The 142,808-nt window shown below is 49.4% G+C and overlaps 2 protein-coding genes and 1 pseudogene across 19 annotated transcripts; 1 reads left to right on the top strand and 2 right to left on the bottom strand.

Moving 5' to 3' along the window:
• The first annotated feature begins 37,931 nt into the window (after positions 1-37,931).
• On the top strand, positions 37,932-53,039 carry BNIP3 (BCL2 interacting protein 3). The gene is made up of 6 exons (XM_015456881.3): positions 37,932-38,094; positions 46,351-46,501; positions 47,116-47,200; positions 49,514-49,620; positions 49,697-49,846; positions 52,161-53,039. The coding sequence occupies exons 1-6, from the start codon at positions 38,049-38,051 to the stop codon at positions 52,204-52,206; spliced, it is 585 nt and encodes a 194-aa protein (XP_015312367.2). The 5' UTR covers positions 37,932-38,048; the 3' UTR covers positions 52,207-53,039.
• Positions 53,040-62,618: 9,579 nt separating this feature from the next.
• Positions 62,619-112,382, bottom strand: PPP2R2D (protein phosphatase 2 regulatory subunit Bdelta). Of its 18 annotated transcripts, none has more exons than XM_074003088.1 (10): positions 112,239-112,382; positions 112,064-112,156; positions 100,908-102,258; positions 82,678-82,775; positions 77,863-78,028; positions 77,372-77,484; positions 73,853-73,903; positions 72,456-72,620; positions 69,866-70,127; positions 62,619-63,484 (listed from the first exon to the last, which is right to left on the bottom strand). In XM_074003088.1, exons 8-10 carry the CDS (start codon positions 72,592-72,594, stop codon positions 63,205-63,207), a joined length of 681 nt encoding a protein of 226 aa, XP_073859189.1. In that variant the 5' UTR covers positions 72,595-72,620; positions 73,853-73,903; positions 77,372-77,484; positions 77,863-78,028; positions 82,678-82,775; positions 100,908-102,258; positions 112,064-112,156; positions 112,239-112,382; the 3' UTR covers positions 62,619-63,204. The 18 variants fall into 18 exon arrangements, with proteins under 18 accessions (XP_073859189.1, XP_073859185.1, XP_073859188.1 ...); XM_074003084.1 differs by lacking the exon at positions 100,908-102,258 and adding an exon at positions 82,418-82,572 and having other exon boundaries at positions 73,853-74,030; XM_074003087.1 differs by lacking the exon at positions 100,908-102,258 and adding an exon at positions 82,418-82,572.
• A 5,090-nt stretch (positions 112,383-117,472) lies between these two features.
• On the bottom strand, positions 117,473-118,089 carry LOC102116344 (large ribosomal subunit protein eL19-like; annotated as a pseudogene).
• Between the last annotated feature and the right edge of the window lie 24,719 nt (positions 118,090-142,808).

The raw sequence follows: 142,808 nt of genomic DNA, 5'->3' as shown, positions 1-142,808 counted from the left end.
ATTATATCAGTTCAACGTCTTAGCAGCAAGTAACCAAAAACAAAGTAAATAAAAAACCCTCCAACATGCTTAAAGAATAAGTAAATCTATCACCTCACATAGTGAGAAATCCAGAGATAGGGCAGACACTAACATTGGCTGGTTAAACATCTCCATATCATCATCACCAAAGACACAGGTTCCTTTCCCTCTTACCCCCATCCTCAGCCTAAGGCTGGTTGGCCATGTGGTGCGAGGTGGCTGCAGCGGTTCCACACATCACACCCTGTAATGACAGGAACCAAAAGAAGGGATGAACAGCCTCTTTTCCCAGAATCCCTGGAGCAGACTTTCCTTCTAAACCATCTAAATCCTTCTAAGCCATCATTCACGAGAGAGGCAGAATAACCCTGTTCAGGTCAGCTGACTCATCCACCTGGGATGAATGTTGGGGGTCAACCATGTGACCACAACAGATACTGAGTTTAAAAAAGCGGAGACAAGAGAGTGTTGATTAAATCCCTGTCATAATATATTTACTTGCATGTGTAAATGGAAATAGACGTCCATAATTGGAAATGATTGTGTTAGGGTGGTGATTGTGGCATTATTTTCCTTTTTTCAAAATGTTCCCCACTAGTACTGGTGCTTCACCCATTTTTATAATTCTACGGTGCCAGGGCATCAGTGCTGCCATGTGACGGGCAGTGCCGGTGCTGACAGAGGGCTTCCCTCGGCCTCAACCCCTGTGTCTCACATCTTTGTCTTTGCCTCTGATTCTCCCAGGTAGTGTGTGGATGTGCAGCATTTACAAGAGCAGTCATCGTGAGGCTCTCCCTGGAGTCTCTGTCCATCTGTCTGTTTTACAGCATGATTGGCCCGTGTAAAATGTGGATAATGATTCCTGTCACTTCCTACCTCCAGAGGTGGTTGTAGCGACAAGGATTTGTAGTAGATAAGAAAGGTCAGGTGTCGTGGCTCACTTCTGTAATCCCAGCACTTTGGGAGGCCGAGGTGGGCAGATTACCTGAGGTGAGGAGTTCACGACCAGCCTGGTCAACATGGCAAAACCCCATCTCCACTAAAAATACAAAAATTAGCCAGGCATGGTGGTGGGCACCTGTAGTCCCAGCTACTGGGGAGGCTGAGGCAGGAGAATCACTTGAACCCAGGAGGCAGAAGTTGCAGTGAGCCGAGATCACACCACTGCACTCCAGCCTGGGCGAAGAGTGAGTGAGACTCTGTCTCAAAAAGAAAAACAACAAAAGTAATAGATGAGAAAGCACTTGAGTTCTGGAAAACCTGTGCGGGAAATACCCACACCATCCAAGTCCATCCTGGAGCCTTCCTGCCCCCGAGGATGTAGGAAAGGTGCCTTGAATTCATGCCTCGTGGAAGCACAATGCTTCAGCCTTTTCGGTTTCTGAGAATCATGCATCTAACGATCACTCTACCACTGGGCTTGTGCCTGAGGATGTAGCTTCCTGCTCCCTCCCACCTCACTTCCTTCTCACCTCTCTCTAAGACCACCCTCTAAAACTCCAGATATTCTGGGTTATATAGAGGAGTGTTTTGTGAAATGTGGTCCACACGCCACAGGTGTTAACGATACGTTGGGGGGGGTGGTTTCCTCGGTAACCGAAGATGCCTAGACCCCAGCAAAGACCCACGGTCATGATGTGAGTACCTGCGGAGTTAACTGGGATCATTATAAAAATAAACATTTGTCTTATATTTTTACTAGATTATTTGAACGAACTCTTTCATAGAACGATGAAAATGCTGCTAAGGGCCGGGCGCAGTGGCTCATGCCTGTAATCCCAGCACTTTGGGAGGCTGAGGTGGGTGGATCACCTGAGGTCGGGAGTTCAGGACAAACCTGGCCAACACAGCAAAACCCTGACTCTACCAAAAATACAAAAATTAGCTGGGCGTGGTGGCGGGCGCCTGTAATCCCAGCTACTCAGGAGGCTGAGGCAGGAAATCGCTTGAATCCGGGAGACAGAGGTTGCAGTGAGCCGAGATCGCGCCATTGCACTCCAGCCTGGGCAACGACAGAGTGAGACTTTGTCTCAAAAAAAAAAAGAAAAAGAAAAAGAAAGAAAAGAAAAAGAAAAAGAAAGAAAATGCTACTAAGATTTTTTAAATTTCCTCAAACTCATCAGAGAAGTGATGAGACAGCAAGGGCTTGCTAGGCCACAAATCTAAATCAAAGTGGGAACCAGACGGATGGGCTGAAGACAGCAGCTCTTTTTACTACGGGGCATTTGCCTGCCCCAGTTTACTTGAGCATAGTTTTTAATGGTCTTTCGGGGCAAGAGGCACAAGAGTAAAAAGCCAGGCAAGTGGGGAGTGTTGGAGGAAGCCCTCTTTCCATAAAACTGAGGCCCCCAAAGGCTATACCCTGAGGGTAAGGGTGAATCAGAGGTAACACCCCCCAACCACACCTAATCAAGGGATGGCAAGAAAAGCGGGGCAGGGGCAGGAGAAAACCCTTTTCAGAGAAGACAGAGGCATGAGCCAGCCACGTCCAAAGCTGCATCACGCGGGTGACCTGGATCACCCGTGTGACCGAGAACACTTTAAGCCTATAATTTAATGTAAAGTGGTCCCCAATTACCACAGCCCCCGGGCGCCTGGAAGAAGCAAATGCGAGCCTCTTTGGAGGGACAGCTTCGTGTAGGGCTCACAGGACGCCTACAAGCAATTTTTCAAGGACAGTTGAAAACAATCATGACACAGAAAATAAGGTATTGTGGGAGTGAATCAGATAAGAAGAAAAAAAGGAGAAGAAATAGGAGGGGGTGGGTGTGAAGGAGAAGACAGCTAGACAGACCTAGAAAGACTTCAGATATTCAAACTACCAGACAAAGATATTAAAACTATGCACACGATGATTAGAGACATGAAAAGCAAGACGAAATTTGCTGGGGAAAGCCAGGAACTGTGTAAAATAGACTAGCATATTTGAAAAGTAACTCAATAGAATATCTGGAAATGAAAAAACATAATAACCAAAATTATTAACCAAGTTTAACAACAAATCAGCCACAGCCAAAGAAAGAATTAGTGAACCATAAAACAGGTAGAAGAAACTACCTAGAAAGCAACCGAGAGAGACAAAAAATTAAAAATCAGAAAGAGAGGTTAAGAGAGATGGAGAACAGAGTAAAAAAAAAAAAAATGTTTAGTATATGTTCAATTAGTGTTCCAGAAGAGATCAGACAGAAAATAGGCCAGAAGCACTATCTGAAGAGGTAACAGTTTAGTCTTGATGTATTGGTAAAAGAAATGGGCTGGGTGCTGTGGCTCATGCCTGTAATCCCAGCACTTTGGGAGGCTGAGGTGTGTGGATCATGAGGTCAGGAATTTGAGACCAGCCCAGCCAACACCGTGAAATCCTGTCTCTACTATAAATACAAAAATGGGGCCCGGCATGGTGGCTCACACCTGTAATCCTAGCACTTTGGGAGGCCGAGGCGGGTGGATCACAAGGTCAGGAGTTCAAGACCAGCCTGGCCAACATACTAAAAATACAAACGTTAGCTGGGTGTGGTGGTGATCCCCCATAGAATCTTCTAGAGACGAAAGCCCCATGGCATCGCCTCTGCTGGTAAACCTCCAGCGGTGTCTCATTATCCTCTCGTTTAGTCCAAAATGCTTCCCGAGGCCCACGGGGCCCCCCGAGACAGCATTTGCTGATTCTGCCCCACAGAAAGTGAACGGGTTTGGCTTTCTCAAACCCTCCTGTTTTTCCATAGACTCCTGGAGCACGCTCCTCACGTGGAGAAGAAGGTCTCCCTCCTGCCTTCCGGACTCAGCGTCGCCTCCTCAGGGATCTTTGGGGGGACGGGCAGTGACTCAGTAGATGAAGCAGTGCTTAGTTGCATTCAGTCTCAGAAAACACACACGGCACTGTCTCTGGATCAGGCTCTTCAAGGGACACGCACTCCCGAAGCCTCGTGACCAGAGTATCCACAGAGGTGAACGAGTCTCCACCCGGCCCTGCTGCCCCTCTGGCTAATCCCTGCCCTTATGCTCCCAGAGGCGCCCATTTTTTCTGATGATTTTCCCCATAGATGAGTTGAGGGGAACTTCGCATCCCTGCAATCCATGTGCTGTTCTGTGGAAGCTTCCAAATTGCCAGTGGTGTGCTCCGTTTATTGCTGGAGATTGTTCTCTTGTGCAGATTTGCCAGTGTGTATGTATCTGTTCTCCTGTTGAAGGACACCCAGCTGCTTTCCAGCTGGGGCTATTACAAATAAAACGGCTGCAAACGTCTTCTCACGCACAGCCTCCTCCTGTCTCGGGCAGGCTCTTGCTACTTTCAGGTTTTCCAACCGTGGACAGCAGAGGGCGTCGGCGAGCCAGTGAGCGGAAGTCAAGCGTCCAGAGCACCAGGGTGTCCGGGAAGAGGAAGCTCGGTGACCACCTTCTCAGGAATAGATCCAGGAAGAAAGGCATCAGCATATTCCAAATATTAAGGAACTTTATTCGATACGACAATTTTTTTTTAGAGACAGGGTCTCCATATGTTGCCCAGGCTGGTCTTGAACCCCTAAGCTCCGATCCTCCCCCGACGGCCTCCCAAAGTGCTGGGATCACAGGTGTGTACCACCATGCCTGGCAGACAGTTCCTTTTTTTTTTTTTTTTTTTTTTTTTGAGACGGAGTCTTGAACTGTCGCCCAGGCTGGAATGCAGTGGCTTGATCTTGGCTCACTGCAACCTCCGCCTCCCGGGTTCAAGGGATTCTCCTGCCTCAGCCTCCCGAGTAGCTGGGATTACAGGTCCCTGCCACCATGCCCAGCTAATTTTTTGTATTTTTAGTAGAGACAAGGTTTCATCATGTTGGCCAGGCTAGTCTCGAATTCCTGACCTTGTGATCCACCCACCTCGGCCTCCCAAAGTGCTGGGATCACAGGTGTAAGTCACTGTACCTGGCCAACAGATCTTAATTATCAGGGAGCTGGATATTGCAGGGATCATGACCAGTGGCAGGTGTGGTAGGTTTCATCACAGGCAAGGAGGCCCCACATGCAGGATGTGGTGAGTGACAGGGCATGGGAGCAACAGGGGAGGCCCTCACGCCCTGCAGGCCTCACGGCTGCTGCTGACGGGGCCGCACTCAGAAAACGCCATGCTGCTGGACTCCCGCGCTGTCTCTCGCAGGATGCAACCCGGATGCTGTGGTGCGGAGACCCTCTGACACGTTCTTCCCGGTCCACTCTGCAGGGGCCGTCCTTGGAGATTCGTGACTTGGGCCACCAGCACCGCCCCTTAGCGTTCCCACAGCCTCCGGATCTCACTTGGGCCTTGGGTCCTGGGTGTGGCTGTGTCCCTCCCAAGTGTCCTCTGCTGGAAGCCACTTTTGACGCTAAACCGGAAAGCAGAGTGGTGGGCAGGAGGGCATCAGATGCCGACAGACTGGTTCCAGCAAGAGTGGAGTGGCTTGGTTCACAATGTAGCTTCCAGAGTCGTCAAAAACTTGTTTAAAATGCAGAGTCTGGCCCCCTCCCCAGTAATCCTGATGTCTGGGCTGGGACCTGGGAATTGGTCATTTGAACTCGCTGACCAGGCCACATGCAGCAGGTTAGGAAGCTGCAGGTCTGAGCACCTGATGAGTGTGGGTTGGAGAGGGCAGGTGTGAGGTCCTGAGTGACCAAAGGGACCCACAAGGGGACAGGGAGCAGGCGAGGAGTGCCACGTGGGTTAGCAAGCTTGTTCCCACCAAGGCCAGGACTCGGCACTCACTGTCATAGGTGCCTTTGTTCTGGATCCCCCTCCACCAACACCTCTTCCACCCACCCCACCCACTCCCCAGTGATGAGCATGTGCTAGGCTCACACGTGCTGTGTGGGGACATCTCTCCTCCCAGCCCTCCCGGGCCCTGAACCTCGAGCTCTCCTGCAGCCGCCTATGCACCTTAGCATCTCTGCAATGCCTGCCTCTCCCACCCCTAGACCCACACCACGCAGCAGCCGTGCAGCCCGTGCCCACAGCACTGCCACGGTGTCCATCAGAGAGAGGAGGCCCAATGAGATAGATTGAGGGGGGCCAAGTGTGACACCTTAAGGACATTTTCATTTCTGGCAGCAGCAGCATCTCAAAGTGCCCTGTAAGTGTGGGCATCAAACCCGAGGCAGGACAGGTGGTCAAGGAAGTGACCAGGTCCTCGGGGCACGGTGACCATACAGTCAGCACAGTAAGCCTCAGCACTGGCAGCTAATTGAGCTCATTCGAGCACAGCTATCTTCAGTAGGGACTTCCCCTCTAGAGAACACGCACAGTGTGAACTTACCTGTCCTCAGACTGACCGTAGCATTGAAGATGCTAGTGAGACACGCGACGTATGAACAAGCGTGGACAGCTACTGCACATGTGCACCCAGAGGAGCACCTGGAACATGCTTCCTAGCAACACCTCTCCCGCCTCCTCATGTGTAATCATGGAAGACTCCCATAGAGGGAATCTCCCTCCTTCCAGTCTTTGCCGTCTCATCCTCACGAGCAGCCCAACCCGAATCCTCTCTTTCAGGGTGTACTGTCCATTCTGCACCAAACTTCTCTCATATTCTTTTTCTTTTGCACTAAATCACTATATGTTCCATCTCCTTCACTGTGTGTCTCTTGTTTAAACTCCCTTAAACTAAGAAGACAAGAACCAAGGTCTCACAGCAACCATCAACTAAACTATCCATCAAGTTGGCCCCCAAAGCTGCTGAGCCGAGAGAAGCCTCAGGGAAGCATGACAAAGTCTGTCCTGTGAAGACATGAGTCCCTTAGAGAACGCACACACCCGGAAGATCAGTGGTCACAAGGGAGCAGGTGCTCAGTGAGTCTCTAGGCAATGACGGCTGCAGCATCTGGAGAAGGGAGCGAGCCCGGGTTCTGGGCCAGGCTTGGGAGGACTCAGGAGGCAGAGAGAAGAGCCAGGGCCCTGGGGCCAGGCTTGGAGACAAGAAGAGCGGGAAGAGCTCGGCAGAAAAGGGCTGCCTAAGAGACGCAGGTGGAGGTTGAGCTCCTGGGTTTTTACCCAGAGGAACTGGAAACGTGTCCACACAAAACCTGCGCGTGGATGTTTGCAGCGACTTTGTTCATACTCACCAACACTGGGATGTCCTTCGGCAGGTGAAGAGATCCATCAGTTGTGGTTCATCCCATCGAGTGTCGTTCAGGATTAGAAAGAAATGAGCTGGCCGGGCGCGGTGGCTGAAGCCTGTAATCCCAGCACTTTGGGAGGCCGAGACGGGCGGATCACGAGGTCAGGAGATCGAGACCATCCTGGCTAACACGGTGAAACCCCGTCTCTACTAAAAAATACAAAAAACTAGCCGGGCACGGTGGCGGGCGCCTGTAGTCCCAACTACTCGGGAGGCTGAGGCAGGAGAATGGCGTGAACCCGGGAGGCGGAGCTTGCAGTGAGCTGAGATCCGGCCACTGCACTCCAGCCTGGGCGGCAGAGCAAGACTCTGTCTCAAAAAAAAAAAAAAAAGAAAGAAAGAAAGAAATGAGCTATCAAGCCAGGAAAGGACATGGAGGACCCTTAAATGCACATTTCTCTGTGTAAGCAGCCAATCTGAAGAGGCTACACCCTGTATGATCCCATCTCTGACATTCCGGAAGAGGCAAAACTGTGGAGACAGTAACAAGATGAGTGGTTGCCAGGGGCTAGGGGAGGGAGGGAGGAACAGGCAGAGCATAGAGGACTTTGGGGCCTTCGAAGTGCTCTGCGTGATCATGGTGGGTACATGTCATCACACATCCGTCCAAACCCACGGAATGTCCAACACCAACAGTGGACCCTAACGTGGACTCTGGGTGACAGTGATGATGGCAGAGGCAGCCCATCTGGAGCGGTGGCTGCCATCACGATGGGTACAGTGGGGAGGTGTGGCTGTGGCTGATACTACACAGAGCCAGCGGGAGCCAGGGACAAGTGGGATCCCTGCCCCTTCTGAGTTGATGGGGCAGGAGCTCTGCAGGTGCAGCCACAGCCGGCCAAGTTGTGGCTGCAGACCAGGGCCTTCCACGGCAAGGAGCAGACAAGAGCCCTGCCCACCCCCGTCAGGCACAGCTGCCGCTGCCCAAGTCATGGCTGCAGACCTGGGCCTCCCTGTGTTCTTAGGGGGGCTGGGAGCAGGCAGGAGCCCCGCCCTCCCAGGCTCAGCTGCAGCCACCCAAGTCACCGCTGTGGACCTGGGCCTCCCACTCCGTGGAGAAGGCAGGAGCCCTGCGTCCCCCACCCTCAAGTGCAGTCGCAGCTGCCCAAACCATGGCTGAGGACCCAGGCATCCCTGCACTCCTGGGGGCCCAGGAAGGCATCCTCTGCCCTCACAGGCTCCGAAGTGCTCCCACTGCCTGGCTTCTCCCTGCTTTCAGTGTCCACTCCAATCTCAGAGCAAAGTTGGGGCCGAGCCCGGCTGCTGTCACCGCCCGGTTGGGTGTGCACGCACGTGGGGCAGTACTGACATACCGACCCCCTGCTGCCTGGCCCCCTCCAGACTTAGGGCATTGACGAGCTTGGGAGGGAAGCCGATGGGGTCTGAGGGCAGGTCGGCGCTGGCCTGCAGGCAGCCCTTGGCACCTACAGCCTGGGCACTATGAACAGCAGCAGACGGCAGACAGGATCCCGGGTGGAAGGGGGTGGGTCCCTGGTGAGAGCCCACCTTTAGGCCAGGGACGGCCTGAAGGCTAGGGGCGGGGCTGCCAGTCCCCCGGACCAGAGAGGGGACTTGTGGTGCCTTTTCCAGCCCTGCCCATGGCCTCCCATGAACCAGTGGGTGTGCACTTCCTCCCCCATGAGGCCCATAACCCAGAGCTGAGCAGACATTGGGATGAGCAGCTACAGAGAGGAGCTACCCACTCCAGGGCATCCTTTAGCTATTCTGTCACTCAAGAGAGCTCCTCTTCACCTTGCTTACCCTCCACTTGTCCACATACCTCATCCTTCCTGGACACAGGACAAGAACTCAGGACCTGCTGAATGGCAGAGCTGAAAGAGCTATAACACAAACAGGGCTGAAACGCGCTCCTTGCTCTCCATGTTGCAGGTGAAGAGAAGGAGACAAGAGCTGTGGCCCTTCAGGGAGCCCAGGCCTCGAAGCTCCCCGAGCCAGGGCTTAACTCCCTTTGAGGCCCTGCGGTTCCTGGAGTCTCCAAGCTCCCAGCACCACTCCATTTCCCAGTGGCCGCCTTGGAAGCTGCTTGCAGTGCACCTGGTCCAGCCGCAGCCTCACAGAGAGCCAGCGCCCGGGCCAGAGCCGGGCTGAAGACAGAGGACTGGTTGAGGCCAGGAGTTCAAGACCACTCTGGGCAACATGGCGAGACCCCATCCCTACACACACACACAAATAATAAATGAAAGTTTACTTAAAAAAAAAAAAAGTAGGCCGGGCGCGGTGGCTCAAGCCTGTAATCCCAGCACTTTGGGAGGCCGAGACGGGCGGATCACAAGGTCAGAAGATCGAGACCATCCTGGCACGGTGAAACCCCATCTCTACTAAAAAAAAATACAAAAACCTAGCCGGGCGAGGTGGCGGGCGCCTGTAGTCCCAGCTACTCAGGAGGCTGAGGCAGGAGAATGGCGTGAACCCAGGAGGCGGAGCTTGCAGTGAGCTGAGATCCGGCCACTGCACTCCAGGCTGGGCGACAAAGCAAGACTCTGTCTCAACAAAAAAAAAAAAAAAAAAAAAAAAGCAGGCCGGGCGAGGTGGCTCAAGCCTGTAATCCCAGCACTTTGGGAGGCCGAGACGGGCGGATCACGAGGTCAGGAGATCGAGACCATCCTGGCTAACACAGTGAAACCCCGTCTCTACTAAAAATACAAAAAACTAGCCGGGCGAGGTGGCGGGCGCCTGTAGTCCCAGCTACTCGGGAGGCTGAGGCCGGAGAATGGCGTGAACCCGGGAGGCGGAGCTTGCAGTGAGCTGAGATCGGGCCACTGCACTCCAGCCTGGGTGACAGAGCGAGACTCCGTCTCAAAAAAAAAAAAAAAAAAAAAAAAAAAAAAAAAAAAAAAGCAGGTGAGGCCTAGTCACAAACACAGAGGAGAGCCCAAGCCCACGTCTCATGCTGAAGATCTGACTTTACTTGCCTTTGGTGTCTCTTTAGATATTTCCTCTCCAGCAATTTAAGCTGCAAGTGTTTAGCGCCCTCTAAGGGTCCTACAATGAACAGCATCCCTTTTCCTTGCTGGAGTATTGAACAGAGAGAGAAATAAGATAAGACAAAAGCAGATGGAGCCCAAAATATTCCCCTTGTTACTGGCAATGGCTAAGTTGAGCAGTGGCCGAAAGTCAGAGTTGAACAGGATGGTTAACCAAACCCCAGAGAGAAAGACACCTCCCCAGATCCCTGTGGGTCCCCTGAGACCCTCAGGCTCCTCATGCCCCTGAACCCAGCCCAGGCTTCTGAGGTCCCAGGATGGCTCCGTGTATAGGATACATGTACAGCACACTTCCCTCCTAGGGAAGGAGGCTCAGACGTGGGGACCCCCTCCCAGGGAAGGAGGCTCAGACGTGGGGACCCCCTCCCAGGGAAGGAGGCTCAGACGTGGGGACCCCCTCCCAGGGAAGGAGGCTCAGACGTGGGGACCCCCTCCCAGGGAAGGAGGCTCAGACGTGGGGACCCCCTCCCAGGGAAGGAGCCCAGAAGGATCGCTGGTCATATGGTATTTCTGTTTTAATTTATTTGGAAGCCTCCATGCTGCTTTGCATAATGGTGGGAATACAGAATGCCATAGCCATTATGAAAAAGCAGTTTTTGTTTTGAGGTATAATCCAAAAACAAATAATGTTTGATCATGGTTCTCCATATGAGGCTCTAAATCTGGTATTATAAGTCCAGAGAGTTTTCCTACCTTGGGCAAGGATGAGTTTGCCCCTAATAATCTTTGAGGAAGAAGATTGGCAGAGTGTGAGATGGAGACTGTTGGCAGGATTCAGGACGATTCAGTAATTAATAGTATTGACAGAGAAAACAGAGACATGGAAAGAGAGAGAGAGAATATGAATCTCATAAGAGGAAAATCCGCTGAATATCAGTGTTGGGTTTTCAGTCACAGACACATCTGTACGAGCGAGGAACCATCAAGTCAAGTGAGGAGTGGAGAACATGTCCAGTCCAAAAATCAGCATATTCTCAGAGGCACCCGGTGCCCCATCACACGGGTGAGAAACGTTCGAAACCAGTGATGTGTGAGTGCACAGTAAGTGGTAAAGTTATCATGTCTCCATGAACTTTCTCTAAGGGCAGCCACTATGAGATCCAAAAGAACCTTGGTCTCCACAATCTTTTATCTTAATCCGAATATTTCCTTTCTATGGATCCCAGGACTTTAGATAAACTCAACCAATTGTCAACCAGAAAATGTTTAAATTTACCTATAACCTGGAAGCCCCGCCCCCCAGTTGAGTTGTCTGCCTTTCTGGACCCAACCAATGTATTTCTTAAATGTATTCGATTGATGTCTCCTGCCCCCCTGCCCCATAGACGGTATAAAACCAAGCTGTACCCCGACCACATGGGGCGCATGTTCTCAGGACCTCCTGAGGGCTGTGTCACAGGCCATGGTCACTCATGTTTCGGTCAGAAAAAATCTCTTCAAATATTTTTCAGAGTTTGACTCTTCTCATTGACAAAAGTAAAGTGAAGGAACAGCTACTCCATAGACAGAGTAGGGTGTTCCCAAAAGTAAGAGGAGGAATGTGTCCACCCAAGGTACAATACTTGTTTATATACAGGATAAAAAAAGATCATGGGCAGATGTGCTCTGCTACGAGGGTTTGTGATAAAGAGTTAATGTTCTTAATTACTATATTTTGCAAGAATCGATATTATCTTTAAAGCAAAATTAGGACTGCTTCTATTCTCAAGATATCGGGATATCAGGACACTCCTATGTCTGGGTCTGCTTAATAAATGTTGTCAATCTCTTCCCTTAACCAAAAACATCCAGAGGCTGGGAATACCTAAATTTCTGGGAGTTCAGCCCGGCAAGCCCCAGCCTCATTTCCCAGCCCTCACTGTAAAAAGCAAAGTAGAGGTTCCTCTTCAAAGATTTTCCTCCCTGTCTAATTAAGAATAAATAGTAACTTCTCTTAAAGGCAAAATTTATTCAAAGACCTGTGCTAACATTCTTAAACATCTGCCAGCCGTGATAAAGAAATCCATGTACTTTTTGTTCTTAGCTCCCACAATTTAGCCTAAATATTTGCCCTGGCATGTTTATACTGGTCCAAGCGTTAGGTCATAGCCTGTTCCTCCTCCTTATTTGAAGGTGTTTTTACGTTTCTCAGCATTCCACAAGTTACTTCCTCCTTTCCTTATTCTCCTCTGCCTTTGCCTCTTTTAAAAAGTTCTAAGTTGCAGCTGGGCGCGGTCGCTCAAGCCTGTAATCCCAGCACTTTGGGAGGCCGAGGCGGGTGGATCACGAGGTCAGGAGTTTGAGACCAGCCTGGCCAACGTGGTGAAACCCTGTCTCTACTAAAAATATAAAAATTGGCCAGGCATGGTGGCAGGTGCCTGTAATCCCAGCTACTCGGGAAGCTAAGGCAAGAGAATCATTTGAACCCGGGAGGAGGAGGTTGCAGTGAGCCGAGATCGTGCCATTGTACTCCAGCCTGGGCGACAAAGCGAAACTCCATCTCAAAAAAAAAAAAAAAGTGGTAAGTTGCTAGCCAATCAGGACATATACAGAATGTGAGGTCCCATTCCAGCCAATGGAAACCAGACACAGAAGTAGGGTGGACTGGACATGTCAGGTTATAAATGACCCTGCCTCTTCTTTTCAGTGTAGCCTTTCTGTAGAAAGTAAAAAAAAAAAAAAAAAAAAAGACCTTGCTGAGGAGATTAAATTTACGTTCAGGTGCTATTTCTTTACAGCACGGGGAACAGTGTTACGAACACTCAGGAGGGAGAGGCTCTGGTTTGAACGCCCCTGACATGCGTGTTCACGGTGGAGGGTGTCCAGGTTCTTGGCGTCTGGAACAAAGAATTGGACAAAACCTACAAACAAAGCAAGGAAGGGATGAAGGGATTTATTGAAAATGAAAGTACACTCAACAGTGTGGGAGCGGCCCGAGCACAGGGAGGGGCTCAAGAGCCCCGTCACAGAGTTTTTGTGAGTTTAAATACCCTCTACTTGGGGTACGTCCTGTGTAAATGAAGAGGATGGAGTAAAGTTACAAAGTCACTTGCTCGGTGTATGCCCTGTGGAGAGGATATTTCCTGTTACAGCTGAAGTGTGAATCAGCCTTATGTTCCCTGCCTGCAGACCCTATTTTCCTGTCTCAGGAGGACAGCTTCAGCCAGCTGAGGTGGTTCACTCCTGTAATCCCAACACATTGGGAGGCCGGGGCAGGCAGATCACTTGAGGCCAGTTCAAGACCAGCCTGGCCAACATGGTGAAAACCCATCTCTACTAAAAATACAAAAATTAGCCGGGCATGGTGGCGTGTGCCTGTAATTCCAGCTACTCAGGTGGCTGAGACAGGAGAATCGCTTGAACCTGGGAGGCGGAGGTTGCAATGAGCCAATATTGTGCCACTGCACTCCAGCCTGGGTGACAGAGTGAGACCCTGTCTCAAGAAGAACAAAAGGGGGGGATGTCATGCGCGTCCGTGTGAAGAGACCACCAAACAGGCTTTGTGTGAGCAACATGGCTGTTTATTTCACCTGGGTGCAGGCGGGCTGCGTCCGAAAAGAGAGTCAGCGAAGGGAGATAAGGGTGGGGCCGTTTTATAGGATTTGGGTAGATAAAGGAAAATTACAGTCAAAGGGGGGTTGTTCTCTGGCGGGCAGGAGTGGGGGTTACAAGGTGCTCAGTGGGGGAGCTTTTTGAGCCAGGATGAGCCAGGAAAAGGAATTTCACAAGATAATATCATCGCTTGAGGCAAGGACCGGCCATTTTCACTTCTTTTGTGGTGGAATGTCATCGGTTAAGGTGAGGCAGGGCATTTGCACTTCTTTTGTGATTCTTCAGTTACCTCAGGCCATCTGGGCATATACGTGCAAGTCACAGGGGATGCGATGGCTTGGCTTGGGCTCAGAGGCCTGACAAGGGATGACTTTGACTCCCTATAATTTCATCCCTGAGCCAACCAGTCAGCACTCCCGACTCACTGGCCCCCTACCCACCAAATCATCCTCAAACACTCTGATCCCTGAGGTTTCCGAGAGACTCATTTCAGTAACAATAAAACTCTGGTCTCCCACACAGCTGGTTCTGTGTAAATTACTCTTTCTCAATTGCAGTTCCCCTGTCTTGACAAATCAGCTGGGCAATGGGCAAGGTGAAATCCACTGGGCAGTTACAGCGGGTGTTACAGGAAAGCAGTCCCAATCCAGACTCCAAAAAAAGGTTCTCGGATCTCACGCCAGAATGAATTCAGGGCAAGTCCACAGTGCAAAGCAAAAGCAAGTTTATTAAGAAAGTGAGGACTAAGCTCTGATTTTTTTTATCTTGCCCAAATTCCTATCTAAGGGGTCTGGGGAGTCATGCCCTACAAAGCATAAATTCTCATCAGATGGGTTTCAGTCAACCCTATACATTGTGACTTACTTTCCAACCTGACTCTGGCATAATTTTATGAGACAAGGAAGAAAATCAAAATATTTTATCCCAAAACGTTTCTCTGCCATATCTTGAGATGGCCCTGCAAAGCTGTCCTTCGTGGGGGAAAAGTGCATCTGGAATGAATCTCTAGTGACATAGCTAGATCTTTTCCTTCCAGGCCCTCCCAGTCCTGAAGAGGTTAACTAAGAGTCTAACACCTTTTGAACATCTGAATAGGAAACACTTGTCATCTATTGTCTCTAAGGGCAGCCACTATGAGACTTCAAAAGAACCTTGGTCTCCACAGTCTTTTATCTTAACCTGAACATTTCCCTTCTCTGGATCCCAGGTCTTTAGACAAACTCAACCAATTGTCAACCAGAAAATGTTTAAATTTACCTACAGCCTGGAAGTGCCCACTCCCACCCCCACCCCCACTTTGAGTGGTCCCGCCTTTCTGGACCAAACCAATGTATTTCTTAAATGTATCTGATTGATGTCTCATGCCCCCTCCCCCTCCGTAGAAGGTATAAAACCAAGCTGGAGCCCAACCACCTGGGGCGTATGTTCTCAGGACCTCCTGAGGGCTGTGTCATGGGCCATGGTCACCATGTTTGGGTCAGAATAAATCTCTTCAAATATATTACAGAGTGTGACTCTTTGTTGACAAAAGTGGTGAAGGAACAGCTACTCCATAGACAGAGTAGGGTGTTCCCAAAAGTAAGAGGAGGAATGTGTCCACCCAAGGTACAATATTTGTTTTTTTTTGTTTGTTTGTTTGTTTTTGAGACGGAGTCTCGCTGTGTCTCCCAGGCTGGAGTGCAGTGGCGTGATCTCGGCTCACTGCAAGCTCCGCCTCCCGGGTTCACGCCATTCTCCCGCCTCAGCCTCCCAAGTAGCTGAGACTACAGGCGCCCGCCACCACGCCCGGCTAGTTTTTTGTATTTTTAGTAGAGACGGGGTTTCACCATGTTAGCCAGGATAGTCTCGATCTCCTGATCTCGTGATCCACCCGCCTCGGCCTCCCAAAGTGCTGGGATTACAGGCTTGAGCCACCGCGCCCGGCCACAATATTTGTTTATATACAGGATAAAAAAAAAGATCATGGGCAGATGTGCTCTGCTACGAGGGTTTGTGATAAAGAGTTAATGTTCTTAATTACTATATTTTGCAAGAATTGATATTATCTTTAAAGCAAAATTAGGACTGCTTCTGTTCTCAATATATCGGGATATCAGGACACTCTTAAGTCTAGGTCTGTTTAGTAAATGTTGTCAATCTGTTCCCTTAACCATAAACATCTAGAAGCTCAGAATACCTAATGTCAGGCCTCTGAGCCCAAGCCAAGCCATCGCATCCCCTGTGACTTGCACGTATACGCCCAGATGGCCTGAAGTAACTGAAGAATCACAAAAGAAGTGAAAATGCCCTGCCTCGCCTTAACCATGACATTCCACCACAAAAGAAGTGAAAACGGCCAGTCCTTGCCTTAAGCGATGATATTATCTTGTGAAATTCCTCTTCCTGGCTCATCCTGGCTCGAAAAGCTCCCCCACTGAGCACCTTGTAAGCCCCACTCCTGCCCGCCAGAGAAAACCCCCCCTTTGACTGTAATTTTCCTTTATCTACCCAAATCCTATAAAACGGCCCCACTCTTATCTCCCTTCGCTGACTGTTTTTTCGGACTCAGCCTGCCTGCACCCAGGTGAAATAAACAGCCATGTTGCTCACACAAAGCCTGTTTGGTGGTCTCTTCACACAGACGCGCATGACACCTAACTTTCTGGGAGTGCAGCCCAGTAAGCCCCAGCCTCCTTTTCCCAGCCCTCACTCAAGATGGAGATGCTCTGGTTTGAACCCCCTTAACACGAGCAGCCCCCTCCCAGGGAAGAGGGCTCAGAAGGGGGGCCTCCCTCCCAGGGAAGGAGGTTCAGAAACGGGAACTATGGTCCCCCACTGCCACCCTCAGCCTCTGTCCTCCTCTCAGAGCCTTGGGGCTCAGGAGGGCCCGGGGTGGACTAAATGGGGCCTGCAGCGCATCAGCGTAACTGCCCAAGGGTTCACCTTGCCTGCTGCCTAGACAGAGCCGATTTATCAAGACAGGGGAATTGCAATAGAGAAAGAGTCATTCACACAGAGCCGGCTGTGCAGGAGACCAGCGTTTATTGTTACTCAAATCGGTCTCCCCAAGCATTCAGGGAGCAGAGTTGTTAAGGACAACTTGGTGGGTGGGGGGAAGCCGGTGAGCCAGGAGTGCTGATTGGTCAGAGACGAAGGCACAGGGGGTCAAGCTGTCTTTTTGCTCTGAGTCAGTTCCTGGATGGGGACCATAGGAGCAGATGAGCCAGTTTATGGATCTGGGTGGTGCCAGCTGATCCATCTGGTACAGGGTCTGCAAAATATCTCAAGGGCTGATCTTAGGAGCAGTTTAGGGAGGGTCAGAATCATATAGCCTCCCGCTGCACGACTCCTAAACCATCATTTCTCATTTTGTGGCTAATGTTAGTCCCACAAAGGCCATGTAGTCCCCAGGCAAGAAGGAGGTCTGCTTTGGGAAAGGGCTGTTACCATCTTTGTTTAAACTATAAACTAAGTTCTTCCCAAAGTTAGTTCAGCCTCTGCCCAGGAATGAACAAGGACAGCCTGGAGGTTAGAAGGAAGATGGAGCTGTTTACATTAGATCTCTTTCACTGTCTGTCATAATTTTGCAAAGGCGGTTTCACCAGGAAAACATAGCACATCATACTCCTGGAGTAGCTTGGAGGGAATTTAGAGCAAATACATTAATTGTTTTTACCCCTAAGAGGGATCATAGCACACTATAAACCTAGGATATTCTTGGCCAGGCACTGTCATCCCAGCACTTTGGGAGGCAGAGGTGGAGGGGTCACCTGAGGTCAGTAGTTTGAGACCAACCTGGTCAACATGGTGCAACCTCATCTCTACTAAAAATACCAAAATTAGCCGGGCACAGCGTTGCGCGCCTGTGATCCCAGCTATTCGGGAGGCTGAGGTAGGAGAATTGCTTGAACTCGGAAGGTGGAAGCTGCAGTGAGCCGAGACCGCGTCACTGCACTCCAGCCTGGGTGACAGAGCATGAGTTTGTCTCAAAACAAAGACTAAGATGAACTGGCGCTGTATACAGATGAAGGGATGCCCTGTGGCCACTCCAAGGCCCTTTCCCTACAGGTGGAAGTGGGAGGGCTGTCGGGAGCATGGCCTTTGATCCTTTGTTACGGGGTGGGGAGACGTTTTCCTTTTGATCCAGGGTTGAGAAGTCAGCACAGATTGGCCTCAGATTCCCTGTCCCCAGGCCCTAGTCTCCTGCCCCACTATCACCAGCGTTATTTTCTGTAATCCTCAGCAAACTCAATGAAGTGGGTTTTAGCATGATCTCCATTTAACAGACGGGAAAAGAAAACTAAGGCCCATGGGGTGGCCTTGGAAACACCGCACACGCTCTGTCTGCACTTCTCTCCTTCCTTTATCCCATTCCGGCAGGACTGGGCTCTGTGCTCTGCCAGGAGTGATGCAGAGAGAGGGAGCAGAGGACCCACCAGCCTGCACATTTTCCGGATGCTTCTCCCCAAAGCCTGAAGCTCAGGGAAAGGCAAAGAGGGGCTCAGGGCAAAGAGCATGCCCTGAGGATTGGAGGGTGTGCGGTAACCCCTCCAAGATGGCAGCCAGGGATGGCAGATGCTGGAGTAGCCAGCTGAGGGTGCCTGGGGCAGGGCTGAGCCACCTGCATCGGACAGCTCCATTCCCAGCCAAGCTCGGGGCAGCAGAATCCCGGGGACCACAGGGCCACCCGATGGATGTCTGCTAGCAAGCTCTGAAGACCGATAGCCCATTCTCTCCCCAAGGAAGACCACGGCCCTGGGCACACACCCAGAGATGACCTCTCAGGGAGAATCAGAGTCACCTTTCCTCCCACCAGCTGAGTGCAGAGGGGGCTCAGAGGCAGATCAAGTTGTTACAGATGATAGGGGGCTATTTCCTGAGGGATATCACCTGGCAGCTGTGAGAGGATTAGGTGAGAATTCACGACTCTGGTTCAGGGAAGGGAACAGAGAGGGCGGGGCTGTGGGGAGAGGGCACTCACTGGAGCATGAATAACTCGGCATCTCTTCTACACACGATAGGGCACCTTCCACGAGCTCCTTTATTTTTTTAGAGACAGGGTCTTGCTCTGTTGCCGATTCTGGAGTGCAGTGGTAAGATCATAGCTCACTGTAGCCTTGGCCTCCCGGGCTCAAGTGATCCTCCTGCCTTAGCCTCCCGAATAGCTAATTTTTTTGTAGAGATGGGATCTCACTTTGTTGCCCAGGCTGTTCTTGAACTCCTGGCCTCAAATGATCCTCCAGTGTTGGGAGTATAGGAGTGAGACACCATGCCTAGCCTTTTTCTTTGTTTTGAGGCATTAATGTTGTCGATGAAAAGAGTCTAACTCTGTAAAATATTTGAAGAGATTTATTCTGTGCCAAACATGAGTGACCATGGCCTGTGACGCAACCTCAGGAGGTTCTGAGAACATGTGTCCAAGGTGGCCCGGTTTTATACCTTCTACAGGGGCATGAGATATCAATCAAATACATTGAAAAAATACATTGATTTGGTCCAGAAAGCTGGGATAACTCAAAGCGGGACTTCCAGGCCATAGGTGAATTTAAACACTTTCTGGTTGACAATTGGTTGAGTTTGTCTAAAGACCTGGGATGGATAGAAAGGGAATATTCAGGTTAAGATAAAAGATTGTGGAGACCAAGGTTCTTTTGAAGTCTTATAGTGACTGCCCTTAGAGACAATGGATGACAAATGTTTCCTATTCAGATGTTTAAAAGGTGCTAGACTCTTAATCTCTTTAGGATTGGGAGGGCCTGTAAGAAAAAGATCTAGCTATGTTACTAGAGATGCTTTGCAGATACAACTTTTCCCCCAGGAAGGACAGTTTTGCAGGGCCATTTCAAGATATGGCAAAGAAGCATGTTTTGGGGTAAAATATTTTGATTTTCTTCCTTGCCTCACAAAATTATGCCAGAGTCAGGTTGTAAAGTAAGTCACAATATATAGGGTTAAATAAAATCCATCTGATGAGAATTTATGGTTCCCCAGAGCCCTTAGATAGGCATTTGGGCAAGATAAAAAAATCAGAGCTTGGTCCTCAATGTTAATGAACAAAAAGGGTGACAGGAGAGGAGACAATGTGCCCAGCTGGGCATCCTGGCCTCCCACCTCCACATGGGCAGGGAGGATGGCAGGTGTGCGCCTGCGTGGCTGGAGGCAGGACAGCCAGATGGGGTGCAGCCTTGGTGGTGGGTGGGGTATTTGCTAATCCCTGGATGTTGGGAGCAGACATGGGAGAGCTGGTGTCCAGAGCTGCCTTGCGGAAGAGGACACAGAGCCAGTGTCTCTTACCCTCTGAGTAAATGGCAGCCATGGCTCTTCCCAGCAGCTGTGCCAGATAATGCTGTTAATGGTGGAGGGTGTCCAAGCCCTTGGTGTTTTGAACAAAGAATTGGACAAAACACACAAGGCAACCAAAGAAAAGCACAGATTTATCAAAACTACACTCGACAGAGTAGGAGCAGGCTAAAGCAAGAGGCTCAAGATCACTGGTTACGGAATTTTCTGGGGTTTACCTACCCTCTAGAGGTTTCCCATTGGTTACTTGGTTTACACCCTATGTAAATGAAGTAGCGGCCTGCAACCAGTCTGATTGGCTGTGGCAGGTGGCTAATCAGAGGCTGAAGTGAAGTTACAAAGCTACACCTGAAGACTTGGCCTGAGACCAGTCTAATTGGTTGCAGGAGGGGACCAGTCAGAGGCACTTTCCTTTTTTCATCTGCAAAGCAGAAAAGCGGGGTTTGCAAAGGGAGTAGCCTCTGATCCGTTTGACACTGGGGTGTGGAGAGATGGGGGTTTTCCTTTTGATTCAGTTATAGGAAGTCAGTGAGAATCGGCCTTAGGTTCCCTGCCTCCAGACCCTATTCTCCCTGCCTCAACGCTGCTCTCTCCTGGTGATCCTAAGCCTGAGTCCCGCCTGCACCTGGATTCCACAGTCACCCCAGGTACAGTGAGCCCCACTCAAAGCTTCCTTCCCTCCTTCCTACCTCCCACTGGCTCCCCTTCCTGTAGCTGTGTCTTGGCAAATAGCACGGCCCCTTCTTTAGCCACCTGAGCCAGCCTCATTCTGCCGGCAAGTCTGGCTGGCTTCAGTTGGGTGTTGACTAAAACCGTCGGACTCTGAAATATTTGAAGAGATTTATTCTGAGCCAAATATGAGTGATCATGGCCAGTCACACGGCCCTCAGGAGGTCTTGAAAGCATGTGCCCAGCCAGGCACGGGGGGCTCACACCTGTAATCCCTGCACTTTGGGAGGCCGAGGAGGGCGGATTACCTGAGGTCAGAAGTTCGAGACCAGCCTGACCAACATGATGAAACCCTGTCTCTACTAAAAATACAAAAAATTAGCCGGGCGGGTGGCTGTCGCCTATAATCCCAGCTACTCAGGAGACTGAGGCAGGAGAATCGCTTGAACCCGGGAGGTGGAGATTGCAGTGAGCCGAGATCATGCTACTGCACTCCAGCCTGGGCAACAAGAGCAAAATTCCATCTCAAAGAAAAAAAAAAGCAGCAGCATATGCCCAAGGTGGCCGGGTGCAGCTTGGTTTTATACATTTTAGGGAGGCATAAGATATCAATCAAATACATTTGAGAAATACATTGGTTTGGTACAGAAAGGCAAGACAACTCAAAGTGGGGCGGGGGGGGGGTGCGGGCAGGGCGGGGCTTCCAGGCTCTAGGTAAATTTAAACATTTTCTGGTTGACAATTGGTTGAGTTTGTCCAAAGTCCTGGGATGGAAAGAAAGGAAATGTTCAGGTTAAGATAAAAGATTGTGGAGACCAAGGTTCTTTTAAATCTCATAGTGGCTGCCCTTAGAGACAACAGATGACAAATGTTTCCTATGCAGAGTTTTTTTTTTTTTTTTTTTTTGTTTTTTTTTTTTTGAGATGGAGTCTCACTCTGTCACCCAGGCTGGAGTGCAGTGGCACGATCTCAGCTCACTGCAACCTCTGCCTCCCAGGTTCAAGCCATTCTCCTGCCTCAGCCGCCTGAGTAGCTGGGACTACAGGCGCGTGCCACCATGCCCAGCTAATTTTTATATTTTTTAGCAGAGATGGGGGTTTCACCATATTGGACAAGCTGGTCTTGAACTCCTGACCTCGTGATCTGCCCACCTCAGCCTCCCAAAGTACTGGGATTACAGGCATAAGCCACTGCGCCCGGCCCTATTCAGATCTTTAAAAGGTGCTAGAGTTTTAATCTCTTCAGGTTTGGGAAGGCCTGGAAGAAAAAAATGTAGCTATGTTACTAGAGAGTCTTTACAGATGCAGATTTTCCCCCACAAAGGACAGCTTTGCGGGGTCATTTCAAGATACGGCAGAGAAACATGTTTTTGGGGTAAAATATTTTGATTTTCTTCTTTGTCTCGTAATGTTATACCAGAATCCGCTTGGAAAGTAAGTCACAATATATAGGGTTAAATAAAACCCATCTGATAAGAATTTATGGTTTGCAGGGCATGACTCCCCAGACCCCGTAGATAGGCATTTGGGCAAGATAAAAAAAATCAGAACTTAGTCCTCAGCCTTCCCTACAAAGCCTGACCTGGGTCCCCTCAGTGTACCCCCAAAGAGCTCCACTATTCTCCTTTGACCCAGGGAAAGGGCTCGGCTAGAAGGGCAGGGCTCTTGGAGACAGCGTCTCAGTGCTTGGAGTGAGAGCTCTGCCACTCCAGATACAGCCTGAGGGCTTTCACCGAGGGGCAAAGCTGTTGTGCTGGGCTGGGTTTTTGCTGGGCCTCTTGCAGAGGCCAAGGCTCAGTTCTGCCGGCTCAGGCTCCAGCCAGTGCTCTGTCTTCCACTTGCCTAGTCAGGGGCCCCCAGGCCTGTCACACTGGCATTTTCTGGGTCCCCTTGGAGGAACCACTCTTCCCACCCTCCCGCCCCTGCTTGGCCCCTCCAGCTGATCACTGATCCTGTCTTTTTTTTGGTGCAACGGGAGATGAGGCCAGCACTTAGAGCCATGAGGGCCTGTTTCCAAGTCCCAGTTCATGTGGCCATGGGATCTCTGAGCCTCAGTCCCCTCCTGTTTGAGATAACGAAACCACACCTCCCCTCGCTGGCTATTAGGAGGTAACAACACAGGGCAGGAGTGTCAGGTACAGGCACCACCCACCAAGCACTGTAATTTGCCAGGCACTAAATGCACTGCCCTCGTGAACTCACGGAATCATGGTGGCTTCAGAGGGCAGCGCTGTTGTGGTCACCCTCATGTTAAAGATGGGGACCTTCACAGAGGTGAGTCGCTTCTCCAAGTGACACAGCTCATTAGTAGCAGAGCCCAGACACCAGCCCCAGCCGTCCCCTGCTTTCTGCTCCTCTAGTATCTGCAGACTGTCCCACTGCCTCCTCACACAGTGGTAAAAGCCTGTGTCCTCTTCTCTACTCCCTGCTGGCCTTTCCCCTTTGCCACCACATGTCAGCAAAACTGTGGACTTGTGCTTTGAAAGAGACAGAGCCGAGTGCAGAGGCTCATGCCTATAATCCCAGCATTCTGGGAGGCCTAGGTGGGAGGATCACTTGAAGCCAGGAGTTTGAGATCGGCCTGGGCAATATAGTGAGAACTTGTTTCTACAAAAAATAAAAAAATTAGCCAGGCCTGGTGGCACATGCCTGCAGTTCCAGCTCCCTGGGAAGCTGAGAAGGGGGGATCCCTTGAGCCCAGGAAGTCAGGGCTGCAGTGAGGTGTGACTGTACCACTGCACTCCAGCCTAGGAGACAGAGCAAGACCCTGTCTCTAAAAAATAAAAATAAAAAAATGAAAGAGACAGGGTCCACAGGACGGACAAGTGTTAGGCATGGTGGTCCCATATCACTGTGAAGTGAAACTGACAGGAGGCCACGGGCTTTGGACACAGCTCCTGCACTAAGCCCAACAGACCAAACCAAAACAGGTTGTGCTGAGTTTCCACACCACCAAGTGAAAAATTGTTTGAGCTTCTAAGAAATCAGGAGAGAAGGAGATAGTAGCCAAATCCCCAGACAGGCCAGTTTTAGCACAGCAAGGAAGCCTCTGCTTCAATCTTCAACTTTGGAAAGACCAATCCGCTCTCTGTTCTGGTTTCTGCTTTCCTCAGCCCTTTTCTCGATTTTATAGAATGAGGTGTTGCCCGTTCTAGAAGAGCAAACACAAGCCAAGGAAGGCCTCTAAGCTAGACCTGCTATAACTGTCTTCTGACACTACCTTGATTGGTTATTCCAGCCGGAACATTCTGCAATCTCCTCATGGAGGAGCAACAGAGCTATTGCTTCACGTACCCAAGGACAAATAAACACGCTAGCCCAGCACTCCTGGGATTCCGACCTGGGGGATCACGTCCAGCCTCCAGCAGGAATGTGACTTGCGTCTAGTGGCCGCTTCCTGTTTTGAAGGTTTTCCAGCAAGTGGTCCAGCCTCTTATCGAAGATCACCCTGTGCTTTCCAAAGGCTGCTGTTCTCTCACCAGCCAGGCAGGCTGAACAAGTACACACTCGAGACATACGTGTTTGTGTGCACACTGTTTACAATGCTGAATATTTCATCACACCAACTCCTAAAAATAGCCCCAGCATAGTACAAATATCATAGTGAATTCATAGAAAAGTGTTTTCCTGGAAGAGGGAGGGAGACAGAACAGTTTGCAGGCGCACAGGTGGGTGCTGCAGAGGTGGAAGAATCCCTCCAGCACCAGCCCCGATGGTCCCCCGTGCATGTGTTTAGTGTCACTGATGTCTGAAGAGAATCAGACAAAAGAATTACATTAATTTGAATAAGCCCCACCCACTTTTGCAGCTTTGAGAGTTATTAAAATAAGAGACAAATCACTTGTACTATTCCTTCCCCCAGTGTTCTTCCCCACCCCCACCCACCACTGGCTGAAAAGCTTGCCCCATTTTCATGCCCATTTTTGATTTGGTCTCAGTGAAGTAATTTTTGTGTCCCGGTCAGTGTAACGATCAAACTTTACTCGGAGTTGAAACGCCTCCTGCTCCAGCCTGGGGTCCGCCCACTTCCTCTCCAGCTGCAGCTCCTGACCCTCTGGGGACAGCCCAAGGCCAGCGGCAAGGGTGGGGGTCTCTGCTGCCTACATGCTGCTTGGGCTCCCAGGTGACCAAAGCTGAATGTCCCTCTCGGGCCACTTTTTCGGGGTCTGGAGTCTCTCTGCCTTCAGGTGAATACTTCCAGCCTCCTTCAGTTTCACTCTTCCAGATCCCCACTTCAGGCAGATTCGAGACAAGCCCAGCCCCACTCCCCTTTACATGGGGCCCCCCTGGGTCCCAGAAGCCAGGTCCTTGACCTGCCTGCAAAGGTGCAGCTTCCCGCTGTGCTCAGCAACCTTTCATTTGGAGGGGGCAGGCAGTGTGATCACAGCTCTGCCCTCTCTGTGCCAGGACACGAGGACATGCTGAGGTGGTACCAGGCTGGGGAAATGTAGTCAACAAGTGTCCGCTTGAGCTGGTGGCCATTAATTTAAAATGAAACCACTCCACATGGCTGTGTCTCCTCTCTTTCCACTCCGGGCAGCTTGGGTGCAGGCCCGGTGCCCAGCTGGGCTTGGCCAGCTGGGTGAGAGGGACAAGGCAGCAAGTGGCCGTGGAGGGGGAGCAGGCAGGGCAGAGACCCCCCCCAGCTGCCAGTTCCCAGCAGTGAGCACAGCCGGAGAGGAGGAAGCGCTTCATTGCTTTAGCGTGACATACCTGGGTCTGCTAAGGCTGAGCGTCTTTTCAGTTCATTGGCCGTTTCTCTGTTTTCATGAGGTGCCAGTTCTTTTTTGAGTTACCAGATTGTACTGCTGGGGCCGGGTGCAGTGGCTGACGCCTGTAATCCCAGCGCTTTGGGAGGCTGAGGCAGGTGGATCATTCGACTCAGGAGTTTGAGACCAGCCTGGGCAACATGGTGAGACTCTGTCTTTACAAAAAAATAAATAAAAAGCAAAAAACAAAAATTAGCTGGGCATGGTGGGGTGCACCTGTAGTCTCAACTACTCAGGTAGCTGAGGTGGGATGGCTGCATGAGCCCAGGAGAACGAGGTTGCAGTGAGCTGAGATCATACCACTGCATTCCAGCCTGGGCGACAGAGTGAGACTCTGTCTCAAAAACAAACAAACAAAAAAGATTGTGTTGTTTGTACGTTTACTGTGATTTTTAGATCCATTTGCATATTCCACCACTAATCCTTTGCCTATTGTGTGGGTGGTGGATATCTTCTCAGTTGAGTCACGGAGTGAATGTACAAAAATCCATTTTACTTCAATAAAATGGACGCTGCACTCTGTAAAAAAAAGAACAGTATAAATCCTACCTGCATGAGTCCTGGACAATGTTAAAGGGTCATTCAATGACAAGTGCTCAGAAGACTGCGGGGCCCAGATAAGGCGAGGGAGAAGCTGGGCTATCCTTATGATCCCCGTTATGATCAGCTTTGTCCTTTAAGAACATGCTATGTCTTATAATCCTTAATAATGTCTTTTTTTTCTGTTTTTAAAGAAAACCCGGCCAGCTTGGGTGCAGTCCTGGGTAGGACCTGGGGGCCCTGAATAGTGTCTGTTCTTTCTTAACATAAAGTTCTATGATCTTCTTTGTATGCGTCTTGAATCTTGAACATTTTTCTTTTTATGAGACGGGGGTCTCACTCTCTCACTCTGTTGCCCAGGCTGGAGTGCAGTGGTATGATCTTGGCTCACTGCAGCCTCGACCTCCCGGGCTCAGGTGATCCACTGACCTCGGCCTCCAGGTAGCTGGGACCACAGGCACCTGGCACTACGCCCACCTAATTTTTTGTATAGATGAGTTTTCGCCATATTGCCTAGGCTGGTCTCGAACTCCGGGCTCAAGGGATCTTCCCACCTCAGCCTCCCATATCTTTAAAATAAAAAAAACTTTTATTTTTTACTTTTTTAAGAGATGAGGTCTCTTTATGTTGTCCAGGCTGGTTTCAAACTCCTGGGCTGAAGGGGTGGCCTGCCCCTCCACACCTGTGGGCGTTTCTCGTTAGGTGAAACGAGAGACTTAAGAAAAGAAATGAGACACAGAGACAAAGTATAGAGAAAGAAAAAGTGGGCCCAGGGGACCGGCGCTCAGCATACAGAGGACCCATGCCAGCACCGGTCTCTGAGTTCCCTTAGTATTTATTGATAATTATCTTTACCATCTTAAAGAAAAGGAAGTGGCAGGATAATAGGATCATTATAGGGAGAAAGTCAGCAGTAAGACATACGAATAAAGTTCTCTGTGACATGAATGAGTTTAAGGAAAAGTGCTGTGCCTTGATATGCATATGTGAACATCTCCATGAACCTTTTTAGTGCACAAAGAGCAGCACTGCGCTAGCAAGTCCTGCCTTTCGCCCTAAGGCGGTTTTCTCCCATCTCAGTAAACAGAACATACAATCGGGTTTTATACCGAGAGGTTCCATTGCCCAGGGATGGGCAGGAGACATGCTTTTCTCTATCTCAATTGCCAACAACCGCCAAGAGGCCTTCTTTCCTCTTGTACTAGTCCTCCTCAGCACAGACCCTTCACGGGTGTCAGGCTGGGGGACGATCAGGTCTTTCTCTTCCCACAAGGCCATATTTCAGACTATCACATGGGGAGAAACCTTGGACAATACCTAGCTTTCCTAGGCAGAGGTCCCTGCGACCTTTGGCAGTGTGAGTGTCCCTGGGTACTTGAGATCAAGAGAATGGTGATGACTTTTAACCAGCAAGCTACCTTCAGGCACTTGTTTAACAAAGCACACCCTGCACAGCCCAAAATCCTTTAAACCTTGAGTCACCACAGCACATGTCTCTTGCAAGGACAAGGTTGGGGTTAGGGTCACAGATTAACAGCATCTCAAATACAGAACAAAATGGAGTCTCTTATGTCTACTTCTTTCTATATAGACACAGTAACAGTCTGATCTCTCTTTCTTTTCCCCACACTGGGCTTAAGAGATCCTCCCACTTCAGCCTCCTGAGTAAATGGGATGACAGGCACAAGCCTTTCCTTGAACATTTCTTCTTAAATTTATTCTTAGATTTTGTTGTTCTTGCTCTTACAAATGAGGTGGTGTTCATCTCTAAAATGCTCATTGCCAGTATATAAGAAAGTCACTGATTTATATATGCTTACCTCTTAACACATACTTTATTGCATTCTTATTTGTTCAAATAGTTTTTCAGTTGATTTTATTGGATTTTTTAGGTGAATGATTTTATTATTCTTTGTGAATTCATATTCAGCAAATGTTAACAGAACACCTGCTATATACCAGGCATGGTTCTAGGTGCTCAATGTACAGCAGTAACCCTAAAAGACAAGGATCCGTACCCCCATGGAGTTTACATGGGGTGAGGACGATAGTGGGCAATAGAGACAGTGTGTCTGTTTTGTATTTAAGAAACTTCATTTCTCCATCCTGTCTTAGGACATTGCCTAAGTCCCCCAGAACAAAGCTGAGTAGCAGGGTGCTGATGACAGCCACTGGCCTGCTGCCCACTGAAATGGAAATGCCACTCATATTTCACAGCCAAGCACGGTGCTCACCATGGACTTCTTGCAAACACCCTTTATCAGGAAAGCTCCTGAGTCCCAAGTAATAGAGACCAGCTCTGGCTGATTGAATTGGAAAAGACCTTTGCTGACAGTGTCGAAGGGCTCACAGGTGGCTGGGAGGGCCCAGATTTGAGAACTGGGCAGGAACAAAGAGCAGCCACATGGCCAGGACAGCAAAATCAGCCAGTCCTGCAGGTAAACCACGGCCATCGAGGTGGAGCATGAAACACAAGCACTACCCCTTCCATGCTGGCGCCAGGGTGGCTCTCGCCAGGAGTGCTATAATCTCAGCACTCTGGAAGGCCCAGATCGGCAGATCACTTGAGCCCAGGAGTTCAAGACTAGCCTGGGCAACATGGGGAAATCCCATCTCTATAAAAAATACAAAATTTAGCTGGATGGGGTGACATGCATTTGTATTCCCAGCTACTTGGGAGGCTGAGGTGAGAGGATTGCTTGAGCCCGGGAGGTCTGGGCTGCAGTAAGTCAGCTGTGATCGAAGCCCTGTCTCAAAAAATTTTTTTCCCTAGAGCCTCTGGAGGGAGTTGTAGCCCTGCTGGCACCTTGGTTTCTGCCCAGTGAAACTGATGTGGAACTTTCTGGCCTCAAGAACTGTGAAAGAATACATTTGTCGTAATTTGTTATAGCAGCTACAGAAAACTAATATACGAGGACACAAGAAGCATGAACTATTAAAAAATCAATAAATTGGACATTGTAAAACTTGAAAACTAGGCCGGGCTCGGTGGCTCAAGCCTGTAATCCCAGCACTTTGGGAGGCCGAGACGGGCGGATCACAAGGTCAGGAGATTGAGACCATCCTGGCTAACACGGTGAAACCCCGTCTCTACTAAAAAAATACAAAAAACTAGCCGGGCGAGGTGGCGGGTGCCTGTAGTCCCAACTACTTGGGAGGGTGAGGCAGGAGAATGGCGTAAACCCAGGAGGCGGAGCTTGCAGTGAGCTGAGATCCGGCCACTGCACTCCAGCCTGGGCGACAGAGCGAGACTCCGTCTCAAAAAAAAAAAAAAAAAAAAAAAAAATTGAAAACTTTGCTTTTCCAAAGACACTTATGAAAAGGCAAACCATAGACTAGGAGTAAATATTTGCAAACACGTATCTGACAGAAAGACTTGTATCCAGAATATACACAGAACTCAGAACTAAGTAAGACAACCCAGTTAAAAACCAGGCGAAAGATTTGAACAGACACTTCACTAAGGAAGATACACAAATGGCAAGCAAGGTTTGTGGGTTTATGAAAAGATGTCACGATAGGGAAATGTGAGTTAAAATCACGAGACGGCAGCACACACCCATTAGAATGAATAAAATTAAAAAGCCTGGCTAAACCACAGTTGGAGTGGGTGTTCGGCCGCTGGCATTCTTCTGCTGGTGGGAATGTAACATGTATGAGCACTCTGGAGAACATGATGGCAGTTCCTTAAAAAGCTAAGCACACCCTTACCATATGACCCAGCCACTGCACTCCACGGTATTTACCTGCAAGAAATGAAAGAACATGTAGATACAAACACTGGCATACGAATGTGAAAGTTCACAGCAGCTTGATTTGCCAGCAGCAAGAACTGAAAACATCCCAAATGTCCAACAGATGAACAGTAAACAAATTGTGGTACATCCATACAATGGATGCTACTCCTCTCTGAGTAGATCAACTACTGATACATGAGGAACCAACTACTGATACATGCACGCATCACCGATGAACCCACACTGAGTGACAGCAGTCAGATGAGGAACCTTTTGGAGGTAATGGGCATGTCCATCATCCTGATGGTCTTGCAGTGTCTACAAATGTAAATCTCATCAAATTATAACTTTAAATATGAGCCGGTTTTGTGCATTAATTACATCTCAATAAAGCTGTTTTTAAAATTGCATAATTTTAAGGTCTTATAAAGCCTGAATCTGCTTCTGCTTTTGGACATTCTAGATTGCTTCCTCGTGCGTGCGTGTGTGTGTGTGTGTGTATAAGAAACAGATCTCGCTCTGTTGCCTGGGCTGGAGTGCAGTGGTGCAATCATAGCTGACTGCAGCCTTGAACTCCTAGTCTCAAGTGATCTGCCTGCCTCAGCCTCCCAGAGGGTTAGGATTACAGGTGTAAGCCACCGTGCCCAGCCTTCTGGTGCTCTTTTATATTGTCAGTGTTCCTGTTACTTCGTCTTCCAGATGCTATTAACGCTGGTACACTGAGGAACCCACTCTAGTTCTCCTCTCCATTGTGGGTTTAATCTCTTGCATATTTCTTTACTGTCATTTCATTGGGGTCTTGAGAGGAAGGCAAGGCTAAAAAATGTGTTCAGTACACCATCATTCTCACTTAGGTTGTAATACATATTGACTTCATAATCTTTTTTTATTATTGTGAAAAATATCCAACATATACAATAGTAGAATAACATGGACCCACACGTACCTAAGACCCGGTTTCAACAACTGTCAAGTTGCAGCAAATCCTGCTTCATCCATACCCTCAGCCATGGCCCCCCTCCTGTGCTATGTTGAAGCAAATCCAAGACATCATTTCATTTTACCCATAAATATTTTGGCAAGCATATAGGTGACACATTAAAAGATAAAAATGCCAAAAGAATGCTAAAAAAAGACTACAATACTATTATCACATGTAAAATTAATAATCTATTTTAAATCTTCAAATGTCCACGTGTTCAAATTTCCAATTCCTTTCCTCTCTCCTTTTTTAGTTTGTTCAGACAAGGAGCAAATCCATCTCTGATTTTTCCTCTTGCAATGTATTTACTGAAAAACTCATTTATCATACTTCTCTACTTGCCGTATTCTGCTGATTCCAATTCCACAGTATTATCTACCTATTTTACTTTTTATAGAGATGGGGTCTCACTATATTGGCCAGGCTGACCTCAAACTCTTGGCCTCAAGCAGTCCTCCCACCTTGGCCTTCCAAAGCACTGGGATTACAGGCCTGCGCCAACTCACCTGGCCCACAGTGTCATTTAATACATTCCTCTGTCCTGAATGTGGTAGGCAGTTCTAAAGCCTGGATCAGGTTCAGGTTCTATTTTGCGCGGAGGATGTGGGAAAAGGACAAAACTATTTTTCTTTTTTTTTTTTTTGAGATGGAGTCTCGCACTGTCACCCAGGCTGGAGTGCAGTGGCGCGATCTGGGCTCACTGCAACCTCTGCCTCCCGGGTTCAAGTGATTCTCCTGCCTCAGCCTCCTGAGTAGCTGGGATTACAGGCACCCACCACTACGCCCAGCTAATTTTTTGTATTTTTAGTAGAGACGGCGTTTCACTACGTTGGCCAGGCTGGTCCTGAACTCCTGACCTTGTGATTCGCCCGCCTCAGCCTCCCAAAGTGCTGGGATTACAGGCATGAGCCACTGCGCCTGGCCGGACAAAACTATTTCATAGGCCGTGTTAGGCTCTTCCATCAGGAGGCACAGGATTTCTGTCTGTGTCTCTTTTTGCAATACTAGCAGTTGTGATTAGTAGTTAGATTCACTGATTCATTAGGTGTTATAAAATGTGATTTTTTTTTTTTTTTTTGGAGACAAGGTCTTGCTTTGTCACCCAGGCTAGAGTGTAGCGGCGTGATCATGGCTTACTTTACTACAGGCTTGACCTCCTGAGCTCAAGCGATCCTCCCACCATGGCCTCCCACGTAGCTGGTGCCTCACTAGTTTTAAAGTCGTTTAGGTAGAGACAGAGTTTTGCCATGTTGCCCAGGCTGGTCTTGAACTCCTGAGCTCAAGTGATCTGTCTGCCTCAGCCTCCCAAAATGCTGGGACTACAGGTGTGAGTCACCGTGCCCGGCCCTCTTTAGATTTTTAAATTTATGTAAGAGTAACTTAGAAGCATTTCTTTTTTTTTTTTTTTTTTGAGATGGAGTCTTTTCTCTCAGTTCATATATTTAATATTTTTATGACAAACATGTGTATCCATAAACAATATATGGTATGGTTTTACATGCTTTTAAAAAATATGTAAACAGCATTCTGTGCTACATAATGTTGTACAACTAATGTTTTCCACTCAGTGTTGTCATATATATGTGTGGATGCATATATATTATAAATTAGTCCATCCATTGTAACTGTTATATGGCAATCCAATGCAGGAATACATCACAATTGATTTATTCATCCCCTTAATGAGGTACATCTGGCTTATCTCCAGATTTATCTCTGACAAAAAGGCTGGAAAGAATGTACTTGAACGTGCGTCCCCTCTGTCCATGTCTCTCTGACCCATTAGACTGGCCAAAGCAAATGAGAGAGAACCGGCCAGGTGGAGAGGCAATGGGACTTTTCATATGCTGCTGATGGTGGGAGTGACAATTGACATAATCGTTTTAGAGAGCACTTTGGCAGGATCCAGTTAAGGTGAAAACGCTCAACCCTGTGATCCAGCAATTCCACCTCTGTCATAAATCCTTTTCACCAAAGGTAAATTACACATTTATTTTCCACTCAACGGAAAGAATAAAATATATAACATTCCTTTACGACTTCAAGTTTATAATGCAGTTTTACATATATTACCTAATTTGACATTCACAAGCATAGAAGTAGTGTCAGCCCCTTGTTATAAACATGGGAACTGAGGCCAAAGATAAGGCCATGAACTGTAGTTTGGTGCTGGGCTCAAATCCCAGTCCTTTGACTTTTTGTCCAGGGCATTTTCCATGACCGCGGGCTGCCTTGCTGTGTTTTCTTTTTTTTTTTTAATTATTAAGTTCTAGGGTACATGTGCACAATGTGCAGGTTTGTTACATATGTATACATGTGCCACGTTGGTGTGCTGCACCCGTTAACTTGTCATTTACATTAGGTGTATCTTCTAACGCTATCCCTCCCCTCTCCCCCTACCGCAAGACAGGTCCTCGGTGTGTGATGTTCCCCACCCTGTGTCCAAGTGTTCTCATTGTTCAATTCCCACCTATGAATGAGAACATGCGGTGTTCGGTTTTCCGTCCTTGCACAGTTTGCTCAGAATGATGGTTTCCTGCTTCATCCATGTCCCCACAAAGGACATGAACTCATCCTTTTTTATGGCTGCACAGTATTCCATGGTGTACATGTGCCACATTTTCTTAATCCAGTCTATCATTGATAGACATTTGGGTTGGTTCCAAGTCTTTGCTATTGTGAATAGTGCTGCAATAAACATATGTGTGTGTCTTTATAGCAGCATGATTTATAATCTTTTGCGTATATACCCAGTAATGGGATGGCTGGGTCAAATGATATTTCTAGTTGTAGATCCTTGAGGAATCACCACACTGTCTTCCACAATGGTTGAACTAGTTTACAGTTCCACCAACAGTGTAAAAGTGTTCGTTTCTCCACATCCTCTCCAGCACCTGTTGTTTCCTGACTTTTTAATGATTGCCATTCTAACTGGTGTGAGATGGTATCTCATTGTGGTTTTGATTTGCATTTCTCTGATGGCCAATGATGATGAGCAATTTTTCATGTGTCTGTTGGCTGCATAAATGTCTTAAGAAGTGTCTGTTCACATCCTTTGCCTACTTTTTGATGGGGTTGTTTGATTTTGGGGTTGTTTGATTTTTTTCTTGTAAATTTGTTTAAGTTCTTTGTAGATTCTAGATATTAGCCTTTTGTCAGTGGATAGACTGCAAAAATTTTCTCCCATTCTGTAGGTTGCCTGTTCACTCTGACGGTAGTTTCTTTTGCTGTGCAGAAACTAAGTTTAATTAGATCCCATTTGTCAACTTCTTGTTTCTCTATATCCTGGTTAACATTTGGTATTGTCAGATTTTAAAAAAAATCTATGAAATAATTTTTTTAAAAAAGTAATGTACCACTTGTGATGTCCCCTGCAATCCTGCAGCAGACCTGTTTATTTATTTATTTTTTTTGAGATGGAGTTTTGCTCTTGTTACCCAAGCTGGAGTGCAATGGCGCCATCTTGGGTCACTGCAACCTCCGCCTCCCAGGTTCAAGCAATTCTGCCTCAGCCTCCCGAGAAGTTGGGATTTCAGGCATGCACCACCACGCCTGGCTAATTTTGTATTTTTAGTAGAGATGGGGTTTCTCCATGTTGGTCAGGCTGGTCTCAAACTCCCAACCTCAGGTGATCGGCCCACGTTGGCCTCCCAAAGTGCTGGGATTACGGGGTGAGCCACTGTGTCCGGACCGTTTCTTTAAATATCATCAGGGTACATTTTCTGGTGTACGAGCCTTCATTGGTTAACCTTGCAGAAAGTAACTTCTGCTTCTGGCTGCATCCACCTCTCCACTGTTTCCAAATAGACATTCTCCAAATCAGCTCCTTTTGGGGTTCCTACATCTGCTTTATCTACCCATAGCTGTACCAAGAGGAAATCTCAACCTCTAAAACTCTGGGGACTCCCTGTCTGCAAACCTAGTCCAATAATACTGAACATACATGGCAGCTTTTACAGGGACTAGGTACAGAATCCTCCCAAATACTGGATCATTGAGGGCCTCTCCCACTCCATTCCTGCCCACAGAACCTCAGTTCTCACCAACTGCCTGCTCCCTGCTATATGCTGTCTTGCCACACATGACAGTTTCATTGTCCACTGTTGCTGCCATAAAATAAACCTGTTTTCTTTAAATATCTGTATCAGAGACAGCAGAGGTGATGACAATGGGTGAGTGAATCCAAAATTTAAGGACAGAGAGGTTTATTTCACTGAAACAAAGATTCCCTAAAATGAAGCATGTGGATTCTTCAGTGCTTGCTGGAGAGCATTGAAGAGAGGCTTCAAGGCCAGGCACTGTGGCTTACGCCTGCAATCCTAGCACTTTGGGAGACTGAGGTGGGTGGATCACTTGAGGTCAGGAGTTAAGAGACCAGCCTGACCAACATGATGAAACCCTGTCTCTACTAAAAATACAAAAATTAGACAGATGTGGTGGTGGGCACCTGTAATCCAGGCTACTCAGGAGGCTGAGACTACAGTGACCCAAGATCACACCACTGCACTCCAGCCTGGGTGACAGAGTGAGACTCTGTCTAAAAAAAAAAAAAAAAAAAAAAGGCTCCAGATGGGAGATGGCCTTGGGTGGGGGGAAAACAAGTACATAATTCCCAGAGGACAGTGAGATTCACCCAACAAGCTAAAGTGTGAGAGATGATGGGTAGGGCTTTGGTGCTCCACCTTCCTGGTCAATTCCAAAGACCCCCTTTCTCGAATAAGGACTTTAGCCAAGGTATCAAAAATATATTCAGCCACTTTCATTAAAGTGGAAGTAAACCTGATCGATCCTTTAACAATATCAGACAATATCTGCTAAGGCCTGAAGCAACTAAAGGAATAAGATCCATAACAAAAGACTATTAAAATATCTGCTAAGGCCTGAAGCAACTAAAGGAATAAGATCCATAACAAAAGACTATTAAAAGGGGGTCTAATTATTCCTTGCACCAGCATGTAATACTCCAGTCCTTCCTGTAAGGAAGCCGAATGGGAAGAGCTGGTATTTTGTACAAGATTTGAGAACTGTCATTCAACACTGTGATCCCCAGACACCTGGTAGTACCAAAGCCCCATCCTCTTTTGACATCTGGAAGTGAGAGACTATGACTGACTCATGCAGTGCTTTCTTTAGTATTCCAGTGGACCGAGTCAGTATTTGTTTGCTTTTACTTGGGATGACTGTGAGCATATCTGGTCTATCAGGAAATATTGTTGATGAAACTGCTGCTTCCATCACAGCTCAACAAAAAGCTACTGACTCACTGGCTGAGGCTGCACTGGACAATTGCACTGCTTTCGATTATTAGCTGAGCAAGCAAGTATATGTATGGTGGCAAATACCTCTTGTGCATATACCCTTTCCATGAAGTAGAAACTCATATGGGAAAAATTAGAAGCCACTTGGCTACACTATTCTAAAGAATTCTCCATTTAATTTTCTTCATAATACTTTTGGTTGACTCCCTAGAATAGGTTCCTTTTTCCATTCTGGCACACACATTCTTTTTCATTGTAATACTTATGTGCACTGTACTTGGTAACATTTTTAATAGAGATGGGGTCTTTCTGTGTTGCCCAGGCTGGTCTTGAACTATCAGGCTCAAGTGACCCTCCTGCCTTGGCCTCCCCAAATGCTGGGATTACAGACAAGAGCCACTGCCTGGCCAGTATTACAGTTCTACTATTGAAATTACTCATGTTATGCCATTTATCTCTGGCTGTTTTACTTTTTTTTTTTTTTTGAGACAGGATCTCACACTGTTGCCCAGAATGGAGTGCAGTGGCCTAATTATGGCTCACTGTAGCCTCTACCTCCTGGGCTCAAGCAATCCTCCCACAGCGGGTGCCACCATACCCAGCTAACTTTTTTGTATTTTTTTGGTAGAGAAAGTGTTTCGCCATGTTGCCCAGACTGGTCTCCAACTCCTGGGCTCAAGCGATCCTCCCGCCTCGGCCTCCCAAAGTGCTGAGATGAAAGGCTTGTGCTCCACCTTGGCCTCTGGATGTTTGTTACTTCTCAGAAAACCAAGATCATGGCACTCCAAAGACTAGAGACGATTCAACAGGCAAGAGCAGCGATGAAAAACACGCAGCGACTGAGGTCTGGCTCCGCGGCGGTGACCTCGGTTCAGCTTCTGAGCGCCTGGTTCCTTGGCGGGAAGCGTCCTCCTTCCCCACAAAACCAGGCACGGCTGTTTAGGAAGCAGCGTTTCTGGGGCGCACCTCGATACTTGGATTTGGATCAACAATGCTTTCAAAAAGGAAGACTTTTGATCAAAAGCGGGAAATGAGAAAACTTGACTTTCCTCTGAAGACTGTGCGCCTTTTCCCGGTCCCCAGGCCGCGAGGCCCCCCTGCCAGGCTGGCTCCCACGGAAGCCCGGCACCCACCCGGCCTGGCCCAGCGCCACTCCGCCGCGTGACCCGCGGAGGCCCCAGCCCACCCCCGGGGACCGCCCGCCCCACACCGCGTTCGCCCCCCGGAAGCCCCTCGCCGCAGAGGCGGACGGCGCCTCTCCCGGGCCCCTGGGTCTGCGTCTCCCTCCGGGGACTCTTCCGACCCTGCTCGAGCCTCCGCTTCTTCCTGCGGGCGGACGCCCCAAATACAACGGGCCCCGCTGTTCACGCAGGGGCGCCCCGGCGGGGCGGGCAGAGACCCGGGGGCGCGGCCCCGTCCCGAGACGCTCAACTCCGGCCACCGCTCGCAGCTCCCTCCCCGGCGCAGGTCCCGACCCCACGGGGGACCCCACGGGCCGTCCCGACCCTACGGGCCGCAGCGGCCGCTTCCCTGCACGTCCTCACGCCCCCCGCACGGACGCCGCCAGCCCCGCGCCTCAGTTTCCCCACTCGCAGGATGTAAAGACCGGCCCCGCCCCGACGCGCAGCGCCGTCCCCGTGATAGCCAGTGCCCAGGGCGCCCACCGGCCCCACCGCCCCTTTAAAAGGACTCGGCCCACCGCCTACCGCGGCGGCGACCTCGCAGCCCACTCGTCACGAGGCCGCGGCGCCCCGCCCGTTCCGGCTCACCTCAGGCGGTCGCTGAAGCCCCAGCGCCTGCGCGCCCCTTGTCCCGCCCCTGTCCCAGCCCGCGTCCCGCGCACCGCAAGCCCCTCGCCCACCCCCAGGACCCGCCCCGCGCACGCGCCGCACGTGCCACACGCACTCCACGCCCGTGCGCACGCGCAGGCCCCGCGTCGCGGCCAATGGGCGACGCGGCCGCAGATCCGCCTGGCCCCGCCCCGCCCTGTGAGTTCCTCCCGCCGGGCGGCGGGGCTGGGCTCAGTCCAGGAGCGCAGCTGGGCCGCGGCGCTCCGCTTTCCCAGCGCCCGCAGCTGAATCGCAGTCCGCAGCCCGCAGCCCGGCGCGGACTCCCATCGCCGCAGTCGCCCTCCGGCGCCATGTCGCAGAACGGAGCGCCCGGGATGCAGGAGGAGAGCCTGCAGGGTGAGGCCGGGGAGGCGGCGCGGGAGCCAGGGGGCGCGGGGGGAAGCCTGGAGGAAGGCCAGAGGGAGGCGGAGGGGGCGCCAAGGGAGGTTGCCCGGGAGGCCTGGGGGACATCGCGGGCCGTGCGAGGCTGCGCCACCCGCCCCTCCCGTGCCCACCCCTCCTGCGGGCGTGCGGAGCCCGGGGCATGGGGACCCCACGTACTGCCCGGGGTTCGCGGCCTCGCCGCTCGGGCGGGGGTTGGCTTGGACCCGGGTCGGACCGCACGGGAAAGCCCCGATTCTCCAGCTCCGCCAAGTTGGAATTCCACCTGGAGGTGAATCTGCGTCTCGCAGTTGGTCCGAGAAGCCTCAAAGTCCACGTTGCCCTCCGCGGTCTGTAGTTCAGACCCGTATTGGTTTTAACGACCAAACACCAAGGCGTGGCCAGTGGACTGTTATGTGCTTTAATTTTGTTATTAATGTTTATATCCGTGGTGATTTAGGATTTCCTGAAGGGTGAAGGCGGAGATGGGAGGAGGTTACAGTGTTTTTAAAATATGGCATTTAATGGGCATGTTCCAGTTCTACTAGAGGGTCGTTCCAAAACAAAGCTTTAAATTACTTACGGGTTAAGAAAACACAAGCACAAGGACGCTGCCAGTGCCGCACTCAGTCGTTACAGGCTGCTTAATGCCCGAGTAGAGGCTCGCCCTGTGCCCTTGGCTAGATTCGCAAGACCATGCGTTCGCGCAGCGGGAAACGCAGGCCCGGGGTGCAGGACTTGCCCCACGCACAGCCAGGTGGCGTGGAGACCCTCCCCACCCGGAGGGTCCGCGTCAGAGTCCAGACAGCATTTGCTCAGGGAAGCGGACACTGAAGCCGCCTTCCCAGGGTCCCTAGGGCCCAATCCTGGGAGGAGGGACCTGGTGGCAGCTGACCTTTGTGTTCTCTGAAGCCAGAGTTTACTAAGCAAAATTAGCATGTAAATAAGCTTGGGAACGGGCTGCGGAAACCTCTGACTGTGAACTTTTAATCTTCATTGAGATTTTTTAAAACCATGTATTCACATAAATTCAGTGAGTTGCTAATTTTATTACAAAAAAAAAAATTTACTAGGCAGGACTTAGTTACTGTAATATATTAAATATATATATATTTGAACACTACAACCATATTTTTTTAACTTTTTTTTTTTTTTTTTTTTTTAAGAGACGGGGTCTATGTTGCCCAGGCTGGTCTGAACTGGGCTCAAGCGATCCTCCCGCCTCGGCCTCCCAAAGTGCTGGAATTAATAGGTCTGAGCCACCGCGCCTGGCCTAGAACCATATTTTTAAAAATCCTGTAATTCGGATTTTTCCTCTTGAAATTTAAACATTGGTTATTACTATTTTGGAATATATTAAGGGGTGTTTTCCTGACTTTTGTTATAAAATCCAAGGGATGTTTTTATAAATTCTTTGCCATAAAATCACCCATTTTCCGGTTGTGTTACTCCTGACATTGTGCGTTTCACTGCCTGGCTGGGGATCTGGGCGCTGGGAGGTGGAGGGGGCCCCGGGGGGGCTCAGTCCTCTCTCCAGTATGTAACTTACACAGGCTGCTGAGTCATTGGCAGTGCAAGACGGCCAGCGCCGGAGTTGCGAGATTTTTGTTTTTCTGTTTTGTTTATTCTGTAAAAGGATAGTTACCCGCGGGGTGGATCCCATGTAGGCGATTCCTTGGGCCGCCCTGAGTGTCCGCGCGTCAGGACGGGGCCACCGTGGGCTCGGCGTGGGCGGGGTTGGCCTGTCCCGCGGGCTCCAGCCGCCTGCAAATCCGGCGCGGAGCGGTGGCTCGCCCAGGCAGCGCTCACCTCTGCCCCTCTGATTTCACTGCCCCTTGTTTACCTCGGAACAGAGAACTGTGGGAGCCTTGCAGCCAGACCCACAGATGGAAGCAGCGAGCACTCTCTGCCTGTACCCTCTGGGGCCAGCTGCTTTTCCTGAGGAGTTGACGGCAAAATGGGCTGATTCCGTTCCTTTCTATCTCTTGATCATTCTGGCTATTGTTGTTGACCCACAGGATGCTCGTATTCGTCCTTTTTTTCCTCTTTATTTTTTACGAGCCCAGTCTTACTTTGTCGCCCAGGCTGGAGGGCAGTAGCACAATCATTATCAAGCTCACTGCAGCCGAGAACTTGGCCTTTTTCTCCTAGGCATGTCACTGCTGACATGCAGGAGAGGTAGGATTCTGTGATGAGACCGGGTCACGGTTGCTTGGCGTCACTTCCTTGAAGGACCCACTGTCTTCACCAGGAGGGCATCAGTTCAGTAAACTGCTTGCCCATTTACTCTGGAGCTTCCGTATTTAATGATCCAAGCCCTCAGCTCTTCACCCACTGCTGTGTCTGCAACTGGCAGATGGTTCTCTTGTCAGAGGCAACTCACCATGGGTAAAGTTGTAATAGGGGAAAAGATGCTTCCACTTATTTTGGAGCGGAATTGTAGCATTGTGCGCTTTGAGACCTGAAGGGGTTGCAGACATCTAGATTCTTGTCCAAGACCTGCATTTCATAGATGGTCACAATGAGGTTCTAGAGGTGGAGTGAAAGATAAGGCTGGCAACTTAAGGAGAAGCCAAGGACTCTGCATTAAGCACCAGTGGGATACCTGGAGCCCAGATGCCTGAGGCTGCGTGCCATAGGCCAGGGTCCTGGAGGAGAGCCTGGCAAGGGGGGAAGGTTGAGGGAAATGAGCCGTTAGAAGCCAGGGACCTGATTTACCTACCGGGCTGACTTGATGCTTGAAATATTTTGTCAGGCAAGTCACTTTTGTTCCTCTCCACACTAACCTGAGAAGCTTTAAAGGTAAAAACAGCAATTTCTTAGAGCCCACCTCCCCTGGGGAAGAAGCCCTTTGTATGGTTTTGGGGGTGCTAGTTCCCTCTGGGGTTCACAGCGCCTCTGCTTAAGGCTTTTTTTCTGGGATGCTGCCTCCCTCTCTTCTGACATTTATCCCAGAGCTTTTTCAGTCTATTTTCTGGATTCCACCCCAGCATCCCAAATAGTCACTTTCAGAGTGGGCTGAGGCTGGGTTTTTGGAAAACAATGAAAAAATACCACAGGTGATTCTCCCTTCATAGCCAGAGTTGAGATTGTCATCCCAGGTTAGGGCATAGGGTGGCCTTGAGAACTTGGCCCTGTGTTTACTCCACGTGGGGCTCATGGCTGTGGCCAGTGAATCCATGTTGAAGAATGGGACCCAGGGAGTTGCCCTGGGGACATACAGAGGGCAGTGAATCGAAGGCATTCCCCGGAGTCTGTCACTGGAGAGAGAACTGCTTTGGGCACCTAGAGAAGCTGAATGTCAGATGATTTTCTTTTCTTTTCTTTTTTTTTTTTACATAAAGCGAGAATAAGACATGGATTAAGAACTCTTGTTGGAGTGTATTCTGTCTCTGAGATAGACCTATTAGTTTTCTTTTTGTAATGTGATGTAAATATAGTCTAGGCTTTTCAAAATCTCATCTGCCTTGATATAGAAGGGAGGTAAGACTTACTGGCTGTGTGTCTTGTTAGCACTGTAAATTATAACTAAGTAAGGAGGGGGAGGAACCTAAGGAGAGGGAGGTAAAATGAGATTAGGAAGGAGGGCTTTTGTTGCAGCAGCCACAGCAGCACCTTTCTTTCTGGGGCCTAATTATGCTACAGTTATTTGAAGTAAACTACTTGTGATTATGAGCAGGTTTTCTAAGGTCATTAAGCAACCTCACTCCCCATCTTTCTTTGAAAAGGTGAATGATCTGAGTGGAGAACTGTAACATGTGAGTAGATACACAGCATGCTGCATTCTCCAGGAAGTGCCTTTCCTACCCGGTTGCTGTAGGTTAATAATAAAACTCCTGTCCCTTAGTAAATCATTCCTGGGAATACAGCTTTTGGGCCCAAAGTCATTAGCCATAGACAATCCGGAATGGTTTTTTTTGTTTCCTGGATTTTTAGGATCTTTTCTGGGGCGATTTTTAAAAAGCACTGCTTTGGTTTGAATATGTCCTCCCCATGTTGCCCGTGGTATGGTAGTAAAAGGTGGACCTTTAAGAGGTGGCTTGGCCATGGGGGCTCCTCTCTAGTGAATGGGATTAGTGCTCTGAGGGGCTGGATGGAAGGAGGTAGGTCCCTCTGTGCCCTCATTGAAGGGATGGGGCAGGAAGGCCCTCCCCCGACACCAGATGTTGGTGCCTGGATCTTGGACTTCCCAGCCTCTAGAACGGAGATCAATTTCTGTTGGTAAATCACTTGGTCTGTGGGATTCTGTTACAGTAGCACAGAGAGAGGAAGACAGAGATACACTTGTCTCCACTTTATCTTCCGCTCCCTATCGTCTTCAGCTTGCCACTTGTGTGATAGATACATATGTGTTTGGTCTTGACCCTACTTCCAGGTGCAGAGCACCTCAACCCCTGGGATTTCCTGAGCAGTAAGTGTCTCCCCCCGGAGACAGAGTTTCACTCTTGTTGCCCAGGCTGGAGTGCAGTGGCAGGTCTCGCCTCACTGCAATCTCCACCTCCTGGGTTCAAGCGATTCTTCTGCATCAGCCTCCCGAGTAGCTGGGATTACAGGCACCCAAAACGCCCAGCTAATTTTGTATTTTTAGTAGAGACGGGGTTTCACCATGTTGGTCAGGCTGGTCTCCAACTTCTGACCTCAGGTGATCCCGCCTGCCTCAGCCTCCCAAAGTGCTGGGATTACGGGCGTGTGCCACTGTGCCAATAAGTGTCTTAAGCACGTTTATTAAGAAAGTAAAATAAAAGGGTGGCAACTCCATAGGCAGAGCAGCCTGACCAGTGTGTGTGTTATTCATAGTCACCCTGTCAGCAGTGTGCTCCAAAAGTGCTCCTTGGTTCACCATTTTTGGTGTGAGTTGTAAGGAGCCCCTTCAGAATACATTGCTAATACAGTGGTTCGAGGGCGGCCCCAGGCTAGTTATTTGAGGTAGAAATTCCCAGGGAAGCCCCTCCTAGGAGGGGAGGGGACTGGAGATGGAGATGGGGGAGCCATGAGGTACGGGTAGCATGGTTGGGGTTAGGGTTGGGGTGTGTGGGGTAGGGGGGTCTGGTTAGGGTTAGGGTTGGGATGTGGGGTAGGTGGGTGTCTCGTCTCGAGAGCGTGGTTGGGGTTAGGCTTGGGACGTGTGGGGTAGGTGGGGATCTGGGCTGTATGTCATTTCCATTTGGCTCCTCTGTAATTGTTTCTGGTAAATTGATAAAGTAAAATGTTTTTCTGAGTTCTATGAGTTGTAGCAAATTATTGAACCTGAGGGGGGTGTGTGGGATCCCCTGAGTAGGTAGAGGGACTGGCAAAAATGTGGGTAACCTAGACACCCCATTCTCCACTTGCATCTGTGGGAACAGTCTTGTGGGCTCGACACTAAGTCTAGGTAGATAGTCAGAATGGAATTGAATCGTTGGACACCCCGGTGGTGGTGACTTGGTGTCCCACATTTGATGTTAAGAGTGGCATCGGAGAAGGGACACCTTCAAGCTTCAAGCTCCATTTGTGTTCCATATCGTCAGATATCTGAACAACACTTTTGGCAATACTGTCTAGTCAGATGAGCGGTTTCAGGAATGGTGTGGTCTATCCATCTCGGAAGGCACCGTGTAGCCTCTGCCAGAGTGTGGGGCAGACTGGCCTGGGCCTTTCTCCTGCAGTGAGCTCCAGGCTCCAAGACAGAGCCTGGCCTGCCTTTGTATTAAGGGATGTGCTGCTTGCGGGCCAGGACATGAGGCAGCGTGAGAGGCCAAAGAGAACAGTCATGTGTTAATTTGAAAATCTGTGTGCCGGGCGCGGTGGCTCAAGCCTGTAATCCCAGCACTTTGGGAGGCCGAGACGGGCGGATCACGAGGTCAGGAGATCGAGACCATCCTGGCTAACACGGTGAAACCCCGTCTCTACTAAAAATACAAAAAACTAGCCGGGCGAGGTGGCGGGCGCCTGTAGTCCCAGCTACTCAGGAGGCTGAGGCAGGAGAATGGCGTAAACCTGGGAGGTGGAGCTTGCAGTGAGCTGAGATCCGGCCACTGCACTCCAACCTGGGCGACAGAGCGAGACTCCATCTCAAAAAAAAAAAAAAAAAAAAGAAAATCTGTGTGATCGCGGCCGGGCGCGGTGGCTCAAGCCTGTAATCCTAGCACTTTGGGAGGCCGAGACGGGCGGATCACGAGGTCAGGAGATCGAGACCATCTTGGCTAACACGGTGAAACCCTGTCTCTACTAAAAAATACAAAAAACTAGCCGGGCGAGGTGGCAGGCGCCTGTAGTCCCAGCTACTCGGGAGGCTGAGGCAGGAGAATGGCGTAAACCCGGAAGGCGGAGCTTGCAGCGAGCTGAGATCCGGCCACTGCACTGCAGCCTGGGCAACAGAACGAGACTCCGCCTCAAAAAAAAAAAAAAGAAAAAAAAAGAAAATCTGTGTGATCATTTCGTTAGCAACTTACTGGAGGCTGTTTGATGGTATAAGTTGCAAATCCACATTTCTTTCCTGGGCCTTCGGCTTGCTTTTTTCTGGTTAATATGAAATATACTCAGCAACAAGTGGCGTATTGAGGCTGGGCCAGGCCTCTTTCAGGAGAGATGCCTAGTGTGTGTGGAAAGCTGAACACCTGCCTTTGCTTCCAGTGAACATGACGGATGAAGAGGCTGCTCCGTTCCCTCTAATAGCATGGTGTTGGTAGTGCTGTGTTGGTTTAAGGACAGTCAGCAGCTCAGGGTGATTATTCTACTTACTCAAATTATAGTGACTGCAAAATGAGATAATTCCATTGTTCTCCTCCGTAAGTTTCTCCATCTTTTGTGACCTGCACTTTCCTCCCACTGCACTCCATCCTCCATACGCTACCATAGGAAGCTTTTAGCAGATTTGCTTTAAATAAATAAACCTATGACACAAAGTAGAGAAATTATCCTGGGCCCAGAAATAGACGTGTGCCTATGTGCACGCTTCATGTCTGACAAAGGAAGCAGCCCAGAGCGGAGGCGAGGTGGGAGCTGCCTGCAATAAATGGGGCATCCGTGTCACATCAGTGGAAAAATTAATCCACATAGATTTTGGATCGAAATGTGAATGTCATAACAGTAGAGCTATGTGAAAATAACAGAACAGAACAGAGTAGCTCAGGAAGGGACTGCTACATTTGACTGAAGTAAAATCAAGAACTTCTGTACATCAGAAGGCATGATAAGTGAAAAGAACAAGCTACCAAGTGAAAGTTACTTGCAACGCATTTAAATATGCAGAAAAATGCATATCTAGAGTACAGAATTATCCCAGAATTGCACTTTTAGCAGTAAGGGAATGGGAGCAGCGTTCCAGCCTCAGTTTCTATTTATAATGGTGACAAGGAAAAAATACTGCTGGATGCCCAAAAATAAGACAGATAATAGAAAAGAATGAGAGATTTGAAGAACCAGTTCAAAAAAGATGCTATCCAGATGGCTAGCAAACTTGTAAAATCGTGTTTAACATTGTTAGAAATTAAATACATGCAAAGTAAGCCACAAAATACAAGTAATAGAGGCTGGGCATGGTGGCTCACACCTGTAATCCCAGCACATTGGGAGGCCGAGGTGAGAAGATTGCTTGGGCCCAGAAGTTCGAGACCAGCCTGGGCAACATAGCGAGACCCCATCTCCTAAAAAAAATAGCCAGGAGTAGTGGTACATGCCTGTAGTTCCAGCTATTCCAGAGGCGTCAGCTAGAAGATGGCTTGAACCCAGGAGTTTGAGATTATAGTGAGCCTTCATTGTGCCGCTGCACTCCAGCCTGGGTGACAAAGTGAGACTCCGTCTCTAAAAGAAACAGAAAATAGAGGTCAAACCTTTTAAAGAAAACTTTAAATCCCTTAAGCTTATGTTGACATTATTTTTTTTAAGACCCCTTTTTCCAAATAATAGCCTTTTTCTTAGAGAAGCTCACTGCAAGAAAGCATTCTAATTGGATTCTGGCGACTCAGCAGAGTTCCTGGACATTGGCTTGGTATAAACGGACTGCAAGACATGGACAGATATGTGGTCTCAGCCCCAGGAGGCTTCCTTCCCGTACCCAGGGAGTGTGTGCGTAGACAGTCACTGCCACACGAGTGGGCAGAGGGATGTCTTCAAGGTGGGGTTAAGGGATGGTTCCTGGCGTGTCACCATGGCTACCTCTTGGAAATGGAGGGGCAGGCTGGTTAGATATTAAGACCAGATTCCAGAGTGGGTAGAAAATTCCATCTGTGCCCCTTTTTTTGTTCCCACCAGGCTCCTGGGTGGAATTGCACTTTAGCAATAATGGAAACGGCAGCAGCGTTCCAGCCTCGGTTTCTATTTATAATGGTGACATGGAAAAAATACTGCTGGACGCACAGCATGAGTCTGGACGGAGTAGCTCCAAGAGTTCTCACTGTGACAGGTAGGTGCACGCCAGCAAGCGTATGCGTTACAGTGCTGATGGTCTTCAGTGGGTGACAGTCACCTCTAGGACAGGGGGCTGCTGTTCCCCTCAGGCCGCGTTCGGGAGTGGCTCCTGCTGCCCTCTTTGGGGATGCAGCGTCCTGGGACTTAGTCTGTGGGGAGCCATGTTCAAGTCGCCAGTAGGCAGCAGAACAGCCATGAACTCCGCTCTGAGAAACGCACTCACGTGCCTCAGCAGGGCCGTGGTCGCAGGAGTGGTTCCTGGGTAGCAGCACTTCTGAGTGACTCCAGGGTAGAGTGGCTGAGTGGTCAAAGGTCGCGTGCCCTTGAGAACTGTGCAACAGACCGTGAAGGCGGCAGGTGACAAAGCCAGCCGCTCGCCAGCTGCCTCCCCCCGCCTCTTCTCTGAAGACTGGCTAGCTAACTCCTGTCGGGCTCAGCCGACAGGGCTGAGGAGTAGTTTGGCTCTGGCTGGTGCTGGGTGGAAGGGAAGACGCACACTGGCTAGAGCCCCTCATCACGGAGGCGGCTGGAGGCCTTTGGGGTTTGAGCTTCTAATGATAGAATGTTCACATGATGTTCTGTTTTTCTCATTCTATTCACATTGCCAAGCCCACCTCGCTCACAGACACCACAAGATACTAACAGAGCTTCTGAAACAGATACCCATAGCATTGGAGAGAAAAACAGCTCACAGGTAAGCTGGAAGAAGAATGCGAGTTATAAGTATTTGTGATCTGTTTGTACAGGAAATGGTTTAAAATGTAATTGAGCACCTCAGAGAAAAGTCGGGCTTTAAGGGTGTCTCCTGTCTTAAAAAAAAAAAAACAAAAAAAGTCCACAAGCACACGGGCTGGACACTCAGCTGAGCGGGGGCGGCGCCGAGTGGGACAGGCAGTGGGGGCCTCCCGCCCCTGCCTGCCATCAGGAATACACCGGAAAGGAGGAAGGGCTCCCTGGTGGCTGCAGCCTAGAGAGGAGGGAGGGACCACTGGAAAGGGTGGCAGTGAGCCAGCTACTGGCTGGTCTTTCCTTGTGGTTGTTGGTTGGACAGTGAGTGGGTTTTAACACTTGCATGCTGTGTGGGACTCAGGCGTTACCCGCGGGGCCATTCGAGGCCATTCGGTCACTGTGGCTGTGACTCTGAGGTGTCCTCCTCATTAGACATTGTCACTGCCTGCTGGAAATTACACCCTGTGCCTTTCCTAGCATTAGTCCTGAGCTAACTGGTGCCTGAGCAGTGCAGCATTAGTGGCTGATCAACCTGGTAATTTTTTTTTTTTTTGAGATGGAGTCTGGCTCTGTCGCCCACGCTGGAGTGCAGTGGCCGGATCTCAGCTCACTGCAAGCTCCGCCTCCCGGGTTTATGCCATTCTCCTGCCTCAGCCTCCCGAGTAGCTGGGACTACAGGCGCCCACCACCTCGCCCGGCTAGTTTTTTTGTATTTTTTTAGTAGAGACGGGGTTTCACTGTGTTTGCCAGGATGGTCTCGATCTCCTGACCTCGTGATCCGCCCGTCTCGGCCTCCCAAAGTGCTGGGATTACAGGCTTGAGCCACCGTGCCCGGCCTCAACCTGGTAATTTAGTGTAAGATCATCTTTTTTAAAAAAGTTTTTTGTAGAGACGGGGTCTCCCTGTGTTGCCCAGGCTGATCTTGAACTCCAGGGCTCAAGTGATCCTCCCAAAATCCTGGGACTATAGGTGTGAGACTCCATGTCCAGCCTGAGATGACTTTTCTAATGGTAACAGATAATGGGCTTTACATGCCGTCATTCAGCATTGTTGTGAAAACGGAGTCTTAGAGGAAAAAGTGTGCCTGGGGTTATTGCCTTGGTTTACTATCATTCTCCCTTCGCAGATAGGGTTCGAGGCAGTGATCAGTACTGTCTTGCTCAGTTATATCTGGTAGTGCCTTACTTACCTTGTTGCAGACGAGATGCGCGATAAATGTTTTCTTGGGTGTTTGTCGATGGTGAGAACTTGAACGACGGACCGTGTTCTGTATTTTGGAAGCTCTGTGAGGAAGCATGGCCTTCCAGGCAGGATTAGTAGCTGGCTCTTCAGTGCTAGCTTCCCTCAAGGCTTCCTTCACCAAGGAAACAAGGAGTCCCTGTTACCCAGGCCTTCTCAGGGACATCCCCCTGGCCCCACTCTGGGGGTTCCAGAGCGCAGCATGATTTTGGGAGCCCCGGGAGCCCTGGCTGTGGATGTGTGGGTGCACCCCAGGGCGTGCGGCCTGCTCCTCGGCACATGGGGCTATATCCAGCTTGGGTATGCCCAGATGTTTGGTGGGTTTGGGGAGCTATATTCTGATTTTCAATTTTATTTCTTTTTTTTTGAGACAGGGTATTGCCATTTTCACTGTTTTAAAACAAAAATTTCCCCTTAGTTTTAAAAGGAATTAGATGTTCAGGTACAGAATTCTGAAAATGCAAAAAAGTAGAGAACACTGAGACTCTCGGATTTAAAGTCCTCTTTAATGTTTCGTGCTGTTATATAATTCTGAGGATTTGGCCGCAGCCGTGGTTGTGTGTACATTTCTGCCTTTTCCCTCCTGCTTTTCCCGGAAGCATCTTGTAAACCTGCTCACTATCCAGTGTCCGTTTCCTTCGTCATGTCCCTGTTTTGAGCCATTTTCGGCTGTTTTCATTTTCTTTTGTTATAACCAGTGCTGCAGTCACCATCTTTGCCCTCATGTCACGTGACTTCCCTAGGACAGTGTTTGCCGCTGTCAGTACCCCAGCATCTCACAGTGAACCAGATGTATTTACGCCCTGGGTGGGACTCCCCCGAGGTGATCTGTACCTGGAGGAGGCGAGCGAGCCGGGAGCCGGGAGTGCGGTACGGCCCGGGGAAGGCCCCCAGCCCCAGGACTCCCCTTGGACCACAGTCCGGGGCAGTGACATGTGCCTTTGGGCTCTTGAATGGAGCCTGCGGCTGTGAAGCTCGGGTGGGAGGTGGGTGTCATGTGTGGTGCGTTAATCGGCATTTAACATCGACTTTATCTTAGTCTGAGGAAGATGATATTGAGAGAAGGAAAGAAGTTGAAAGCATCTTGAAGAAAAACTCAGACTGGATATGGGATTGGTCAAGTCGGCCGGAAAATATTCCCCCCAAGTGAGTGTGTTCTCAGTGTCACGGGGGCTCCCCTTGACAGAGGACACATCGGCTGACATGTTTCTTCCCGCCTCAGGGAGTTCCTCTTTAAACACCCGAAGCGCACGGCCACCCTCAGCATGAGGAACACGAGCGTCATGAAGAAAGGGGGCATATTCTCTGCAGAGTTTCTGAAAGTTTTCCTTCCGTCTCTGCTGCTCTCTCATTTGCTGGCCATCGGATTGGGGTAGGTGATGTGACTCTGTGACTCCCGCCATGGCATGTCGTGGGGCAATTCTGGGTCACGGTGATTTATTCGTAAACTATTTCCTGAAGTTCGGCTCATCAGTTACAGCTTGGTGCATTTTCGCAAACACACCCACAGTCACTGTTTAGGTCAAGAAACCACCAGCCTGCAGCCCCAAAAGGCCCCAGCACAGGCGCCCTGTAGTGCTGTCGGGCATGGACAAGTCTGCCTGTTGCTCACTGTATATAAACGGAGTCACAGCAGGGATTCTTATGTCTGACCTTTGTCCTGTGTGTAGTTAAAAGCAGTCTCATTTCTGCGTAGTACTGCATGGTGGGGACGCCCCCAGCCGTATGCTGTAGATGGAGGGCCTCAGTTACTTGCTGTACTTCCTCCAGGACCGGACTGTTGTTCTACTTAACTCTCAGCAATAAAGAAACCAGTGCGGTCTCCGATTTTTCTGGCTTGAGTTTCGCTCTTGTTGCCCAGGCTGGAGTGCAGTGGCGTGATCTCGGTTCACTGCAAACTCTGCCTCCCAGGTTCAAGCGACTCTCCTGCCTCAGCCTCCTGAGTAGCTGGGATTACAGGTGCCCACCACCATGCCTGGTTAATTTTTGTATTTTTAGTAGAGACGGGGTTTCGCCATGTTGCCCAGGCTGATCTCGAACTCAAGTGATCGCTCACCTCGGCCTCCAAAGTGCTGGGATTACAGGTGTGAACCACCATGCCTGACCTTTTCTGGCTTCTTATACTAACTAATTCTGCAGAAAACACAGAGACCAGGCAGGTGCCACTGTGGATTCTCAAGAGCTTTAGCTGCAGCAGTGGTGAAGAGCCAGAGCGGGAAGCCAAAACCGCTCCTCCTAGGGCTGGTCCCACCCTCTCTCAGTGGGGAGGAGGGGTCTAGTCCTGGTGTGCAAACAGTGTTCTATGGCTGCTGTGTATTAGACAGACTGGGAAGACTGGAATGCCACTGGGGGCAGGTGGCTTCCGTTGGCCAGAGGGCTCACATCTGGGGTCGAAGGAAACGGGATAAAAGCCACTGAGTTTCCTGGGCCGGGGCCTGAGTGCTGCCATGTCTCCACCTCGCCCTCCCATGTGTACGGCTTTCTCCTAGCTCTTGTACACATTCTCACGTCCACCCCTGTCACCTTTATTTCTGCCAGTGCTTTTTGGAGTCAGACCCACAGACTGCATCAGCATCACCAGGCAGTTTGCTTTCTGGAGCCTTTTCCAGAACTGTCAAGCAGACTCCGGGGGCAAGGCCTCAGGATCCTCATTTTAAATACGAGGTTTAGCCCTTCCTTTCAGGATGGGTTTCTGCAGCCACTGCTTCCCAACTACTGTCCTCCGTCCTGCTCAGGTTTTCAGAGCCTGATACTGCCACTGGCGACCCACACCCCCTCAGCAGCTTTCCAGAACCGCACTATAAAATCTGCCCCGAAAGCTGCTGCAGCATGGTCTGTGCCCACAGTGCCCACCGCACCACTGCCCATAGGCCAGCACTGTCTGTGCTCACAGTACCCACCGCACCACTGCCCATAGGCCAGCACTGTCTGTGCTCACAGTACCCACCGCACCACTGCCCATAGGCCAGCACTGTCTGTGCTCACAGTACCCACTGCACCACTGCCCATAGGCCAGCACTGTCTGTGCTCACAGTACCCACCGCACTACCGCCCATAGGTCCGGAACCGCACTATAAAATCTGCCCCTGAAAGCTGCTGCAGCAAGGTCTGTGCTCACAGTGCTCACCCCACTACTGCCCACAGGCCAGGCCAGCCAGGCTTCCGATTCTGCCCCCTTTCCTGGAGACCCATCCTCCTCCCTCCTGGAGTGATGCCCGCTGGTCAGCTGGAGCGAGCCTCTCTTGCCGACACTCCTGCATCTTTAGTTTGGGACATCTTTCCCACTACCGAATTTAAACCACGTGAGGGCAGGGTCTTCATTTTTAAGCAGTTGACCTTGGTGAGGCTGGTGGCGATGAACTGGCAACACCATCTTGCCCTGGTAGGTGACTTCCCCCAGCACTGAGTTGGAACAAAGCAGCTTTCTGTCTGGAAACAGCGTTTCAGTTTGGTGATCCTTCTAGGCAAGAATACAATCTGATGTTTTCTAATTAATACAAAATACATATTGATAAAACACTCGGTAAAAGATTACAGATAGATTCATTACAAAATTTTTATAATGGATATAAAATCACCAGTCCCTTGCATAAGCTCTAACCACAGTGAGCTACCCTGTTTCAGCTGTAACACAATCTCCTGGGAATCACAAGATACATTAACTACTGATTACTTTTTCTGTTAAGGATCTATATTGGAAGGCGTCTGACAACCTCCACCAGCACCTTTTGATGAAGAACTGGAGTCTGACTTGGTTCATTAGTGGGATTACTTCTGAGCTTGCAACGCAGCTCACTGAAGAGCTGTTAGATCCTGGGGTGGCCGCGTCACTTGTGTTTATTTGTTCTGTAAATGCTGCGTTCCTAATTTAGTAAAACAAAACAACAGACACTAAAATCATGTTGATCTATAATTATACCTATGAGGTCAATTAATAAGCATGTCAGACTGATTAATATCTATTGTAAAAATTTGGTAGTGAATTTGGATATTAGATATAAATACCTGAATATAATTTTAATATCCTATTCATGATGTATGTTGTATTTTAAAAATTATCTGCAACCTTAATTCAGTTGAAGTACTTTATATTTCAAAAGAATGAGTAACATTGATAATAAAATCGCTACTTTAAGGGGTTTGTCCAAAATAAATATTGTGGCCTTATATATCACACTATTGTAGAAAGTATTATTTAATTTAAATGGATGCAGGTTGTCTACTAAAGATTATACATAACTATGCTAATTGTTCGTAATCAACAGAAACCAAGAGAGAGCTACAAACTCAGCTGTACCGTTCATACACTAAACTCTTCTTGCTTTTGCAGTATAAGGAATTAAGTCTCCGATCATTAGGTAATCACCTTGGATGATCAGTTTTCTGCTGAAGGCACCTGCTCAGTGTCTTTTCCTCTTTATCACTCTGCATTGGTGAATTTAATCCTCTCCTTTGTGCCCAACTTGTGTGTGCTTTTAAAATCAGCTTTATTCTAAGCAAATCTGTGTCTACTTTAAAAGACTGGAAATGGGGAAAAAATAAATAAATCTTTGCCAAATCCTTCAGATTACTGTATTTACATATGGTTTCAAATCAGACATCATAATAGCTTCTTGATGAAACCAGGACTGGTCCCTATTTTGATATTATCTTTCCTACAGCAAGCTTTTTAGAAAGGCTGCCTGCCCAGGCCTTGGTGTTTCATCTTTCCACGCGTAATTCGGGTGTGAAATCTAACACTGTCATTTGTAAAGATCTCTGTTGATACTACCTTGGAAGCAGTCACTTCTGGAGGAAGTGGATGGCATGACATCAGAATTCCTTTATATAATTTAACCTCAGAATAGTCTGAGATCATTTCGAAGCACGCTGGTCAAGGAATTCCGTTTCTGTTTTAGAGCAAATATGTTTGCTGTTTGTCTTCCATCACAAACGTGGAGTTTCAGCACCTTACAGAGCTTAGTGAACCCACCCTGCTCACCATCAAAGTTAGCACACAACAAAGCCAACCACGTGTCCCCCTCACAGATGATAATGGCTGAACTCTCAGTGAAACCAGCTGTACGGCCGGGCACAGTGGCTCACGCCTGTAATCCCAGCACTTTGGGAGGCCGAGGTGGGTGGATTATCTGAGGTCAGAAGTTCAAGACCAGCCTGGCCAACATGATGAAACCCCATCTCTAATAAAAATACAAAAAATTAGCCGGGCGCAGTGGCATGTGCCTGTAATCCCAGCTGCTTGGGAGGCTAAGGCAGGAGAACCGCTGGAACCTGGGAGGCAGAGGTTGTGGTGAGCAGAAATCACGCCACTGCACTCCAGCCTGGGAGGGAGAATGAGACTCCATCTCAAAAAAGAAAAAAAAAAAAGAACAGTTGGAGGTACTGAGCTCTGGGACTGGGCCAGTGTGATGGCTCCACACGTGTAATCCCAACACTTTGGGAGGCCCAGGTAGGAGGATCACATGAGTCCAGAAGTTCGAGACCAGCCTGGGGGAGCATAGCAAGACCCTGTCTCTACAAAAAATACAAAACTTAGCCTTGTGTGGTGGCACACACCTGTAGCCCCAGCTGCTCGGGAGACTGAGGCAGGAGGATCCCTTGAGCCCAGGAGTTCAAGGCTGCAGTGAGCCAGGATAGTGCACGCAGCCTGGCAAGAGCAAGGAAGACCCTGTTTCAAAAAAACCAGAACTCTGGGACTGGAGTGCTTTAGACAGATGGGACAAGAATCAAGTTTTCTAGAGGTGTTTTTCATTAGATTGTAACATTAGACATTCATTAAAAACGAAGTCTGATGTGTGTATCCATGTTTTTATCTTTGAGGTAGGGTAATGGCAGTAAGTGAGCCTTTCTGAATAGCTTTTGTAAACAGCCCTTCTTTTCTACAGTGGTTAATATAAATAACTGCCCACACCACTCATTTCATTAACAAGTTTACAAAATTAACATTACCTAAATGATTTTGATAGAAAAACATTGTACACTTGGCCACTATTTAGCTAATATTTACTCTGATGCAGACACTTGCCCATACACATCTGCTTAGGGTGTGGAACGGGACGCCTACACGTTGCTTACAAGGAATGCGCATGACTGCGAGAGAGGAGTCGGCAACACCTCAAAAAACTCCAGCCCTGCATCTATGCTTTGGACGCATGACCCACTTCCAGGAATTCACTCTGGAGACAGACCTAGAAACTTCTACGTGCACATGCACGAGGACATAATAGGTAGTATTTATTATAACATGATTGTATTAAAATACTTGAAACAATTGAGGTGCCCGTGCATAGAGGCGAGTAAGCGACAGTGCTGCCCTGCAGGGCCGGCGCTCTGCCACTCAGGCACGGCGGGGAAGAGCTCGGGATGAGGGGTTTCCAGGGAATGTGAAGTAAAGCAAGGTGCAAAAATAGATGTGTCCCTAGCAGAAAGTAAAGAACATTTGGTGGCAGCTCTTTGAAACAGGAAACCTGTAGCAGTTTTAAGACAGCCCCCGGCCAGGCACCATGGCTCACGCCTGTAATCCCAGCACTTTGGGAGGCTGAGGCGGGTGGATTGCCTGGGCTCAGGAGTTCGAGACCAGCCTGGCCAACACGGTGAAACCCCATCTCTACTAAAATACAAGAAAATTAGCCAGGTGTGGCGGCATGCACCTGCAGTCCCAGCTACTTGGGAGGCTGAGGCAGGAGAATTGCTTGAACCTGGGAGGTGGAGGTTGCAGTGAGCCGAAATCACGCCAGTGAACTCCAGCCTGGGCGACAGAGCAAGACTCTGTCTCAAAAAAAAAAAAAAAAAAAGTCCCCTATTTTTTTTTTGACAACCGCCCTTAATGAGTGATGTGGGTCTGTGCCCCTTCAGCTCTGGACTCTGCCAACAGGACAAGGAGGCAATGATGCCAGTGGTGCAGCACCACTTCCTGGGCCCACCCAGCCTTAAAAAACTGGCAGCTGCCCCTTCCTGTCTCTGGGGGTGCATGCTCTTGGCCGTGCTGGGAGGAAGCCACGTTGCTCAGTAGAGGCCTGGTCAGATAGGACCCAGCAGCTAGCATCCCTGCCAGCCATATGGCCCCTCTGTGGATCCTCCAGTGCCAGGAGTGATGCCCTCGCTGACCGTCTGGAGCACAGATGAACTGAACCTGCTAAGCCCCGTCCAAACTGCAAATGGGTGGACAAAATACAGGATTATTTAAATATGTAGTATACTTATGTGAAAAAGCTAAGCAAAATATATACACATACCTGCTCATTTGTGCAAAAAAACTGAGGTAAGGTAGAAATAAATGAGATTAGTTACCACGGGGTGGAAACAGGTGGAGATGGAAAATGGGAAGAGGGTGGGAGGGGTGCAGCTTTTTGTGTAACAGACTTAGAACCACACGAATGTTTCACATGCTGCCAAATTCAATAAACTATTGTGGGGGGAATCCAAAATGGAATACCTACAATAACGGAACCTCACTGTTATAAATACTAAAACCACACTGAAGGGGTAGGCTGCTGAGCTAAATGATGGCCAGAGAACACCATTCGGGATGGATACTGCAAGGTTAAAGTGACATATTTTAAAAAAGAACGTAGTATACTCTTGCTAGTGGATTTGCTTTCCGTGGGTTGGCAATCCTGAAACCACAGGCGTACTAACATTGTGTGATGTTACACATGACGACAGCCTGATTTCCCACCGCTGGACAGTCACAAGGCAGGCCAGCATGAAGCCGTGGGCTTGCTGGGTTCGGTTTAGCAGTGAGTCACGGTTTGAGCTGGAGCTGTGTGTGGTGGGGTGTTCCAAGTGCCACTCCACAAAAGGGCCTGGAAGCAATGATCCTCCAGCAGCCTGTGCACGGCCAGCCCTGGGTCCCGGTGCTGGTGATGGTTATTTGTCTCAAAAAAAAATAATAATAGAAAGTCACCATGAGGCAAATACCAATAACTGCTGATTTGTCGACGGAAACTAAAGTTACTGGGTTCTTGAGAGGATGTTCTCGTTGTGTCCCTGCAAGATACTCATTACACCAAGGAAAATAGTGACTCGACAGTGAAGAGCCTGGTAGACACCACCTACATCCTGATTTGATGCAGAGGAGGCCAGATCTCCTCCGTGTTCTTGCCAGAATGCATAATTGCAGTTTAATCACGAGAAAATATCAGGCAAACTAAAACTGAGGAGGAGTCTACAAAATGCCTGCCCACACTTCCCAAGTGCTCGGGCCCTAAAGACTGCAGGAGAGACTGGAAGACAAGGAGACAACAAAATACAATGTGGGCCCATTGGAAGGGCCCTGGACAGGAAAAATGGACACTTGTGAGACAGCCAGGCAGCTGCCAAGACAGATGCAGCTGAGGCTGCTAGCCCTGCACGGTGCGAGTCCCCACGAGGCTGCAGGAGACACCAGTTAGGCGGCTGGGTGAAGGCTGCAGGATTTCCAAAACCTGTTCAAAATTATTCCAAAGTACAACACTAAGAAGGAAAATATACCTTTTTACTTAAAAAAAAAAAAGTGTGGTCCCTGGATGAGGGGTGTCAGCGCTGCCTGGGGGCTTGTTAGAAAGGCAGAGCCTCAGAGCAGAGCCCTGTGGCGTCAGAAGCCGCGTCCCACATGTGAGGCGACGCCACCGTGCAGCGGCCAGTGAGGAGGCTTCGCAAATGGGTGAGGACAGCCTGCCCAGGCGCGTGCAGTGAGGACAGCCAGGTGCCCCCCCAACATGCACAGGTTACTATCCATGTGTAGAAACGGGAAACGAGTGAATCTTATTTTGTGTTTGTACAAAAACTGAAGTACCCCCAAGAAACAAGTATCCAAAATGATCTACAAGGGCAAGACTTTGTCACCCTCCTCTGGGGACTTGTGAACGGTGTACGTGTGACCAGTTCACAGCTTCTTTAAGAAAAAACACTTCAGTAAGAGCCAGGGTTACACTGTGTTCACATATTTAGGTTTGGACAACAAATTTCCCCTAAAGTTCTTGGAATCATAAATTAATGTTTCCCATCCTGCTGGAACAGACACACTTAAAAAGATGTCCCAACCTTGTTTTGAGATGGAGTCTCACTCTGTTGCCCAGGCTGGAGTACAATGGTGTGACCTTGGCTCACTGCAACCTCTGCCTCCCGGGTTCAAGTGATTCTCCTGCCTCAGCCTCCCAAGTAGCTGGGATTACAAGTGTCCACCACCACACCTGGCTAAATTTTTTGTATTTTTAGTAGAAATGGGGTTTCACTATGATGGCCAGACTGGTCTCAAACTCCTGACCTCGTGATCCGCCCGCCTTGGCCTCCCAAAGTGCTGGGATTACAGGAGTGAGCCACCGTGCCCGGACCCAAAGATAATTTTCTAACAACTCCAAGGCAAGCAAGTGAATTGTCTAAGGTCACACAGTCATCTTCAAAGGTATAATATTAATAAATGGAAAGTAAGTACCACTGATTATGAAACTCGATGTCATGCAGTCGACCACTCCAAGCAGACGCAGCTCTATCTGGACCTCTGATCGGTGGAAGTGCAGCCACCTCTCGGCCTTGGCTGGGCTGAGGTTGTGGGGTGGAGCCTGGTGGGCAGTTGTGTGGTCTGGGCCTGGCTATCTTCGAGGTTGGTGCAGTGCAGGCAGCCCCTGCCAGTTCTGACTGGGTGGTGCCAGTGTTTTGCATCTATACACCAGCGATGGACAGTCCCTGCAAATCCACAAGGGACCCAATCTCCAGCTGAGTTGCAGGTCCAGGAACACAGACTGTTAGCAATGTCTAAGACACGTCCCAAGGATAAGAAGAAAATGGAGAGCTACAGAGCCTAAGACAATGGGAGTTGTAGAATCGAAAACTATTACTATCCGAAGCATTTCCCAGCAACCAAAAGGAAAATGAAAACAGAATGTGACTTCAACCACTCACCAGATGGAGACTGTGATGATTAAAGAAATCACAGGTTTCGCTTCTTTGCAATCTGCATCTGGTGAGTGAGTGAAGGTGATGCATGGAGCTGGTGAGCTTTCTTAGGACGGTACTGCCCCTCACCCCAAACCTTTTTTCTCCCGCGTGATGGTGTGATTTCATGAACTGCGGTTTCAGTTCTAACCTCACCATTCCACTGTCAGGGATCCTGGCCACTGCAAACCAGGATCGATTTGGTGTCTATCACTGGGCAGCTAGTCTTGTATTTTAAGACACCAGTTTCTGTTATATTAAGAAATACACTAAAAGGTTCCAATTGGAGATATTTATACAAAATCATTGTACAGGCCAGCCTCAGAAGCAGAGTCCTGGGCACCGGTGCTCCCCAGAGGGCAGTGCCGCCCCCTGGCCAGCTGCCTTGCTGGGCTCTCACTTCCAAAATCCCTGCGGGTTCTGACTGGCACAGGGGGGTGTTTATTCAGGAAATGCGTGCAGGAACTCAGGCGGAGGCGCATGAAATTAGGGACAGGTGGGAGCAGATGGGGTGGGAGTCTGTCAGTCCTTAAGATAATGTAAAAAGACCCCAGAGGACATCAAGTGTGGGTTCCGTCCTGGGTATGACGCCACCACCTCCCCTGGCCAGAGACAAGTCGCAGCCGCTGTGCTCTTGGGACTGGGTGCGGGCGCTGCAGCCAGAGGTGCAGACAGCAGAAGCTGAGGCCTGGCCTAGGACGGCAGCGCCTCTGCACCTCTCACGGCTTCAGGGGTGCCGCAGTTCCTAAAAGATCAAGGAGCCCTGGGTGTCCTGTAGGCAGCCCCGCATTGTCACCAGCACTCTGAGGGGCACACGGGGCACAGAGGCACGGAGCTCAGAGCCAAGCCCAGCATCACCCTAGTGCCCAGCCGGGTGCTGTGGTGTGTGCATCTGTGACCCATGGCCAGGATGGCTGTAGGGAAAGCCCTGGCACAGAGCCTGCCTGTAGCAGGCACTCAGGAGGGGTTGCCACCCACACCAGTCAAACCCCACAGCTCTGCAGGGCCTGACCTGTGACAGCCCCATGGGGCTGGAGGTGCTGCCCTTACTCAAATCTGGTCTACACTCCACCCACCCCTGCACACTGCCTGAGCAGAGAAGACCCACTGTCGGGGACTGCTGAGCTCGGCTTTGGCAGGCAGCCCCCTCGGAGGGCACGAGCGAGTCCTTCTGCCCAGGATGGGACCCAAGGTAAGAGCACGGGGCCTGCCAGGCCCCCAGGCCCAGGCCTCTGCTGGGAGTTGGGGGAGCGGTGGCCATAGGCAGCGTCTGAAGGTGGTCTGCAGGCCCCTTTCAGCTCCACGGGTTTGAGCTGCATTTTCTCCCCACCTGCAGCTGGATTCCTGGCTGGCTGTCTCACCAGCTCACAGACGGCTTCCATCCAACTCCCTTGGTGATCCCAGCACAGCACCAACAGGACAGCTCACCATGGAAAATGCCGCTCCAGCCCCACTCAGGACCCCCGGCCCAGCCCAGGGCGAGCAGAGCCACACCCTGCATACAGCAGGCACTTCATTCATGTCCCTTCGCCCACAGCTCTGGGAAGATGCAACCTCTGCTGTCCTGCACAGCCCGGACTCCTGCTGGGTCTGACCTCATTCCCCTACTCCCTGGCTGACGCCAAAGCCGCTGGCCAAGGACACACGGCACAGGTTTAGGAGAAAGCAAGCTTAGGGCCACTCAGCCTCCGCAGATCCAGACCCACTGTTCCTCCCAAGCAAAGGGGTGACGCAGAGCAGCCGGGCCAGGCGGATCCGGGGCCAGCCTTGTCTGGCCGGGAGCAGGACACACACCAAACCCACGGCACTGCGCTTCGGGTGGCTTCTGGCGCTAACGGCGGTAACTTGGCTCCACACAGGACAGACAGACATGCACATGCTGCAGTCTCCAGCCCACACCTGCCAGTCGTGTGGCTTCCGAAATCAGACCGTGTGTGTCCACAATGGCATCATAAACTGGTTCCTAGGAGCTCCATTTTTCTTTCAAAAAAGGCATGTTAAATCCACATATGAAGGAAGTGTGTTCATGGAATCCAGGTCGTCACCCCAGGGCACAGCAAACTTTCACGTGAACCACAGGCACAGAACCTTCATCAATGAAAAGTGTGCTCAGCATTAACCTTCAGAAGCTGATGACACTGTTCTCACTTTAAGCAGAAAAGAGGAAAGTTAGAACAAGAGAAATAACAGATATTTCATAAGCTTGAATATAAATAATAAATATTAAGTCTGAAAAAGACAGGATTCTTACCTCACTGCGACGGAAAAAGGCTTGAATGGAATCTGAAGTATAAAAGGGAAAAGAACCCAGGAGAAACTTCCTCCATGCCTATTGATGGCACTTCCTTCTCAGAAGTGAATGGATCCTGCTTTTTGCGGACATAGGTGCCTGCAATCGCCAGTGCCTCTCAGAACATGAAGACTGCACTGGGGAGAACCCACGGAAATGGACAGGGCTGCTGGCCAGGTGACTTCCCCCACAGGGGCCCCAGAGCCAGGTGAGGACACCTCCAGGGAACGTGCACCCCAGACCTCGAGGCACTGGCGGTCCCATGGGAGCAGCAGTGCCACACAGAGCCTCTGCACACGGATCCGCCTGGGCTGCACCTTCTGCTCTGCCCCGGAGGTGGAGGAGGCGGCTATTCAGTGGGAAATACGTTCTAGAGGAAAGATGGCAAAAGGTGTCCAAATACGTAGTGAGAATCCAGTTAAACATTTAAAATTTATTAAACTTTTTTTGGTCAAAATAGTTGAACAAATATATACAATCCCATTTTATTAGAACTGTCTTTTTAAGGACCAGGGTTGATTAATGTTTAAATAACTCTGTTCCACACCTCAGACTTTGTAAATTGTGTCACAATCAATCAATATACAGTATAGAAATTATTTTTAAGTTAAAATAAAAGTACTTTTAGATTTTCAATTTCTAACTTAATGTGAACTCAAGTGGCACTGTGTTAGCATTAATTCAGGGTATTGACGGACACCCTGTTCTTGTGCATGTGGATCAGTAATCAGCACACACCTCCATCTCCACTGGGGCACGAGGAATCAGGATGAGCACACACCTTCATCTAGACAGGGGAACGGGGGATCAGCACACACCTTCATCCCCACAGGAGGATGGGGGATCAGCACACACCTTCATCCCCACAGGAGGATGGGGGATCAGCACACACCTTCATCCCCACAGGAGGATGGGGGATCAGCACACACCTTCATCCCCACAGGAGGATGGGGGATCAGCACACACCTTCATCCCCACAGGAGGATGGGGGATCAGCACACACCTTCATCCCCACAGGGGCACGGGAGCCCGACTCCCCACTGCCCTCGGGGACACGTAGTGGGTGTGTGTTAAATCCCACAGAAGCAAGCTCTGGTCACTCAGCATTGTTACAGCTCTGTATTATTTGTCTTGGAAAATCTTGATTTCTGGTATCAAAGATCTTACTTGAAAATAAACCAACGTGCTGGTGGCATCATGTAATTAAAATTACTTAATTTTCCTGACTTGAAATGCAGGATGCAATTTAGCATGCATATAATTTTAGCAATATTTAAAAAGTATACTTCCCCCAAAGTACTTTTTTTTTTTTTTTTTGAGACGGAGTCTTGCTCTGTCGCCCAGGCTGGAGTGCAGTGGCTGGATCTCGGCTCACTGCAAGCTCCGCCTCCCGGGTTCACACCATTCTCCTGCCTCAGCCTCCCGAGTAGCTGGGACTACAGGCGCCTGCCACCTCGCCCGGCTAGTTTTTTGTACTTTTTAGTAGAGACGGGGTTTCACCGTGTTAGCCAGGATGGTCTCGATCTCCTGACCTCGTGATCCGCCCGTCTCGGCCTCCCAAAGTGCTGGGATTACAGGCTTGAGCCACCGCGCCCGGCCCCCAAAGTACTTTTTCAAAAGCCTTAGAAAGAAAGCACGTTTCTTCATCTGTAGTGAATTTGAGGCTACTTTAAACCAGGCTAATTAGATGGCAGCAATTTCGGTTCTTCCTTGCAATTTTCTTTCTCAGAGGTGGCCTCGGTTCTGGTTTTTCCCAGACCTTACCTGGTGTATCTGATGGGCTCCTTCTATAGAAACACAGCGGGTGGCAGCTTGGGGACAGAAATGCTGCACACATCCCCCCACGCTGCCAAAGAAGGGGACACATTTCTCAAACAGGTAGTTCCAAAGAAGAACCCTGCATAACTTCATTCTATGCAATGAAAAGGCAATGCTTATGTTTGGATTTAAAAACACTTTTTATAGCGTGTTGTTTTTATTGAGTGCTCCACCCGAAGGGGTGGCGGCGGATGCTGTGGGTGAGTGGGGCCGCCTGAGCCTGCTCGGGCCACATCCACACATCCACGGAGCCCACCCGGACTCAGAGAAAGGCCGAGAGGACACGGACGGTGGCCACGCCACGCTGCAGTGAAGGCCCAAGTGCGATGGCAGAGAAAGAGGGAAAGTCAGAGGAAGAGCGGTAACTGACAACAACTTTTCTCTTGGATGTTAATTTTTTGGTCTATAAATTGGAAAGGAAGGCTCGGACTGAAATAAATACATTTATTCTGAGTAATGGCCTTTTGGGAGCAGTGTCTGTCAGCTCTGCTTCGAGAGCGTCTCCATGTGAGCAGGAGCGCCTGCCTCGCACCTCGCCAAAGGCAGAAACACACCGGGCCTCCAGCGGAGGCAGCTTTCTCCCATGTCTGTGAAGGGAAGTCGCAGGTGCGTCACTGTTCTTAATGGAGTGGACGATGATGCCTTTCTCTGACAGAAAAATGATCGGCTTAACTATGCAAGACAAGACGGTCCTCACGTTCGCGTCCCTAGTTGATTTTGTCCTGGAATATGTACAAGTTATTGGTGGCAGCCACGGCAATGACATTGTCCGCGGGGTGCCAGGCCGTGTGCAGGATCTTCTTGTTGAAGTCCAGACTGTCCACACTGATCTCATCTTTCTTCCGCTTACCCCCTGTACACACCTTCCTGGGTTTGAGGCTGGCGCGTGGTTTGCTGCTCTCTCTCGAGGCCTCCAGGGTCACATCCCTCCGTGTGTCTCTATCAAACATTCTGAAGAAGTTGTTGTAGGACCCGGTCATGATGGCGCTGTTCAAAACAAGAGCAGACAGCAGCACTCCTAAGTGGGGGGAGCAGCAACAAGGACTCAGACCCCACCCCTGGGGTGCACAGTGCACACCACCCTCCCCCACAACCCAGTTACTTTCAGAAATCAGGAATGAACAATCACAATAACAGAAGAGAAATGCAGTGAAGATTCTTACTGAACTTTATATATAATCATGTCAGTAAGAATAGTCACAGGAGAAACAAAATAATGGAGTCATAATTTTAATGACATTAGTATATTTTCTGAAACAATCCCACCTATTTATCTCACTCATGAATAACAGTACAGTTTATTTTTAAGCCTTAAATTCTGCAATTTGTCAGTAATTCATAATGACCTGAACATAATCCTTATCATGTTCAACAGTTACTAGTCATATCTGTCAATGTTTCTTCAGAGTTAAACTGCTTTTCTATTAATTTCAAAAAGTTTCCTTCAAATGAAGCAACGGATAGAAATAGTAAAAATCTTAAACACTGGGCGAAGTGTGGCAGAATTTTAGAACAACTGCATTTCACAACACATTCCAGACAATACAATACTGTCCATGCTTTTGTTTCTTCAAGATCAATTGTAATGGCTTTCAAATTTCTCTGCAGTTGAAAAATTCCACTAACGCACACACCCTCATAACTTCATATTGGCAAACACCTCTGCAATCTTACTTTTTCTACAAAAATGGCAGAAAAATGGCTGAATGATAGCAAACACTGCCGTGATTTGACCCATGGCTTTATCAGTCCAGTTTCTGATGAAAGATGTGTTCAAACAATGCCCTTCTGATTTCTCCAGCAGTCCTCGAAGCTCGTCTGCTCTTCGTATTCTGACACTGACCCGCACCCTCACGTCCTGCCCCCAGGGTCATGCACGGCGAGAGGCCTTCGTGCCGGCACGTCTTCAAGGTGCCACGAGAAAGAAGCAGGCTGTTTCCCTTCCATGGCCCAGCACTGACCCCAGCTGCTGGCAAATATCTAGTGTCTGGCTGACCTTGTCTAAAACTTCAAAGCACACACACACACAAAAAAGACAAACTCAGAAAAGAGAAATTGCACTCAGCTATCCACGTTTATTTCACATCTCCTGCTTCCATCCAGGAGTCCACGTCACCACAGGGGCAGGAGACACAAGATGTGCCCAGCGCCCTCCAGCAATGCCAAGTTGTGCACGTGGTCTTGGAACAGGGGTGTGCAGCCAAGTTGGCACGTGAGGGCCATCGACTGGGAGTTCCCGAAATTAGTTTCCACATAGAACACAATGTTTACGAAAGGGTAAGTATAAGAATGTGTGAATCTGAAGCTCACATTTATGTTATTAAAACTCAACAGCAACCATTATTCAGAACACAGACGACAAAAGATGTATGGCCGACATTGGAATTGCTGGTGCGTGGTAATAACGAAAAGCAGATCAGCTTTTACACAGATTTATGATCACTTTTAAATTCTTCACAGACAGTGCCAGCCCCAGAGCGGGTGTTTCCACACTGCAAACAAGGGCGCTGCCCAGCAGCCCGGTGCTGGCCCAGGAAGGGAACAGCACAGACACAGACACAGACACAAGCGCGTAACTGGTTTTGTGAGGCGACCTAGAACACGAGGAGGCGCTGCCACACACAGAATCAGGATTGGGCTGAGGCAGCACTGCAATGCCTCACTCCCCTTCATCAGGTCCCTCAACAGAAGTTTCCAGGCAGGAAGACGGGCGTGTCTGTGAAAGTAAATGGACTAAGCAAGTGTTACTGGGAATGCTTTTAGATGGTCTTGGGGATATGTAATCTAAGGGTATTTTGCAATATTTGAAATGTATCAAGATGAATAAAGAATACAGTAACTATCCATATACCTGCAAGTCACTGCTAAGACAGTGAACACCCCCACACACCCCAAGTCACTGTTAAGATAGGGACTCCCCCCACGCACACTCACAAGTCACTGCTAAGACAGGGACCACCCACCGCACACCTGCAAGTCACTGCTAAGACAGTGAACCCCCCCAAGTCACTAAGACAGTGAACCCCCCACACTCCCGCAAGTCACTAAGACAGTGAACCCCTGACACCCGCAAGTCACTAAGACAGTGACCCCCCCACACCCGCAAGTCACTAAGACAGTGAACCCCCCACACCCGCAAGTCACTAAGACAGTGAACCCCCGACACCCGCAAGTCACTGCTAAGACAGTGAACCCCCCACACTCCCGCAAGTCACTAAGACAGTGAACCCCCGACACCCGCAAGTCACTAAGACAGTGACCCCCCCACACTCCCGCAAGTCACTAAGACAGTGAACCCCCCACACTCCCGCAAGTTACTAAGACAGTGAACCCCCCACACTCCCGCAAGTCACTAAGACAGTGAACCCCCCACACTCCCGCAAGTTTACTAAGACAGTGAACCACCCACACCCGCAAGTCACTGCTAAGACAGTGAACCCCCCACACTGTGTTACCACTCTGGAAAGAAAGATGATCTATCCCGTTCCCAGTTGGGGTCTTCACTTGCTAGAATATGTGTCATCCCCACACACATTTACATTTTGAATAGTTACAAATTTTTTTTTTTTTTTTTTGAGACAAGGTCTCGCTTTGCTGCCCAGGCTGGAGTGCAGTGGCACGATCTCAGCTCACTGCAACCTCCGCCTCCAAGGTTCAAGCCATTCTCTTGCCTCAGCCCCCTGAGTAGTTGGATTACAGGCGTGCACCACCATGCCCAGCTAATTTTTGCATTTCTAGTAGAGATGGGGTTTCACCATGTTGGTCAGGCTGGTCTCAAACTCTTGACCTCATGATCTACCTTCCTCGGCCTCCAAAAGTGCTGGGATTACAGGCATGAGCCACTGTGCCTGGCCAACAGTTACCGCGTCTTAAAACAAAACTGTCTTGTATGTCTTAAACACGTTGTAGTCATTGTGCTGTACACGTTGCTCCTGAAATTTGTGAGATCCACCTATGTGATCCATGTAGTTCTAATAACTGATTCTCACTGCTTTTCAGTATATGTTATGACAGAGAACAACTTACCTGTCCATTCCCCTAATTCTGCACCTGTGGGCTGTCTCCAAGTGTTTGCTGTTTCAGGTATCTGAGCATGTTTTCTTGTCTGTACACACAAGAAGCTCCCAACCGGACTGAATGTCACCGAGGCCCACAAGAAGGGCACTGGGTGAGACCACCAGTCTCCACCCTCTCCCCTACACCCTCATCGTTCTGACGGGCGTGAAAGGATGTCCCTCTGGCTTTACTTGCTGATCACTAAAAAGGATGAACATTTCTATTTATTTTTCCATTTCTCCGAAACCCCATTCATGGTGTTTGCTCTTTTCTGAGTTGTTTGCCACCTTCTTGTTGACTCCTAATTCTGCACATCTTCTGGATACTTAATCTCTGTTTGTTACATTTTTGGGGATTTTCACTTTTAATTTCAATATAAACAAGTTTAAAATTTAATGTAGTTGAATTTCTTAATGTTTTCCTTGGGCTTTGGGGCCTGTTAAAGCCCTTCTGTCTCCAGAGCTCATGAAGACGCCTCAGGCTTACAAGCGCTCGGAGCTTATTTACTGTGTGGGGCTGGCGAGGGCTCTAATTTTTCTCCCCCCAGCACAGTTAACTAAGGTCGCCCAGCTGGCAGAGCTGCAGAGTCCGCACTGCTCTTCCCTGCCAGCTGCGTTCCCCATCTGTCTCAGCTCCTTTCTGCAGGGCCACGCTCCCTTCACAGCTCACTCTACTGAGTTCCCTGTGGTGACACGTTGTTTCCCATTTGAAAATAATTTTATCACAAGCAGATTCTTGAACAAGTCATCTATTTCAAGGCTTGCCTCTAAGCTGGCAGTGGAGAGTCACGAGTCACACCTGCTGGATCCGTCACACGGCTTCTGGCTCCCACTGTGGCCATGGCAAAGCCGAGTCTCACTCTCGGTGTCCGCTTTCGGAGGCAGTTTGTGTTTTTTCCTTGGTGCATTTAAGATATTCTCTTTGTGTTTGGTGTCCTGCAATTTCATGATGACATGGGTGAGCATTTCTGTGCCTCCCGATTCTGTGTATTCCGGCTTTCATAAATTAGCGAAAATTGCTGGCCACCGTCACTTTAAGCCTCACACCCCACACTTCTCCGTTTAAACGTGTGCTGTGCCTCATCCTGGCCTCCACAGTTCCTAGTGTCTCACGTTTTCTGTTTGGCTCTTTAGCCCCCATTTCTTCTGGTTTTCCTTTCCATCCACTAATAGAAGATCTGTTTAGCCAAAATGGACCTGCCGCTAAACCCACACAGTTTCATCTATCACACTTGTCATTTCTAGATGATCTGATTCCTTTCCAGTCTCCAGGTCATGTTTAGCAGTCACGTGGTTCCTGGTTTAGGCTGTTTCCTTCCTCTAGTCTGTGAATATCTCAAGCATTCTTAGTTTATCTTCTTTAACTTAGGATCTCAACAGCTGCCTTCCTGGAGGTTCAGTTTCACCATGGTTCTGCTGACTTGCTCACGGTGGCTTTTCCTGTATGTGCTTGGTAATTTTCACCCGTGAGCTCATGTTTAGATGATTTTAATGTGAGGAAATCCAGAGAGATCTGGGTGTGTTGGCAGCAGCCACCCAGCATGTGTGTTCTCATGGAGTCTGCCAACAACGCCATTCTCTCCACCTGGGCCATTTCTCAGGGCTGTGCTTCCAGCAAGTGGCCTTGAGGAATGAGATCATGTCTCTTCTGGTCAAAATGCAGGTGTGTTTACTGCCCACTGTGAGAGCAATGGGGTTCTCTAAGCTCAGTGTGCATCAGCCATGGCCTCATGTGTCCACCCATGGGGAACCCAGACCAACGAGAGGCTCATGTTGCCTGCGGTGCCACGAGGACCCGGGAACCTCATGTCTTCATTCAACATCTGTGAGATGCTACAGGCTGACAGGTCAGTCTGCAAACAGAGTAGAAGCCAGAGCCGGAACCACGCCGGTCCGTCCCGATGCCCGCACACAGCCCTCTCACAGTAGAAGCCAGACGCCGGTCCGTCCCGATGCCCGCACACAGCCCTCACAGTAGAAGCCAGACGCCCGTCCGTCCCGATGCCCGCACACAGCCCTCACAGTAGAAGCCAGACGCCCGTCCGTCCCGATGCCCGCACACAGCCCTGGTGGAGGCAGGAGCTCCACGGCGTGAGACCTGACAGATCATGACGCAGCCGAACAAACCCACACTGCAAACCCTGTGCAGGGAGGTTGTGCTTCCACGTCTCAAGGGAGTGCTGGCCACCCCCATGCGAGGCCTCAGACAGACAAACTGCCCTTTGGACTCCACCTGCCGGTGGAGGGGGACATCATCTTCCAGGGTCCCTGCTCCAACTCCACACCGCGTGTGGGCCCAGGCCTCAGCTCTTGAAAATACCACGTTCACATAGGCAGAGCCACCGTGAGCCAGTCACCGCGTGTGGGCCAAGGCTCCAGCTCCGCACCACAACCTGCTGTTCACGGGCGCAGTGGCTCCCGCTATGGGCTGATGGCCCTGAGGCCAGCCGGGGCTGCAAGGCTGCTCTCAGAGTAGACGCCTTCGGAGGCTGCTGTTCTGGTCTCGCTGCCTCTTAGTTTCTGGCTGTTGTGAGATTTCCCTTGCTTATCTGTGGGCTCAACTACACACCTGAAGAGACACCTGCTGTATCATATCCAGCATTTCTAGGTGTTTATGCCAGAGGGTTTCGCAGAATATCCAGTCAATCACCTATTGCCAATAGCAGACTCCTCTGTACTTTTAAATTCTCAACAAAAATTCTGTATTAAAATGGTGCAAGATGATCTTCCATCATCTGAAATGTAACTTTTTGCATAATAATGAAACATAACTGTCAACCACACTAATCATAATATCTTTAAAGAATGTATACAAAATAAATTATCAAGATCCTAGAAGCAGCACATTACAAATTACACCAGCGTTTCACACCAGCCACGACCACGCTGTGTCTGGGCACGACAGGCAGTGGCTCTGGGGTGCTTCCATCTGCTTCTCTCCGGAAGGACAGGCGGACTGCAACACGGCCGTTCCAGTGAGGTGAATCCCTCCCCACTTCCTTCCTTTTCACTCATCTTTGGCATAATAAAAAGTAATAAAACTAACATTCACTAATCATTTAAAACACAGCCGGCCTGTACCTAGTGCTATACTTCTTGTCTAAATATAGATGGAATGACAAGCTAGGTGAGAAACTTGCTCAGAGATCCTATTTTCTCTACCTTGATACTATCATCCATCAATCAAAACGTCTGGAAAACAACACCTATGAGCATCCTCTGATGCTCGAGGACAACTCGCCTCCCTCACTGACCTTGCACTCTGGGAAACCAGCAAGCTTGGGGCGACGGCTCATCTCCACGCAGGCCTTACCTATCCGAACCGTTCCAGCAACACTCAAACTTGTCAAAGATGCAGTCGTTCTCATACAGAGAGCAGAGCTTGCTGCGCAGGTACTCGTGGACTTGGTGGGTCTCCACCGGCCGGCTCTCCATGTTGAGGTCCCACACCTTCACCGACAGGTAGTCTCTGGTCATCATGTACCGCCCACTATGACTGAATTTTACATCAGATATGGATGAAATTATTTCTGAGAAGAAGGACCTACTGCTGGGATCTTCAGGCTCTTCAAAAACTGAAAAACAAAATAAAACGTTTTCAGCTTCTGTTTAAAAATCAGAGAACAAATCATTTGCAAGTTCAAGTAGGACGTGGCCCCTTCACAGAGACTCTGGAAGGGCTTGGCCTCAACAACACTAGGTCTTCTGATCTTTCTGTTTCTCTAGGTTTTCTGATCTTCTGTGACTTCCGTGGGCAAAAGCTTCGGATACGACATTCTAGCACCAGCTATGGACAAGGGACAGGCATCAGAAGCGGAGACACCCAAGTCTCATCCGGACCCTGAATCAGAACCTCTAGGCAAGGTCCTGGGCACTGCAATCTGTGGGAGCTCCTCGGGGCATCCTGATGTGGGCCCAGGTTCAGCACCACCGCATTCCTGTAGGAGTGTCTTTGCATCCTCATGGCACCAGGCCCGAGCACGTGAAATCCTATCACATACACATCACAGGAAGACATAAACAGCATTATATGGTCACGCAGACACAGCGGTCTGCGCCTCTGAGAAACTGCCTGCTTTTCGGAGGGTTGACAGCTTGTGGGTCTGCAGGAGTGACCACCTTGACCGGCAACACTGTGGTCCCGATTTTAACCACCAAGATGGTCCTGCCTGTCAAAGCCAGCCAGCAAAGGTTTGTCTCCAATACTGAACACTCAAGTTCTACTGTGACAAAACTGGATTCCTATTTTCAGAAAGATCTGAGTGCTTCCTCAGCAGACTTTGCTTTCTCTGCAGTAACTTGACAGAGTTCCCTCCACCTGCACCTGTGGCAGAGAGAGGTGCCCACGGCCCCACTGGGCCACTGACCGCCCTAGCATAAGGTCATGCCTTAAGGTTTTGTAAAGTTCAGGCCAGGAGAGATGTGCTTCTTTTTTTTTTTTTTTTTTTTTTTAAGAGACAAGGTCTTGCTATGCTGCCCAGGCTGGTCTCAAACTCTCGGGCTCAAGTGATGCTCCCCACTCAGCCTCCAGGGTAGCTGGGACCACAGGTGCGCACCACTGCACCTGGCTTGTGCTTCCTTGACCTTAAGCTGCTTTAGGTTTTTTCTCTTTTTTCTTGATGTAGGAGCCTGTGTGTTTGTTGGCTTAGTATCTGAAGTTAACTTCAAGCCAGCTGTGCCGACACCAAGCATTTACTCAAATAAGTCACTCTGATGACAAATAGAACTGGAATCTGAAATTACTTACTCAAGAATGTTACGCTTAAGATACAGGCCAAATGCTATGACACACTTATCTTCATCGCAGGAATTCTAGTAGAAATACGGAATTCTTAAAAACACACCTCAACCTCAGGAAAGAGAACAGGCAGAAAGGCTGCTGAGCAAGGTCGGTGGCACATTCCACCAAGGCGCTGGGGGCGCCGCTGCACACGAGCAGTGCCTCAGTCTGGTGGGACTGACTGGCGGCTTCCCCGTTAGAGGAAGTCACTGGACACGTGTCTACCTGTTGGCACTGGAGAAGGGTCAGCAATGTTTCAGGACACTGGGACACGCTGACTACAGTGCTCTGTCAAGTCGAGCCCATTCTTTATGGCTAAAAATAAAAACAAAACCAGAACCCCCTCACCTAGAAGGAACTTGAAAGCTCAGAGGATTAAAATGCTACACTTTCAGCTCAGGGAAGTGGCTTCCAATCCAGCCAAGCTCAACACAAACAGAGCTCGTTCCAGCACTTGGGAACAGCCTCCTGTGTGCTGGCGGCTTCAGCCCAGGTCTCACGCACAGAGGCAGAGGCACGGGTGGCTCCTGGTGGGACCCAGTGCTGGCAGCCTGAGGAGACACCCAGGCTCTGGGCATAAATGACCCGCTTCTCGGTGGTGCCACAAGCACCCACCCTACAGCCGCAAGCCTGTGGGAAGCACGACCTCGAGTTCCACTTACTAGCAGCAGCTCTGACAGCCACGCTTGGACGGCCCCAGCAAAGGAGGGCTCCCCAGGTGCACAAAGGTACTTGGGGAACAGGAAGAACCCTCTAAGTCTTTGGAGACAAGTCAACGTCTGAAGAACAAGTGGTTCTAAATGAGAGGCTTTAAAAGACGCCAGGCACGGCTGGGCATGGTGGCTCACGCCTGTAATCCCAGCACTTTGGGAGGCCGAGATGGGGGAATCACCTGAGGTCAGACCAGTCTGGTCAACATGGTGAAACCCTGACTGTACTAAAATACAAAGATTAGCTGAGCATGGTGGCTCGTGCCTGTAGTCCCAGCTACTCGGGAGGCTGAGGCAAGAGAATCGCTTGAACCCGGGAGGCGGAGCTTGCAGTGAGCCAAGATCGCACCACTGCACTGCAGCCTGGGCGACGGAGCGAGACTCCGTCTCAAAAACAAGACGCAGGCACTTACACTTGGAGTGTCTGTCGCACAGGGCCGAGGAGCGCATGTCGCACAGTCGGATGGTCCCTTTGCTGCTGCTGTAGACGAACACGTTGCACTGGTGTGGGTGGAACTCGGCTGCGGTGATGACTTCGGTCAGTTCCTCCATGTTAGCAGGCTTGATGTCCACGATGTCTGGAAGGGCGTGGTTAAGGCACAGTGCTCGGCTCAGCTGGTTTTCATTAGTTACATTCAGTCACGTGAAATAGGATGAAAATAATCCACACGGTGAGGTTTAGGGGATTAGCTATTAAGAAGGCCGATTACACATCCTGAATTCCAAAGGAGCGCCTGGTAAGAGGATTGGGATGAGCACACTCAGATGGCAGCAACGCCCCGGCCCGGGGGAGACCCCGACACACGAACACCACTTTTATCTTGCTGTTATTATTGTTATACAGAAAGCCCTTAATAGCAAGATAGTACATACTTAATCATATAAATAGGAAGAGCAAGCTAGCACCATCTGTGCAAAATCCCACACTCCCATACAAAACTACAAATGCAAGAAAACCGCCATATTGCAAAAGACGTTGCTCTTCCTGACATGAAGTTTATTCTGTGTAGTTAGAGCAGATCCAACATGGCAGGCTGCCCTATACAGAAATCCTTCGACTAAAAAAAGGAAGGAAGGGCAGAATTCAGCTGTGGGTCAACTCAGACCAGCGGCCCCGTTTCACCCCGTAAGCTGAAACAACTAAGAAAACCAACACGACATGGAACCCCAGCTCAAGCCGCTGGACAGCAGAGGGAGGACGGCAGGGACCCTGGAGAGGCTGCAGATGAAGCAAGCCCCCTGCTCCCGCCTGCTGGCTGGAAAGGGGCCCATATGAGGAGGGCTGGGGCCGCCCAGACCGTGCACGGCCACAGAAGAATGCAAGTTCTAACTGGAAGCTGCTGCTCAGATGGGTGATTAAACACCGCTCTAACCTAAGCCAGTATTTTCTATCATCCGTTAGCAAATTTAGAAAAAAAAACCCACATAAAGTTGGTTTTTCAAATGCAGCAAATTTAGGAAAAAAAACCACATAAAGTTGGTTTTTCAAATGCAGCAAATTTAGAAAAAAAACCACATAAAGTTGGTTTTTCAAATGCAGCCTATTTAAAATTGTCTCTGACTAAAGCAGGCAAGCAGTGGACTTCGGGTAATTCCCATCACACAGATAACTTTTTCCCAAAGGTAGAAAGAAATTTGTATCTTTAGGGACAAACATTTCAAATCACAGAGAACTTATATCACAGGCTGCTGTGCAGCGACGGTATTTACAAGACCAGACTCTGAGATACAGGTGTATAAAGGAACAAGAGAAATCACTATCTAAAGAGCACCCTCAGGAAAACGCCAGTGTCCCTCTGAGGAAGGATACTAAAGCTTCTATCTGTGATTTCTAAGTGCCACAAATTAATTCTCAGGTCATCTGCAGAAAGATATGTTTCATGATCACTATTTACTGAAATGGAATTTATATGATATGTGTGAGCATTTGCAAAAATTCGCCGTGGACTCGCTTCTACCATAAGATCCATGGGCTTCAATATTGGGACCTAAAAATGGAAGGAAATAGGAATTCAAAACAAAGATCACAGCAGCATGGAATTAGAACACTTACAGTAGATAACGAAAGAGGACAAGTTTATATTCACGGCTAATAATTCTGTTCAGGCAATACCCCCAAATAACCAATTAGCAGAGTTATGAAAATACGCTACAAAATTGAATACTGTCTATTCCAAGTGTTCCCCCTTGCTTCCATTACCGAGGTCGACATTTTCTTCCTGCTGAAGAAAAGAAGATCAGCTGGCACGGTACAAGCTGCCCAGGCACCGAGGCCTGCGGCTCCCTCTCCTATGCGTCCTCTGGTGGCCACACTGAGACGCTGGACAGCAAAGTCTTCCTGGGTGGCTCAGCTGAGCCCCTCCCTTTGTCCTCTCCTTGCAGCTACATGCACAAAACTCCTCTCACTGCACCAGGACTATGCTTCTTGGTGCAAACCCCACAAGCCTCCACCGGCTCCAGGGACTGGCAGGGTGCACAGGTGGGTGCTGGGGAGCTGAGGATGTTCCATTTATTGGTCTGGGGCTGACTACATGGGCATGTCCAGTCTACAAACATTCATGGAGCTGGTCACTTATAGGGCAGACATATTATTTGGAGGTATGTATTATTCATTACACTTCATCTGAGGTTAAAACAAAAAGTAAAAGGTACCTCCCGCACCCATCTCTGTGTCGAGTGCGGCGGTCAGGGAGGCTTCTAGGGAAGCCCAATTCACACTGAAATGGAAAGGACAGAGAGGAGAAGGGTGCTGGCTGGAGGCCGCCTGCGGTCAGAGGTGAGAGCTCAGGTGTGAGGAATAGCATCACACATGAAAAAAGGACAAAGGTCTGCATCTCCCTAACACCCAGCTGGAAGAAAAACATAAGCTTTAAAATCAAAACAAAAAATTAATGAGAGTATTTTTTGTTATTCTTGTAATTAGAAACCAAAAGGGAGAGCCTTGAAAGCTTAGGGAAAAAAAATCTCTCAACTGAGTCTTGTCTGGCCAAATTCTGTAAAAAACGAACGTGGAGAAGTGTGTGTAGTGAGACTTCCCCCATTTTAACCCAGTTAGTGCTGACCACAGCCTTGGATTCTTTAGATCAAGAAGAGTCAGTTCAATGAAGTTCAGGCTTAAAAAACACACACCTGCCACAATCCTCTAACAAATCTCCCATTAATCAAAACACATGATGGCTGCAATACTTACAAAGATTCCTTCTTTTATTTTAAAAAATTTTAATTTACATATAAAATAATTTGTTTTCATTTTTAGAGATGGGGTCTGGCTATGTTGCCCAGGCTGGTCTTGAACTCCTGGGCTCAAGTGATCCTCCCATCTCAGTCTCCCAAAGTGCTGGGATTATAGGTATGAGCCACCGTGCCTGGCCAAGATTTCTTCTTTTAATTATATCCCTTTTCTGGCACTAAAATAATTTAAGAGCAAAAATTTAAAAATAGCAACATTTCTGACTCTTACCCAGTTAGGCTCAGATACATAAATAGCCCATTCTGAACTGTTAGAGAGGTACAATCTCAAATACTGACCTAAGTCATTGTACAGAATTACCTGTCTGTGGTCTCTTCCCCATGCACTGACTAATGAAATAACTATACTTCTCACAAGCCTTCAGTAGGGCCACCAATTATACCCATTTTATTTAGGCTAAACCTACAAAAGCAGCCTTGAATAAAACCAAGACTGGGCCTAGTAAAGGCCTACTGTTTTCCCAAAATGAGCATGTGAACTCATGGGTTGTGGCAGGGTCTGATCGGGAGGAACAGGGGTTTCTGAGGGTGGGGTATGCACAGGTACCTGGGTGGGAGGTGGTGTTGCCTGTAGAAGAGATGGACGAGACTGGAGGGGGTCAAGTGCCCACCCTCAGGGGTCCCATCACACTTCTACTTTAGGGTCAGCAGTTTCATGATAAAGGAACTGCACAACTCGTGTTACTGTCACTAAAAATGATTTACACTAATTCATGGATGCAAAGGCAGCGGCACTGCGTATCAGACACCACCACCATTTTGGATTGAAACATCTTGGCTCACATTATAAACTACATTTTCAGCACATGCCACAGCCTTTCTCACTTTGATGAGCTCATAGGAAACAGGGTGATAACCTCGATGTGAGAAGTCTGAGGACACTCCTCCTGGGAAATTGGGAAATGCACGACCCCAGGTGCACCCACCCCGCACGGCAAAGCTGGAGAAATGGCATCAGAACAGACCCAGCGTCACTCCCAGGGGCACGTGTGTTAGGGAAAGGCTTCTGCAGCTCAGCGTCCTTCTCTGTAGCACTTCAAAGGCTAATGTGGAATGGGCTCGCTCACTCGGCTTCACTTGATAAACAATAGCGTAACGGGCTGAAATCTCATTAAAAACCAGTCACCCAACCCAACCAACTCAACCAGCCACACCCACCCCCCCCGGCAACGAAACCACCCAACCAATTAACCAACCAGCCAACCCACCCACCCACCCACCAACCGTTTTCAGATCTAGTAATGGCACTCCCTTGGGACCAGGCAGGGTTTCCTTCCAGGGGACACACCTCTGCACAGGTGCTGGTTTCTCACCAAGACACACCCGGGCTGGAGTCCAGTTTGCTGGACACCCTTCACCATGTTCCATCTAATTTAAGACACACATCAGTCGTACGTAGCACCAGGCCAATTATAAGACATTGAGGTTTTAAGTTTTACCCGATTTCATAGATATTAAAATGTGAAAAAATCTAGGCCCTGGAATTGACGAAATATGGTCATTTCATACTGCATGATGCGGGGGGGGGGGGGGGGTGGGGATAGGGGGGCGCCAACAATGGAGCAAATAACTTAACAATTAAAAAAGTAATGATGCTCATGGACGGACAGGTGAAGAGTTCTGAACTGTCAGCATCTGCCTAAGTCAACCCCAAAGAAATGCCATGAGAACATTCTGAATGCATCTTGGTGGCCCACAGCCTATCTTTCGATCTGCAGCCTGTGCTGTTTCACCTGCGAAGTGTTCGGAATTCCATCTGAACTTCAACTTGCCAGGTGCTGTTCCGAACCTTCAGAGAGAAGGGTGGTCGGTACGTCCACCAAGATTTCTGCTGTAGAATTAGATGTGAGTTTTCCCCTTAGTATTGCAGTATTGTCTAAAGACCACATGTGACTTTTTGCCTTTGTGAAAATAGGAGAAAGACCTTGCTTTAAACACATGTGTCATGAGCGCAAATGCCTTTCATGACTCAGGAGGTGGACCTCACAGTATTCCACCCAGCAGGACTCTCCAAACAGCAGACGTAAACGTTTATTCTTAACTTCTGAACGGCATTGGATAAAGAAAAGGCAACGTATACCCGTAGTGCTGTGATTCTAAACGGATCTCGAAGTCTTCCATCTTCGTCTTTCAGGTTATAACCTTCTGCTCTTTTATCCCGTTCACTTATTTTCCATAATTTTATAGTTTTATCTGAAAATAAAAACCTCATTCTCCATATGAAAAGAAAAACTGTAACATGCATCACTACTGTTTGAGTATTATATTAGAAAGCGGTGTGGCCCTATGTTGGTTTATAAGCTATGGGGTCTTTGAACATGAATATTTCCAATTGGAGGTGTTTTGCACAATAAACAAAGATGTGGAGACGTGCAGAGTAACATCCTAGTAACTTGCACGTGTGGTTTTTGTTGCATACTTTGAATTTTCAACCTATCACTTGCTACCCTAGATAACTTACCCTCCCCACAAAATTTAAAGCAGGATTAACTTCTAAAATAAAAAGAAATCTACACACACAGAAAATTAAAAATAAAACACTAAATCAGCCACTTAGAAAACAATTCTTACCATTTGTAGAGAGTAGAAAATGAGCAGCATTCTGTTGTGGTAACCACCTAATTTTATTAATTTTTTCCTCAATTTCTAGACTTTTCAAATAGTCAAACTCTGGTTCATGACTTTGAAAAGTGCTGTAAACATTATATTCTCCCCTAGAATGAGGGCGGCTTTTGTTCTGCAAAGAAACATGAGAGCTGTTTTAATGAACAAAGCACAGTGCAGAGAAAATTTCTGTACTATAAATTTGAATATCAAATGACCATACGTATTTTTTAAAGCTAAAAAATCCTGGCTCAAAAAAATCTCAAACAGATGAAACTCAGAATCAATGTTTTGGGGAAAAAAACAAAAAAGAAAGAACCTGATTTCCAACTCTTCTATTCCACTTCTAGGTATGCATCTGGAGCAGGGTCTGCCAAATGCTGCCTGCTGTATTTAAGGCAAGTGTTAGTGGAACAGTCAGGCCCATGTGTGCACATACTGTGTCTGGCTGCTTCTGTACCATCTGGGTAGAGGTGAGTGGTTGTGAAAAGGCCGCATGAGCTACAGAGGCAAAAATGTTTGCAATCTGGCCCTGGAGAGAAAGCGTCTGCAGAGTCTGCTCTACAGGAGAGCCGGCACGGGCCCGAGGAGCGCGGCACAGCGATGTGGCGGCTCCAACACGGTGGTAGTGAACCAGATGCCACACGCATGCCAACCAGAGGAGAAGGGCACCAGTAAGCCACAGAGCCGTGCGGGCTGAGATAAATGAGCAAGCACAGACAACGGCACAGTGCTGCCCAAGTGAAGCAGGCCGCACAGGCGCCCAGAGTGAGGCGCTGCTTACATATGCACAGAACGATTCTGTTACAGAAGTAGAGAAACATGCTTGGGAAGATATATACCATCTTTGAAATCATGAGCAACTCTGGGAAGGTAGAGAGAGGGAGAAGGAAAAAGACTGGGAGGAAAGTAGCAGGATGAAACGGGGAGGGGACAACAGGAGCGTCATCGGTATCCCAAGCACTCTCTTTCCTTTGATGAAGGGATAATCTCCGGGTAGTGGGTTTGCAGGTACATCTATATTAACCTCTGAATCTTCTGTACGCCCTAAATGAAATTTTCTATTAAGTATTAAATATTTCATAATTCAAAATCAAGGACGCCAGTATTTTCATTCTTGCTCTATAACCAGTATCTAATATCTTAGGTGTTTAACATTTTAGTACATATGCTAAAGAAACAGAACTAAACAAACTTTTAAGTCTCGACAGATGTTCCTTTATATTTCCAATCTGATCACGTATCAGAAGACATCCCAAGAAGCTAGGCCACAGCTCTCCGCCGCACGGAGTCCGATGTGCAGGGCACTCCTTCCACCGAAGCCTCCGTGGGCAGGAGCTGAGCGCCTCGCCGCTGACTGCCCCGCGTGTGCTGCACAGGGCAGATGTCGAAACTGCTCTCCTCTGACCCTCTCCTACCCCTCTACAAAAAAGCACAGCCCCTCAACAGACGGTTCTATTGCAAGGGAGAAAAATGGAACCGAATTATTTAAAAAGAAAAATCTGTATAACTAAATTAGTCCTATACCCGAGACATTCATCTATCAAGAAAAACCAGCGGAATATAGGCAAAAAAATAAAATGTCCAAGTCAAAGTGCTGCCTGCGCCACCCTTTCTCCCAGGAGCCAGAACAAGAATGATCCCTGGGCTGCAGGCTTGTCTCTCTGCCATGTACTGGTTCCAACTCCCATCCCAGACACCCAAAACCCAAGCAACCCCTCAGCCTCCTCCAACACTCCGAGATCTCATGGAGAGCCGCTCTGCTAGGGAAAGGAACTCTAAAGGAAGCCTCGGCAGGGACAGAGACAGGAGTAGGGGAGTAACACACAGGAAGAGGAGGAGGGAGCAAGCACCTTCTCTTTTTGGACATGCTGATTTCTGATTTAACCTGATTCCTGGGGACTAGAGCTGAGCCTGGAGGGCAGGGAGCTGCAGAGCCACATCCATAAATTCTGTGTGCCTTAGTTTTACCAGCTGGGCTTTCCTGTAAGACTTAATCTGCACAGAAAAATAAGAAAAGCTTGAAACTCAAGGTGCTGACTATGCTCCCTACCTCATCTTCTGCATAGCCAGAGCTTCCCAACAAGCTTCTATGGGCCTGACTCCTGAACCTCAGGCCCTGCACCTTCCACAATCTGCTGGGGCACTCACTAGCCTTCTGAATCCCCCATGCTCCTTTGATTCTAAGATGCACAGGTGGACACCTCTGAACCTTGCTGCAGCTTCTAACTGGGAGCTGGGGTCGCTTAATGGGCAGCAGCTTCATCCTCTTGGCAGCTGCAACACCATCCGTGGCCTCTCCGACCACGGATGAAAACATGCACTGCCACCCTCACCCACACAGAAACACAGGACCACAGTGAGGGTCACACGTGGCAACCAGCGAAATATTCTAAAAACAGATGGAACATGCAGGCCTTTCAGATGTTAACCAAAATATGAAGGAAAAGAAAAAAACTGCCTGGGGTTTATCAAGTTGCAGTTGACTGGGTTTATTAAAGAACTTTAGTAGGGACTTGCTCCTGTGTAAATCTGTCACTCACATAACAACTTAATATATCTTAAATAAGCACTTAAAACTCCAATACCCAACATATTTTAGAACGAGATGCTTGACTTTTATCATGGTCTGTTTTATATTTGAGACTATTATTTTTGGGGTTAAGCAACGATTCACAAAAACAAGAGAAATTCCATTTTCTATCCTAAAATCTGTTAGGCAGGGATGAGGTATTTTCCCTAAGGCTGTTGCTACAAGGACAGACTTTTTAAAGAAGCTAAAAGTGAAGTTTTGCAGTAAGATAACCATGACTCAGCAATTTGTTAAAAAATCCTGCTGCTGCTCAGGCGTGGTGGTCCATGCCTGCAACCCCAGTACTGTGGGAGGCCAAGGTGGGTGGATCACCTGAGGTCAGGAGTTCGAGACCAACCTGGCCAACATGGTGAAACCCCATCTCTACTAAAAATGCAAAAATTAGCCGAGTGTGGTGGTGCGTGCCTATAATCCCAGCTACTCGGGAGGCTGAGGCAAGGAGAACCACTTAAACCCGGGAGACGGAGGTTGCAGTGAGCCGAGATCACGCCATTGCACTCCTGTTTGGGCGACAGAGCAAGACTCCATCTCAAAAAAACAAAAACTCGTCCCGCTTTAAAAGTATTATTTAACACCACAACCCACTTTTACTTCTGTTGAAAAAGGTAAGGTGTATGGTTCTTCTTCTTTTTTTTTTTTTTTTTTGAGATGAAGTCTCGCTCTTGTTGCCCAGGCTGGAGTGCAATGGTGCGATCTTGGCTCACTGCAACCTCTGCCTCCCAGGTTCAAGTGATTTCCTGCCTCAGCCTCCCGAATAGCTGGGATTACAGGCATGTACCACCATGCCCGGCTAATTTTGTATTTTTCGTAGAGACAGGGTTTCTCCATGTTGGTCAGGCTACTCTCGAACTCCCGACCTCAGGTGATCGGCCTACCTCGGCCTTCTAAAGTGCTGGAATTACAGGCGTGAGCCACTGCGCCTGGCCAAGGTATATGGTTCTTAAGTAGCATCATGTGATATTCTACTTCTGAGATAAAAATACAAAATTATAAATATATCAAACTGTGAAGATTTAGAAAGACTGATAATATATTTACTACTCACAAAAGGATTTCTTACCATCCCAAATCAGAGAAAACAGGAATTATAAAAAATCTTTAACTACCTGGACATAATCAAAATTAAAGCTGCAACAGATATGTTTTGATAACGAAATTGGTTAGCACCTGTCAATTTTCCCCATGTGGCCCAGGGACAGTCCTCCTCCAGGCTCCCCTTCCTGGGGGCAGGGCCAGCACTTCCTGCGTACAGATCTGCAGAGTGGGGAACCAGGGCCCACCAGCCTCTAAAAGTTCACCACGTAAATTTACAGACCAGACTTTGGAGATGATAAACTGTCCCTTTCGTCTGTTAGGAAACTCAGAGACAGGAAGGGCAAGGGACAGTATTTACACTCTGTTAAGGAAAAGGCAGGACAAATATTTCAGACTCCAGGCATGGCTGCGCCGAGCCAAGGTTCCTGCCCGGCATCCTTGCCTACCAAATCATGATCTCGCTTCCTTTATCACTGCTCATGAGGACCTCTGACGAGGCTCCAGAAAGAAGAGGGAGGGGGCTGGCAAGGCATCAGTGAAAAGGAAGTGCCGTGACCTGGAAGCCAGTGTTTGTTTATGAGCTGTGGGCTCCTCCAAGGCCCACACTCTGAAGGTTCCCTTCCCTCTGGACAGGTGAAGCCTTCAAGGGGGCATGGAGGAGTGAGTGCTGCTCACCTCTCCTTGAAGGGAAGAGAGAATTCACACCCCTGCCAGACTTCTCTGCAGGAAGTGCTGAGAAAGCTGCTCACAGCACAGTGCCCTACAGAACGCTCTTCTCCCTCACGGCAGGGCAGGACGGCGGGGCTGGGCCAGAACCCGCACAGGCGAATAAAGGGATTTTCAGAGACAGCCGCCTGAGTTCTTATGGAATGAAAGCACATAAATGCACCTCACCATCACCCTGCATCCTTCATGGGGTCCCCAGCGGAATCTCCTCCCTACTCTGAAGACAAAGGCCTTGGAGACTTCACCGGGGCTCAGCAGCTGAAGCCAGAACTTAGAGACTTTCCGAAAGGAGACTCTGTATGGCTAATGTGATGGAACTGAATCTTAATGAAATGAGACAATGAGAAAATAATTTTGTGTCCTCCCTTCTAAGTTATATGCGAAAGGTTGAATAATTGCATTTGGTTTGTGGACTGAAAATTACTGACCTCTTGTTCACGCTGAAAAATAACAACTCTGCCGCCCTTGTCTCCTGTTGCAAGAAGATCTCCAGAGTAATTAAACTCAACGGTGGAAATGATGTCCGCTGTCAACAAAATACAGAAGCGATTTACCAGATGCGGTTTTGGGGAGGAGTCACGATACCAAAAAACTAATAAAAAGGATCAAAAGAAAGATAAACATATACAACGTTCTCCCAGAATAAAGCAAAATTGTCATGGCAAACTTGTAATTGCCAAGCGGCCACTCCTTGGTTCTGGTGCAGAGAACCTGCCAGCACAGGTGAATGGGAGTTTTACTCCACCTCCACGCCTGGGCCCCCGGTGCACCAGGATTTATCTAGACTGCGTTGTCTTGATGCAAGGATAAAGTGTAGAAATTTAGAAAATTCATTTTTAAAAGAAAAAAATGGAAAAAAATGGGTCCTGAAGAATGTTGCCTAACTTTATAATGCACATCTAATGTTAACTTTTACAATAAATCTGATTCTTATACAATAGTAATAAAAACGTTGTAACATTCTATGCTTTGTTGGCTTCTGTACAATGTAATATTCTAGACAGTAGAAGTTCCATGTCACTGTCTGGATACAGTTACCACCATTGATAATGATGACATCATTACCAAGTGAGACAACTGTCAGGGAGGCCTTGAGATCTCTGACACCATAACAAAGACCCCAGATACCAGCTCAACAGAGGCCAAGACCCCGGGGCAGAAGAAACACCATCACTGAACAGTGCAGAAGTCCTCAGGTGTCCTGAGGCTAACCCTTCGGGTTGGGAGGGGAGCGTCTGGATTTATGACAGACATTAAAAAAAAAAAAAAAATCCCAAGTCTGTCACTTGGACAAAGATTTTATATTTTCAGGGAGCAGTTCCATGATGGACTCTGGAGGAAGCTGGCTTCTCTGCAGTGCTGCTGTGTCGTGTGCGGACTGACGAGGATAAGGCCTGGTGTGGTCTCCCGAGGGGCCTACTGGAGCTTGTCCTATGGTCACAGCGGGACTCTTCGCCTTACCCTGCAGTGTGGGGGAGTCTCAGGAACAGCTAGAACACTACAAGCTCACCCCCCTGCTGGGCACCAACTCAAGGGCTCACCCAGGGCTCATGGTATCTTTAAAGTAAGAAGTAAAAAACCACTAAATGGTATTGTAAACAACCTACTTACTAACATATGGGCCCTAAAGCTGAAGTAACTCGAAGAGCTCCCCCTAAAAGTGGCTCTACTAGAATGCAAGTCTGAAAGGTCTGCAAAGGCATTTTAATCGTGTTAGTGAAGGATTTCCACCAACATCTACACAGCGAGCTCCTGCGGCTGGCACTGTTCACCGGCTTCACATGGGAATCCCTGGCCTGGGATTTCTTTCTTTTTAAAAACCTTCAGACTTTGGAAGAAGGATTAGGTTGCTTCTTAGAAGTGTCACTATTAAATTACTGAAAATAACCTAACTTGCTTAAATGAAACTAAAATACTATGTATCGGATTAAAAAGGTCTACATCTATGTCATTTATACCCAGAGGGTGTATAAAATTACATAATTAATGGTATTCTAGCTCTGTCAGTGATTTTCGAACTTAATTAAAATGGACTGAGTCTTTTAAAAGAGAAACTCCCGTAACTGTCGGTGCTGAGAAATTTCATTAAGCTATGCAAACATGCGTGAACCTAAAGTTAGAAATACTGCAGCGCTCAATCTCTAAACCCAAACTAAATACACAAAATTACAAAACCAACATTTAAATTATCAATATCAAATTAACCTGATGGAGATAGTTTTTAATAACCAGACTGATGCTGAAAGCATAAATATGGTATTAAAGACACCAAGTTATGTTTTCGTTTTTTTTTTTTTTTTTTTTTTGAGACAGGCTGGAGTGCGGTGGCTCGATCTTGGCTCATCGCAACCTCCATCTCCAGGGTACACGTGATTCTCACGTCTCAGCCTCCTGAGGCACTAGGATTACTCGCATGCGCCACCACACCCAGCTAATTTTTGTATTTTTAGTAGAGATGGGGTTTTTGCCATGTTGACCAGACTTGTCTCCAATTCCTGGCCTCACGTGACCGGCCCGCCTCAGTCTCAAGTGATCAACTTGCCTCAGCGTCCCAAAGTTGAGTTAGGTATTTTAAAACTACCATAAACTTCACCATGGCTGCATTCTGCCTCCATTTCCCTGCTGGGGTAGGGGGGGCTTCTGCCCACAGTACAGCCTGGCACCTCCTGGCAGTCCCGGGGAGGCATCGGGTCTCTTCTCAGCCAGATGGGCTCCACTGCGATGTCACAACGCACCTGCCATGGCACCACTGCCGGCTGGCTGTGCAATCCTCACCCAACATCCGGGTCACATCAAATCCGCAAGGTGTTGGCAGCCACCCCGAGTCCTCTCAGACTCCCCCCCGCCGAACACGGTGGGCCACGCGTGTGTGTTCATCTCCTTTACCCTCCCACCCCCGCCCAGGTGTCAGAAGAAAGCAGAAAAAGCATCTATGTGAGCAGCTTCAACAAACGTGGGGACAGCAAGGGGCTGGCACAGAGATGCAGAAAGTCTTTCCGCAGCTGCTTTCCCCAGGTCGCCCCCATCCCCCCTGCCAGGTGGGAGCACACAGCTACTCCAGCTTCCTGTTCCTCAGACACTGGCTACCAGCCACTGTCCCCAGGGTGCCCTCTGAAATACTCCAGCCCAGGGGAAAGGGCCTCAATATTTGAACATTGGGGTTTCACAAGGACATGGCCAACCACAGTGAAGCTGCCAGCTGAAAAGCCCACGCCCACAGAAACAGCAGCCTCGCTCCACTCAGAAATAGAAACCAACAGCCACGACCTGCAGAGCCTCAAGAAGTCACCAAAACAAAAATGGGTGGAGCCGGACACAGTGGCTCACGCCTGTAATCCCAGCACTCTGGGAGGCTGAGGTGGGTGGATTACATCTGAGGTCAGGAGTTCAAGACCAGCCTGGCCAATATTGCAAAGCCCCATCTCTAACCACTGTACTCCAGCCTGGGCAACAGAGCGAGATTCCATCTCAGTAAAAGATAACAAAAAACAAAAACAAGGATGGAATCTGAACAAAGAGAGACGGGAAAGCCCAATTCATGTTCTGGGGAGCTGTTAACTACCACCAGACGCTGCAGTCCCAGTGCTTGGCTGAGTGCTTAATAGGAGCCAGGTGCTATTCTAACCACACGCGAGCCCTGCACTAACCTAATCAGGCCTTCTAGGAGCCCCAGGAAGCAGGGCTATCATCAACCCCGCCTGACGGAGAGGAGAGGGATGCTGGATGTGGGACCCTGTGCCCGAGGTGACAAACCCCTGCTGGTGAGTGGGGGAGAACACCTGGGCTGGTCTCAGCCAGGACATCCAGCGGGGCCCCCAGGAAGGGAAGAATATGCTTGAGAAGGAAATAGGAGGAAAAAGTGCCATGTGAAATCCAAAGGGCAACAGTAATAACAAAAACCTTCAGATCTCCTCCAAAGGGTAGAGCAGAAAGAAAAGAGATGGACAACATGAAGGATAAGACAACCAGAGGATCCGTTTCGGCGGCCCACCTCCCAGCTGATGAGTTCTAGAAACACAACAGAGAAAGCAAGGGAGAAGCATCCAAGGCCCCGTTCCCAGGCTCAGAAGCCCCGCATGGCTGACGGCAGACCCAGGCTGTGCACATCTCAATACCAGGGACAAATAGGAGATTCTAAAAATTTCCAAAGCAAATGAACAGGTCACATACAGAGAGGGAGTCAGATGGCATCACACGGGTTGCAGGAAACATGGGTGGTTGCCACCCTCAAAATTCTGGGAGAAGCCAATTTTCAACCCAAAATGCTAGACCTAGTCAAGTTTTCAATCAAATCTGAAGGAGGAATAAAAATGTTTTTGAATACGCAAAGAGCCAAAACAAACAAACAAACGTGTTCTCAGGAAACTGCTGCGAGAGGCAATTTGGCAAAATGAGAGAAAAAGCCAAGAGAAAGATCGGGGATTTGACTTCTAAAAAACGGTGAGGAGAATCTCAGGACACGAGCCAGGCGGCCAGCAGGCCTCAGAGTGGCTGTCTAGGCGCAGGAGACTGGTCTGGGGACAAGAAGAGCTGAGAGCTGATCTGATGTGTTGGTATTTGATAGACCTGTTGAAGTGTTTGCTAACAAAACAAACAAAACCAAAAAACAAACAAATAAATGCACTAAAGACACAGATAACTAAGCATATGAGAAAATCAGGCAATCATTAGCTCTAGGAAAGTGAAAACTTGTATGAAAAAGAAAAGGCATAGTTCAATAATACACAATATTTACCTGTTAACAAAATACTATGTAACAAAAACTTGCAACAGATTTCTTTCAACCTCTTTATTTGTGGGGAGTGGGGGTACAGGTGGGCTGAAGATAGTATCAGTGAAAAGCGGAATCATCAGTTGCCACACAGGAGGTTGGCACTTACAGCTCGAAATCACGGAACGAAAAGTGAGCAGTCCCAGCACGGGAGACAGAACCAGGGTGGCCTCACACGGCAGGAGAGGAAGGGCAAGTGACGAGGAGGTCCCAGGTTTAAAGGCCATTTGGGTGCCATGAGGAAGCAGACTAGGAGCTGTGGATGGGGAAGGGGAAGTGGAGTCAGTGGGATCTGTAAAAGATGGCCTAGAAGTCACAACCACATGCCCCAGGGAGAGTCGGCCGCCAGTGGCAGGGAGGGAGGCGCGGAGCACAGCCAGGAGCTGCTGTGAGAATGGAGAGGGCAGGTGTGGGGGACAGAGCACAGCCCCTCAGGCTGCACTGTTTCCATGAGGCATGAGGGAGGGTCATCCGCTAGGAGTGAAAGGGAGGGGACACGGTTGATGTGGGGGAGCCTACGGCGGAAGTCCCCTCAGAAGAGAGAAGAGTGACGAGTCTTGAGAAATGCAGGCCTGCCTCGCAGTATCCATGCCCACTTCGGACCTGAGGCCAGCAGCTTATCTTTTTAAGCTGATCCTACACCTGAGTGGTTCTAAACCAAGCACTGTGTGGGTGGCCTCAAGACAACACAAAGCCCGTATTCACGTGGCTTACGCTTTAGTGAATGAAACACTAAGGGCAACACAAGACCATCAGGTACCGTTCCCACGATGGCATTTCCAGCCTGCCCAGTGGCTGGGAGGAGGCAGAGGCTCAGAGGATCAGGAGGGGGAGCCTGAGCAGGGCAGGGACGCCCGAGTCTGAGCCCCAGGGGAGACAATGGCATGGAGGAAGCTGGTGTGGGGAGCAGGGTCACTCTGCTGGAAGCACAGGAGACAGGAATCCAAGGGAGTGCCTGAAACCAAGATTTCCAAGGCAGTGCAGGGGGCAATGACAAGACTGTCTGGGGCCATCAGCCTTCAGGAGATCCAGAAACTGCATCTGGAGAGAAACACAACGAAGGCAGACAAACAACTCCAGGGTGACTTCTGGGGTTGAGGACAGAGGCGCCTGTTGTATTATTCTTCTACTTTTCTTTTATATGTACACCATTTCTAACTACTTCCTTTAACTGGTCTGTCAAATATGAATGCATCAGATCAGCTCTCAGATCTTCTTGTCCCCAGAGACAATGTCTCCTGGCCCATCTCCCCTGCCTGGATGCCCATTTGGAAGCCTGCTGGCTGCATGGCTCATGTCCTGAGACTTTTCCTCATAGTTTTTGAAAACTCACTAGGTTTTTCAAAACAACATAAAAATGTGACTACTTCACTTCTGCACTTCTCTGGATCTTCACTTCCGCCAGCCTCCGCCCACGGCACCCACCACCTCTGCTGGAGGGTTGCTGCGGCCTTCAAGGGGTTCCCCCATTTCCTCTCCTGAGCCTCAGAGCCCAATGTCCAGAAAGCAGCAGGAGGAAGCTCATGAAAAAGCATAAAGATAACATTACTAGCCTGAAAACACCCTATCAATACCCAGATACCACAATCAGTCTATCACCAGAAAAGATACAGTCCTCAAAACGCATCACCTAAAATTACTGAGTCACTGTCAAAACAAAAGGGATCCATGACAGACACGACATGAAAGTTTCCCGCAGGTCCGTTTCTGCTTCCCCTCTTCGGCTAGTTCTGGAGTGGTCATTTAAACACACTTCCTGGCACATAACCACAGACCAGGTACTCCTCACAAGACCATGGCCCCTTCCCGATGGTCTCCACCTGGCCACCAGGAACTGAGGTGGCCTAGCAGCCCAAGAGGTGGTTATAAGGAAAACCAGTGCCCTACTGGAGGCACCAGCAAATCGGACCCCCAGTAAATACCCAGCCACACCAGGAGCACATTGCCAGGATGCCAGGCCTGCCCACCCTCCCTCTCTCCCTCCCTCCGGGGGCAGAGGAACTGGTGTCCACCATCCCCAGCCGTCAGGGAAGGGCGAGTACAAGCCACACTGCAATGTCACACTCTCACACACCGGCTGAAATGAGACTGACCTTTAAAGATATCCACACGGCAGCTCTTGCAGACTGCTCCTGGAGCAAACGGGTACAGCAACTCTGAAAACCATCGGGCAATATCCACCAAGGCGAAACATGCATATCCGGTGACCCAGAAACTCCACTCCAGACACACAGCCACCAGAATTACACATGTGCATCACTGAACCACTTACGAGAATCTTCACAAAAGAATCAACTCGAATGTCCGTCAACAGTAGAAAAGATGCATAAACTGTGGCATATTCATACAACGGAACACCACGCAGCAATGAAAATAATCAAATGACCACCACCTAACACCACAGGTTACTTACAGAAAGCTGAACACTGCAGAGGACTTAGGGTGCAATTCCATTTATACCACGTTCAAGAACGCGTGTCCAATGCGCGATGCCAGCTGGGGCAGGAGCTGCCCCGGAAGGAGGGAGGGAGGGCCTGGAGTCCTGGCAATGTGCTCCTGGTGCGGCTGTGTATTTACCGGGGGTCTTTGCTGGGCGACAGTCAGTACTGCATGCCTGGGATCGGTGCCTTCTGCAGGTATCCCATACTGCAGCAAACATCCCACGGACTTCAGGCACAAGCAGCTGTCCATCTTCACTCGGACTCTCACCGCCTCCGAGCTCTGTGCCTCCCGCACTCCGACCCGCACACCCCTCTGACCCACGCACCCGCCCTCTCTGAAGGCTCCCTTCATCCTCTTGATCTGAAACGTGCAATCCCTGACAGCAGCTTCCCCCAGGCCCTCTCCACGGGGGTCTCTGTTCTCTCACACCCGACTCCCTGGGGAGAGTTTCTCCTTCCTCCATTTGATGCTCCCAGACCACGGCTCCTCCCTCCTCAAAATGACTGTCTCACACCTTTCCTCTCCCCTCAAACTTCCAGCGCCCCAGCCACTCACTCTGCCCACTTCCTATTAATTTTTCATGAAAAACAGAAGAACCCAAAAGAGAACAGCCATAATCTCCCTGCCAAAGACACCCCCTGCAATGGAAGAAGCCACTGCTTCCAGCAGAGACCACCTGGAGCAGGATGACACAAGCCGGGCAGCTCTCTGGACTTGTGGTCACCACACCCTCTCCTCTCCTCCCAGTCCTTTGTGAACTCGCTGCAGGGAGTGCTCTGCTTCCCTGACTCACCAACTTCACCCATTTCAACCCACCCCTACTCTGGCAACCCGTTCGTTTCCTACCGTTACCCACCCAATCACTTCTCTCCTCTACACGCTGGGTAGAGACAAGCTGCTGGGCGAGGCCATTTGTTTCCTGCTCTGCGGCACCTGACAGAGCTGGGTGCACACACAACAGTCAAAACACATATCCAGCCAGAAGGTTTTCGGAAATCACAACTCCTTCACATAAAACTTCTCTAAGAATTTAGTACGTGTGCAGAAAGAGGAGTAGAGCTGCTCTCCAAGGATGCACAGTTTACTGAGGCTGTCAGGCGGTGAGCTTAACACAGGGCACTCTGGATATGACAAACTGACAGACAAGGAAAGTGGGAAACAGTCTACCTCTTCTAATGTTTTGTAGAGCCAGGGTCTCACTATGTTGTCCAGGCTGGTCACAAACTCCTGGGCTCAAGTGATCCTCCTGCCTCAGCCTCCCAAAGTACTGAATTACAGGCGTGAGCCACTGCACTCAGCTGGAAGTAAGACATTTTCTACAAGCAGACACAGATACACACATATACACGTTTCTGTGTCTTTTCAAAGAAACTCACCTAAAGGCAAAAAGTCCATTCTGTTCAAAAACCAGACAGAAACTAAATAGAAGTGAATTATAAGCCTCTACCATATATTAAAAAAATTGGAAAACTATTTATGTCCGAGACCCAGTAAGCCTCTAGAGACACTATAATCTAAAAGCATCCAAAATTGAGTTTATCCAAATTACTGACAGAGGCAGGGGACAGCCAAACGCAATACGTAGGCAAGTAGGGAAAGGTCCTGGGAGACTCTCTGTCCCGCCCAGGTCATTGTGCATGGGGTGGGGGAAGTCACCTCAACAACCCACATTGAAAAATCCTGCCCCTTAACACATGCCCAGTAAGGGAAATAAATCAATGTGGAGGGGCTCAGACTAAGGGCCTGTGCGCACTGAAGAACGGGGCAGAGCCACCAGGAATACTCACCTTATGCTGGGGATGGGCCTGGCCTCTTCAACCTCTGTGTGGTGGCCTGGTATTCAATTTGTGAGGGGAAAACCTGCCTGGAGAACCCCTCTCTTTTCTGAGAGCTTTCCTTTGCTTAATAAATTCTGCCCTCCTCACCCTTCAATGTGTCCGCATGCCTGATTTCTCCTGGTTGCAAGGCAAGAACCTGAATTTAGCTGACCAAAAAAAAAAAAAAAAAAAAAATCCTGCATCATTATGACTAGACTGGATAAAATGTGACAAAGCAGAAAATTCTGCATATTACTTTCTAGTCACTTAGGCACTAAAAAAAAAGTTTGTGGCAAATTATTCTAAAATGCAGAAGTCAGAAAGAACAACTGAAACTTAATTTCTCTGCTACAGGAACAAACAGTATTTTTGAAATATGAGAAGTATACCATATCCTAGGAATGCAAGGTTGGTTTAACATACAAAAACAAATCAACGTAATACATCATACTAACAAAATTAAAGGACAAAGACCACAGAGGTCATCTCAATAAATGAAGATAAAGCATTTAACAAATCCAACATCTTTCCATGATAAAAACACTCAACCAACTAAGAATAAAATGCAACTTTCTCAACTTGACAAAGAGTACCTACAAAACCACAGCTAACATCACACTTAATGATGAGTCTGAATGCTTTTCCCTTGAGAGCAGGAACAAAACAAGGATGTTTGATTTGTTAACTTCTAGTAAACATTCTACTGGAAATTCTAGCTGGGGCAATTAGGCAAAGAAAAGAAATAAAAGGCATCCAGATTAAAAAGGAATAACATATCTCTATTCAGAGCCAGCATTATATTGCATATAGGAAATCCTAAGGAATCCACAAACACAAAACCCATCAGAGCTAATAAACAGGTTCAGCAAGGACACAGGATGCAAGGCCAATAAAGTCAACTGCATTTCTACACCTAGCAATGAAAAATTCAGAAACAAAAGCAAGAGAACAACTCTGTTTACAATATCATCAAAAAGAATAAATACTTAGGAATAAATTTAATCAAAGAATGACAAGATTTGTACACTGAAAATTGCAAAATATTGTAGAAAAAAATTGAAGATCTGAATATAAGGAAAGTTATCCTGTGTCACGAAAATATCTCCACTGTTCTACAACAGTCAAGGTATTAACCCTGTCAAAATCCCAGCTGCCTTTTTTTTTTTAAACAAAAATCGCCAACCTAATTCTAGAATCATATGGAAGTGCAAGGGATCCAGAATAGCCAAAATGATCTTTAAAAAGAGCAGAGGTGGAAGACTGACATCTCCTGATTTCAAAACTCACCATAAAGCTATAGTAACCAAGACAGTATGGTATTGGCATGAGGACAGACATATACACCAACAGATCAGAGGTCATAGTCTAGAAGGACATTTATGGTCAACTGATTTTCAACAAGTGTACCAGGACAATTAATGGGAAAAGAATACTATTTTAATAATGATGCCAGGACATCTAAATATCCACATGCAAAAGAAAAAAGCTGAACCCTTATTTACACCACATATAAAAATTACATATAAATATCATTATAATTCATTGCACATAAATTACATATATGTAATTACATAAAAATATGGATCAAAGACTTAAATGTAAGAGCTAAAGGAATAAATCTTCACAATCTTGGATTAGACAGTGGTCTCTTACATATAATACCAAAAGCACAAACTTTTGAAATAAAAAAATAAAGTGGACATCATCAAAATTAAAAATTCTTGTGCATCTAAGGATGCCATGAAGAGACTGAAAACACAACTAATGGAATGGGAGAAGTTGTTTGCAAATTGTGTGTCTGATAAGGGACTTGTATCCAGAATACCTGAAGAACTCTTACAACAATAAAAAGACTGGTCTGGGCATGGTGGCTAACACCTGTAATCCCAGGAATTCAAGACCAGCCTGGGCAACACAGCAAGACCCAATCTCTACCAAAAATTTTTAAAAAGTTAGCCGGCTGTGGTGGTGTATCCGCAGTCCCAGCTATTTGGGAGGCTGAGGCAGGAGGATCGCTTGAACCCAGGAGTTACAGTGAGCTACGACCACACCACTGCACTCTAGCCTGGGTGACAGAGCAAGACCCTATCTGTAAAATAAATAAATAAAATAAAAAGACAAGCCAATTGAAAATGTAATTTTTCAAAAAAAATATATAAAAATGTCCAAATAAGCATAGGAAATGCTCAACATCATTAATCACTAGGGAAATACAAATCAAAAACACCAGATACCAGTTCACAACTATTAGGATGGCTAAAATTAGACAATAACAAGCGTAGGTGAAGATGTGAAGAAAAACTGTTCAAACACTGTCGGCGGGATTATAAAATGTTGCAGCCACTTTGGAAAACAGTTTGGTAGTTCCTCAAAAACATTAAACACAGTTGCCATATGACCAAGCTTCATTCTATAGACCCAAGAGCACAGAAAAGACATGTCTAAACAAAAACATGTACAAGAATGTCCATAGGTGCATTTGTAAGAGCCAAAAAGTAGGAAGAACCCATCAACTGATTAATGGATAAACAAAAATGGAAAACAGTTTGTCCAGGAAAGGAGGGAGGACTGATGCATGCTGCAGGATACACCTCGACGGCATCACGCTGGTGGGAAGCGGCAGGCACAGAGAGCCATGACTCCACGTATATGACATGTGGAGAACAGGCAAATCCACAGAAACAAAGTAATCAGTGGTTACCTGAGGGCGGAGCAGGGAGGGAATGGGAGGGACTGCTAGTGGGTTTCTTTTGGGGGTGACGGAGGAAGGTTCTAGAGCTGGGTAGTGCAGATGGCCATACAACTCTGAATATTCACCCGCACACTTCACAAAGGATGAGCTCTGCGCTCGATGAATTACAGCTCAAAAGCTGTTTTAAATAAAACTACCCCATGGATCAAGTCACTAAAAGGGCCTCACAACTTGCGAACATTCTCAAATACACTCTAAAAGTAGACTAATTATTACAAGTTTTAAAAATAACCAACAAACAAAAATCTGCTATAAATTTGTTTTCCACAAATTACTAAATTCATTTTCCTGTTTAAACCTAAAGGGACTTTGTTTTCTTTTTGGCTACTTTCCAATTTTTTTTAAGAAAAAGTTGACACACAACTCATTTTTGTGATGAGGAGTACTTAACATCCACTCTTTTTATTTTTCAAGAATACATCAGCATTAACAATAGTTACTGTAAATACCGTTACTTGACTTCTCAGAAGCATATACATAAGTAAATGCCATCAGAGAGAAACCGTCAATCTTTTATTACGTTTCACTGGAAAATCGGTGTTTGCATCACTCTGTTATCATAAGTCTTGTCTTGTCTAACAAATTTCAGAAGACTTCAGAATTTGGGAACCATATTAAACCACTGCCATTGAAGCCTATGAGAGGTAGGACCACTCTTTTCAAGGAAAATCTGATTTACTAAGAATATTCCATGCTATTTCCCCCATGCCATGCTGAAAAATGAGAACATCTTTATCCAAAAGGCTGTCTGACTGAATTTATTAACCTTTCTCTCAAACATATTAAAGCAACTTGAATTACTACTAGGCAATTTTATGCTCAATTTCATGCTTAGAAGTTCTTTTTGCAAATAAGAACTGTGTGAGCCATGGTAGACTCTGATTTACAGGCAAATCAAAGCACTTTATAACCAACAACAGGCCAGGGGCTCTGACACGATCACCAGCATAGTCACTTCGGAAAATTAAAAATACACTCTCCCCAACTGAGCAAAACCGGTTCCAGCCCACCTCCGCACACTGCAGCTGCTGAGTTCTATTTTTTAAACTCCAATCTGACCATGCGGTTTTGAATCCTCACTGCCCTCAGGAAAGACCGAAATCCTCATCTGACTCCCTCTTCGCTTTCACACCCCATCGCCCAGCCTGTTCTTCTCTCCTGTGTCAAGTCCTCCCACCCTCTCTCCCGTGTGCAGGCTCCTTCCATCCTCATCCCTGTCCAGGCCCATCCCTCATCCCCGTCCAGGCCCATCCCTCATCCCCGTCCAGGCCCATCCCTCATCCCCGTCCAGGCCCATCCCTCATCCCCGTCCAGGCCCATCCCTCATCCCCGTCCAGGCCCATCCCTCATCCCCGTCCAGGCCCATCCCTCATCCCCGTCCAGGCCCATCCCTCATCCCTGTCCAGGCCCATCCCTCATCCCTGTCCAGGCCCATCCCTCATCCCTGTCCAGGCCCATCCCTCATCCCTGTCCAGGCCCATCCCTCATCCCTGTCCAGGCCCATCCCTCATCCCTGTCCAGGCCCATCCCTCATTCACACCTGAGCTCAAGCGTTCCTTGTTCAGGGAAGCCTTTTGACTCCTAGAGCCCTCGTCTAATGGCAACAGGTAACTACTTAACTGCCGCAGCCTTAGGACCCCTGTGCGCTGTGGGGCAGTACCTTTACTCATGGTGCCTTCTCAAACCGCACCCGCAAAGTGAGGCTGCGGTACCCCCCGGTCACTCCCTGCACGTCAGCAAAGCCCCTCTGGCATCTCCTGTGGCAGATCTAGACATGCAACAACAAATATGACTATCTTTAAGTGTTTCAGAGTCAAACTAGCAAGAAGGCAGTGACGAGTATTTCCCTTGCCTCTACAGAAAAGATCACCACTCTGAGAAGTGGCATCGAAAGGGGAAAAACACATCTCACACTTTAGGAAATGAGCCTAGCCCGTCATAACAGCAAAACAAGCTGCTCATGTCTCTCTCCCAATAACCTGTCCCTGAAATTCGTCTTCTGTTAGCATTTATGAGAAACACACACAACCCTGAGATTCCTGTTTTATTTTTTGTAAAGACAGGGTCTCGCTATGTTGCCCAGGCTGGAGTACAGTGGCGTGATCTTGGCACACCGCAACCTCCCCTGCCTCCCGGGTTCAAGCGATTCTCCTGCCTCAGCCTCCTGAGTAGCGGAGACTACAGGTATGCCCCACTACGCCCAGCTAATTTTTGTATTTTTAGTAGCAATGGGGTTTCACCATGTTGGCCAGGCTGGTCTCGAACTCCTGAGCTCAGGTGATCCACCCACCTCAGCCTCCCAAAGTGCTGGGATTACAGGCCTGAGACACCATGCCCAGCAATAATTTTTAAAATAAACAAAAGTAGGTTAGAAACAAACCTCCTACTTGAAAAACTCCACATCTAATTCTGCCACAAAAAGGAATGAAATTCTGGCATATGCCACAACATGGCCAAGCCTTGGAAACATCACGTAAAGTCAGCCAGATGCAAGTGGACAAACACTATGTCAATTCCACCTGCATGAGGCCCCTAGACTGGGCAAATCCAGAGACAGAAAGTAGAATGGTGGTTGCCAGGGGCTGGGGAAGGGGAGAAGGGGAGTTACTGTTTAATAGGACAAAGTTGTGCTGGTAATAATGAAGCTGTTTTGGGAACAGGTAGTAGTGACAGCTACACAACGCTGCAAGTGCATTTAACACCACTGAACTGTACACTTACAAACGGCTAAAATGATAAATATTATGCCATGTATATTTTATCACAATAAAAAAAAATTCCTAGACCTCAAAAAAAAAAAAAAATCCCAATCTATGCCAACCTGGGTGTCCGGTTTCTCTCTGTAGGTCAAGTGAAACACGGCCCAAACCACCCTAAGTTGCTGAGATACAGACGCGAACTCCACAGAGCCCGCCTCTGGGTGGTGTGTGCGCCTCCACCACAGTCTGTCCTGTGGGGAACACGGAGGTCACCAGCGCGCATGGCCAGAGAGAGGTTCCATCTACTTTTTAAATAACCCAGCAGCAGACGTTTAATGGATTTCTACGATTACTATTTTACCTATGACGTACTGATCACTGCTTCAGGGAGTACGCAGAAAGCCCTATGCTGATACCTTCATAATCCAAATAGATTACGTCTTCTACTACTGAATTCTTTAATGAACAGTAAGTAAACTGAGAATGGTTAAAGTAAAAACTTTCTCATTCTCTCCATTTTAAGTCAAGATCACTATTACACACCTGAACTTAACCGGGGCTCTATGGCAGAGGAGATTAATAATTTTGGTTAATACTACTTCAAGGATTATCTAATATTTCAGACGCCTTTAACAACTTACTGATACATCTATCTGTTACCATAAACGAAGTCAAAATCTACTAAATGTGACCTGTGACATTCAACTAGATCTCTAGCGTCTGACAAAATTGCAGGGAGCCGGAGAAGCACGGCCGCGGCAGAGCTGCAATCCACCATCGGCCCCTGTCTGATAAAAGTGCTTTTAAAAGGCCGGGCGCGGTGGCTCAAGCCTGTAATCCCAGCACTTTGGGAGGCCGAGATGGGTGGATCACGAGGTCAGGAGATGGAGACCATCCTGGCTAACACGGTGAAACCCCGTCTCTACTAAAAAATACAAAAAACTAGCCAGGCGAGGTGGCGGGCGCCTGTAGTCCCAGCTACTCGGGAGGCTGAGGCAGGAGAATGGTGTGAACCCGGGAGGCAGAGCTTGCAGTGAGCTGAGATCTGGCCACTGCACTCCAGCCTGGGCGACAGAGCGAGACTCCGTCTCAAAAAAAAAAATAAAAAAATAAAAAAATAAAAGGCAACCCATGGATCTATTCGGATAAACACTCAAGAGCAGGGACAGGCTATGAACCTATTTCACAGACACTGCCTCCAGCGAGGAAGGAGTGCGGGCAACGGAGTTGGGGAGTTAAAACGGAGACGGAGACCCTCGATGTGACCGTAGCCTTCACGTCTTCAAAAACCCAAAACAATGGACCGTTGTTAGGTGTGGAGTACGGGGGTGTTTATTTATATTATATATTGTGCTAATAATATATAATTATTTATTCTAAAAGCAACCTATATGTCTATCCAAATGTGAGGTGGCAAACAACGGAGCCTCCCGTACACAGGTTACTGCAAAGGACAGAAACAAAGCTGAGACGCCGCCTTCAATCCTATGAAAGTCAGGAGCTTTTACAAATGCACTGACACATGTAAGGTACACTCCCCCCTTTTCAATCATTACTATTAGCTGAGTTTTTGCTTTGCTCTCTTTTAAATCTAGTTATGTACCAGAGCTTTTGTAATGAATACACTTTCAGGGATACTACTTTGCCATTCTAGATTCTGGAACAGAACTATTGAAACGAAAAAAAATAAAAAAAGGTTAAGGTATTTTCAAACACGACAAAATGGCAGCCTAGAACAGTTAAAATTCCAGAAAACCGGAGCACAACAGAAGGTGGGGTGATGAGCAGTGCTGAGTCATTATTAGAGGTGCACGGACGGAAAAACCTTCCTCCTTCGAGTTGCTAGAACTCCCTCTTTACCTTTTCTTAAGGGCACTTTTCTCCTTATATCTACAAAACAATGCATTCTTCGTGTGGAACATAAAATGATACAGAAATGTGCAGAACAAAAGCCAAAGTCTCTGTTCAGTGCAGACGTGACCCCTCCTTCCCCCAGACACCCCGATGTTGCCCCTGGATATCTGCTTTCCAGAGCAGCATTTACGACCACACTCAGCTTCGGATGGGGTCACTGTTCTTCTGCAAAAGCTGCTGTTTTTCACCCAACACAGACTGCTCTCCGAGGGGCACAGAATACTCTCACTCCACAAAGTGTGTGTTCTAACACACTTAACCGCCTCACTACTTTTAGGCATTTAGCGTTTTCAACATTGTACTGCTGCAGTGCACATCTTTCGGAAATGCTGGCCTATTTCCTGTAGGATTCCTACAAGTGGAACCTTGGGGTCCTAACCCTTGTGTTAAGTTTGAGAGAGAAATGTCAAATTACCCTCCAAAAAATGAGTGTACACGCTTTCCAGAAATGACTAGGAAAAATGGAACATTATTGTTGCTTTAATTAGAATGTCTTTGCTTATTTTATTTGAGACAGGGTCTACTCTGTTCCCAGGCTGGAATGCAGTGGCGTGATCACAGCTCACAGCAGCCTTAACCTACTGGGCTCAAGGGATCCTCCTGCCTTGGCCTCCCAAAGTGCTGGGATTACAGGTGTGAGGCCGGTCGTATCTTCGCTCATTAATGCCATTTCTATGATGATTTATGTTAACTCTTTTACTCACCACCCATTTAAAACAAATCAGCCATTAGATGTGGTTAAACATGCAGACCTATTGTTTTTTTCACTCAAATATTGCTAATTATCAGAGAACTGATTGCCTCTTTCGGGCAGGTGTGGTGACTCACCCAAGGACTCCTAAAAGCACTTCCTGTGTGCCGGTGCAGTGCCAGGTGCTGTGCACAATGCAGAAAAGATCAGCACAGCCTGTATCTTCACACGGCTGCATTCCTATTTTAGTTGTGGTTTTATCATCTCTGGAGATCCAGATAAAATAAGCTCAAGTATGTTTCATGCTCTCAGGTATCTAACATCATTAGCAAGACTTCTGTGACTACTCCAGGATTGCCTGTTTTCGTGGTTGCCCCTGCCTCTGAGCTCTGAACTCCTGACAGTCCACATCTGCCACGGCGGTCCCATGAGATAATAATGGAAGCCTGTAACGGAGTGAGCCCTACCACCTGGGCTTGGTAAGTGCACTCTCAGACGCTCGCATGGCAAAATGGCCTAACGACGCATTGCTCAGAAAATATCCACCCCCATCATTAAGCCTCGCATGATGTATTTAAGTTCAATTCACCAATCGCCTTTTGTCCCACTCATTATTCCTCTTCCACCCCACTACTGACTCAAACATGGATCTCAGCTCTTTTTCTTCATTTCCAGAGTAGCAACAGCAATAAAAAAACCTAGTCAAAGACACATGTGTAATAAATTCAACTGTACTTGGAGAGGAGAGTGTGGAATGGGGGCCGAAGAATTAAAAGTCAAGGTCGATAATTTTTAAAAACTCAGAATACTAATATTCATAACATATAAAGAACTTCTACAAGCTGGGTGCGGTGGCTCACAACTGTAATCCCAGCACTTTGGGAGGAGGCCGAAGTGGGCGGATCACTTGAGCACAGGAGTTCGAGACCAGCCTGGCCAACATGGTGAAACCCCATCTCTACTAAAAATTAAAAAAAAAAAAAAAAAAAATTGGCCGGGCATGGTGGCATGCCTGTAATCACGCCTCACGAGGCTGAGGCAGGAGAGCTGTTTGAACCTGGGAGGCAGAGGTTGCAGTGAGCCAAGATCGCACCATTGCACTCCAGCCCGGCTGATGAAGCGAGATCCCATCACAAACAAACAAACAAACAAAAAAACCCACTTTTACAGACTGACTTTTTTAAGTTCAGTAGAAAAATGGACAAAAGATGTGACCAAAGCAATTCACAGAACAGAAACAGTCAAGGAATGTGCATGGCCTCTGACAGCGCATCCCCACTCCTGGGCGTCTGCCACCCAGGAAGGGCAGAAGGATGAGACTCTCCTGCACTGTCATTAGAAACACTGGACTAAATAAGTAAGGGAATACTATGCAGACATCAAAAAGGATGAAATGAGCCACATAAAAAGGCAGCCTGGTTAAAAATTTAAGTATGGGCTCTGGACTCAGAACGTCTGCGTGCAAATAATGGGTATAGCACCGATTAACTCTGAGACCTTCACCAAGTAACTTCATCCTCCTGATACTCGATCATCTCATGTATATGATGAAGGCAACACAGCAGTACTTACATCTCAAGGGGCTGCGGCCAGGGGTCAAATGAGCTCGAGTATGGCTGAGCAGAAAGCCCAGTTCACTGTAAGATCTCCAATTATAGACTCTTAATGAAAAAAGGCAAGTGGCGGCTGCATGCCATGGCTCATGCCTCTATTCCCAGCATTTTGGGAGGCTGAGGTGGGAGGATCACTTGAGTCCAGGAGTTCAAGACCATCCTGGGCAACAGAGCAAAACCCTGTCTCTACAAAGAAACAGAAAAAAGCTGGGCATGGCAGTGCACACCTATAGTTCCAGCTACTCGGGAGGCTAAGTAGGGAAAGGACTGCTTGAGCCTGATCAGGCTGCAGTGAGCTCTGATTGTACCACTGCACTCCAGCCTGGGTGGCAGAGAAGTAAGACCCTATTTCCAAAAAAGGAAAGGAAAGGAAAAGAAATAGCAAAAAACAATATTGAGTAATACAGAAAATCTTATTCAACGTTTAGAAAAAGGTTCCACATTTGTGGATCAAAAAAGATTGCCGATACACAAACTAGGTTTTAAAATATAAACAAACACATAAACACATAGAAAATGATCTACAGGGCCGGGCGCGGTGGCTCAAGCCTGTAATCCCAGCACTTTGGGAGGCCGAGACAGACGGATCACGAGGTCAGGAGATCGAGACCATCCTGGCTAACACGGTGAAACCCCGTCTCTACTAAAAAGTACAAAAACCTAGCCGGGCGAGGTGGCGGGCGCCTGTAGTCCCAGCTACTCGGGAGGCTGAGGCAGGAGAATGGCGCGAACCCAGGAGGCGGAGCTTGTAGTGAGCCGAGATCCGGCCACTGCACTTCAGCCTGGGCGACAGAGCGAGACTCCGTCTCAAAAAAAAAAAAGAAAATGATCTACAAAGATACAGTTAAGAGCAGTGGGTTCTGAGGAAGGCTCCAGGACAGCAGTGGGATGAAGAGGAACTTTCGCTCTGTGCTCTTGATCCAGCTGTTCTCAGCTGCTCTATCATTTGATTTTCTTTAAATAATAAACACTCTATTTTTGTATTGTGAGACAAAACCAGACAGTCTGGTAGAGAGGAGAGAGGACAGTGAACCCTGAGGTCTGCCCTGTCCTTCACTCCTACTGCTAATGGCTGGCATTCAAGCAGCAGTTCTCAAAGGGTGGTCTGTGGGCCCCTGAGGATGCAACGGTCCTCAAGAACCTCTCAGAGGGTCCATGAGGTCGAGACTATTTTCATCATAATCCTTGTACATCATCTGCCGTTTTCATGCTGTTGTCATTTCCACGGATGAGCAAAGCCAAGGGCAGGTGGAGCTGCTGGCGGCTCAGCACGATCTGTGGCAGCAGCCCCAAGCTCTCCTTTCCACACCCTACACAGGCAGGGAAAAAGGGAAAGAAAAAGGAAAAAGGCCAGTTTTGCTTAGCTTATTCCCTGATGAACAGTTAAAATAATTCTCCACTTTATGTAATTCCAACCCTGTGATAAAATGTGCCACAAAAGAACTTTTGCTGCATCCCCAAGTACAACTGTCCCAAGAAAAAGCACACAGTAGTTGTTTGTGTTGAAAAACAAAACACAAAATTGAGTTTCTCCCATCACATCCTCATAGCACACTTAAGACATCGGATGTGTGGGGACCTCTCCCAACAGCAAGGAAGCAATCGATTCTGCAGCCAGACACCGGCCGGGGTCCCCTGATTCCATTAGATCTTGACGCTGGGAGAAAGCATCAGATCCTACAGGTTGAGTGCTCTGTCCCACGAGACTGCCCCCCACTTTGAAAGCCAAAGGCAAGCCTCACGTTGTGTTACTTGTGCTTCTGACTGACTCGCTATCAATCAGAGTGTCCACAACCCCGACTGGGCACACACATCTCAGCGAAACACTTTAATTTAGCGGTTTATTACAAAGGCTACCACAAAGGACATGGAGGCGATGCATAGGGCGAAGGATGGGGGCTGAGATGCAGAGCTCCCATGCCCTCTTCGGGCAGGCCCCCCTACAGAAACATCTGGAAGCTATCTTCAAACCCAGCCCATACATAGGCAAGACTGTTTAAATCACTGGCCACTGGTGATCAGCTTAACCTTCAGCTCCCCGCCCCTCACCACTCCCCAAGGTTGGGGATTAGGGCTGAAAGTCCCAACCCTCTAATCCTGCCTAGTCTTTCTGGTGACCTGACCAGCCCCCGTTGTGAAGTTACCCAGGGGTTGCCAGCCCTTAGCCAACTCATTCCCAAAAGACACCACTGAAGAGCCCAATGATTTTAGGAGGTGTGTACTAGTGAAGACCAAATACACATTCCACAGTATCACACAAACTGAACTAGCCCTTTTTTTCATGGAATGCCATTTTTATTTGAAAAAACTGACCAACTTTGGCTTATTAAGAGTTTGGTATATGGCAGAAATTTACTTGAAAATCTCATTTCACAGAAAATAACTGACGGTATTTGTTACCAATGATAAAATCCAAGCTTTCAACAGAAAATTAGAATTTTGGAAAACTTTTATCTACTACTGCTAATTAGACAGTTTCTCACTTTCTCTTCTGATGAGGTCAGTGGTGACATTAAAAAATATGATTTTCTTCAATTTTATATAATGGAATGTGTTAACATTTAGGAAAAAAAAAACTCTATGTAACAACATTTCCGAACGACCCCCATGTGATGGTAACCAAATCATGTCCATGAGCAAAAGACCCACTCTGAGCACAAGACAGACCTCAGGTTCTGACGGAAGAGAGGACAGAAAGGCCACTGACCCCACACAGCCGGTTCTGACGGAAGAGAGGACGGAAACGCCACTGACCCCACACGGTTCGGACGGAAGAGAGGACGGAAACGCCACTGACCCCACACGGTTCGGACGGAAGAGAGGACAGAAACGCCACTGACCCCACAGGGCCGGCACACTCAAGTTACCACCTGGCGAGTTATGGTGCATCGCGAAGAGCCTCCGGGATGACCCCTCCTCTGCCCACATGGAAGCGTCAGGCCACATTTTCTTTACACATTTCAATAAAGTAACTGGAACACACTGAATGCAGAAGCAGTTCTGAGAATCCAGCCGTCACCTCTTAAGCCACATATTTTAAAAGAATGTGCAAAAGTGTAAAAAAACACTGTTCTTCTCGCTCAATTTGTTTTTGAAAAGTTGTTTCTCACTAAAAATGTTAACATGTAGTAGATTATTTTAAAGTAAAATAAATATTTTAAGTTGTTCTCTTTTAATTTCAAATATAGAAAACGTCAACAGCTATAACCAGCACAAAGGCTCTCTGGATCCTGAGTAGAACTATTAAGAACATAAAAGTATTCCAGCACCAATAGACTTTGCGAACCAACTCTAGGGCAGAGGTTAGCAAACCACAACCTGGGCGACATCTGGCCAGCTGCCTGTTTCTGTAGGCACGCTCGTGTGGAAGCAGGGCACAGAGCCACACCCATCCATCTCTGCAGGGTCTATGGCTGTCTTCCTGCTAAAGGCAGAGCTGAATTCAGTAGTTGCAACAGGGACAGTATGGCCTCAAAGTCTAAAATACTTACCATTTGGCCCTTTACAAAGAAGCTTCTCCACCCTGAAACTAGAGTAAGCCAACTTTCCCAACCTTTATTGCAGTAACTTCCTACCTCCATTCTTACCCACCACCATCCATTCTCCAAAGGGCAGAGTGACCTTGTTAAAAACAAAGTTGATGTCACTCCTCCGCTTAGGATCTGAAAAGCTCACAATCACTCCGAGTCCTCAGCACAGTATTCAAGTCCTTTATTCATCATCATCCAGCCCCAGCCAGCCTCTTGCTCATCACAGCCACTTCCTTCTCTGCCAGAAGTCAGACCATGCCAAGCACTGACTTCTCAGAACATACCATGCTCTGTCCAACCTCCACACCAAGCCCTCTCCACCTGGAACCTTCTTCTCCCCTTCCCTTCCTCCCTCTTCTTATACCCACCCTGATGTCCTCCCCTCCACTCCCGACCCAAGCCTGTGTATTGGGTACTTCTTCACATTGCCTCAATGTGCCCTGGCCCAGCCATGGTGCAGGGACCCACCTGCTTGTCTGTGTCCGAACAGAACTTCCTGAAGGCAAGAACCGCATTTCTATTTCCAACAGCCAGCACTAGCAGCCCTTTGGTACACTGTTGTGAACTTTTCAGATGTGCCAGGCTGAAAGCTGGCCCCTGCATTACCTTCATTTTTCTTAAACTGGCTCCCTGGAGAGAGACGGCCAGCTACTCTCCTATGCAAGAGGGTCTCTTAAGACAACAGCCTCTAAACAGTTACCAGTTACGTGTGTGTTTGCCAGAACTTTCCATACATTTTCTGGAATCTTCACAGCAACCCTGCAACGGTCACATGTAATAGTACCCGTTTTACAGATGAGAAAAGAGACAGTAAGTAACTTGCCAAGTTAACACAAAGCCTGAAGAGGGGGAAAAGGGATGTGTACCAAATTCCACATTCACAACGCCTATCACCTAGTAGTATAGTGACGTTCCATACACTGACTGACATCCCGTGGGAGAGACAAGCCTAATGAGACATGTGATAAAATTAGGGAACCACAAGCAGGACACAGCCAATTGCTAAACAACACGGAATAGGGAGTGAAAGGGAGTCTAAGACGACACTGAACGCTGAGGGGAGCTGGAGCAGGGACTCGCCAAGGGGGACTGGAGGTGGATTTAGAAGGATCAGCAGGGCTTAGGGAGTGAACAGGAAGCAAAAAGAATACTTTAGGGAGAGAAAGAAACAGAGGCAAAGATCAAGGGATGGCAATAATCACTGAATAATAATGGAAACATTAAGAGGCCAGGCCCAGTGGAAGGGATCTGGGCAGGTGGAGATGAAGCAGGTGAAGAAAAACAAGAAACTATTTTTGTGTTTTGTGTTTAAATATAGCTAAAACCAAGCCCCAATACCTTAAAATACAAAAGAATTAACAATGTATCTAACACTTGAAAAGCATTTTTCAAGTTATAAAAGCACCGCACATTGTTTGATCTTAACAAAAATCTTCCGATTTAACTTCTAGATAAGCGAGCTGAGGCTCAGGAAGGGGCCCTCAGAGCTGAAAACAGCAGACACAGACCCAACCTGGAACTTCCCATCAGAACAGCAGACTGCTTAAAATCAGGGAACATGGAAAATCACCAGCTATGACTCTATACCACCATGTATCTTGCAAACTTAACTTCACGACGTACCTATGACCAGGCCAGCCTCCAGAGCATTAAGATTTGGCTGAACTAAGCATGATGAGTCTGTGAATCGTAAGGCACACAACTGATTTCCTAAAGACAGAGGCTTCCTATGAAACTCTCTAAGTCAAACTGCAAAATGTTACTACACTGACTGCTTCTTTGACGGCCTTCCCCAGAGGATGCTTTCCTGAAAAGTTCTCTTTAATGACACAGATATAAATATTAAGTAAATGAAAATTCTACAATGGAATACAGAAATCAGACCAGGAATAACTCAAATAAGCAGACACCATGTCCCTTCAAGACCAAAAAAAAAAAAAAAAAAAAAAATCAATCATAAATACTAAACGCCCATTTTCTACACACAGAAGAAATCAATAAATATGACAGACAAGTTTTGCATTCACCAATACCATATTTCATTGATTCTCAGTGCATTTCCCTACATCTTAGTATTTCCAAAATTAGATGTAGATTTTATATATACACATATAAAAGATATTATAAAAGATTATATGTAAAAGATATACTTAATTTCAGACATATATAATACACAATACACATTATATATAACATACATATAATACATAATACATATTTTATATGTTATATATAATACATAATACATACTATAGATATGTTATATATATTACATATTTCATATTTTTCTTTTTTTCTGAGACAAGGTCTCACTCTACTGCCCAGGCTGGAGTGCAGTGCTGCAATCATAGCTCACTGAAGCCTCTACCTCCCGGGCTCGAGTGGTTCCCCCACCTCAGCCTCCTGAGTAGCCCGGGACTACAGGTGTGCACCACCATACCTGGCAAATGTTTTAAACTTCTTTTTTTTTTTTGTAGAGACAACATCTCACGATGTTGCCCAGGCTGGTCTCAAATTGCTGGGCTCAAGGGATCCTCTCCCACCTTGGCCTCCTGAAGTGCTGAGATTACAGTCGTGAGCCACCAAACCAGACATTATCTTACATTCAACGAAACACAGTAACTTTCTGGTACTGATACTCAAGTTACCTTAAGTTTTGTTATCTTTTTGTGACTTCAAATGTTTCTTTCAAAGTACCAATGTAAACCCCTTGGAAAGGCTATCCTACCAGATTAACCAGATATCCATGTTACTTACACAACTAGCCAGATTCAAGCTTGACTTAAGCAAACAAACCTTCAATTTTGTTTAGTGTGTCTCTTGAGAAACAGGTTAATGTCTAATTCAAAGCAATAAATCATGGATTAAGAAACTGATTAAAGCAAAATCAACAAAAACTCAATACACTTAAAACTACAAATTCTGAGAAGGAACCAGCTGTTATCAAGCTATAAAGTTATATAAAACCGGGTTCGATATAAGACTCTCCTCCCCCAACCCCTCCCCATGGTTTCTCCACAGCAGCAAGTAGTGTAACATATAAAGGAGCAAGACCCAAAGCTTCCCTGCAGGTAAGCAGGTCACAGTCATGTGCAAAGTGACGTCGCAGGCAAAGGTACCGCAGCACTTGCTTGACACGCAGGTGTTTCACTCACTCACTGTCTCTGTGAGATCTACTCTTCAAATAGTTTGAGAATTGGTTGGAAAGCGATGCTATTCTTGAATCCTTGTTACTAACGTTCTATCGTTTTGATACGCACTTCCTTTAAAGGCATTCCATTTTCATTTGCCTTCAAAAACATTTCCATACAATTCTTGGTGGTAAGATTTTTACTGAGCTTTAGAACAGCTCCGTCCCAAGACTGGACGGCCACATGCCACAATGCGGCTTCGTCAGTACTGTGCTGGCTGCAAATGGTCACTGAAGCAATATAGAACTCCACAGCTCTGCGGCCAGTCGGCACGGCTTCAAACCCTGGCCCTGCCATATACTCGCTTTCTAACCCAAGTTCATTGCTCCCACACCTTGGATTCTGCCTCTGAGACTGGGAAGAACAATAGTTCCTCCTTCTTGGGTTGTGTGAAGATTAACTGACGTGGGAAAAGCATTGCGCGCAATCTCTAGCACAGAATGACCACTCAGCAACTGTTACCTATCATGACCTTCGTGCTGGGTCCTCTACAAAGGCTGGGGTGGGAAGGGAAGACACCCAGCCTTCAAGCTTGAGGAGCTCACAGTCTACCAGAGAGAGAAGCAAAGGATGAAATACCATGTGACACTGCAAAACACATCACATGCTGAATGAGTACATTCCAGGAGAGGGAGCAGGGGCTGGGTGAAGGTGACTCCATAACATGCAGAAAAAATCTGCACAACAGTTAATTTCCAGAAGAGAACCACCATTTAGAATCGAAACACTGTGGAGATAGAAGCTAACAAACAGCTCTGCTCCTCACTTCCTGCCGGAAGCCCCCTGGTTTTACTATTTTAACTCTTGGTCACCTCGGCATACGAACTCACCTAGTCTCACCTTCCAGAAAGGGCAGGAGAGGCAAGTCACCACTGACTGCTGCCCATACACCTGCTTACCAGCAGGACACTTGATAACTTCCTTGTGAGCTCAGCTATACTCCTACTTACAGGGGATGAGAAGTCTGATTACCCAGTGGGATCATGACTCTTAGCAAAATGACCTGACCCACAGCTAAACACAATTCTCTGGAAAAAAAAAAAAAATTGGGGGGGGGCATCAAATTTTACACAGGCCAACACTTTCATCAGAGCTTATGATTCTGACCCACAGCCCAAAACTATTAGTTTTAGAAACAAGACAGAAATCAAAGCAAAAACCAAAGGCTTTTCCTATGTTACTCACTTCATGATCTCCAAAGTCAGGAGTGCCTGCTCTTACCTCTGCGCCACCTCCTGTGCCCTGGGCACCACCCCACTGAAGTCAGGAGAGGACCCAGGCCTCAATCTCTAAGGCCCTTTCTCCTTACCCATTGTAGAGAGGGCAGAAAGACGGCCAGAGTGCAGGGCTGCAGTAGAGCTCTACAGAGCTGAACTAGGCCCAGAACAGAGCCTTCAAGAACAAAATGCCTCACGAGCCACAAATCTAAACAAATAAAATCTGCTATACCTTAAGTTCTACAGCCTGCGCAGCAGTGCACGATAAAAACCCCTGTGAACTGCCCATCTCTATTTTTTTTGTTTGTTTTTTTTGAGATGGAGTCTCACTCTGACGCCCAGGATGGAGTGCAATGGCACAATCTCGGCTCACTGCAACCTCCACCTCCCGGGTTTAAGCGATTCTCCTGCCTCAGTCTCCTGAGTAGCTGGAACTACAGGTGGGTGTCACCACACCTGGCTAATTTTTGTATTTTTAGTAGAGATGGGGTTTCGCCATGTTGGCCAGGATAGTCTCAAACTCCTGACCTCAAGTGATCCACCCGCCTCAGCCTCCCAAAGTGCTGGGATTACAGGTGTCAGCCACCACACCTGGCCACCCATCTCTTATCTCTCACCAACATCTCTCCCTCAAGGTTGCGTTGGGCATGACCAGCTTCTCAATTCTTGCTGCTCAGCAATCACTGGTGACCAACGACTACACTTCCCTTCATCATCACTGACTGTGTGGTCTTCATACAAACCAACAGTATCACAACTATGGGACAAATCGATGGTGAGTTATAAATGTGTTAATCTGGATGGGTTACTATGGCCAAAGCATACATGGATTAAAATAGAAAGCTGTGAATACCTACAATAACCAAAACGTGTGGATAATTACCACAAAACAATGTTACAAAAAATAAACCACGACAACTCAAAATACCAAACTTTTGGATTTACTCAAAATTTAACTTAAAATAGGGATTTAAAACTGCAAAAAGTTCCCATCAGTTTAATTCAGAGAACAAAGTATTTGTCAAGTTTTTTTTTTTTTTTTTTTTTTTTTTTTTTTTTTTTTTGAGATGGAGCCTTGTTCTATTGCCCAGGCTGGAGTGCAGTGGCGCCATCTCCACTCACTGCAACCTCCACCACCTGGGTTCAAGTGATTCTCCTGCCTCAGCCTCCCAAGTAGCTGGGATTACAGGCATGCACCACCACGCCCAGCTAACTTTTGTATTTTTAAAAGAGACGAGGTTTCACTATGTTGGCCAGGATGGTCTCAAACTCCTGACCTCAAGTGATCTGTCCACCTTGGCCTCCCAAAGTGCTGGAATTATAGGCATGAGCCACGATACCTGGCCCAAGAATTTTTTTTTAAAGAAAGAATGCTATTTTCACATGTGTAAATTCACAGTTAAAATACACTACTTTAGTTATACTTAAATTTTAATTCATTCAGTTTATCATTTTTTTTTTTCAAGTAAAGAAACCAGGCAGGTGTGGTCGCTCACGCCTGTAATCTCAGCACCTTGGGAGAATGATGTGGGCAGACCACTTGAGCCCAGGAGTTCAGACCAGCCTGGGCAACATGGTGAAATCCTCTACGACAATACAAAAATTAGCCTGGTGTGGTGGTGCGTGCATGTCTGTGGTCCTAGCTACTCCAGAGGCTCAGATGGGCCTATGAGCCTATGAGGCAGAGGTTGCAGTGAGCCCAGATGACGCCACTGCATTCCATCCAGCCTGAGCTACAAAGTGAGACCCTGTCTCCAAAAAAAAAAAGAGTTAAAAAAAAAAAAAAAAAAAAACAGAAATTAAGGCAGGCATTAAGCCCTCTCACCTTCCTTACTCCCAAACAAGTTTTGCTTTACTTGCGATAGAAGTCACACTTCAAACTTGCTTGGCATATACAAAATCAAACAAAAAAAGGTAACGTATTTTAAATAAATAAAATCAATAAACTTTTTACATCACATAAAATGTACCTAGTTTTAATCTCAAACAGTATACATTATGCATTTCTTAGAGCCCAGTTTCACCTGCTTAATAACCTAGGCCCTGTTTGTGCCAGGGGGCTCAGAACTTCCAGATGTCCTCAGGGGTCATGCACCAAACCAGACACTGCCAGGGAAAGGTACAGGGTAGGGAAGAGGGAGTAAAATGTCATGGGAGGGGCTGAGATGGAGGGAAGTGAACAGAATGTCTGACAAGGGGTTTCTAGTAACTTGAGGCAGGAAAGGTGTATTTGGTGCAAACACAAATCATTTTTAAGAAAAGGTTAAAGGTTTACAATGTTCAGTAAGATATATAAACAACAAAAAAGTCACTATGGCTCTAAATCTGAAATATTAATCAAACTTCTAAGACTCGACCAAGTTCTCCATTCAACGGTGAAGAAGGAAAGCTACACAGCTTTTTCACTCGAGGGTGACATGCAAGCTTCACGGGAAGCTGAGGCGGGAGGCACTCCCCAGTTTCCTCCTACCACCCTAAAACTTTGTGCCTGGACCAATTTAAGGGTATGATTTAAGGAAATGACCAGCGAACTTCCAGTAATACCATAAAGTTCAAGATTAAAATCTGGAGTAGAGACTTCAAAATATATCAATAGAGAAAGGAGCAATACTTCACAGTAAAATTCAAGGATGTTAGAACCTCAGAAAGCAGACCTTAACAATCAGGGCGTCCAGCTCTCTTGTTAAGGGTGGACAAACCGAGGCAACCAGCTTGCTCAAGAGCGCACCGGCGAGGAAACGCAGAGCCGGGCGGGGGCCGAGGCCCCGACCCAGCCCTAGGCGCGTTCCCATCCTCCGGGCCATTGTGCCGCGCTGCCTGAGCGCAGAATCTGGACTCCGTTCCCGTCCCCGACTCCGCCGCGGTCTCCGCGATTCCGCCCCGGGCAGGAGGCAGCCCCAGGCGCTGGGTTCGGAGGGCCCGGCCGCCCGTGACCTTGGTGACTTACATAAGCCCCGCCGCGGGCCCGGCGCCTCCGCCCGTGCCCCGCGGGCCAGGACAGCGGACAGACGACGGCCGCCCCACGATGGTCCCCCACCACGGCCCCCAGCCCCTGCCCCGCCCGGCCCCCATCCTCCTGCCTGCCTTCCTTGGGCGCTTGGGGCCCGGAGGCCGCGGTCGGCCTGGGGGCTGCCCGCCAAGGTCCCGGGGCGGGGCGCGGCGCGGCGCGGGCCTCACCTTCGGCCACGTCCTCGTCGATGGCCCCCTTGACCTGCGAGAAGCACCACTGGAAGTCGTTGCCGCCCGCGGGGCAGCCGCCGCCTCCGGCTCCTGCAAACACAACGGGGCGGTCAGGCCGGCCGCGGCCCCCGCCCGCCCCCGCGGCCCCCGCCGGCCCGCGCAGGCCCCTCACCTGCCATGGCAGCCGGCGGCGGGACGGGCGGGGACCGCGGCGGACTAGGGAGACGGCCTCCGCGCCGCTACAGCCGAGCGCTCAGCCCCGGCCGCCGCCGCCGCCGGGGAGGGATTTTTTTCCCTTTTCAAAATGGCGCCCAATGCCCGTCGCCCCGCTCGATGACGTCATCGCCCTCCGCCTCCTCGAACCGGCAGCGGACGGGGCGGGACGCGGGGGTTGCCGGGGGCGTCCAATGCGCCTGCGCTTGCCGACCCCGGACCTGGGCCCGGCGCCGCTCGGCTAGGGGGGAAGGGACGCCTGGGCGACTGCAGAGGGTAGCTGGGGTCGGCGGGCGCAGGCCAAGTCCTCGGCCCTCGGCGCTAGGCCTCCCGTAGTGGTCCGGTGTGCGCCCGGCGCTCCCCTGAAGACTAGCGCCGCCGAACGCCCCTACTCTCCGGGAACTCCGGGAGGGCCTGGGCTGCGGCCGGACACGCCTTCCGGGCGCCGCTGGGCCGAACACGCCCCCATCCCGCATCGGCCAATGGGAGTGTGGGTTCTCCACCGAACCGCCAATGGAGGGCGCGCTTGGCGGCGGTGGGCGGGCATGTGGGCCGTCCTCACCTGAGCGCGCCGCACCTGAGCCCTACCTCCCGCCCACTGCCCCCCGCGCGGAGTCTCGCTTGGTACCCCGAGCCGAAGTGTAGGGGCGTCATCTCGGCTCTCTAAAGTCTCGACCTCCTGAGCTCAATCCATCCTACTGCTTCACCTCGGAAGTAGCTGCGAGCACAGGCACGCGCTGCCAGGCTCGCGAATTTTTTAATTTTTTGTAGAGACGGGGGCCTATGTTGCTCAGGCTGGTCTCGAACTCCTGGGCTCGAGCCGTCTGCCTGCCTCGGTCTCCCAACCCCGTCCACCTCCCTTTCATAGCGCACCGTTGCTCACCAGATGGCTACCTTACAGGTTCTCGGAGCTCCCAGTGCAGTCTTGGGGAAACAGGGCCGATCGTTTCTTCATTTGCGGGGGGTTTTCTCTGGCATACTGAGCGATTACGGGTGCTCCTCGACTTGCAGTGGGGCTACCCTCCCCGCCAATAAGCTCTTCCTAAGTCAAAAATGCATCTAATACCCAATCTACCCATCGTAAAGTTGAAAAATGTGAAGTCGAGCTATCATCAGGGAGACTGTCCCTATGGGATTGATGTCCGGAATCAGAACTACTTTCAGTATAGCTGCAGTGGGCGCTGATGGTATTGCACCACTAAAAGACAGTCGCTGCAAATCAGGAACATTCGTCCACTCCAGTCGGAGCTGGAGAGAAAAATCAGAGAAGGAAACGTGTATGGAGAGAGTTGGAATCTTGCACGGGGGTGACTGGAGAAGACTCAGGGATAACGAGTAAGCATGCAGACGTCTAGGAAAGCTTGGCCAGGAGGAGAGACTACCAAGTGCCAGGACAGGAAGGAGGGCCATGCCTGGCATGGGCAGGAGGCAGCCGGAAGCCGCATGGGTGCAGAGTGAGTGGAGGGGAGGCCAGGGGTTGGAGTCAAGGCAGGGAGGTAAGTGGAGGAGGATGGACGGTGGGCAGGCCATTTAGGGGACTTGAATTCTGAGTGAGATGGGCTCATGAACAGAAGAGCATCGTGATGGACTGGGGCTTTCACAGAGCCACCGTGGATGCTCTGCTGAGAATAGCCTGTGGGGACCCCAAGAGAGGAAGCAGGGAGACCAATCAAGTGGCCAGCTGGGCTGACCAGGCATGGGGATGAGGATAGAGTGGTGAACGTGGGGTTGGATGGTGAGAACCAGTTAGATTTCAGAGAAAAGCACTTTGACAGCAGAGGCTCTGGGATTCGCTGATGGAAGAGATGTGGTGTGAGAGAATGCAGGGACTTAGGAATGACTGCTCTCGGGTGGTCTGAGCACCTGGAACGATGGAGTTTCTGCAACAGAAGGGCTGCAAAAGGCCCATCTGGGTGGGGGCAGTGCAGCCCGACCAGAGGTTCACTGTCAACACATAGCGCTGTTGCACAGACAAACCTGGAGCACGCAGGGAAGTCAGAGCCAGAGCATCAAGGTGAGAGCACTTAGAGTTTCAAGTCAGGAAACTGGGTGAGGTCACCCCAGGAGGGAGGACAGATGGGGGACAGGACCAAGGACAGAACCCTGAAGGGGTGAGGATGTGGAGGATGAGCGAGCAGCCTGCGAGGTGGGCTCCTGGAGAACCCACTTCAGGACCCATTGAAGACGGGAGGGAGTGGCTGCTCTGTGATGCTGTGTGATGAGTATACAGGATGGACCATTTGGTTGTAGTGACTGGGAGGCCATTACTGACTTGGATGGAGCAGTGACTATGGAATGACAAGTTTGCAGAGGGCTCTGGGGACAGTGGCAGGAGGGGAACTGGAGGCAGTGAATACCTACTTCTCTGTTGAGGAGAAGAGCAGAAAAATCGGGCTGTAATCTCCTTATTAAAATGTAGATTTAGCCTATCTGCCCAGGAAGGCACTTGAAAAAGTGGGTTAATGACCAGATCCCTCTTATAAAAACCCGACAATTTATACATTTGGAAAAAGAGGAACTTTATTTCTTATACATGGTTACAGCCAGCAAGGTGGCCATCCCCCAGGCCAAGATGGGAGATGGCTCTTCGAAGGAGGAGGGATTGGGGCAGAAGCTCTACACTGAACAGGTTGGCTAAACATACATAGTCAACAGGCTTTGGGAGGAGCTATGAATACTCAGGAAGGGGGTCCTGACACATGCGTATTGTGTAACACGGACCCAATCTCACTCTGTGGGGCAGACTAAACCTTTGAATATATTACGACTGTAATCCCAGCACTTTGGGAGGCCGAGGCTGGCAGATAACCTGAGGTCAGGAGTTCGAGATCAGCCTGGTCAACATGGCGAAACCCCCTCTCTACTAAAAGTACAGAAATTAGCCAGGTGTGGTGGCATGTGTCTGTAGTCCTGGCTACTTGGGGGACTGAGGCAGGAGAATCCCTCGAACCTGGGAAGCGGAGGTTGCAGTGAGCTGAGACTGTGTCATTACAATCCAGCCTGGGCGACAGAGCATGACTCTGTCAATAAATAAATAAATAAATAAATAAATAAATAAATACCTTACGACTAGGCCCTGTACCTCCAGAGGTCTTTTCAGGACAGAAGGCATGCAGATGTGCAGCCTCTGTAAACCGGCCAGAACCGGTCCCAGGTCAGCATTTTCTTATGAGGAAAAAGTTACAGTCTTCTGTCCAATGAAAGCTGTAGTTACGGCTCCTGGAGCAGGACTGGGGGTCACTTAATGGCTGGTGGAGCTGCAGTTGCTTAAGGTTGCTCATCTCGAGGCCAGTGCTTAGTTAACTGCTGGAGGGAAGGCAACCTGACAGCAGTGAGAACGTCTGTTTCTCTGTAAGTGTGCCGTGTGTGGCTTCACCCTCCCCCAGCACAGCCTTAGGCCCTGTTTATAATTTGGCATCTTACTGCCACAGAGTACATTCTGTCAGTCTTACGATCTCTAGCTTAACGTTAACGCTGGTCTGTTGTGTCTAAACCACAAAAGGGAAGGGGTATCGGGCTTGTCTGACTTCCCATCCCCCATTATAGCCTCAGTGTTAAGGTTTTCCTGGGGTCCCCCTGGCCACAGGGGGGTTTGTTCAGCCAGTGGGGGACATAGGATTTTATTTTTAGTTCATATGTAATTGCTTTAATGTGTATTAAATATGTCTTTTGAAGTGATGACAATATAATTAGTTTTTGTTTAGAATATATTTTCTGGTTAATTAGCTACCATTAAACTGTAAAAACAAGATGTAGCCACAAAAGTAACATATTTTTGAGACTGGTGGGCTGCCTTCCCTGCGTCCCACTGTGCATCAGCTGACCAGCAAGAGATTTTTAACTATTCTTCTGATGATGCTAAAAACTTAAAATATTGGGCTAAACCACAATTACTTTTGTGCCAACCTAATAATAGCTCAATGAATTTTTGTGTTTGGATTCTAATTGGTGTTTACAAGTTTCTGAGTATTGACAGCAATTTTATTTTTTAAAATTCTCACAGCTGAATTGAAAACGCCTGGTGTGTATTAGAATCTAGCCTGTTGTCATCATAGAAGGCAGTACTATTCAGTAACAAAAAGGCATGAGCTACTACTGATACGAACAGCAGTCCCAAATAGTCCCCGAAATATGAAAATGAAAGGAACCGGACACGGAGGCATGCAAGCTGCATGCGCCCCTTTGTTTTACCGTACTTAGTCTCATGTGTCAATATAGCGAGGGTATAGTATGTAGTTATTTCATCAAAACTAAGCCAAGTATTGCCACGCGGGTGTTTTGTGGATGTGGTTAACACCCACAGTCAGTTGACTTTGAGAAAAGGAGATTACCCTTGATAATAATTTGAGTGAGCATCATCCAGTTAATCAAAGGCCTTCAGAACAAATACTGAGGTTTCTTGGAGAACAAATTCTGCCTCCAGCCTCCTGCATCAGCCCTTGCCTGAGCTTCTCGCCTGCTGGCCTGCCTTGCTCACCCTGTGCACCCTCTGTTTTTGGACTCGTCAGCCTCCACAATCGTGTGAGCAAGTTCCTGAAAATAAAGCTCATTCCATACACGGTTTCTCTGAAGAATCCTGAAGTTCAAGAACAGGCGAAACTGCTCTATAGGGATTTAAAAAATGGCGTGGGGCCAGGCGCAGTGGCTCAGGCTTGTAATCCCTGAACTTTGGGAGGCTGAGGTGGGTGGATCACGAGGTCAGGAGTTTGAGACCAGCCTGGCCAACATGGTGAAACCCTGTCTCTACTAAAAATACAAAAATCAGCCAGGCGTGGTGGAGCACGCCTGTAATCCCAGCTATTCAGGCGGCTGAGGCAGGAGAATCGCTTGAACTCGGGAGGCGGAGGTTGCAGTGAGCCGCGATCGTGCCACTGCACTCCAGCCTGGGCGACAGAGCAAGACTCCATCTCAAAAAACAAAGAAAAAAGGCGTGAGGCACGAGGGTGGGGGGATTGACTGGAGAGAGCGGGAAGGAGCTCCCTGGGTTGGTGGAAATGTTCTGCGTTCTGATGGCGGCAGCTGTTACACAGTGTGTGTGGTTGTCAAGACTCATTGAACTAGAAACTTAAAGTGGACCCATTTATTGTACGTGAATGATACCTCCGTAAAATGGATGTTTTTTTAAAGGATTGTTTTATTTTAATGGCTGATCTATGCAATCACAGAGGCCAGTATGTACAGACAAAGGGGGAGCTTTTATTGCTTGGTGTCTTCCTCCTTGGACAAAGTCATGAAGATCTCCTCCTTCTTGGCCTGGAGGCGCTCTTCACGGCGCTCGCGTGCTTCCTTGGTCTTAGACCTGCGGGCCTCAGCCTGGTCAGCCAGGAGCTTCTTGCGGGCCTTGTCTGCCATCAGCTTCTGGCTGTGTTCCATGAGAATCCGCTTGTTTGTGAACACATTCCCCTGCTCCTTCAGGTACAGGCTGTGAACCACGTGGTGTTCAATCTTCCTCGATTCCCGGTGTCTCCTGAGCAGCCAGCACAGGATCTTCATTCTCCTCATCCATGTGACCTTCTTGGCATTCGGGCATTGGCTGTACCCTTTGGCTTACCAATGCCTATGTGCTTGCCCTTCCGGCGGGCCAAGGTGCTTTTCTGGCCTTGAGCCGGGAATGGACAGTCACTGGCTTGTGGATGATCAGCCCATCTTTGATCAGCTTCCGGATCTGCTGACGGGAGTTGGCATTGACGAGTTCATTGGTCTCCTTGGGGTCCAACCAGACCTTCTTCCCACAGCGGAGGACACGAGCAGCGAGCCTCTTCTGAAGCCTGAGCATTCTCATGGCTGCGGCTGCAGCAGCGAAAGGAAAGAGCTCAAATGGGTTGTTTTAAAGTCTAACTTACCATACATTTTCTCCAAGTCTATAAAGGAATTTATATCTAAAGAGTCTGCAAATCACACTTCCCCCAAATACCTTTATTTAAAAATATTTTTTATTTAATTTTCTTTCTTTGTTTTTTTCCAACGGAGTCTCACTCTGTCACCAGGCTGGAGTGCAATGGCGCAATCTCGGCTCACTGCAACCTCCGACTCCCCGGTTTAAGCAATTCTCCTGCCTCAACCTCTGGAGTAGCTGGGAACTACAGGTGCGTGCCACCACGCTCAGCTATTTTTTGTATTTTTAGTAGAGACAGGATTTTACCATGTTGGCCAGGATGGTCTCTGTCTCCTGACCTCATGATTCACCCTTCTCAGCCTCCCAAAGTGCTGGGATTACAGGCGTGAGCCACTGGCCCGGCCTTTACTTTTATTTTTTTGAGACAAAGTCTTGCTCTGTCGCCCAAACTGGAGTGCAGTGGTGCAATCTTGGCTCACTGCAAACTCTGCCTCCTGGGTTCAAGGGATTCTCCTGCTCAGTCTCCTGAGCAGCTGGGATTACAGGTGTGTGTCACCACACCCGGCTAATTTTTGTATTTTTATTAGAGATGGGGTTTTACCATGTTGACCAGGCTGGTCTTGAACTCCTGATCTCAAGTGATCCATCTGCCTCGGCCTCCCAAAGTGCTGGGATTACAGGCATGAGTCACCACACCCAGACCGAAATAATTTTGATTTATTTAGATTTCAACTACTAAATAGTATTCAAAAATGCCAAATGTTTATTATTTTTAAGTTCAGACTTAATAGCAATCTCAGTGTTATCATAGATGTAGCCTATTGGTAGGATGTGCAATCTTTCTGTGGAAAATAAACCACATTTAGAAGTTTTGCTAATAGGAGGAGGAGGCACCCTGTCTGCCTGGCCTGGGGGCTGGCTGGGAAGCAGCGGCAGGAGGACCTGCACCGAGACTCTGTGGAGAGAGGGGCACGTGCTGGTTTGTGTCTCTGACTTTTGATACGTGGCTGCCTCGTACTGCTGGAGCCCAGCAAGGCATTAGACGTCATCCCATCATTCTTCTTTCCTCCTGCCAGAAAGGATCTGATCCTCATATTTTTGTCACATGCTGAGGGAATGGAAGAAAGGTAGGAAGAAATGAAGGAACAGAAAAAAGAAAGGGAGGTGGGAAGAGAGGGATGGACGGAAGGCTGTGACTAGCCCTGTGTTGTGAATTGAGAAGGAAAACCCCACAGTCACCTCCTGTCTCCTGGGCCTTTCTTCTCCGGCCTGGGGGCATCTGCCTGTCCCCTGTCTTCCTCTGCACTCCTTCCTTGTTTCAAACAACAACAACAACAAATCTCTACATGCTGAATTGAATGTGGTGGAGAGAACATCAGGGTTCCAGGAACAAGAGAGATGGGTGCATGTGCATGGTCCGCAGAATGATGACCCTCCAAATGTCCATGCCCCAATCCCCAGAGCCAGCCTGTGGCTATGTCACATTGCGTGGCTAAAGGCACTTTGCAGATGGGCTTAAAGTTCCAGGATTTAACCTCGGCAGATTATCCCGGATCATCCTCACGGGCCCAATCTAATCCTGTGAACGTTTCAAAGCAGAGCACTTTCTCCGCCGCAGTCAGAAATGCAGCAGAAAGGAGAGTCAGAGCGCGTCAGAGCACACGAGGGACCTGGCCAGCAGGTGCTGGAGGGCTGCGTGGAAGGCGTGAGTGTGAACCTGGGCCGCCTCCGGGAGCCAAGACTAGCCCCTGACTGACAGCCGGCATGAAGACGGGAATCTGACCAAACCAACAGCATTCAGACAACAGCCTGGAAGAGTCTGGAAGGAGATTCACTCCGAGAGCCTCCGGAAAGGGGCGCGGCCCTGCTGTCACCTTGATTTCAGGCTCCCGCCACCCTAAGCAGAAGACCAGTCAGGCAAACTGCCCGGCCTTCTGACCTAGGGAACCGTGAGGGAATAAATAGGTGTTGTAAGCCGTTAAGATTGCGGTAATGTGCTTTGGCAGGGAAAGAAAGCAAGTGCGTGTACGTGCAGAAATACACGCGCTTTCATATACTCACTCATCTTGCCGTCGCCGCTATCTTTGAGCCGCGGTGTCTGGTTCAATCATTGATTCATGTTGACATGCTGACACCGTAGCCGGGTATGAACTGCCCACTACTAATTGCCCCTGCTTTTATTCAGTAGTCTCTCTGTGTGTTTGTCTCTGTGTGTGTGTCTGTGCGTATCTCTCTGTGTGTGTCTCTGTGTGTGTCTGTCTCTGTGTGTGTCTGTGTGTCTGTGTGTCTCTGTCTCTGTGTCTGTGTGTGTGTCTCTGTGTGTGTGTCTGTGTGTATATCTCTGTGTGTGTCTGTGTGTGTCTGTCTCTGTGTGTGTCTGTGTGTGTGTCTGTGTGTGTGTCTCTGTGTGTGTGTCTGTGCGTATATCTCTGTCTGTGTCTGTCTCTCTGCGTGTCTGTCTCTGTGTGTGTCTATGTGTGTCTGTGTGTGTGTCTGTGTGTGTCTGTGTGTGTCTGTGTGTGTGTCTGTGTGTGTCTGTGTGTGTGTCTGTGTGTGTCTGTGTGTGTGTCTGTGTGTGTCTGTCTCTGTGTGTGTCTGTGTGTGTGTCTGTGTGTGTCTGTCTCTGTGTGTGTCTATGTGTGTGTCTGTGTGTGTCTGTGTGTGTGTCTGTGTGTGTCTGTGTGTGTCTGAGTGTGTGTCTGTGTGTGTCTGTGTGTGTCTATGTGTGTGTGTCTGTGTGTGTGTCTGTGTGTGTCTGTGTGTGTCTGTGTGTGTCTGTGTGTGTGTCTGTGTGTGTCTGTCTCTGTGTGTGTCTATGTGTGTGTCTGTGTGTGTCTGTGTGTGTGTCTGTGTGTGTCTGTGTGTTCTGTGTGTGTGTCTGTGTGTGTGTCTGTGTGTGTCTGTGTGTGTGTCTGTGTGTGTCTGTGTGTGTGTCTATGTGTGTGTCTGTGTGTGTGTCTGTGTGTGTGTCTCTGTGTGTGTCTGTGTGTGTGTCTGTGTGTGTCTGTGTGTGTCTATGTGTGTGTCTGTGTGTGTGTCTGTGTGTGTCTGTCTCTGTGTGTGTCTGTGTGTCTGTGTGTGTCTGTGTGTGTGTCTGTGTGTGTCTATGTGTGTGTGTGTGTGTCTGTGTGTGTCTGTCTCTGTGTGTGTCTATGTGTGTGTCTGTGTGTGTGTGTGTGTCTGTGTGTGTCTATGTGTGTGTCTATGTGTGTGTCTGTGTGTGTCTGTGTGTGTCTGTGTGTGTCTGTCTATGTGTGTGTCTGTGTGTGTGTCTGTGTGTGTCTGTGTGTGTGTCTGTGTGTGTCTGTGTGTGTCTGTGTGTGTGTCTGTGTGTGTGTCTGTGTGTGTGTCTATGTGTGTCTGTGTGTGTGTCTGTGTGTGTCTGTGTGTGTCTATGTGTGTGTCTCTGTGTGTGTCTGTGTGTGTCTGTCTCTGTGTGTGTCTGTGTGTGTCTGTGTGTGTCTATGTGTGTGTCTGTGTGTGTGTCTGTGTGTGTGTCTCTGTGTGTGTCTGTGTATGTGTCTGTGTGTGTCTGTGTGTGTCTGTGTGTGTCTGTGTGTGTGTCTGTGTGTGTCTGTGTGTGTGTCTGTGTGTGTCTGTGTGTGTGTCTGTGTGTGTCTGTGTGTGTGTCTGTGTGTGTCTGTCTCTGTGTGTGTCTGTGTGTGTGTCTGTGTGTGTCTGTGTGTGTCTGTCTCTGTGTGTGTCTATGTGTGTGTCTGTGTGTGTCTGTCTCTGTGTGTGTCTGTGAGTGTGTCTGTGTGTGTGTGTGTCTGTGTGTGTGTCTGTGTGTGTCTGTGTGTGTCTGTGTGTGTGTCTGTGTGTGTCTGTGTGTGTGTCTGTGTGTGTCTATGTGTGTGTCTATGTGTGTGTCTGTGTGTGTGTCTGTGTGTGTGTCTATGTGTGTCTGTGTGTGTCTATGTGTGTGTCTGTGTGTGTCTGTGTGTGTCTGTGTGTGTGTCTGTGTGTGTCTGTGTGTCTGTCTCTGTGTGTGTCTGTGTGTGTGTCTGTGTGTGTGTCTGTGTGTGTCTGTGTGTGTCTGTGTGTGTGTCTGTGTGTGTCTGTGTGTGTCTATGTGTGTGTCTGTGTGTGTGTCTGTGTGTGTCTGTCTCTGTGTGTGTCTGTGTGTGTCTATGTGTGTGTCTGTGTGTGCGTCTGTGTGTGTCTGTGTGTGTGTGTGTGTGTCTGTGTGTGTGTGTGTGTCTGTGTGTGTGTCTGTGTGTGTCTGTGTGTCTGTCTCTGTGTGTGTCTGTGTGTGTGTCTGTGTGTGTGTCTGTGTCTATGTGTGTGTCTGTGTGTGTGTCTGTGTGTGTGTCTGTGTGTGTCTGTGTGTGTCTGTCTCTGTGTGTGTCTGTGTGTGTGTCTGTGTGTGTGTCTATGTGTGTGTCTGTGTGTGTCTGTGTGTGTGTCTGTGTGTGTCTGTGTGTGTCTGTGTGTGTGTCTGTGTGTGTCTGTGTGTGTGTCTGTGTGTGTCTGTGTGTGTCTGTGTGTGTGTCTGTGTGTGTGTCTGTGTGTGTCTGTCTCTGTGTGTGTCTATGTGTGTGTCTGTGTGTGTCTGTGTGTGTGTCTGTGTGTGTCTGTGTGTTCTGTGTGTGTGTCTTTGTGTGTGTCTGTGTGTGTCTGTGTGTGTGTCTGTGTGTGTCTATGTGTGTGTCTGTGTGTGTCTGTGTGTGTGTCTGTGTGTGTCTATGTGTGGGTCTGTGTGTGTGTCTGTGTGTGTGTCTATGTGTGTCTGTGTGTGTGTCTGTGTGTGTCTGTGTGTGTCTATGTGTGTGTCTGTGTGTGTGTCTGTGTGTGTGTCTCTGTGTGTGTCTGTGTGTGTGTCTGTGTGTCTCTGTGTGTGTGTGTCTGTCTCTGTGTGTGTCTGTGTGTGTCTGTGTGTGTGTCTATGTGTGTGTCTGTGTGTGTCTGTGTGTGTGTCTATGTGTGTGTCTGTGTGTGTCTGTCTCTGTGTCTCTGTCTCTGCGTGTGTGTGTCTCTGTCTCTGCGTGTGTCCGTCTCTGTGTCTGTCTCTCTGTGTGTGTGTCTGTGTGTGTGTCTATGTGTGTGTGTCTCTGTGTGTGTGTCTATGTGTGTGTCTATGTGTGTGTGTCTCTGTGTGTGTGTCTGTGTGTGTGTCTCTGTGTGTGTGTCTGTGTGTGTGTCCATGTGTGTGTCTATGTGTGTGTGTCTCTGTGTGTGTGTCTGTGTGTGTGTCTCTGTGTGTGTGTCTCTGTGTGTGTCTGTGTGTGTCTGTGTGTGTCTGTCTCTGTGTCTCCGTCTCTGCGTGTGTGTGTCTCTGTCTCTGCGTGTGTCCATCTCTGTGTCTGTCTCTCTGTGTGTCTCCATGTATGTGTGCGAGTGTGTAGGCCCTGAAGAGGTCTTGTGGTCACCATGAGGGGCCCCCACCAGAGGGTGAAGAAGGGTGTTGGCCGAGGGTTGGGAGGGTAGTTGTGGGTCTGAGAGACACCAGTGTGGACGCCTGCCAACGGAGAGCCAGAGTCCTCCCCTGCGAGACACCAACAGAGAGAAAGAGGGACGGGGACCTCAAACCAGTGCGTTTACACAGATTTGACAGAGCCCGGGCCTGATATGAACCCTAAACCAAGTTGTAGAATGGTGCCATGCTTGTCGCCTGATGTTTGCAGACTGAGAAAGGCAAACGCACTGGGTGTGTGTCTCACCAGCACACTTGCTTTGTTCAGTGGGGAGGCCACTTTAGCACCTGCTCCCTGAGGCCTCCCCAAGTGTCCTGGGCCTGGTAGGGAGTGTGGGAGTGATACAGGGGCACAACGACCACGTGGATGGCTGTAGAAAGAATGGGAAAGACCTGCATTTCACCTTCCTCCATGCATATGTGAGCCTTGCAGTACAATCATCCCACCATTAGAGATTTACTCATGTGGCCTCAAACAAAGGAGAAGGCAGTGATGACTTCTGAGCGGATGGTGCTTTTCCCAAGAGCGAGTTGACAGGATCTTAGAGCATGTCTGGGATTTTAGTTACTCCAGGCAAGGGAACCCACATGTGGACCTCAGAATTGTGAATATACTAGTATGAATCTAGGGTAAAGGTTGTTGACATTGTTTAAACCAAGATGATACCCTTAATTGCTTTTTAATTTTTCAGATAATGATTTTTATTTTGTTTTAGAGATGGAGTCTTGCTCTGTCACCCCGGCTGAAGTGCAGTGGGATGATCATAGCTTACTGCAGCCTTGAACTCCTGGCCTCAAGTGGTCCTCCTGCCTCAGCTTCCCAAGTAGCTCAGACTACAGGTGTGCGCCGCCATGTCTGGCTCCTAATTGCTTTTTAAAATTAATAGACTTTTAATAGACTTTCTTTTCTTTTTTTTTTGAGACGCAGTCTCGCTCTGTAGCCCAGGCTGGAGTGCAGTGGCTAGATCTCAGCTCACTGCAAGCTCCGCCTCCCGGGTTCACACCATTCTCTGGCCTCAGCCTCCCGAGTAGCTGGGACTACAGGCGCCCGCCACCTCGCCCGGCTAGTTTTTTGTATTTCTTAGTAGAGACGGGGTTTCACCGTGTTAGCCAGGATGGTCTCGATCTCCTGACCTCGTGATCCACCCATCTCGGCCTCCCAAAGTGCTGGGATTACAGGCTTGAGCCACTGCACCCGGCCTACTTTATTTTCTAGAGAAGCTTTAGGTTTACAGAAAATTGAGCAGATGGTACAGAGAGTTTACACATACTCCCTTCCTCCACACACAGATACAAATTCTGCTATTAGTCATGTTTCGTACTAGTGTAACTAGTAATTATTGACATTTACTACTATTGATGAAGTGCTATTATTGATATCTTGTCATTAACTAAAGTTCATAGTGTACATTAGGGGCCACTCTTGGTGTTGTATGGCTTCATGAGTTTTCACAAATGCATCATGTCACGTATTCACCATTATAGTATCATATAAAACCATTTCACGGCTGAGCATGGTGGTTCACACCTGTAGTCCCAGCACTTTGGGAAGCTGAGGCAGGAGGATTGCTTGATCCCAGGAGTTTGAGACCAGCCTGGGCAATGTGGTATGTGTTTTGCAAATTCTTTTCCAGTACGTGGCTTGTCTTTTCATTCTCTTAACATTGTCTTTCATAGAGCAGAAATATTTAATTCTAATGAAGTCCAACTTATCATATTTTTTTTGTGGATTATGCCTTTGGCGTTGTATCTAAAAACTCATCTCCAAATCAGAAATCACTGACATATTCTTCTGTGTAATCTTGGGGGAGTTTTATAGTTTTGCATTTTACACACAGGTCTATGATCTATTTTACACTTACCACAGCCAAAAGGCCAAGAAGCAATTAGGTCTATGATCCATTTTATTTATTTATTTATTTATTTATTTATTTATTTATTTATTTTTGAGACAGAGTCTGGCCCTGTTGCCCAGGCTGGAGAGCAGTGGCACGATCTTGGCTCACTGCAACCTCTGCCTCCCGGGATCAAGCGATTCTTGTGTCTCAGTCTCCTGAATAGCTGGGGTTACAGGCATGTGCCACCACACCCGGCTAATTTTTGTCCTGTTAGTAGAGACGGGTCTCAGCATGTTACCCAGGCTGGGCTTAAACTCCTGCCCTCAAGTGATCTGCCCACCTCGGCCTTCCAAAGTGCTGGGATTACAGGCATGAGCCATGGCGCCCAGCCTAAGAGGTGGTTGTTGTTGTTGTTGTTTTTAGAAATAATTCACAAGTAGGGATATCTTCATTTCAAAAATAAAAATACCAGCTTTATGGTATTCCAAAATATGGTTTTGTTCTCTAGATTATAAAAATCAGGGCAGCTCCAAGGCAGTTCTGAGCCCAAATATCAGCAGAAGGCACAGAATGGAAGGCACAGACTCTGTTCAGAGTGTCTGGTAATTTCCCTTCGCTGGGAGCCTATTTGAATTTAAATTATGCACAATAAATGTCAAGTCTTCCCCTATTTATCTGAGTAACTTAAAAATCCTGTACAATGAAACAAGATCTTTGTACATCAAAGGCTCCTTAACAATGTGAATCTTCTCACTTTCTCGTGGGAGGAAGTGCCGAGTTGATTGATAAGATGACTTTCTGCTTGCTCCAGAAAGGCTCCTCCGCTCCCAGAAGACGCAGCGTGGGCCTTTGTCTCTTCCCTTCTCCCGTCACCGGCTCGGATCTGCCTTCTCCCTGGGAAACCATCATGGGGCCCAGCACTTTGCTGTCTGCTGAGTGGGTAACCTCCTGAGAAGTGCCACCGTCAGGGCAGGACACCATTAAGAGGGGTGACTCATTCTCAGGGGCCCGTTACTGAGTCTTCCGTCAATACATTCAAACAAAAGGCATTATAAAAACCAACAGAAAACAAGAAATTCGAGAATGTGCCCTTTCCAACTTGACCCACACATGCTGGTTCAGGGAGCACTTCAAGTCCTCCGAGTTCTAAAAATAAGTCTCAGCGAGTGTCCATGAGCCTGGGGGTGTAAGACCAAGACCCTGGCACCTTGGAATCGCGGTGGATGGGAGTAGAACTGGAGATGCATCAGCCCCAGGCGGCCCACCAGAAGCAGGGTGGACAGAGAGCTGGGTGGAGCTGGGTGGGGCAGGGCCACCACCCTCCTGGCCAGGCTGGGGCTGGGGCTGGGGCACCGGGATTCTGAGTCACGGTATTCCCAGCCCAGCTTTAATCCAAGGACTCCGCGTGCATTTCCAGGCTCTCCGGGTTTGTTTGGTCATCCTTGAAAAGTCACAGTTCTTGCTCTGCCGACCTGCCTGCCATAAAGAGTTATGAGGCCAAAAGAAAATAAATGAAAGCTCTCCAAACATTGGTGACGTGCTGCCTACCTGTGAAATGCTCTTACTGTGAATCTTTGCAGAGTTAGGAAATCATTTTCTGGGCCCAGCTCTTACTGTCAAAGTACAAACAACCCGAGAAACACTGCAGACCCGCGATCCCGCCAGCTGAGCCCAGGCCTGCAGATACACACACTGCAGACCACGACCCTCCGGCCCGGGCGTCTCCCAGCCAGGGCGCGGCTGCCCTCTGCTGCCCCCTGCTGGCCGAGCCTGAGCAGCCGCTCAGCGCAGACCTTCCTTTTAGCCTGGCAGGTTCCGCCCCAGCGGGAGGCGGCATCACCCCAGTTCCTACAAACGACCTCCGGAATGGAAAGCGCACCGGGCCGAGGCCCGCACTCCTGCCCGTGCTGACCCTGTGGACACCCAGGGACTTAGGATAGGGAGCGGAGGCTGCCTGGATGTGGGGCGCGGGCGCCTGCTGTGGAAACATCAAGTCCGGAAACCCTGGCTCTGGCGTGGGTCGCAGCAGGTTTCTGTACTCCCTAGCAGGTGTCTGTGCCCCCCAGCAGGTGTCTGTGACCCCCGTAGGTGTCTATCCCCCCCAGCAGGTGTCTGTGACCCCCTAGCAGGTGTCTCTGCCCCCCCAGCAGGTGTCTGTGTCCCCCTAGCAGGTGTCTGTGCCCCCCAGCAGGTGTCTGTCCCCCCCAGCAGGTGTCTGTGCCCCCCAGCAGGTGTCTGTGCCCCCCAGCATGTGTCTGTCCCTCCCCAGCAGGTGTATGTGTCCCCCAGCAGGTGTCTGTGCCCCCCCATAGGTGTCTGTCCCCCCCAGCAGGTGTCTGTGTCCCCCCCAGCAGCTGTCTCTGCCCCCCCAGCAGGTGTCTGTCCCTCCCCAGCAGGTGTCTATGTCCCCCCCAGCAGGTGTCTGTCCCTCCCCAGCAGGTGTCTGTGTCCCCCAGCAGGTGTCTATGTCCCCCCCAGCAGGTGTCTGTCCCTCCCCAGCAGGTGTCTGTGTCCCCCCAGCAGGTGTCTGTGTCCCCCAGCAGGTGTCTGTGTCCCCCCCAGCAGGTGTCTGTCCCTCCCCAGCAGGTGTCTGTGCCCCCCAGCAGGTGTCTGTGTCCCCCCCAGCAGGTGTCTGTCCCTCCCCAGCAGGTGTCTGTCCCTCCCCAGCAGGTGTCTGTGTCCCCCCAGCAGGTGTCTGTGTCCCCCAGCAGGTGTCTGTGTCCCCCCCAGCAGGTGTCTGTCCCTCCCCAGCAGGTGTCTGTGTCCCCCAGCAGGTGTCTGTGCCCCCCAGCAGGTGTCTGTGCCCCCCAGCATGTGTCTGTCCCTCCCCAGCAGGTGTATGTGTCCCCCAGCAGGTGTCTGTGCCCCCCCATAGGTGTCTGTCCCCCCCAGCAGGTGTCTGTGTCCCCCCCAGCAGCTGTCTCTGCCCCCCCAGCAGGTGTCTGTCCCTCCCCAGCAGGTGTCTATGTCCCCCCCAGCAGGTGTCTGTCCCTCCCCAGCAGGTGTCTGTGTCCCCCAGCAGGTGTCTATGTCCCCCCCAGCAGGTGTCTGTCCCTCCCCAGCAGGTGTCTGTGTCCCCCCAGCAGGTGTCTGTGTCCCCCAGCAGGTGTCTGTGTCCCCCCCAGCAGGTGTCTGTCCCTCCCCAGCAGGTGTCTGTGCCCCCCAGCAGGTGTCTGTGTCCCCCCCAGCAGGTGTCTGTCCCTCCCCAGCAGGTGTCTGTCCCTCCCCAGCAGGTGTCTGTGTCCCCCCAGCAGGTGTCTGTGTCCCCCAGCAGGTGTCTGTGTCCCCCCCAGCAGGTGTCTGTCCCTCCCCAGCAGGTGTCTGTGTCCCCCAGCAGGTGTCTATGTCCCCCCCAGCAGGTGTCTGTCCCTCCCCAGCAGGTGTCTGTGCCCCCCAGCAGGTGTCTGTGTCCCCCAGCAGGTGTCTGTGACCCCCTAGCAGGTGTCTCTGCCCCCCCAGCAGGTGTCTGTGTCCCCCCCAGCAGGTGTCTGTGCCCCCCAGCATGTGTCTGTCCCTCCCCAGCAGGTGTCTGTGTCCCCCAGCAGGTGTCTGTGCCCCCCCATAGGTGTCTGTCCCCCCCAGCAGGTGTCTATGTCCCCCCCAGCAGCTGTCTCTGCCCCCCCAGCAGGTGTCTGTCCCTCCCCAGCAAGTGTCTATGTCCTCCCCAGCAGGTGTCTGTCCCTCCCCAGCAGGTGTCTGTGTCCCCCAGCAGGTGTCTATGTCCCCCCCAGCAGGTGTCTGTGTCCCCCAGCAGGTGTCTGTCCCCCCAGCAGGTGTCTGTGTCCCCCCCAGCAGGTGTCTGTGTCCCCCAGCAGGTGTCTGTGTCCCCCCCAGCGTGTGTCTGTGTCCCCCCCAGCAGGTGTCTATGTCCCCCCCAGCAGGTGTCTGTCCCTCCCCAGCAGGTGTCTGTGTCCCCCAGCAGGTGTCTGTGTCCCCCCCAGCAGGTGTCTGTCCCTCCCCAGCAGGTGTCTGTGTCCCCCCCAGCAGGTGTCTGTGCCCCCCAGCAGGTGTCTGTGTCCCCCCAGCAGGTGTCTGTCCCCCCCAGCAGGTGTCTGTGTCCCCCAAGCAGCTGTCTCTGCCCCCCCAGCAGGTGTCTGTCCCTCCCCAGCAGGTGTCTGTCCCCCCCAGCAGGTGTCTATGTCCCCCCCAGCAGGTGTCTGTGCCCCCCAGCAGGTGTCTGTGTCCCCCCCATCAGGTGTCTGTGTCCCCCATCAGGTGTCTATGTCCCCCCCAGCAGGTGTCTGTTCCTCCCCAGCAGGTGTCTGTCCTTCCCCAGCAGGTGTCTGTGCCCCCCCATAGGTGTCTGTCCCCCCCAGCAGGTGTCTGTGTCCCCCAAGCAGCTGTCTCTGCCCCCCCAGCAGGTGTCTGTCCCTCCCCAGCAGGTGTCTGTCCCCCCCAGCAGGTGTCTATGTCCCCCCCAGCAGGTGTCTGTGCCCCCCAGCAGGTGTCTGTGTCCCCCCCAGCAGGTGTCTGTGTCCCCCAGCAGGTGTCTATGTCCCCCCCAGCAGGTGTCTGTCCCTCCCCAGCAGGTGTCTGTGTCCCCCAGCAGGTGTCTATGTCCCCCCCAGCAGGTGTCTGTCCCTCCCCAGCAGGTGTCTGTGTCCCCCAGCAGGTGTCTATGTCCCCCCCAGCAGGTGTCTGTCCCTCCCCAGCAGGTGTCTGTCCTTCCCCAGCAGGTGTCTGTGCCCCCCCATAGGTGTCTGTCCCCCCCAGCAGGTGTCTGTGTCCCCCAAGCAGCTGTCTCTGCCCCCCCAGCAGGTGTCTGTCCCTCCCCAGCAGGTGTCTGTCCCCCCCAGCAGGTGTCTATGTCCCCCCCAGCAGGTGTCTGTGCCCCCCAGCAGGTGTCTGTGTCCCCCAGCAGGTGTCTATGTCCCCCCCAGCAGGTGTCTGTCCCTCCCCAGCAGGTGTCTGTCCTTCCCCAGCAGGTGTCTGTGCCCCCCCATAGGTGTCTGTCCCCCCCAGCAGGTGTCTGTGTCCCCCAAGCAGCTGTCTCTGCCCCCCCAGCAGGTGTCTGTCCCTCCCCAGCAGGTGTCTGTCCCCCCCAGCAGGTGTCTATGTCCCCCCCAGCAGGTGTCTGTGCCCCCCAGCAGGTGTCTGTGTCCCCCCCAGCAGGTGTCTGTGCCCCCCAGCAGGTGTCTGTGTCCCCCCAGCAGGTGTCTGTCCCCCCCAGCAGGTGTCTATGCCCCCCAGCATGTGTCTGTCCCTCCCCAGCAGGTGTCTGTCCTTCCCCAGCAGGTGTCTGTGCCCCCCCATAGGTGTCTGTCCCCCCCAGCAGGTGTCTGTGTCCCCCAAGCAGCTGTCTCTGCCCCCCCAGCAGGTGTCTGTCCCTCCCCAGCAGGTGTCTGTCCCCCCCAGCAGGTGTCTATGTCCCCCCCAGCAGGTGTCTGTGCCCCCCAGCAGGTGTCTGTGTCCCCCCCAGCAGGTGTCTGTGTCCCCCCCAGCAGGTGTCTATGTCCCCCCCAGCAGGTGTCTGTCCCTCCCCAGCAGGTGTCTGTGTCCCCCAGCAGGTGTCTATGTCCCCCCCAGCAGGTGTCTGTCCCTCCCCAGCAGGTGTCTGTCCTTCCCCAGCAGGTGTCTGTGCCCCCCCATAGGTGTCTGTCCCCCCCAGCAGGTGTCTGTGTCCCCCAAGCAGCTGTCTCTGCCCCCCCAGCAGGTGTCTGTCCCTCCCCAGCAGGTGTCTGTCCCCCCCAGCAGGTGTCTATGTCCCCCCCAGCAGGTGTCTGTGCCCCCCAGCAGGTGTCTGTGTCCCCCAGCAGGTGTCTATGTCCCCCCCAGCAGGTGTCTGTCCCTCCCCAGCAGGTGTCTGTCCTTCCCCAGCAGGTGTCTGTGCCCCCCCATAGGTGTCTGTCCCCCCCAGCAGGTGTCTGTGTCCCCCAAGCAGCTGTCTCTGCCCCCCCAGCAGGTGTCTGTCCCTCCCCAGCAGGTGTCTGTCCCCCCCAGCAGGTGTCTATGTCCCCCCCAGCAGGTGTCTGTGCCCCCCAGCAGGTGTCTGTGTCCCCCCCAGCAGGTGTCTGTGCCCCCCAGCAGGTGTCTGTGTCCCCCCAGCAGGTGTCTGTCCCCCCCAGCAGGTGTCTATGCCCCCCAGCATGTGTCTGTCCCTCCCCAGCAGGTGTCTGTCCTTCCCCAGCAGGTGTCTGTGCCCCCCCATAGGTGTCTGTCCCCCCCAGCAGGTGTCTGTGTCCCCCAAGCAGCTGTCTCTGCCCCCCCAGCAGGTGTCTGTCCCTCCCCAGCAGGTGTCTGTCCCCCCCAGCAGGTGTCTATGTCCCCCCCAGCAGGTGTCTGTGCCCCCCAGCAGGTGTCTGTGTCCCCCCCAGCAGGTGTCTGTGTCCCCCCCAGCAGGTGTCTGTCCCCCCCAGCAGGTGTCTGTGTCCCCCAGCAGGTGTCTGTCCCCCCAGCAGGTGTCTGTGTCCCCCCCAGCAGGTGTCTGTGTCCCCCCCAGCAGGTGTCTATGTCCCCCCCAGCAGGTGTCTGTCCCTCCCCAGCAGGGTCTATGTCCCCCCCAGTAGGTGTCTGTCCCTCCCCAGCAGGTGTCTGTGTCCCCCCCAGCAGGTGTCTGTCCCTCCCCAGCAGGTGTCTGTCCCTCCCCAGGAGGTGTCTATGTCTCCCCCAGCAGGTGTCTGTCCCTCCCCAGCAGGTGTCTATGTCCCCCCCAGTAGGTGTCTGTCCCTCCCCAGCAGGTGTCTGTGTCCCCCCCAGCAGGTGTCTGTCCCTCCCCAGCAGGTGTCTCTGCCCCCCCAGCAGGTGTCTCTGCCCCCCCAGCAGGTGTCTCTGCCCCCTCAGCAGGTGTCTGTGTCTCCCTCCCAAGGCAGGTGTCTGTGCCCCCCAGCAAGTGGCCAGTGCCTCTCCTGGCAGGGTTCACAAAGAATTCTTCTGTCCCTTTGGCGTTCTCCTTAGGAAGCCAGTGGCACTGCCTGACCCCTTCTCTGCCAGGATCAGTGTTTCCTAAGGTGAGTGCCCTGGGGTGAGTTTTCTGGGGTGAGTTCTTTTGGGGTGAGTATCCCTGGAGTGAGATCTCCTAGGGTGGGTGCCTCTGGGGTGAGCATTCCTGGGATGAGTTTCCCCTGGGTCAACGCTCCTGAGATGAGTGGCCCTGGGGTGAGTGCTCCTGGGCTGTGTGCCCCTGGGGTGCGTGCCCCTGGTCCAGGAGCCCAGTGTTTGCCACACCCCTTCCTCATGGAGAAAGCAGAAGCCTTGGAGAAGGCTCTGAAGAAACTGGGCGTTCAGTAGGAGAGACATGGGTGAACCAGGGAAGGGACAGGGAACCCAGCAGGTACATCATAGCCGGGTGAGTGTGGACACACCACACACACCACAAAACCACACACACCCCACACAACACACACACACACCACGCACACCACAAAACCACACACACCCCACACAACACACACACACACCACGCATACTGCAAAACCACACACACGCCCCACACAACACAGACACACGCCACACATACTGCAAAACCACACACACACCCCACACAACACACACACGCCACACATACCGCAAAACCACACACACACCCCACACAACACAGACACACGCCACACATACTGCAAAACCACACACACACCACACAACACACACACACACCATGCACACCACAAAACCACACACACACCCCACACAACACACACACACCACACACACCACAAAACCACACACACACCCCACACAACACACACACCACACACACCACAAAACCACACACACACCCCACACAACACACACACACACCACACACACCACAAAACCACACACACCCCCCACACAACACACACACCACACACACCACAAAACCACACACACACCCCACACAACACACACACACACCACGCACACCACAAAACCACACACACACCCCACACAACACACACACACACCACGCACACCACAAAACCACACACACACACCCCACACAACACACACACACCATGCACACCACAAAACCACACACACACCCCACACAACACACACACACACACCACGCACACCACAAAACCACACACACACCCCACACCACCACACACACACCACACACACCACACACCACACACACCCCACACAACACACACACACACCACGCACACCACAAAACCACACACACACCCCACACAACACACACACACACACCACACACCACAAAACCACACACACACCCCACACAACACACACACACCACGCACACCACAAAACCACACACACCCCCCACACAACACACACACGCCACACACACCACAAAACCACACACACACCACACACCACACACGCCACATACACCACACCACCACACACACACCACACACACCACACACCACACACACCCCACACAACACACACACGCCACACACCACAAAACCACACACACACCACACAACACACACCACAAAACCACACGCAAAACACAACCACACATACACCACAAAACCTCACACACACAAAAGCACAACCACATACACTCAACACACACCACACAAGCACACACCACATGCACCACACACCACATACATACCACACACACACCACACACACGACACACACACAGCACAAAACCACACACAAAACACAAACACATACACCACAAAACCACACACACACAAAACCCACCATACACACTACACATGCACCACACACACACCACACACACATACACACCACACATCACACACAGCACATACACACACCACATACCACAGCCCTCCCACATACACACAGCACACATACTGAAAACTAGACACACACACACACTACACACATACATGGCACACATCGCACTCCCCACCACACACTGCACGTATGCACACACACACACTCACACACACCACAACACTCAAAGGTGTGGGCTGGTGCCAATGTGCCAACCACACAGCTGCCTGCCCCCTGGGATGAGTGTGCCCTGGAAGGAGGCAGTCAGGGAGATACGGGTGGGCACCCCTATGACTCTGCACAGTGTTTGGGGCTGTCAGGGGTTAGCGGGGGATGGGGAGCAGGATCCTGGCTGGGCCCTCCAGCCCCACACTGACTTCGCAGGCCATCTTGGCCATTTCTAGCAGGGTCCATGTGGCATGGCTGCAGGTTTTGGGCCACTCACCATGCCGGGCATGGCCAGCTCACTGCCTTCCAGCCTCAGGGAATGCTCCAGGAAGTGGGCTGCAGGGAGCCCTTGTTCTTCCTGTCGTCGGGCCAGACAGATGTAGCCCGTGTGGTACTTGGTGTGCATGGTGCTTGGTGAGTATGGTATTTGGTGAGCATGGTACTTGGTGTGCATAGTACTTGCTGAGCCTGGTACTTGGCATGCATGGTACTTGGTGAGTGTGGTACTTGGTGAGCCTGGTACTTGGTGTGCAGAGTACTTGGTGAGCATGATACTTGATGTGCATGGTATTTGGTGAGTGTGATACTTTGTGTGCCTGGAACTTGGTGAGTATGGTACTTGGTGAGTGTGGTACTTGGTGTGCATGGTACTTGGTGAACATGGTACTTGGAGTGCCTGGTACTTGGTGAGTGTGGTACTTGGTTGCATAGTACATGGTGAGCATGGTACTTGGTGTGCATGGTGTTTTGTGAGTGTGGTACTTGGTGTGGGTGATACTTGGTGTGCATGGTACTTGGTGAGTATGGTCCTTTGTGAGCGTGGTACTTGGTGTGCCTGGTACTTGGTAAGCATGGTACTTGGTGAGCGTGGTACTTGGTGTGCATAGTATTTGGTGATCATGGTACTTGGTGTGCATGGTATTTGGCGAGTGTGGTACTTGGTGTGCTCACTACTTGCTGTGTTTGGTACTTGGTGTGCATGGCACTTGGTGAGCTTGGTACTTGGTAAGCATGGTACTTGGTTTGCCTGGTACTTGGTATGCATGGTACTTGGTGAGTGTGGTACCTGGTGTGCAGCCACCTCGGGGAGCAGCCTTGCACGCACTCCATAGGAACGGGCCTCTCTCCCACCAGCCTTGGGCTGGGCTGGATGTGGAGGAAGCCTGCCGTATCTTACAGCAACGATTCTTCCCACTGAGGAGAGAGGCCATTTCTCTTACTGTCTCCTGTCTCCAAAGAAAAGGAGGAAGTAAAACTGAAAAATAACAGACTGATCAGGGCCACTGGCCAGGCCTGAAGATTAAAGATGAACCCCAACCCTAAATCGCTTGTGCTGTCTATAGATCACAGACAATGCTATGGAGAATGCTTGCCTTGCTTACCCCTACCTAGTCCGTACCCCATGCTTGCTTAACCTATCACGACCCTGTCATGCAGACCCCTTAGAGTTGTAAGCCCTTAAAAGGGCCAGGAACTCTTTCTTCTGGAGCTCGGTTCTTGAGACGCAAGTCGGCTGACTCTCCCGGCTGAATAAAGCCACTTCCTTCTTTAACCCAGTGTCTGAGGGGTTTTGTCTGTGCTCGTCCTGCTATACCACGATGTCCGGGTGTGGGGCATTGATTTATCTGTTCTCTGGTCGATGTGAAGCTCTGTGAGGGTGGAGACCCCCTCCTACCTTGGTGGTCTCCAGTTCTAAGCCCAGGGCTCAGAGCATGGTGTGGAGGAGGTGATGTTTGATATGGGGCGAGCGTCCCTGGTCACTTAGTCTCAGGATGATTCCCCACACCCTGTAGCCGGGAAGCTTCCCAGTGCTTTAGAAAGTGGCTGCAAAGTTGCCCAGGCAGAACCGTCCTCTGCTCCACCAGAGCAGGGCTCAAGGGGGAGAAGAGGAGCCTGGACCCAGTGTGGCCTCCCAGGGGATGTGAGCAGCCTCAGGGAGCGAGTGTGGGGCGGGGCTGCACTTCCAGGGAAAGCTGATTGGCCAAAGGCCTCCTGGTCCTTGCTCTTTGCTGCCTCAGAGGGGAGGGAGGTGATGGCCTTCTCCTCTCCCGCACACCCTCTCCCTGTCACTAGTACCCCCGAGTGATAGGAGCTCACTGCAAACTAGCTGGGCCACTCGTGGGCAGAACCCAGGTCAGCCTGATCTGAGCTCTTCCCAGGATTTCTGACGGGACCTGGTAGGGGAGGATTTGGGTCATGGGGCTGTCGAGACATAAAGCCCAGTGTTGCCTGGAGCTGTTTCCCGGCTCCAGGCAAAGTTGACGGTGGGGGATCAGAGGGAAGCAGAGAGAGGGGTCAGAATGAGAAATGCCCCTGAGCCCAGGCAGGGGTGGAATCAGCTCAGCCAGTGGGGCTGGAGAGTGCCGGAACCCCCAGGATGGAGGACAGCGATGGTGGTAGTGGTGGGGAGGATAGAGGACGGTGATGGTGGTAGTGGTGGGGAGGATAGAGGACGGCAATGGTGGTAGTGGTGGGGAGGACCTCGTGGGCCTGGAGTGGAGACCTTGGCTTCCAGGACTCTGCCTGTGTGGGGGAGGACTACACTTTGGTCATCTGCATCTCAGCCTGGGATGCTCTGGGGCCTGCCCGGGCCACTTCCTCACCCCTTGCCCACGCCTGAGGCCAGAAGGAGGGGTGTGGGATCTCACCAGTGGACTCATGCAGCCCCCACCCATCAGCACCCCGGGTCAGCCCCTGGGCCCGACCGCACCTGCCTCCAGAGTTTTGGCCACATGGACCTATCCAACAGTCCCGGCCAGGTCCCACCCACATCCCGGCCCCCCTGCAGACCAGCCTCCTGGCTGGAGCTGCCTGCATCCACCTCATTGTGACTCTTCCGACGAAAGTTTTCCACATGCAGCCCCACCTCCTTCCCCTCCTCTTATCGCGCTTCACTGTTTTGCGTTTTTCACACGTTGGTTTCCGGCATACCACACTGGACAAGTCCATAGGCACCACTTTTCCAAGAGCCCGTGCTCACTTCATTAGTGTATTTTTGCAATAAATATTTCAAAATGAAGGTATGTACATTTTTTAGACATAATGCCATCACACATTTATCAGGCCACAGTGCAGTGCAAACATACATTTGACATGCACTAGGAAACCAACACGTGTGTGTGGCTGGATTTGTTGTGATCGCCACTGTGTTGCGGCGGTCTGGAACGGAGCCCACGAGGCCCCGAGGTTTGCCTGTGCCTCCTCATCCTCCCGGCGTCTCTCTGAGCTCCACCTTGCGCTTAGAAGAAATGCAGAGAAAGATGGGCTGACACCCAAAGGAATGAAAAACCACTGAAAACCTTTGCTGTAGCGTCTCAAGAAGTGTCTGAGAGGAATGGTGCCAAATGAAAAATGGATCCTGCCCTTCCCCAAAGCGTCTGCCCACCAAGCGGGGCGCTCTCTCCTCAGTCCCCAGCCTCTCCCTGTGGGTCTGGATGTGCTGTCTTTTCCTCGGTGAGAACTCTTTTTTTTTTTGGAGACGGAGTTTCACTCTTGTTGCCCAGGCTGGAGTGCAATGGCACGATCTTGGCTCACTGCAACCTCCACCTCCTGGGTTCAAGCGATTCTCTTGCCTCAGTCTCTCAAGTAGCTGGGATTACATGCATACGCCACCACGCCTGGCTAATTTTGTATTTTCAGTAGAGATGGGGTTTCTCCATGTGGGTCAGGCTGGTCTTGAACTCCTGACCTCAGGTGATTCATCCACCCCGGCCCCCCAAAGTGTTGGGATTACAGGTGTGAGCCACTGCGCCCAGCCAAGAGAACCCTTTCTAATGCTCACGTGGTGGGTCAATCACGCCTTCCACAGATCAGTCCCCGTCGTGATTCTCGGAACCTGTGAATGTGACCTTACTTGGAAAAAGGGTTTTGTAGCGTGATTAAAAGTCTTGGGATGGTGAGATAATCCTGGATTATCCTGGCAGGCCCTAAAGGTCACCACATGCATCCTAATTAGAGAGAGGCAGGTGGAGACTTGACACACTCAGGGGAGGAGGCGGTGTGAAGATGGTGGGGAGAGCAGAGTGATGTGGCCGAAAGCCAACCACTGCCGGCAGCCCCTGCCGCGGGAGGAGGAAAGAAAGCCTCCTGAGGAGGCACAGCCCTGCTGACACCTTGATTTCAGCCCCATGAAACTGGTTTTGGACTTCTGGCCTCCAGAACTGTGAGAGAATACATTTCTGTTGTCTTAAGTTGTAAAATTGATGGCAGCTTGTTACAGCAGCCGTGGGAAACTGAGACGCCCTCCAACCTAGTTTTGCTGGACTTCTCTGCGTATTTTGGATACAAGCCGTTTATGAGAGGTGTGTTTTGAAAATATTTTCTCCCAGTCTGTGGTTTGTCTTTTCATTTACTTAACAGCATCTTTTATAGAGCAGAGGTTTGAAATTTTAATGAAATCAAACCTCAATTTGGGGTTGTAACTGAAAACCAAACCCAAGGTCACATACATTTTCTCTATGGCATATTCTGGAACTGTTCATTTTGCATTCTATATTTTGGTCTCTAATCTACTTTGAGCAAATTTTGTGAAGTGTAGAGGATCTATGTCTAGACTGATTTTTTTTCCCCATGGGATATGCAGTTGTTCCAGCAGTGTTTGTTGAAAAGATCGTCTCTGCACTATTGTATTTGCCGGTGTGCTTTTGTCAAAGATCAGTTGATATTTATGTGGGTCGATTTCTGCGCTCTCTATTTTATGATGTTGACTTATTTGCTTGTTCTTTAGCTAATACTACACTGTCTTCATTACTCTCACTTTATAATAAGACTTGGAGTTGGGTGGTGTCAGTCCTCTGACTCTGTTCTCCTTTAATATTGTGTAGGCTATTTTGGGTCTTTGCCTTTCTGAATACACTTTAAAATCAGTTTGTCAGTATCCACGAAATAACTCAATGGGATTTTGATGGGGAGTGCATTGAATCTATAGATAAAGTTGGGGAGAACTGGCATCTTGACAATATCGAGTATTCCTATCCATGAACATGGAGGATCTCTCTATTTATTTAGCTCTTTGATTTCTTTCATTAGAGTTTTGTTGTTTTCTTCATATAGGTCTTATACATATTTTGTTGGATTTATACCTAAGTATTTCATTTTCTTGGAGGTTATATAAATGGTGTTGTGTTTTTAATCTCAAATTCCAATTGTCCAATGACTGCTATAGAGTAAAGAAATGGACTTTTGTATATTAGCCTTGTATCCTGTAGTCTTGCTATAATCACTTATTAATTCCAGGATTTTTGGGGGTGATTCTTTGAGATTTCCTACATAGAAAATCATGTCATCTGTGAACAGTTTTGTTTCTTCTTTCCGAATCTATACACATGTTATTTCCTCTTCTTGTCTTACTGCACTAGCTATGACTTCCTGTATGGCGTTGAATAGGAGTGGCCAGAGGGGACATCCTTGCCTTCTTTCTGGTCTTAGAAGAAAAACATCTAGTTTCTCACCATCTAATGTTAACTGTAGATTCTTTGTAGATGTTCCTTATCTATTTGGGGAAGCTCCATTATGTAAAAAGTTTACGAAGTTACTACGGCCGGGCATGGTGGCTCATGCCTGTAATCCCAGCACTTTGGGAGGCGGAGGCGGGCGGATCCCCTGATGTCAGGAGTTCAAAACCAGCCTGGCCAACATGGTGAAACCCCATCTCTACCAAAAATACAAAAATTGGCCAGGTGTGATGGCAGGTACCTGTAATCTCAACTACTCGGGAGGCTGAGGCACCAGAATCGCTTGAACCCAGGAGCCAGAGGTTGCAGTGAGCCGAGATCGCATCACTGCACTCCAGCCTCGGCCACAGAGTGAGACTCTGTCTCAAAAAAAAAAAAAAAAAAAAAAAAAAGTAAGTTTACTAAGTAACTATAAGAAGTTCTTTCCTTAAAAAATCTATTTAGAAAGTTATTTTCCAGAATTAACAGTGGAAACATGTTTCAGGGAGGCTCTCTCTCCATGGGCTGCCTGTAGATTCCCCTTTCCTCTTTATTCCAGGATAGACCCCTCCTCCCTCCAGGCAGACCCGCCAGCTCCCACCCCCCGGGCCCCTCTTGTGTGCCTCCCGCAGCACCTAGGCCTCTGTCCTCCCCTTACCCGCTGGTCTCTTCACTGTCAGAGCCTCCCATGCTCCAGTCCCCTCAGCCACTCCAGCCTTTCCTTCAGTCTGGAAAATTGTCAGACCACTGAAGTGGCACCTTTGGATTTAATCAGCCTTTTTTAAAGGGAAAGTTGTTTTCCTAAAGCAGATTTGAAGAATTAAGTTTTACATGCTGGGTGCTGTAATCCCTGCTGAGGCTTCCTTCAATACCTTATTAGCACCTTCGAGGGGCAGTTAGTATGTCTGGCCAGGATTCAGGATCACCGCCCCCCCTCCCAGGGAGTCCTGTGCCTACCTGGGGGTCTCAGGAGACAAAGGAAGGTGGGACCTAGGCAGAGTCCCAGTGACACTCCTGGTGGGGGTGCAGCGACCTGGTGGGACATGGCCGTCTATTATCTATCCCCTCTTACAGATGAGCAAACTGCGGCATAGCAGGAGGAAGTAACTTCCCAAAGTCACACGGCTAATTTGTGGCGAGCAAGGTCTGGAGTCTGAAACCTGAGTCTGAGCAGGAGAAGGTGCTTCTCTATCTTCCCCTCCGATCCTGGCCTCCAGGCGAGGGTGGGTGGACCAGCTGGGTGGGGAATGGGATGGGGCCTGCAGTGACCACTGGCAGGGAATTGGTTAGTGGTCCCCTCCCTCTCTAGGCCTCAAGAGACAAGAAGGCTGTCTTGAAAGAAAGGAAGAGCTAAGAAGAGAGAAGTGGGCAGTGGGGCCTATGGAGGGGAGGCAGGGACTCTGGGGTCCCTGTGGAGGGGAGGCAGGAACTGTGGAGTCTCCTCCAGCCACCAGAAGGAGAGCCTGAGCTTGACCCCTGACGCTGCATCCAGGATGCCAGCCTCCCTGCAAGGGAGGGGAGGGAGAAGCCTGGGTCCAGGTGGAAGCCCCCTCAGGCCCTGTGCGGCTCCTGGGGACTGTGCCCTAATGCCTGGGCATGTCCACCCTCCCACACCCGGAGGATTGGGATTGGGGCTGGGGCTCCAAGGGTCCTGCTGATGGCCTGGAACAGGGCCACCCACAGCCACCCGATGGGAGACAAAGCCCTGCATCTGTCATGGGCCTGGGCCTGCCCCCAAACACACAAACTGTGCAGAAACAGAGGGCAGCATCCCCCTTGAGGCAGAAGCAGCTGAAGGTGTTGGGGGGCAGTGGCCTGTGGCTCACTTTTCCTTAAGATCCAGTTGGAGGGGAGGACCCAGGCCCCTCAGCGCCACTGCCATATCCTCTGGGGAGGGGCAGGTGGGGCAAAAACACTCTTTGGCAGGTTGTGTAGACAAGGCCTACATAATTTAGACTTGGGACCCATTCCGAATGCAAACACCGTCCCTGACCAGGAGATCCTGGCACCTGCCTCTTCCAAGGGGAAGTTCCCGTGGAAACAAACTCCCGCCCCCACCTGCCCCAGCTGAAACCCCTCCGCCCTTAGACTCCATTCTGGAGGGCTGGAGCTTTGAGAGGCACCTTCACACTCGCCCAGCCGGTGCTTCCCTGGCTGGGGAGGGAGGGCAGGGCTCAGGGCTTGGCCGGCAGCCCCTGGGGAGGTGCATTCTCGCTTCCTGGCTCCTTCCTGGGATGCTCCTGGCAGGAGGAGGCAGATGCACCAGATCGGAGGAGGGTCTCAGAAAGCAAACGCAAGCAACAGCGATGACAGGGACTTGCCGCGGGGTGGCGCTCTCGTACCTCGTTTGAAAGGACTGGGAGCCGGATCTTTAAAGGCAACTTCACTTTTCGCTGGACTTCCGCTAAGTTGTCTGCAAAACACGCAGGAGGACATCTGAAGTGAGACATAGCATGGTTGAAATTTATCACAACTTTCAGGTTCTGTTTCCCAAGACTACTCTCCCCTCCTCCTCGAGCTCCTCCTCATTCTCCTCCACCTTTTTCATCTGTCATCACCTTTTAACTTTCCTTGTTTTAGAGAGGAGGAGACTGAGGCATTTTCCTGTCACTCTCTGAAAGAAAGAGAAAAAACAAACAAAGAAAAAGCCCATTTCATTCACCTTATAAGAAACAGGTAGGAAAAAAAAAAAAGCTCATTTCTCCTGAGTCTGGACACAAAATCTTCCTCCTGGGTTGGCCACTGGGGAACACAAAGTTCTGGTCTCTGAGAAATGCTATTAAAATATTCCATGACTATTTCATTTTAAATATTAATCTGGTTTCCACTTGAGTTCTGAGGAAGAAAGTGTGGGAGATTCTGTTGCGACTCAGTCTTCAAAAAGGTTTTGTGATGTTGGGTTTAGAGCTTTGCTTATTGACGTCACCAAATCGGGCCAGTAACATTAGGAGAAAAGAAGTAGGTTTGCCAAATCATGGGTGCAATTGCAGATGTGCTGCTGGTTACAGGGACACCTCCACCCTTTCCACGGGTCCCTCAACTTTGCATTTCTGGAGCAGGGCTGGGCATGCGTAGCATTGCCGAGCGTCCCAGGAAGCAGCCAGGAGGTGAGTGCGCACCTCCTCGGGGGCTGCCCCCCAAACCCTGACCCCCCCACCCCCAGCCAGGGAAGCACTGGCTGGGTGAGTGTGGAGAC

This window comes from Macaca fascicularis, chromosome 9 (genome assembly GCF_037993035.2).
Source record: "Macaca fascicularis isolate 582-1 chromosome 9, T2T-MFA8v1.1".
Lineage (NCBI taxonomy): Eukaryota > Metazoa > Chordata > Mammalia > Primates > Cercopithecidae > Macaca > Macaca fascicularis.
The sequence above is the reverse complement of the archived record's forward strand: the minus strand, read 5'-3'. Positions and strand labels throughout refer to the sequence as shown.

What these genes read in the sequence shown, in the direction of transcription:
- BNIP3 (XM_015456881.3), top strand. Translation starts at nt 38,049, where the DNA reads ATGTCGCAGAACGGAGCGCCCGGGATGCAGGAGGAGAGCCTGCAGG. An exon ending in GCAGGAGGAGAGCCTGCAGG is followed by an intron (nt 38,095 to 46,350) that starts GTGAGGCCGGGG and finishes TGTTCCCACCAG; the next exon opens with GCTCCTGGGTGGAATTGCAC. An exon ending in GAGAGAAAAACAGCTCACAG is followed by an intron (nt 47,201 to 49,513) that starts GTAAGCTGGAAG and finishes ACTTTATCTTAG; the next exon opens with TCTGAGGAAGATGATATTGA.
- PPP2R2D (XM_045361757.3), bottom strand. An exon ending in CGACGAGGACGTGGCCGAAG is followed by an intron (nt 82,776 to 112,063) that starts GTGAGGCCCGCG and finishes TTTTGTTGACAG; the next exon opens with CGGACATCATTTCCACCGTT. An exon ending in TTTTCTACTCTCTACAAATG is followed by an intron (nt 77,485 to 77,862) that starts GTAAGAATTGTT and finishes TTTTATTTTCAG; the next exon opens with ATAAAACTATAAAATTATGG.